Below are 144179 nucleotides of genomic sequence, written 5' to 3' on the forward strand. Positions count from 1 at the left end.
AGGTTCCAAAACTGAGTACCAATCTGCTGGAACCAGAAGTAAACAACTTAGACCCAGCTATAGATCAGTCACTGGTTGGTCCATGACTCAGAAAATGTCACCAGGATGAGATTTTAAATTATCTGTTTTCAGTTTTGCCACTTGTTTCTTGGACTCTAAACATGAGTGAGGAATGTATGCAGCAGTTTTCCCCCACATTTTTTAGGGTAAAACTAGAGAAACAGCACCTGTTTCTGTCACAAAATATCAGGAAAACGTCTCAATGCAAAAAGTCAACCTTGATTAGGTCATGTGCCTTTTGAACTTATTTCATATTTCTTGACAGCATACTTCATTAAAAGCTTTCATGTTGTTTGTGAGTCATTGAAGAAATAATTCCTTACAGGAAACTTAGAACAAATACTCAAAAATTGGAAAAGGGAAATGGCTATAAGACAAGACGTTGCAACTATAAAGGAAAATTTTGATTTTTGAGAAATGAGATTTTTTTTTTAGTAATGATGTGTTATTAAAGATACTTTTGTCAAAAATGGAAATAAATAAAACAATGCTGAAATTCATATGAAATTGAAAAAGACCCCAATAAACAAAGCAATCCTGAGAAAAAAGAGTAACCCACAGGCATCACACTTTCTGATTTCAAGTAATAGTATAAAACTATACTAATCAAGGTCATGTGGTACAGGTATAAAAACAGACACATGAACCAACAGAACACAATCAGAATCCCAGAAATAAACTCATGTATATATAGTCAACTAATATTTCACAATGGAGCCAAAAATACTCAATGGAAAAAGATAGTCTTTTAAATAATTCTTCCTGAAGAAATGAATAGTCTCATGCAAAAGAATAAAAATAGACCCCAATCTTATTCCACTACAAAAATTAACTGGGAATGGATCAAAGACTTTGATGTATGACCTGAAACCATAAATTTCCTAGGAGAAAACATGGTAGAAATTTTCTTAATATGGATCCTGGGAATGATTTTTTTTTAATTAACACCATAAGCATAAGCAATAAAATTAAAAATAAACAAGTGGGACTAATTCAAACAAAAAAAGACTATGCATAGAAAAATAAATGATCAGGAAAATGAGAAGGCAGCTCATAGATGAGAGATAGTACTTGTAAACCATATATCTGATTCAAGGTTATGATCCAAAATGTCTAAGGAACTCAAATGCTATTCAGTACAAAAAATCAATTTTATAAAATTAGCAAAGGATCTGAATATGGAATTTCTTTCCAAAGGAGATATTCAAATGGCTAACAAGTACATAAAAAAAGATGCTCACCATTGTTAATCAGGGAAATGCAAATTAAAACCACAGGCTACAGTCCAAGGGGTCGCAAAAGAGTTGGACACAACTTAGTGGCTAAACAACAATCCTCACTTCCATATTCTTGCCTGGAGAACCACATGGGCAGAGGAGCCTGGCAGGCTACAGTCCATGGGTCATACAGAGTTGGACGTGACTGAAATGGCTTAGGATACGAACAGCGACATTGTGAAATGAACACCACAGGAACTCTAGTTAACACTCATCGTTGCACAAAGTAACAATCAACACATTTTTGCCAATGAAAAGTAAGTTTACTCCTGTAGCATAAAAATCTCAGAAAACATTTTCTGCATCCTGCTGGTTGTGGAAGCATTTTCCCTGCAAAAAGTTGTGGAGATGCTTGAAGAAGTGGTAGTCGGTTGGCAAGAGGTCAGATGAATATGGCAAATGAGGCAAAACCTTGTAGCCCAATTGGTTCGACTTTTAAAGCATTGGTTGTGCAACATGTGGTTAGGCATTGTTGTGAAGAAAAATTGGGCTCTTTCTGTTGACCAATGCTGGCTACAAGTGTTGCAGTTTTCAGTGCATCTCATTGATTTTCTGAGCATACTTCTCAGATATAATGGTTTCACCAGGATTCAGAAAGCTGTAGTGGATCAGAAGGGCAGCAGACCACCAAGCAGTGACCAGGACTCGTTTTTGATGCAAGTTTAACTTCATGGCAAATAGATGGGGAAACAGTGGAAACAGTGGCTGAGTTTATTTTTCTGGGCTCCAAAATCACTGTAGATGGTGATTGCAGCCATGAAATTAAAAGACACTTACTCCTTGGAAGGAAAGTTATGACCAACCTAGACAGCATATTACAAAGCAAGAATACTGGAGTGGGTTGTCATTTCCTTCTCCAGGGGACTTTCCTAACCCAGGGACTGAACACATGTCTTTTGCATTGCAAGCTAATTCTTTATCACTGAGCCACCTGGGAAGCCTTCATTTCACAATAGTACACATATAAAATCATTATGTCATATATCTGTGATAAAGGAAAATGATTTTAAGGCAGGACAAGAAAAATTTAATACAAAATTTCCTCTGTCATTTGTGATAATACTCCATCCCCTCCTTCAGTTTATCTCCATTATACATTAACTAGATCCCCTTAGAAGATACAGAAATGCTTACTCATCAAAAAATAAAACAAAAAAGTTCCTCCTGCTGCTAGAAAGGTAATGCCTCAGGAGCTAATACTCCTTCCTTAATCCTGCAAAGGGTCATAATGATGCACCATTGCCTTGTTGGCCTATGTAAACTGTCAATATTACTCTGATGTATAACCCTATGATATATAACCCTTTATATCAAAAACCTATACAACTGTGTTTTTTACTTCTAATGGGCAGAGATTTCCTCAGTGCTTTCTGAAAGACTATCTTCTGGGTTAAAATCCTAAATTTGACTTGACTAAGATTTTCAATCTATTTTGTATACTGGCTATTGATTAATTTTTCACTGACACCTGAAACTAATGCAGTTTTATGTTAAATATATATTTAAAACATCAAACTGAATATAAGCAGGGAACCGCTTCCTTAAAGATATTTTAGATATTTAATCATCCCTAACACGGAAATGGTAACCTACTCCAGTGTTCTTGCCTGGAGAATCCCATGGGCAGAGGAGCCTGGTGAACTACAGTCCATGGGTTCACAGAGTCAGACATAACTGAGCAGCCAAGCAGGAGCAGGAGACATAAGGAAAAAATGCAATTAGATTAAAAGTTTATAAACATAGTCCTTTGCAGGAAAATCAGAATTTTCTTTTCCCTTTTCTAAGACAAGAACAGATGAAAACAAGATATATTTATTTTTTAGTTTCATGCTTACCACACATCAAGCCCTACAACCAGCCAACCAAGTCTAGATAAGATGCAAAAAAAAGCCTGAGAAATAGATTAATCAGAAAGAAAGCAGGCTGTAACAAAGGAGATGTAAATAAGAAAGAAGTAAACCAAGGTTATATAAAATAAGCACACTGTAAGGTTTGGGATTTTCCAGATTTTTTTTTTTTAAAATTTAGCAGCATCAAGCAGGTTTTACTCATAAATAGAGAGAATATTCCTTCTCTGATATGTGTTCAGTACTCACTCTTATAAAACAAACACAAAAAGAAAAAGGAAAACATTGTATTTTCTTCACTCAAAACAACTTAGCAACAGGACCATGTGAGATTTCACTTAAAAAACTTTTCTAAATTTTCATACAATCAGATAAATATTTGCACTATACATATGAAATAAGAATCATTCTTACATGTAAATTTCTCTTGCCTAAAACCTTGCTGTAATTCTCATTCCATTGTGGAAATACATAATATGAATAAGTCATCTCACTCATTGTATACAATAACCAATTCACGAGTCTCTGGATGAAAGTTATGTTGTCTTTCAGTCTTGATGCACTGACAGGAACATATGAAAATGGCATAGGAAGTCCAGCACACAATTGCTCAATGACATTCCCAAAGGAAACCCAAAAAGATTTATATAAAGGGAATGTTGAAGAGCTCAGCCAACCAACTCCCCACAAAAATTTAAAGTGTCAGCAATACAGACATCAAACTTAGCTGCCTGTAGGTAACTCCTTATTTGCGATAGCACTGTCACATACTCTTTTGGCTTTTGCTAAAAAACTATTCATCAGTTTTTTCAGGTTTGCTTGCATTTTTTTCAAGGCTCACAATGAGAGTTTGGGCAGTTCAAAAGAAACTGTATAGAGATCAGTATTGAGCTCTTCCATGAGAGCTTGTTTAGTTACTGGCTGTTGGATAATCTCTACATTAAAAGGAATCTTGGTATGATCCATCAGAAGGCTTGGTGAAGGTATAAGAAAGGTTATCCTGTGTCCACGAAGGTGGAGTTCTTCCAGAATAACTTTTAAATTAATCCAATCAACTAAAATCCTCAGGCCTTCCAGAACTTTCCCCAACCTTCCAGGGTCACAGTGAAAAGTGAAAGTCACTCAGTCATGTCTGACTCTTTGTGACCCCATGGAATATACAGTCCATGGGATTCTTCAGGCCAGAATACTAGAGTGTGTAGCCTTTCCCTTCTCCAGGGGATCTTCCCAACCCAGGGGTCAAACCCAAGTCTCCCGCATTGCAGGCAGATTCTTTATGAGCTGAGCCATAAAGGAAGCCCAAGAATACTGGAGTGCATAGCCTTTCCCTGTTCCAGCAGATCTTCCTAACCCAGGAACTGAACTGGGGTCTCCTGCATTGCAGGCAGATTCTTTACCAACTGAGCTAGGAGGGAAGCCTTCCCGGGTCAAAGAGACATAGAATCAGCATGAAAAGGACACAGAAGTCTTTCACAGTCTTCATGAATAACTCTTGCTCAAACTAAATTTGGGCTTAAGCCAAATGTGTGAAACTCACAATTCAAAGATCTCTTCCTTAACCCTCCCAATGTTTATAGTAGGTTGGGCTGAACTTTGAACTGTGTACTTTGCAATAAAGACTAAAATGAAATGCAGCTGTTATTGATTGGAAAAATGTTGATTAAAGTCAATAAAAAATAAATAAGAGAAAAAAACTCAGAAGAAGAGTTTATAAGTTTCTTTCAGAGAATATCAAAAGAAAGGACTTAAACATAAACCCATAATAACTTTTAAATAATGTTAAGAAAATTCATCATCAGGTATGCATATTTAATTAAGACTGAGTGTTTGGAGGGGATTGGGGTGGGCAGGAATAACAGAGTGGGTTGCCATTCCCTTCTCCAGGAGATCTTCCTGAGCTAGGGATCGAACCCAGGTCTCCCGCACAGTAGGTGGAGAGCTTTACCGCCTGAGCTACCAGGGAAGTCTCAAAACTGGATGTTTGGGATCTTTTTCTCTGGCTTTATTTAAATGTTCATTTGATCAGAACTGTATAAATCTCTCTAGTATTTATCTTAGTGATAATTATGCTAGATATTCCACATAGAAAAGAGAACATCACTTATTGCCATAAGGAAAGAATATGCCTACTTTAAGAGGTGTTAAGGCAGAGACACTTTCAAATAAATATTTTGATGTTAAATAAAGTGCTCTTTTTACTAAATCACATCTATCTTTATGAAAAAGAGATAAATATATCTTTTTACTATAGCTGTAGACATGAATTAAAGTTTAGATTCTGGGTCTTATTCACATTAAGTTGTGAAGAGATATCTCACAGTGGAAAAGGTATGTCATAAAGATATCTTGACAATTTTATCCTTCATACCAGGGTATCTGCTTCTATTTCCTTTACTTTCTGTTTGAAGATATTTCTTATAATGCAGAATTCCTTTTTTTTTTTTTTTTTTGGCTTGGATCTTTACACGTGGGAGCCATGATCTGGTGTAGAAATGGATTCAGTGATATTTAGGGCAATAACATCATCTATAACTTTTTTGCTTAAAAAGTTAACTTTCTTCAAGTGAATAATCAGTAAGAGTATGCGATGATAATAGTATCATCTCAAGAATACTTGGCTAATAATGAAAATATAATTCAGTAATTATCCAAAGATAAAATTATGAAAGAACTGTGAAGAAATAAAAACACCTCATTTCATACAAAGGAAACCCTATAGGGATATTCAGGCTTCCCAGGTGGCACTAATGGCAAAGAACCCTCCTGTCAGTGTAGGACACTTAAGACATGGGTTTGATCCCTAGGTCAGAAAGACCCCCTGAGGGAAGGCATGACAACCCATTCCAGTATACTTTTCTGGAGAATCACACAGACAGAGGAATCTAGAGGGCTATGGTCCACAGGGTCATACAGATTTGGACATGACTGAAGTTATATAGCATGCATACACAGGGATATTACTGACTTTTTTAGAAGAAACTCCAGGCCAAGACAGAGTTGGCTTCTATTCAAAGTTCTGAAAGAAGAAACATTATAACCCCAATAATTTTATGTGAAAATGATGTCCTTCAGAAATAAAAAAGAGAGATCAAGATTTTATCAGACAAACAAAATTTGAGTACAAAATTACAAACCAGGATCTTTGATGAATGTAGATGTAAAATTAGCAAATCAAATTCAACAGCACAAAAATTGGATCACGTTCCATGATCAAATAGAATTCATCTATGGGTTTCAAGGATGGGTCAACATACATAAATCAATAATGTGGTACTCGTCATTAAGAGAATGAAAAGCAAAATTAATATGCTCATCTTAATATATGTGAACAAATTTGGAAAACATAACAACTCTTCATGACAAAAATGCTTAACAAACTGGATATAAAAACAACATGATCAACATAATAAAGTCCATCTATGACCAGCCGGGGCTTCCCTTACAGCTCAGTGGTAAAGACTCCATCTGCAATGAAGGAAGCACAGGAGATGCAGTTTTGATCCCTGGGTTTCGGGGAAGATCCCCTGGAGGAGGACATAGCAACACACTCCAGTATCCTTCCTGAAAAACCCCATGGAGAGTGGTACCTGGGGAGCTATAGTCCATGGGATTGCAAAGAGTCATACACAACTGAAGTGACTTAGCATGACAAGCCTACAGTTAGCGTCATACAAAATGATGAAAGGCTGGAAGTTTTTCCTCTGAAATTCCATCAGGAATAATGCATATGCCCTACTCAATAGAATAATAGATGTCCTAGCCAGAACAATCAGGCAAGAGAAAGAAATAAAAGATATCCAAATTGGAAAGGAAGAAGTAAAATTTTCTTCCCTTATGGATGATACGATCTTATATATAAGAAATTCAAAGACTCCACCAAAAAACTGTTAGAAACAATTAATGTATTCAGAGTATTGTTAGGATAAAAATCACTATACAAAAATAAGTTGCATTTCTATACACCAGCAACAAAACATTTTTAAAATGACGAAAGGAAATAACCTTATTCAAAATAAAAGCAATAAAGTACTTAGAAATAAATTTACCAAGGTAGTGAAAGTTCTGAACATTATAGACTTTTTGAAATAAATAGAAGAAAACGTAAAAAGTTACAATAATAGATATATATACGTGGATGAGTAGAATTAATATTGTCAAAATGTCCATGCTAAGCAAAGGTGATTTTTTTCAATGCAATTAATATACTAATTACAAAGCATGTTTAAACAAATAGGAAAAAATATAAATATTTGTATAGGCCACAGAACACCCTGAATTGTTGAAACAATTCTGAGAAAGAAGAACAAAGCTGGAGGCATTATAAGGTAAGTAAGGTAAAGTCGCTCAGTCATGTCCAACTCTTTGCGAACCCATGGACTGTAGCCTACCGGGCCCCTCTGTCCGTGGGATTTTCCAGGCAAGAGTACTGGAGTGAGTTGCCATTTCCTTCTCCAGGGGATCTTCCTGACCCAGAGATCGAACCCGGGTCTTCAGCATTGCAGACAGACACTTTACCGTCTGAGCCACCAGGAAGCCCATTATACTTCTTGTTCAAATTATGTCACAATGGATAATAATCAGAACAGTATGACACTGGCATAAAATATGCACATAGGTCAGTGGAACAGAATTGAGAGTTTAAAAAAGTGTCAAATATAACATCAGCTAATATTTGATATGGGATCCAATAACACTAAAAGGGAAATGGATAATATACTCAATTAATGGGATTAGAAAAGTAGTGTGGCTCATACCACTTTTATATATCCCAGTCTTATGAACTGCTAAAATTGCTAAAATGTCAGGTTAATGGTATGTAACCATTTTGCTGAGTTCATGCAGATAATAAAATCATTCCCAGTATATGTGACTATTCCTGTCAGGGTAAATAGCCACTGTGAAAGAGATCCAAGTTAGAAAGTAGGAGCCAAGTATCCAGTTGGTCTACTCAAACTATGGTGCCATATCAGGAATTCAGTGTTTAATTAGATCTCTAGCAGACGTGATCCCCCTGACACTCAGTTAGGGCATAGTTACATGAGTTTGGTAAATAGGAGTCCAAATATTGGGCTCATGTATAGCTTCACTTGCCATCACCACAGCCATTTTGTTAATTTGTTCTAGGGACTGGCCCTGGGGTAGATCATGATAGAGGCTGTCTAATGTGACCTGGCTGGGTAATTTGGCCTATATTTATGCTTAATGCCTATTCTATGATGAATGGTCTATGGTGGGAAATAACATAGTGTCTCTGAGCCAAGGAATAACATGCACTGTCAGTAGTCAACAGACAGGAATGAATGGATTCTTTCAAAAAATCAAAAAACAATGAATCATGGCAACACTTTGATTTGAGATTTCTGTCTTCCAAAACTGTGAAGAAGAAATTTCTGTTAAAGTGTACTTTACCGTCTGAGCCCTGGCTTCCCTGGTGCCTCAGACGGTAAAGAATCTGCCTGCAATGCAGGAGATGCAGGTTCCATCCCCGGGTCTGAAAGATTTCCCTGGAGAAGGGAATGGCAACCCACTCCAGTATTTTTACCAGGAGAATTCCATGGGCAGAGGAGCCTGGTGGGCTACAGCCCACGGGGTCGCAAAGAGTCAGACACGAAAGAACAACAAACACTGAAGTAAGCTACCAAGTTTGTGGCGAGTGGTTATAGCAGCCCTAGAAACCCGATACAGGGTACTTCTGCTTGTTTTCTACTCTTTTTCCACAGGCCAGGAATACAATTTGGGTTTGTGCCAACAACAAAGGGTATCTATTCAATTACCCATTTGGTAATTGAGAAAATCCTTGGTTGTGACTGTGATACTACTGTCCTGCTGAGAAATAATTGAGGGGATCGTTAGGGATCATTAGCACGTACACCTACTAGGATGTTACCATCTGAGCCACCATGGAAGCTGTTGGTGACTCAGATGGTAACATCATAGCGTACATGCTAAAGAACCTGTCTAGTAAATAGGAGATCCAGGGTTTGGATCCCAGTAGTGCCTGTCAGTTGACTACAGTATATTATTGTGAATTCCCTGGTGGTTCAGAGGGCAAAGAATCTGTCAGCAATGCAGGAGACTCAGGTTTGATCTCTCTGTTGGGAAGATCCTCTGGAGAAGGGAATGGCTACCCACTCCAGTATTCTTGCCTGGAGGATCCCATGGACAGAGGAGCTTGGTGGGCTAGAGTCCATGGGGTCACAAAGAGTTGGATATGACTGAGCGATTAACATTTTCACTTCACTTTCACAGGATGTTACGCCATTCTTCCTCCAAAGGACCCAGTCTCTTCATTAGTCAATGGATCAGGTCTGAAAATTCTCAGGCCTCAAAATGTGTCAAATGATTATGATTTTAGCAATGGTCCTCATCATTCTATTTATCTTTGAACTCTTCCAGTAGTATATGCACAATATATGAATTATAAATTAAACATATTTTATATTTTGAGAAGAGTGGTGAGGAAATAGAAATACAAGAGTTTCTTAACGGATGTTTTTCAACCATTATTGAGAGTTTGTACAAGCAACCTAGAAGTCTTTGAGATTTTGGACCTCGCTCTAATTTGACATTGGTCAACTATGTTAATATTTCTTAGGCTTGTTTATTTAAAGTGTTACATATGCACCAGCTTTCTTAAATCATAATATCTCTGTTATATATTGCTGTATAATCAACCAATCCTAAACTTACAGTTAAAATAGCACCATAGTATTTGTTCATGGCCCTCCGTATCAGCAGTTAGGGCTGGGCTCATGGAAATGCCATTTTTATTAATTTCCTGAGCTGATTCTTTACTATACAGTTAGCCATCAGCTTAGCTGGGGGAGAATGATCCAAGAAGACATCATTCTCTTGGCTGTGGTTTGGCAGATTAGCAATAATCCTTGATTCTCACCTTCCTGTGGCCTCTATGCAGACAGCCTTGGACTTTTCCCATGATAACAGAATCCTAGACCAGCTTGCATAAAAGTTCTAGGACTGGGTTTGGAAGTCATGCAATGTCACTTCTGCTTCTGCTGTTGAGTTTTAGAACAAGTCATTCAGTTCAGTTCAGTTCAGTTCAGTCATTAGTCACAAAGGTGGAGAAGCAGTCTCCACCTCTTAATGGGAGGAGATACAAAGCAAATATAGCCATTTATCATGTACTATGGTCAGAAGCTCATAAAATAGAAAAATCAACAAAGCAAAGTTAATTTGATTCATAACAGGAAGGGTGTGAAGTATTTTGACAGGGCTTTACTACTGCCTCAGAACAGGGAAATCAGGGGCAGATAATTAGGGTGTTGAGGCCTGGAAAGTGATATCAAGGGGAACTTTGTAATGTAAGGAAGAGGTTGAGAGTGAACAAGATTTATGACATAAATTTATTATTTTATTTTTTTATGACATAACTTTAGATTGCTGCACACAGTGAAGTGAGGTCTTGAGTCTTGTCTTACCGAGCCAGCTAAGTGTTTTACTAAGTATACTACTTTAGTTGGTCAGATCTTATCACCCTGGGACAAATTAATAAGCTATTTTTTCTGGTTCTCACTATTATCTAACAGAGGACTTGGGGAAAAAAATTGGTTCTGATATTTTTTGACATGTCTAATAGAATATAGATATTTTTATTACTCATTTAAAAAAACAAAACCTGCTTTGCAGCAATGTGGCAGATTCTTCAGAAAGCTTTTCTCTTTACTGCCATCTATTGTTGAGAATTGATAAGTAAATCACACTATTTGCTAATTGAATGGCATCACCAACTCCATGGACATGAGTTTGGGTAAGCTCCGGGAGTTGGTGATGGACAGGGAAGCCTGGCATGCTGCATTCCATGGGGTCGCAGAGTCGAACACGACTGAATGACTGAACTGAACTGAATTCACTGACTATGAATTAATAGTTTCTTGATTAGTCTTCTTTACCCCATACTGTTTTATATCAGTCATTAACACGTCTGTCTCGGTATTTTACCTTTAAGATGATATAGGAAAATAGCACTACGCACAAATCTATTTCATTGAATTGAGGCACTTTTTTAGGATAACTATTTTTTATTTAAAATATACAGGAATAAATGTGATGTTTATTAAAAATTTCATAGTTGTAAAAATCTAAACTCTCATAATTCTTAAAAACTTTGCTTTTTTAAAAAAATTTTTGTGTTTTTAATATTAGCACTTAATGACTCATTTACAATACTCAGACTGCTGCATTGTTAAGGTGGTGGTTAAAGTCTAAAGACATACAAACCAACTCAAAGTACCAGGATATTTGTCAATAGAATCCAGAACAGGAAAAGCAAGCTCTTCCAATGGGAAAGGATTAAGTCAGTTGTGATATTTTTATTGTCAAAAGTCAAGAGAAATATTTGATACTGCTTACTGTCTCTCTAATATTGAGTAAGTTACATGACAAAACTTGCCTTTATAACTTTATTGATTTAACTACATATTTGCAACTTTTACAGTAGTCCAGCCCTTCTGTAACTTTCTGTCCTGTGCTCTTTAAACCAGCCTTGCAAAATGGCCCAGGCGTTTCTTGTGTAACACCATTCTTCCACATTCCTTAAGATTAAGAAAATCTGCATTACTTGCTGGATTCTTGATCTAAGTTTTTCTCCACTGCTAGGGGAGAAACTACTTGCACACCACAGTGTATGTTGTGGCCTAAAAATAACTGCAAGGAACCTATCTCTGTAGCTGTGTTTCAAATATGCATATTTTACTTAGGGCAGGCACGTTGAGTATCACGCTAAGATAATGAAATTTTCTTAAATTTTTGAAACTAATTGTCACTTATAATTTATGCAGTAAATTCTAAAAATTAAAAACACATTCTAACCTGATTTCTAATTAATTCCAAAAGTATTCTACTTAATTCTAAAAATTAAAAAGACAGTATCTTAAAATGAAGTTAGTTAACATATTAATATTTTTAATATTTCAACATTTATACTGGTTTATTTGAATTTAGGAACTTCTCTGTTATTAAGAACTAACTTGTAAAGAAACAGTGAAGGAGAAAATTAACCCTAAAAAGTTCAAAACATTTCCCACTAAATACTAAAAAGTAGAGTCTATTTTTTAACTAAATAGACTAACTAAATAACTAGTTAACTAAATAACTCTAACTAAAAAATAGAGTCACAACCTAAAAGTAGAGAGCTATTTTATTTGGTGGGCATGTTTAGGACTCCAAGCCCAGGAGACAGCATTTAAGGAGCTCTGAGAAAACTGTTCCAAGGAGGCAGGAGAGGAAGTCAGGCTGTGTAAAGTTTGCAATAAAGGGAGCAGGCAGTCTAAACATCAAAGATCAGGTACCAAGCTAAGGAATTTAGCATTCTATGTACAGGAAGATGCAAGCCTCTGGGCTCCCTGAATTCATTCTTTTTGTATACACCTCAGCTATCTGGGGCAATTCTGTTTCTTGGTTCCCTTGCTTCTTACATTCTCCCAGTTCCTCAGCAATCACTGTGGGTGGTGGCAGCATCCATGTGATCACAATTTTGGGAGTCCTCATTCTCATTTGGAGGCCAGAAATTGCTGATGGCTGTGACATTCTTATTTATTAATATGGAAGTTAGATATTTTCATTTCACAATACTAATGTGTAATGAAGATTATAAAAAAATATTCATTTAAATGTATACAAACTATTTTAAACTCAAATACTATTTTAAAACTCAAGTACATATATAAGGTGAAGAAAGTAGACTGAAAGAGAATATATTGCAACAGTCTAGACCATACTGTTAATTCTACTCTGCTGCCTGAAATAACAGGCTATCTGGGCTTGGATTACAATATGAAGCAGGGCAAAGGCTAACAGAATTTTGTCAAGGGAACACACTGGTCATAGTAAAGACCCATTATCAACAACCCAAGAGATGACTCTACACATGGACATTCCCAGATGGTCAATACCAAAATCGGATTGATTATGTTCTTTAACGCCAAACATGGAAAAGCTCTATACAGTCAGCAAAACAAACAAACAGACAAACATGTAGTTGACTGTGTCTCAGATCATGAACTCCTTATTGCAAAATTCAGGCTTAAATAGAGGACAGTAGGGAAACCACTATGCCATTCAGGTATGACTTAAGTCAAATCCCTTATGATTATTCAGTGGAGACGATGAATAGATTCAAGGAATTAGATCAGGTGACAGAGTGCTTGAAGAACTATGGATGAGAATACATAACATTGTACAGGAGATAGTGACCAAGAAAAAGAAATGCATGAAGGCAAATTGATTGTCTGAGGAGGCTTTACAATAGCTGAGGAAAGAAGAGAAGCAAAAGGCAAGGGAGAAAGGAAAAGGTATATACAACTGAATGCAGAGTTCCAGAGAATAGCAAGGGGAGATAAATGCTCATTGTTAAATGAACAATGCAAAGAAATACAAGAAAACAATACAATGGGAAAGACTAGAGATTTCTTCAAAAACATTGGAGATATTGAGGGAATATTTCATTCAAGGATGGGTATGACAAGGGAGATAAATTATAGGGGCCTAAAGGAAGCAGAAGAGATTAAGAAGAGTTGCCAAGAATAAACAGAGCTATTAAAAAAGGTCTTAATGACCTGTATAATCACAATGGTGTGGTCACTAACTTAGAGCTGGACATACTGGAGTATGATGTAGTCCATCAAGTGGGCCTTAAGAAGCATTACTATGAACAAAACTACTGGAGATTATGGAATTACAGCTGAGATAATTAAAATCCTAAGAGATGAAAATACTAAGTCCTGCACTCAATAATCAGAATTCAAATTGCCAACATCCATTGGATCATAGGAGAAGCAAGAGAATTCCAGAAAAACTTCTGCTTCATTAACTGTGCTAAAGTCATGAATTGTGTGGATCACAACAAACTGTGCAAAACTCTTAGAGATGGGAAGATCACAACAAACTGCAAAACTCAGAGATGGGAATACCAGACCATCTTACCTGCCTCCTTAGAAATCTGTATACAGGTCAAGAAGTAGCTGTTAGAACCGGACATGGAAAAATGGACAGGTTCCAAATTGGGAATGGAATAGGTCAAGGATGTATACCGTCACCCTATTTACTCAACTTCTATGCAGAGTACATCATGAAAAATGCCGGGCTGGATGAAGCACAAGCTGGAATTAAGATTGCCGGGAGAAAAATCAATCATTTCAGACATGCAGATGACACCACCCTTATGGCAGAAAATGAAAAGGATCTAAAGAGCCTCTTGATGAAAGTGAAAGAGGAGAGTGAAAGAGTTGGCTTAAAGCTCAACATTCAGAAAAAGAAGATCATGGCATCCAGTCCCATCAAGAAGACGTATCAAAGTGAAAGTTGCCCAGTTGTGTTTGACTCTTTGTGACACATGGAATTCTCCAGGCCAGAATACTGGAGTGGGTAGCCTTTCCCTTCTCTAGGGGATCTTCCCAACCCAGAGAACAAACCCAGGTCTCCTGCATTGCAGGCAGATTCTTTACCAGCTGAGCTACAGGGGAAGCCCAAGGGAAGATCCCGTCCCATCACTTCATGGCAAATAGATGGGAAACAATGAAAACAGTGAGAAACTTTATTTTCCTGGGCTTCAGAATCACTGCAGATGGTGAGTACAGCCATGAAATTAAAAGACAATTGCTCCTTGGAAGAAAAGCTATGACAGACCTAGACATATTAAAAAGCAGAGACATTACTTTGCTGACAAAGATCCATTTAGCCAAATTATGATTTTTTCAGAGTCATGTATAGATGTGAGAGTTGGACCATAAATAAAGCTGAGCACCAAAGAATTGATGCTTTTGAACTGTGGTGGTGAAGACTCTTGAGAGTCCCTTTTACAGCAAGGAGATTAAACCAGTCAATCCTAAAGGAAATCAATTCTGAATAGTCATTGGAAGAATTGCTGAAGCTGAAGCTCCAATACTTTGGCCACCTGATGCAAAGAGCTGACTCAATGGAAAAGACCCTGATGCTGGGAATGATTGAAGGCAGGAGGAGAAGGGGGCTACAGAAGATGAAATGATTAGATAGTATCACCTACTCAATGGACATGAATCTGAGCAAACTCCAGGAGATAGGGAAGGAGAGAGAAGCCCCATGCTGTAGTCCATGGGGTCAAGAGTGGGACATGACTTAGCGACTGAACAATACAGCAGTACCCTACTTCTTCATGATTGTTATGTTAGAATATTATGAGTACTCGAAGTTGCTATGTGTATGTATTTAAGTATAGTCCTTGTACTCCTTAATTCTTTTAAGTAAAAAGAAATGGAATATAAATACATTATATGTACACTCTGTACATGAAACACTTTTATACTCAGATAATTTCAGACTTAGAATTAAGTTTAGGATTCATGTTAAAGCATTGTAAAATAAACAATTTCAAGTATTTTCTTGGAATATTCTAAGTGTATTTATCATTTTTACAGCAGTGCTTCCAAATCAACAAGAAAATTATAAGCCTTTAATACAGAGAAGTAGAACTTTTTAAAATTATAGAATTTAGCAATCTGATATTTAGTAAAATAAATTATCAGCAATTAACAACTTGGTAATAGCAAAACAATTAGACATCAAGATCATCATTTCTGAGAAACAAAATATCATAATAAGGCCTGCTGAAGCTCCTTAACTCCCTTTCCTGCTCTTGATGAAATTTACAATGTTAAGAAAATTATGACTTGAATATGTATCTAAACAAAAGTCTTTGGACTGGAATATGGGTGGAAGTGGAAAATGGACCACAAGGGTGACTTTTCAGAATGCATACATGGCAAATATTGAGTGTCTTTCCTTTGGAAATGAATACATTGGCTTCTTTGTCTAGGAAAGGTTGTCTCTAGGGCTTTTAGCAGGTGGTTTTCACAGGCTAGCTCCTCTAGAAAAGCAGCACAATATTTCATCTGAGTGTACCTTCTCTCCTACCTCCTGACGTTCATGTTTCAGTAATGTGCATGGAATGTTATAACTATGCTCCGAGTTTTGTGCCTGAATAAAAACAATTGAGCCTGGGATAACCTGGAAATACATTTTTAAATATGGTATCTATTCACATTTGGCGCAAACACTGAAAGCAAGATGAAAAATGTGACTTAACAACAACTTGCACAACATTAGGGAAAAATACATTAAAATGACAAACTTACCATGTAATTAGGCATTACACATAATTCAAAAGAAGAAGAGAGTTTAAGTAAAGTGAGAACTTGAGAGTTGAATAACACCTCAAAATCAGATTATGAAACAGCAGGAGGTAATAAAAGATATTTTCAGATATTTTATAACTGGTATGAATGCCAATTACTCTCTTGTGCATAAAAATGCAATTGAATAAAGAGGGTCATGAGCATAAATTTCTTCCTTATTCCTTTATATTTTGAAAGGAATTGCTAAATGAGAGAAAAGCACAGTTTGGTTCCTTCCCTGATAAGCTCCAAGACATGATGGTTGTATTCCACAGCTTCAGATAGCCCCTGCTTTCTTGGAGTCAACTCTGTACTTCAGTTCCCAAATGGGACAATACGAAATATTTTTCACTTTCATCTTATTCTTTAGTTTAATTTGTGACTATGATCAAGATAGCATAATACTTTATCAACTAGGATTTTATTCTAAGCAGAGCTGCAGTTCTCTGTGCCTAACAGGATGAAGATCCAGTGGAGGAAAATCTGATGAGACAGGATAAAGGTGATTTTTTTTTTTTTTCACTATATTAGCCTAAAATGCTGACTCTTTTGTTCCACACGCATTGGCTCCAAGGAGTGAGGCACGTCCCAGACAGGAAGGCAGGCATGGCTGGAGCAGAGCATCACTAGTGCCATCAGAAATTCTCTGGGAGTGTTAACAGGCAGAGGGACTTATTTCAGCCAGTAGGGTGAGAAGCACGCATGTCCTCTAAATTCTGTTCAGATCATCCTGCTCTGCCCTGCATGACCGACAGGTGGCGCACAAACTCTCATTTCTTCTGTGTGGGTAACCCCGCTCACATTTTTGTACTTGTAGCGGGTCCTACTTTCTGAGATAGTTGAGAAAGTGAAAGTGACAATGAAGTGGCTCAGTCGTGTCTGACTCTTTGCGACCCCATGGACAGTAGCCTACCAGGCTTCTCCGTCCATGGGATTTTCCAGGCAAGAGTACTGGAGTGGACTGCCATTTCCTTCTCCAGGGGATCTTCCCAACCCGGGTTTCCTGCATTGCAGACAGACGCTTTACCGTATGTATGAGCCGTTTAGTTTGAGAGAACTAAAAGTTGAAGAGGAACATTCAGTACAAGAGAGGTAGTTTGCAAACATTGAGATTAAGTAAAACTGTTTGTCTTTACTTTTTTTTGAAGGTCTTTTGGAAGTGCCACTGTAAGTGAAAAATAGAAAAAACACAGGACAAGTTTAGACAGAATGTGAGCGTTAAAAGGCATTAAAACAAACATGATTACTATGTAAATTTACTTCTCATGAAGGCGTCTGAACTCTTAAGTTTCAAATGTAATATTTTCCAAAAATATAATTAGCTTTAAATTTTTATTATCTGCTTTTTGACTGATTTGCTGTTTTTCCCTTCTCTCACTTCCTTCCGTCCTTTTTTTTTTTTTCTCTCGTTTTCTTTCTTTCTCTCTCTCTCTCTTTTAAAGATGTTTGAATCATTTATTGAATCTGTGCTTCTTAAATCACTAGTTAAGTTCAGTTCAGTTCAGTTGCTCAGTCGTGTCCCACTCTTCGCGACCCCATGAACCGCAGCAGGCCAGGCCTCCCTGTCCATCATCAACTCCCAGAGTTTACTCAAACTCATGTCCATCAAGTCAATGATGCCATCCAACCATCTCATCTTCTGTTGTCCACTTCTCCTGCTCTCAATCTTTCCCAGCATCAGGGTCTTTTCCAATGAGTCAACTCTTCGCATGAGGTGGCCAAAGTACTGGAGTTTCAGCTTCAGCATCAGTCCTTCCAATGAACACCCAGGACTGATCTCCTTTAGGATGGACTGGTTGGATCTCCTTGCAGTCCAAGGGACTCTCAAGAGTCTTCTCCAACACCACAGTTCAAAAGCATCAATTCTTTGGCACTCAGCCTTCTTTATAGTCCAACTCTCACATCCATACATGACCACTGAAAACACCCTAGCCTTGACTAGATGGACCTTTGGGGAAACAGTGGAAACAGTGGCTGACTTTATTTTTCTGGGCTCCAAAGTCACTGCAGATGGTGATTGCAGCAATGAAATTAAAAGATGCTTACTCCTTGGAAGTGTTAGGTAGTTAGAATAGGGAAAAGGAGTCCAGAATGGCGGTGACTAAAAGACCTGGAAGGGAAAAGCCCACAAAAATAGAACAAAGGAAGGTTCTTGGAAGGAAGGTCCGAGGACTGGAGTGAGAACCTCAGGTAAAACAGACAACACTCCTGGCTGGCCCAATTTACATAAGACAGGCCCAGGGACAGAGAAACATATAAAAAGAGGAGCCAAAGCCCTCTTAGCTCTCTTTCTCCCGCACGATGGCGTGCTCTTCTCTTTGCATCTTTGGATCGATGGGCCCTCACGCCTCGAAGATGGATTTTCCTGCTATTATCTAAATAAAATTGAGCTATAACACTGAGATGTGACACTGATTTATTTAAGATCTATAACACGGTCCATTCGAGATCTGAGAGCTATAACATGGTCTGTCCAAGACCCGAGAGGTATGACCCACGGAGGGGGCTTTAATGTCCGTCACTCCAAATTTTTGTTGTGACGAGACAAAGAACCAAGGAGCATACACTCGCCTGACAGAAGGAAAGTTATGACCAACCTAGACAGCATATTAAAAAGTCACTAGAGGTAAAACTTACTTTAATAAGGCTGTTTATGGGGACTAAAGAAAAGCTGTTAAAACAATCTTGTTAGTTTTCTTAAATCATACTATTCTAGCCCATTTCAATGTTGTATAGATACTGTCAGTTTGGTATTTAAGGGGGGATGAGATAGAGGATTTGCTTATACTCTATTATTTAATGAAGTATCTTGTTAGTGAGAGGGTAACAGGCAGGAAGGCCAGGGGTCTCTAAACACAGGAAATAGGCTGCAAGTGTCAGACATATTTTCTCCCTCTCTTAAGTAGCAGGACTGACTTCCCTGGTGACTCAGATAGTAAAAGCATCTGCCTACAAAGAGGGAGACCCAGGTTCAACCCCTGGGTTGAGAAGATCCCCTGGAGAAGGAAATGGCAACCCACTCCAGTATTCTTACCTGGAAAGTCCCATGGACAGAAGAGCCTGGGGCTACAGTCCGTGGGGTCCCAAAGAGTCGGACACAACTGAGTGACTTCACTTTCACTTTAGGTGACAGGAGGAAACATACAAGTGTTAGATTTCTCCCCCTTCTCCATACAAATTTTTTTTTTCATTTATTTTTATTAGTTGGAGGCTAATTGCTTTACAATGTTGTAGTGGTTTCTCTTAAAATTCTGTGTTGCCATGATGACACCTGGCTCACCTGAGCTTAACGTTTCTCAAACCTAGAGCTAACCAATGCGTTTTTCTTAAGCATTGTTTGGAAATGTTTGTCTTAAGCTATGTTAACAAACTAAGTATTTACCCTAGACTTGTCTTGTCTTGAAGACAAGACTACTCTTGTCTTCAAGTCGGTTTGCCTAAGACTCAGAACAAACTTGACAAACCAGTATGTTTTACTCATACATTGCGCTCCTAATCTATGTTAATGGAACTCTATATTTACTTGGAAACCTGCCTTTCTTCAAGATTCATGTCAATCGTTTTATGACGTTTATGGGTCACCTGGTGCCAGTGTTATCACAAAATGCATGTTGTGGGTGAGGGGACTGGTGCCAGTCTCTGAGTTTTGAGGCATTGCTTTTCTCTAATTAGCAGTCTGCTATTAGCTATATAGCATCTGGCTAAAGACTAGCAGGGGGGCACTCTTTCTGCCCCCTTCTGATGTCTATGTCAGAAGTTTTCTCTATCTCTTTTATACTTTAATAAAACTTTATTACACAAAAGCTCTGAGCTATCAAGCCTCGTCCCTGGCCCCAGATTGAATTCTTCTCCAGGGGCCAAGAATCCCTGTGTCTTTTGTGGTTCAGCAACGACTTTTCATTAGGATGCTAATTTTTTGTTACATAATTTTTTCTTTTTGAAACTCTGCGTGAAGAATTTCAGATTAAATACTAATAGGCAGCAAACTTTTTTAATAGAACAGCTAAAATTAACAGGCCTAATTAGTACAATTATAAAGTTTTATGTACTTTAGTATAAAGACAGGGTATTTCATGAATGGGAATATATGAAGAGTAGAAATCTAGAATAAACAAAGTTAATCGAATGCAATAGAGAAGAAAATATACACTGACAATAGTATTAGGATTTTTAATTGTTTTAACTATAGAAAATTCAATTTAGAAAGATTAGGCTTCTATTTCTAAACCAACTACACTTCGAAGTCTAAATAAAGCCCAGAGAAATAAAGAATATTCTTGAGTGTGATTCCTCTCTATGTGTTACCTCTCTTTCCCTGAACCTTGGAGCTGATACATCTGAGGACTTTTGGAAAGAATCAGTACAAGTCATAAGATGTCAAACAATAAAAAGTTACTAGAATCTTAACATTTTCATCTTTCTTTCATTGAAATTAAGTGATTCCATAAAAAGATGTATTTTCATAGTAATGTGAAGACTCAGGAGGCAAATGGTAAAATGTGCTGCATATACATTTGAATGTTTTGAGACATTTTTACTTAAAGTGATACTAGTTCAGCTCAGTAAAGGATGAGTTACAAACTTTCATCTGAAAAGAGTACTATTAGCTACACATTCTCTCCAGTTTGCAAAGTGGCTTCTCACCAGGATTGGACTTTGAACTAACCTTCTCTAGAATCTGGGTGAGGACTGAGGCAATGCGATTGGCCTTTTCTTCTGTGAAGTTTGTGACCACTGACCCCAGAGAAAACACCACAATACTATATTTGCCTGAACTTTGAACAAATTCTTCCATTTCCTGCAGGGATAAATTTCTCTCTGTAACACAAGTGCAGGATCCTAGTGGGAAGAGGCTCTCCTACAGCTCCAGATAGGCAGACTTCAGAGGTTTGTGAGAGACACTGTTAGACTGATTCTGCCTCTTGCCACATAGAACCATCTAGTCTGCTTAAGAAGAAATGTGTTTCTGAAAATGATGGCTTAAATATATAATGAGTGATTACACCTAAAGACATGGAACCAAACCATTATCCAAAGTGAATAAGTGACAAAAGCCAGATGTTCTTATGGTGTGTGTATTAATCATGCAGTTGTGTCTAATTCTTGTAAGCTCATGGACTGTAGCCTGTCAAACCCCTCTGTCCAGGAATTCTCCAGGCAAGAATACTGGAGTGGGTTGCCACTCCCTTCTGCAAAGGATCTTCCCGACCCAGGGATCAAACCCAGGTCTTCTGCATTGCAGGCAGATTCTTTACTGTTGGAGCCACTCACCTCTCAAAATTAATTTTATGAACCACAGACCTGTTCACAAATTTGTAAAGATATTCCTTGTAAGGAAGCCCAAGAAGGGTTTCAAACTAGACTTTTAAAATTTGTAGCATACCAGTTTATGGTCAATATATTTTAAATAACTCGATCTAACTTCCTGTTATTAGTTCAGGATACTTTACTCACCTTTATTGCTTCACTTATTAATAGGGCTAAAAAGGATCTTTTAAGAAATGGAATATATGTGAATGTCATGCTCTAGAGATCTGTTATCTCTTTGTAACTATTTGTAGTCACCCTACAATTAATGATGTTTCTCAATTTAAGGCTAGTAAAATTACCAGGGAAAGGACAGTGTCATAAAAAAATGTAGACTGCTATTTTTAGCTTAGCTAGTGTTAAGAGAATATCTGATATCCTAGAAATTGGTGTTTTACCATTTTGATTCATCTCCCTAAACAGTGATTGAAAAAAAGAAATTATACACACACACACAGATGTATTAAGACTTACATACTTATATCATGTTTCATTAGGAGTCTTGATTTAACTCACAGTGCTTTTCTATTCTGTGTTTAGTGACTGGCATAATTTTTTCATCGGAGACATAAGCCATGATTGGTATTCATATTACCCAAGTATCTATATTAATAATTGGGTTTGAAATAGAATCATTTCCCCCTCTTATGAAATATGTCTGTTATTTTTTTTGAAATTGCATGTGAAAAGTTGGGGGTGGAAGGATAAACTTAATAGCATGGCATGGTGTTATCTGGTGAGCCATGGAATGCATCATGCCTCTTTCTGTTCTTTTAATTATTTTAGGTAATGTATTTTATCTCCAGTAATAACACTCAATAGAGCTTGTCTTCAGCTATAACTTGATTGGCATGAAAACATATTCAGAATCCTGAAGTGAAATTTGTCGACTAAAAAAAGATGTACAACTTAAGAGTTATGAGTTAAGTTTTGTTTGGGTCAAAATGAGGACTGCAGCCCAGGAGGCAGTATCTCAGATGGCTCTGCGAGACTGCTCCAAAGCAGGAGTGGGGGAAAGTCAATATATAAGATTTGGGTGAAGGGAGGGGGGGGGGGGCTTCAATATCATGAAGCACTCAATTTACAAAAGATTTTTTGTTAGTCATGAGGGTCTGATGTCACCATGAAGGGATTTAGTGCTCCTCTAGATATGAGGAGATGTAAGGATTGAGATCATAAAATCTGTTCCTAAAAACATCCAACTATCTAAAGACCTGTCCTACTAGATTCCCTGGAGCACAGAGTGCCTCACTCCACCCCGAACTTCCTTGGGGGTTGTTGAAGGTCAACAGCGATAGCAGCATGGGGTTCAATCTCAGTAGAGGCAGATGGCAAATGCCTTGCTGTTCAGTCATTGGCAATGCTCTTGGTAAGTGCCAATTTGTAGTTAACAAATTTCATTTAAAACAATTTTTAATGTCCTATTTTATATTGCAGTATAGCATACCAACAATATTGTTATATTTTCAGGTGGGCAAAAAGGGACTCAGCCACACACATATATGCATTTGTTCTCCTCCAAATGAAGTGAAAATTTAAACTTCAGTATCAATGTTACCCTTAACAGAAATCAGGAACTCTGCTGGGAATACCTCTTAACCTGCTATCTCCTATGGAGAATATGCTCATTGACTTGTGCTGTGCTGTGCTTCGCTATTCACTCATGTGAGCAACTTTGTGACCCCATGGACTGTAGCCCACCAGTCTCCTCTGTCCATGAGGATTCTCCATGCAATAATACTGGAATGGGTTGCCATGTCCTCCTCCAGGGGATTTTCCCAACTCAGGGATTGAACCCACGTCTCCCACATTGCAGGCAGATTCTTTAGCATCTGAGCCACCAGGGAAACTCAAGAATACTGCAGCCTTTCTCTGCTCCAGGGGATATTCCAGACCCAGGAATTGAACTGGGGTTTCCCATATCATGGGCAAACTCTTTATCAGATCATTTACCTACACCCAGGTTAATGAATATCTGTCTCCTCACTGCCTATTAATATAGTACGATATTCTAAGTTTACCTCTTATTTCCTTTTACTTCTAAATATTGTTTCCTTCCAATATTTCTGGCAGCTCATATTTATTCTTTAATAACATTGAAATATGGATATATGATTTTCTTTTTCACCCCAAAATACCCAGATATTATGGTCATAAAGAACCAGTTCAACGTTTAGGTTTCTCAGTTTTATGGTTTCTAATAGAAAAACATCTATTTCTGCTTTATTGACTATGCCAAAGCCTTCGACTGTGTGAATCACAATAAACTGTGGAAAATTCTGAAAGAGATGAGCATACCAGACCACCTGACCTGCCTCTTGAGAAACCTGTATGCAGGTCAGGAAGCAACAGTTAGAACTGGGCATGGAATAAGACTGGTTCCAAATAGGAAAAGGAGTACGTCAAGGCTGTATATTGTCACCCTGCTTATTTAACTTATATGCAGAGTACATCATGAGAAACGCTGGGCTGGAAGAAGCACAAGCCGGCATCAAGATTGCCGGAAGAAATATCAATAACCTCAGATATGCAGATGACACCACCCTTATGGCTGAGAGTGAAGAGGAACTAAAAAGCCTCTTGATGAAATTGAAAGAGGAGAGTGAAAAAGTTGGCTTAAAGCTTAACATTCAGAAAACTAAGGTCATGGCATCCGGTCCCATCACCTCATAGGAAATAGATGGGGAGACAGTAAAAACAGTGTCAGACTTTATTTTTTTGGGCTCCAAAATCACTGCGGATGGTGATTGCAGCCATGAAATTAAAAGACGCTTACTCCTTGGAAGGAAAGTTATGACCAATCTAGATAGCATATTAAAAAGCAGAGACATTACTTTGTCAGCAAAGGTCTGTCTAGTCAAGGTTATGGTTTTTCCAGTGGTCATGTATGGATGTGAGAGTTGGACTGTGAAGAAAGCTGAGTGCAGAATTGATGCTTTTGAACTGTGGTGTTGGAGAAGACTCTTGAGAGTCCCTTGGACTGCAAGGAGATCCAACCAGTCCATCCTGAAGGAGATCAGTCCTGGGTGTTCACTGGAAGGACTGATGCTGAATCTGAAACTCCAGTACTTTGGCCACCTCATGCGAAGAGTTGACTCATTGGAAAAGACCCCGATGCTGGGAGGGTTGGGGGCAGGAGGAGAAGGGGACGACAGAGGATGAGATGGCTGGATGGCATCACCGACTCCATGGGCATGAGTTTGAGTAAACTCCGGGAGTTGGTGATGGACAGGGAGGCCTGGTGTGCTGCGATTCATGGGGTCACAAAGAGTCGGACACGACTGAGCTATACTGAACTGAACTGACTGAATTTATGTTGATGACTCCCAATTTATTTCTTATGCTCTCTGATGAGACTGAAACTTTATATTAACCAGTTTCTAGAAATCTTCACCAGAAAATTCTTTTCACTTCTTAAAGTGAATTTGAAATTGAACTCATTGTCATATGAGAAAACTTTTTTCAACTCTTTCCTGGCTGAGTAAAGTCCATTGCTCTCCAAGAAGCCCTGTCTGATTTCATGTCTTCCAGCAACACTTCTTCTTACTGACCAAAGTCTGTAGCAAGAGTCTGCTCAAGACTCACTAAAGCAACTTATCACTCAGCTGATCATAATAAATACCCCTATTCATAAGTCCATCATATTTGTTAGGAAGACTACAGCAGGCTCCTTAGTGATTTCCAAGGTTCTTTCAATCCAATATCTGTAAATATATGAACACACTTATATTTTTAATATGTCACTTGGAAGACTTCATTCTTCTGCTTAAATATCAATGTAAAGGGAAAAAAAAAGGCAACATCATTCATACAAGACCCCAGTAGTTTTGAAAATATATTTGGAGTAGTAAACTGAAGACATTCTGCAGCATATCTCTTATTGATACATAGGCTTTAAAGGACAATAAAGATTTTATCATACAAGACACAAAAATAATCCCTTTACTGTAATAGACTTACCTTAGGTAATGGTTTGGCAGATTTACAATGCAAACCTCCTACAAACTCAAATTTCAGTAAGTATGGACGAGGAAATTAAAAATCCCAATAGGTCCTGATGAGCCAAATTTCTGCTTTTCCCATGGTCTCACATAGCATAGTGGGTCTTCCTGGAGAAAATAAAGTTTGCTCCAAGTCATTAGCATACATACCTCCTGGGGGAAAATTGCAGCATTGATTTTCTGATGTTCTACAGGGGAAAACAATAAATGTGGTTTCTCTAGATTTCTTATCACATCTAAATGTTAAAAGGAGAGGAAATGTGAAGGAATAAGGAAGAAGGGATTCAGGGAGGGAAGGAACAAAGGGAAAAAAAATAGAAGACGAAGGATGGGAGGTGGGAAGGAGGCAGAAAGAATGTTTGGGTAGTGAAAGAACAGTAACGTGCAAAATAAAAATAAATTCAACAAAATCAAATAAAAATGCAATTCTTTGACAAAAATAAGTTCTTTCAGGAAATAAATTCAATCAGAAATTTTAACCACAGCTCCAAGTCCTGGTGGATTTAATACTCATTGTTTCTCCCCAGTTAAATGCAGATGACAGAGTAGTTCTAGCTTATTAACACCGAGTCAACTCTCAGTGGTTTCCTAATTTCCATTCAGTCTCTTTCTACTTTTCAGCTTGTTTCAGCTTTCACTGCAGCTTGTTCACTTTCACTGTTGAAGGATCTCACAAATATCAGTTTGCCTTATCTTGTTGAGTCAAATATTATCACTTCATTGATTTGCCATTGTTTTCTCAGTAGGAAATCACTGAGTAACTTATACCTAATACAATTATCTCTGGAATGTAGAGTACACATGCATGCATTATTAATATCACACACTTATTTGAGTGTTATCTCTCAATGATGTTTTTTGAAAGAGACAAATTCCAAGTATTCATTTTATAGACTTATGGAGAAGGAAAAAAAAAAAAATGTATGTGCAAGTATCCAGTCAATCACTTATATACACAGAAAACTTGTTTTACATCTAAGTAAAGAAAATTGAATGCTCCTTTCTTGAGGATTCTATTCAAAACTGGTAATCAAACATTCCCTAGAGTGGATAGCCTGTTTTTAGAATGTTACTACTTTGTAGTGTTTGGATATATGTCTGAAGTAACATAGGCAAAGGTTTAATTTGATAGTAAAGAGGCAATTTCCAAGGATATTGAGCTTGGAAATGTCAGAGATTGGATGAGAGCACTGCCTCAGTTTTCTTACCAATATGTTTATGTTCTTTTCATGGCTTGTTCCATGTATGTGACATCCTGCCTTGATTACTAAGTCCTTAGGTAAAGTTATTGATTAAAACTGTAGACCACATTTTAAGAAAGACCAAGCTTAAAGTGTTCACTAGAATTCTCTATTTGAAGCAGTTATGCACAGTGTGAAATGCAAAGTCAGTCAAATGTGAAAAGAACAAAATTGTGCAAAAGTGTGCAAAATTTGTTATATAATTTCTTAAGACATTCTAAATGTCATACTGAGGACTGGTAAAGCAAAAACATAGAATTAAAACTTACTGCCAATCTTTTTCCTAGAATTATATTACACAAAATGAGTTATGAACACAGTGGAGAATTATATAAATAATTGATTAATGGGCACTAAGGCCTTCCAGGTGGTGCTAGTGGTAAAGAACCCACCTACTAATGCAAGAGATGTAAGAGACATGGGTTCAATCCCTTGGTCAGGAATATTTTCCTGGAGGAGGACATGGCTACCCACTCCAGTATCCTTGCCTGGAAAATCACATGAACAGAGGAGACTGGGAGGCTACAGTCCATGGAGTTACAAAAGAAATGGACAGTTTTTAGCAACTAAACAAAAACAACAATTCTCATAAAACATAAAATGTGTTAGAAATTATTCCCTCCACTTCTATCCTTTAAAAATGACTATATAGAATTAGTATAATTTCATTCTTGAATTCATTTTTGTTAATGTATTTATCTCTTTTTTGGTTTTTCTCAGGATTTGCATGTCTCTGCTTATACAGGTCATCTATTCTTACATACTGTCTACTTTATCCATTAGAGCCCTTAGCATATTACTCAGAGTTGTTTTAAATCCTTGCTTTGATAATTACAACATCCTTGGCATCTCTGGTTCTGATGATTGCTCTGTCTACTCAAAATGTGTTTTTGCCTTTTGATGTGCCCTGTAATTTTTTTCTTGATACCCAGACATGATGTATTGGGTAGAATTGTAAATGGAGTTTTTAAAATGTGGTGGTAAATTGGAGAGAGAAGCATTCTAGAGTCCTAGGATTAGTCTCAGTATTTTACTGAGTCTAAGCCTCTGGACTCTTCACAACTATTTCTCATTTTCTGTTTTTTTCCCACTTTATATGGAGCAGGATGGTCTGGAGTTAAGATATCCTTTTTCCATGTAGTAGTCTAGAGGGACTTGGAGTAGGGTGTTTCTCTTGCCCCAGGGCAGTTAGGCTCTGATAATACCCCCAGCACATTGGGCACCCATTAACTAGTTTACCCTGAGGACAGACCTTGTTGCTAAGACAGTGTTGGTAAGAACAGCTGTTCTGAAAGAACAGCTTCTTTCAGAATACTTCCTTTCTGCCTCCCCTCACTGAAAACAAGAGATTTTTTCCTGATACTTAATATGGAAAATTGATTGAGTTCCTGGAAGTAAAACTTACTATATTTTGGGGACCCCCATATGACTGGATCCCATTAGATTTTTTCTCTCAGAATTATCCACAGTGAATCTCCAGCAATTCATCAATTACATTTCAGGTGTTCCTACCCAGGCACTGGTTCCTGTGGTGATTTCCCATCCTGAGTTTTTGCTCTTGAGTGTCTATTTAGATAATATGAAATTCTCTGTTTATTCCAAAAGAATATACAGATTTGTTGTTAGAATAAATGTGAGAGTCTGTCATTTCAATGAATACAAAATAGATGAAATGACAGCTGCAATTTTTGTGTATGAATAAAAGAAAATATAACTAAAATGTATACTTTGACTTATAATTCCTGAATAGTTATAAAAAATATATGCAAACTTTATATAATTAGAATTATAATGTCTTACTGAAATTCATTATAGTAAAATAAAGAGCTGTCACATTCATTGATAGGAAATCAAAAATCATAAAGATGACCATTCTCTTCAAATCAGTATACAGATTCCTCGTAATTCTTACTAAAAGTTCAAAACCCCAAGCTTCATGAAATTTGATGATTTTTGTAGAATTTTGCTTTTAATTTTTAAAATCCATAGTAAAAGAGCAAAAAGCTAATAATAATCAAGGTGCTCCAGAAGAAATACAAGGGAAGGGAGTATTACCCTTCCAAATATTTTGAGCAGGATGACCAAATAAGATGTGTCTCAGGTACTCTCCCCAGCAATGATTTGATGTTTATCCACAGATGTATGTGTCTTTGTAGGAGCTCTGGGATCCAGATAGGAGATTGTGAAATTTGGGTGCACTCCAAAACAGAAAATGACATTTGAGAAGGGAAGTTTGCAATAAGGTTACAGACCCAAAGAGTGTGTTCCTGACTGCAGACATGGCAAAAAGCTCTGTATCTCTGAGAACTCAGGTACAGGCTGTTTCTTGTTGATTGTATCACCAACACCATGTGCCAAGGCACACAAGAAGAGTCGTTCCCACCTCCATGTTGAGTAATAAACACCCAGACCTCAGTACCAGCTCTGGACCTTGAAGTGGCCCATGAACTGGCTAAAGCCTTGTATAAAAATTTACTCAATCTCTGGAATCACCAAGGGAATCTAAATAAAACCTAAGATGCCATTTCAGACCCATCTCACTAACAAAACTCTAAAAAATAAATCATTTCTTGGGGGGGTTATGGAATTAGAACATGGAGACAATAGTTGAACTTTGTAAACATAGTAAATATCGTGGTGCATGGGGGAATTTTATGGTATGTCAATTATTCCTCAAGATGACTGTTACTAAAACTCAGTCAATAATATGCTAAAAGTAATGATGTGGCACAATGAGGACCAAAATGCTGTGTTGGCTAAGGCAAAAATCTGTATAGACTGGTGGAAGTACAATTTCTTTGGAGAAAACTCTGAAATTACCTAGTGGGGGGAAATATAGATATAGATATACAGTTTATATCCTATTAGTACTATTTCTCTTCTACAACAGAGTACATGTACAGGAATATTTATAATAGTCATGTTATATAAAATATTATAAATAGTTGTCCATCCGCAGAATGTCATGGTATAATCACACAACAGAACACTATCCGTAGAGCTTAAAAAAATAAGAAAACACATGATTGCATCTTTAAGAGTATTCAGCATAAGTAGGACATCTATGATTCTATTTGTATTGTATTTTAGAAAATCTGAACAGTAGAGTGTTGAGGAAGTCACATATAATGATAGACATAAAATTTCTAAGAAAATGTTCATGAAATTCAGGTTTGTAGTTTCTATTGGAAGAAAGGTGTTCTTAAGAAACTGGCAACAGTTTATTTCTTAACTTGTTTATAGGACATATAGAAGTTTATTTCATTGTTTATTTCAACTATATACTTGTATTTTTTTCACTTTGTATTGGTTTGATATTTCTAAAATCTGAAATCTCATGTATAAAACTTTAAAATTTTATAAAATATTTTTATGTTGATATAAATTAGTTACAATTTCAAAGTCAATTAATGAGTTAAAAAGATGTTTGTAATACATATCATTAAAAAAAGGCTTTAAAATCCCTAAATGCCAGACCAGAACAGTTAGAGATCAAAAAGATAAATAGCCCATAAGCAAATGAAATAATCGGGCTTCCCTGGTGGCTCAGATGGTAAAGAGTCTGCATGCAATGCAAGAGATGGGAGTTCAATCCCTGGGTTGGGAAGATCCCCTGAGAAGGGAATGGCAACCCATTCCAGTGTTCTTCTCTGGAGAATTGCGTGAACATAGGTGCCTGGTGGGCCACAGTCCATGTTGTCACATAGAGTTGGACACAACTAAGTGACTAACACACATATGTAAAGGTCTGAGGATAAGAGCTAAATGGTTCAAAAATTTTAGAGGGCATTGTGGCTGAGATATAAGTACAATGAGTTTAGGGCAACATTTTTTTTTTTGTAACACCAGAGCTAGAAAATTTTAACTATGGCTTTCACATTAGACAGTTCAATGATCTGTTATATCCATTCATATGAATATTACTGCATCAATTTAAAGAATAATGTAGATTTTAATATGTTGTGAGTAAATTTGTCAAATCCATATTAAGTGAAAAGATAAAGATGATTAGTCATTGTCCTTATTGGTTAAAAAAAAAAAAAAAGAATATATATACATGTTTAATAATACTTAGACAATATCTTAATGAAAAGACAAGAAAAGTTAAAACTTCTTGTATAAGAAAAACATGAAGCCAATTATCATTCATTATATATGCTTTTGTTCTATTCAATTTTTTTAGCAATTTCTATTAGCTATGTTTATCATTACATCAAGAATGAAATGATACTCATAGTGCATTCAGAATTGCTTAATAAAGAACATGATAGAGTATAGCAATGAAAATCAATGACAGTGTGAAAGTGTTAGTTGCTCAATCATGTCTGCCTCTTTGTGACCCCATGGACTGTGGCCCTCCAGACTCCTCTGTCCATGAAATTCTCCAAGAAAGATTACTGGAGTGGATTGCCATTCCCTTATTCAGGGGATCTTCCCAACCCAGGAATCGAGCCTGGGTTTCCAGCATTGTAGGTGGATTCTTTACTGCTGTGCTATCAGGGAAGCACAGTGCTTACAGTAAAAGAAAGATCTGTTAAAGATAATAGAGTTGAAATTTTCCAATTGTTACTAAGAACTATACTTGTTTCATAATATGTATCCATACAGAATCATATACCTTCCCTATATTAATGAGTAATACAACAAATATCCCACAAAATTATTGATTGGAACTAGGACAGCATCTCTAATTATCAGAATATATTCCTAATTCTATGTTTTACATGTATTTCTGAAAAAAGAATTGAGGTCAAGGCCCTGCTCTTATTTACCTTGAATTCATAGAGCCTAACTCACTGTCTACACCAGGAAGTGCTTATTGGTTGTTAAATTATTTATTGTGAAATAAATGCAGTGTAAATTCAAAATCATGTGTAAAGCTAATGATTTTTAAGTGCTTTTTATTTTTTTAAATCTTAGCTCTATTAAACAATGTATCTATTAAAAATCAAAATTATGGACTGAATTATGTTCCTCTAATATTCATGAACTGAAGTCTGAGAGTATTTGAAGGTAGGTCCTTTAAAGAGGTGTGTGTGTTAGTCACTCAGTCGTGTCCGACTCCATGTGACCCCGTGGACTGTAGCCCACTAGGTTCCTCTGTCCGTGGAATTCTCCAGGCAAGAATACTGGAATGAGTTGCCCATTCCCTTATCCAGGGGATCTTCCCTACCCAAGGATTGATCCCAGGACTCCTGCATTGCAGGCCAACTCTTTACCATCTGAGCCACCAGGGAAGACCAGCACTTATTTTTAAAGAGATAATTAAAGTTAAATAAGTCCATAAGAATGACTCCTAATCCAGTATAAGACAAAGAGACTCAAAGGATGTGCATACACAAAGGAAAGACTATGAGAGGACATAGCAAGAGGGTGGACATCTACAAGGCAGACAGACAGGCCTCAAGGGAAAGCAGCTCTGACAACACTTTGTTCTTTAACTTCTAGCTTCTGGATCTGCGAGACAATAAATTTCTTTTTATACCACCCAGTCTTTTAGATTTAGTTATAGCAGCCTTAAGGGCTTCCCTGGTGGCTCAGAGGTCAAAGCATCTGCCCGCAATGCGGGAGACCCGGGTTCAATCCTTGGGTTGGGAAGATCCCCTGGAGAAGGAAATGGCAACCCACTCCAGTATTCTTGCCTGGAGAATCCCATGGACAGAGGAGCCTGGTAGGCTACAGTCCACAGGGTCACAAAGAGTCGGACATGACTGAGCGACTTCACTCACTATAGCAGCCCTAAAAAACTACTACATTAAGGAAGTTAAATTAGTTATTATTTCTAATATCCAATATGATCTTTTGTTTGTTAGTTCACGTTTCTTCATGACTCTCAAAAATATTTGGAGTGATAAAAACTGCTGGAGAGGGTGTGGGGAAAAAGGAAACCTCCTACACTGTTGGTAGGAATATAAGTTGGTACATCTGTGGAAAACAGTATGGAAGTTCCTCAAAAACCTAAAAATAGAATTACCATATGATTCATCAATCCTATTCCTGGGAATAAATGGAAAAAGTTATAATTCAAAAACATACATGCACCCCTATTATCCATAGCAGCACTATTCACAATAGCCAGTTCGTGAAAAAAACCTAAATGTCCATCAACAGATGAATGGGTGAAGAAGATGTGGTACATATATACAACGGAATACTACTCAGTCATTAAAAAAAAGAATAAAATAATGCCATTTGCAGCAATATGAATATGACTACAGATTATCATACTAAGTGAAGTGAGTCAGAAAGAGAAACATGAATACCATATGATACCACTTATATGTAGAATCTAAAGTATGATGCAAATGAAACTATCTATGAAACAGAAACATTCACAGAGAGAGCAGACTTGTGGTTCAATGGGAGGATAGGTGTGGGAGGGATAGACTGGGAGTTCTGGGTTAGCAGAGGTACACTATTTTATATAGAATGGATAAACAGCAAAGTAAGTAAGTAAGTGTTAGTTAGCTCAATCGTGCCCAACTGTTTGCGACCCCATGGACTGCAGCCCACCAGGCTCCTCTGTCCATGAGATTTTCCAGGCAAGGATACTAGAGTGGGTTGCCATTTCCTTCTCCAGGGGATCTTACCAACCCAGGGATTGAACCTGGGTCTCCTGCACTACAGGCAGATTCTTTACCAATTGAGCTACAAGGGAAGCCCTGTAAAGCACAGAGAAATATATTCAATATTGTAAGATAAATTATAATGAAAAAGAAGACAAATAATGTATACTATACAAAACTGAATCATTTGGCTATACAGCAGAAATTAACACAACCTTGTAAATGAACTATACTTTAGTAAAAAAAAAAAAATTTGGAATGAAAGCCAGCCCCAGTTGATGGAATCAGATATGAGCTAGATATGTGAAAATTGCAAAAGAAAATGATTCTTTATTAGGAAAGGCAAACAATTGTAAATAGAATATATGTAACTAGTGTAGTGAAAAGTATGCTCTTTTTAGCATTTAGAGCTATAAACTCTTTTAAGTTTATACTTAATTTTTTAGGTTTCTGTATCATACTCCCCTAAGAAGTATAACAGGCTTCCCAGGTGGTTCAGTGGGTAAATAAAGAATCCACCTACAAAGCAGGAGGTGCAGGAGACATGGGTTTTATTCCTGGGTTGGGAATATCCCCTGGAGGAGGGCATGAAAACCCACTCCAGTACTCTTGCCAGGAGAATCCCATGGACAGAGAAGCCTGTGGGATACAGTCCATAGGGTTACAAAGAGTCACGATTTAAGTGACTGAGCATGCACACAAGAAGTATAACATACTGGAAACTTTTCAATATGACCAGCGATGATGAAGCAGTTCACATAGGACTTACTAAATTTTCATCCCAAATTTAAGAGAGACATAGAAATAGAGGGTACTCTGGCCCAACAGAATGGTGGTATAAATTTTAATTCTAATAATGTGATTTTCAAAAATTGTAGAGAAAAATTCAAATAACAAATTTAATCCCATTGTTAAAATAGCTCAGGTTTCAGTTTATTAGTGGAGTCAGGTAAGGAGATTATCTTCCTCATTTAACAAACATTACACTCCCTTTACTGAGCAGTCCCTAGGACTGCAAGGAGATCCCACTAGTCCATCCTACAGGAAATCAGTCTTGAATGTTCATTGAAAAGACTGAAGTTTAAGCTGAAACTCCAACACTTTGGCCACCTGAAGCGAAGAACTGACTCATTGGAAAAGACCCTGATGCTGGGAAAGCTTGAAGGTGGGAGGAGAAGGGGACAACAGAGGATGAGATGGTTGGATGGCATCCCCGACTCAATGGACATGAGTTTGAGTAAACTCTGGGAGTTGGCGATGGACAGGGAGGCCTGGTGTGCTGCAGCCATGGGGTCGCAAAGAGTTGGACACGACTGAGCGGCTGAACTGAACTGAGCAGAAGTCCAATGTCCTCCCCTATGAAAACTCGCTGTGTGTTTGTGCTCAATTGCTTGGTTGTGTCTGAACCTTTGCAACCCTATGGACTATTGTCCAACAGGCTTCTCTGTGCATGGAATTTTTCTAGTAAGAATACTGGTGTGGGTTGCCATTTCTTCCTCCAGGGTATTTTCCTGACCCAGGGATTGAACCTGCATCTCCTGCATCTTCTGCATTGCGGGGAGATTCTTTACCACTGGAAAGCTCAGGGTATTAGACTTACCTGTGATATTCTGCATAAGACAAAAAAAACATCTTTCATTGGGTTGATAATTATTAGCAAGTTTTATATTTCATTTTGTTTTGGTAACAATCTTTTAGGTATTGAAGTATTCTACAAGATAGATGACTATAAAGAAAGAGGAACCACAGCAAGACATTTCTTGCCTCCCTTTCCCAATTAGTTATTAAACCATAGTTCATTGATATTAATTGTGGAGATTTGGGGGAAGTGACAGTTTGAAAAATATATTCCTTTCATCTTCCTAGACTTTTCTTAAACCTCCTTAGCTTTTCGTAATAACTACTTTAGAATGAAAAGCAGAGTCCCTTACATAACACTTCACTTTAAAACTAGTCCCAAAGCTGAGTGTCATGTTGTTGGAGCCAGAAGTCAAAGAAAATGGAAAGCATTAAATTTTGTACACTTTGCATAAAGGTCATTTTGTATGTTAGTCCTGTCATGTCAACAGGCGCATAGGAAGGTGAGGATGGAATTTGCCCACAGTATTTCTCCATTGTGCCACCCATGGAATACCTTAGGGTGTGTACAGAAGGGTTTCCTAGAATATCAGCAATCAGCTCTCCACAGGGCATCATAGGGTCTATAATCATAACATTGTAGTTGGTGTCCTGGAATTTCTTCAAGATTGTCCAGTGGTAGACAGCACTCTCACAGACAAGTTTTAAATATCCACTCATTTGAAGAAAAAAAATCTTGCAGATTTTGCTGACTGCCAAGGTGATAATGAAGGCATGACATTAACTGATAGATCTAAAAAGTCATTTAGTCTGTTTTCATTAGCCTTTCTGTCCTGTGGCGTGGGGAGAATCTTGAAGTTCATGGTGGAAGGCTTGCTGTAGTCAATGACAAAATTTTGTGGAGTCACCAACATAGTCACTTTGTGGCCTCTTTCCATGAGTTTCTCCAAAATAACCTTTAGATTGAGCCAGTGGCTCATGCCACGGGGCCACACCAAAACTTTCTCACAGAATCCACAGCCAGTATAGCAGAGCTACAGCAATAGAATTGCTGAAACCCACTTCTCAGATGCCATAACACCAGCTCCCTCACACACTGCTCTGCAAAGGATGAATGTTTGCTGGGCCCAGAAGTGAACTGGCAATTTAGACATAGATCATGTTAAAAATTAATTTCTGGAGTTTGGAAACGACACTTACATGCAGAGAACTTTGCCAGTTGTTAATTGGCACAGTATTATATAGTATTTATTGAGGAATAGATATGTAATATGTATATATTTTGGAGGAAATAATTTTGACATTCTAGGAGCTCACTTTAAGTAGGTTAAAATAGAAAAATGATATTTTTAATTAACAATTTTAAAGTATAAAAATTCATTTTAGTAAGTCTACTAGATAACATGTTTTATCTTATGGAACATAATTAATAAATGGGGAAACATAAAAATATATGTTTCTCATAAGGTTGCTCATATGCTAACATGTGAATAAAGCACACACATCACATAATATAAGAGAAATATACTAAATACTGTACAAAGGTACAGTGTTTCAGAGCCTCAGAAGATGCTGTCACTGCAATATGAAGAAAGTCAGTCAAAACTTCAAAATGGAGGGGACATTTCAGCTGAGTCCAGAAGCAAAGATTACAGAAAAAGGGTTCTGAAAGTGAATAGAAGAAAAGGAGAAAAAGATGAATGATATGTAAGTCATGGTCATTTAAATATATAGATATCAGTTCCATATATATGGAGCAGAGGCTAACACAGAACTGTGCAGAAAAGGGAAATATTAGTTAAAATAGGACACTTTGGAGAACCTTGAATGCTATGTTCTGGGTCATGTTTAATTGCCATAAAAAGATGTCCACTCAAATTTTCAAATGAGGTACAGAAAATGATCATATATATCCTTTAATAAAACTATTCTGGCAACAAACAGGGTTTGAGTTGTAGAGAAAAATGAATATACAATTGATTAAAATTAGGTGGCTCGGACAATAAAGAATCTGCTTGCAATGCAAGAGACTTGGTTTCTACCCCTGGGTCAAGAAGATCCCCTGGAGAAAGGAATGGCTACCCACTCCAGTATTCTGGCCTAGAGAATTCCATGGATGGAGGAGCCTGTTGGGCTACAGTCCATGCGGTTGCAAAGTATCGGAAATGACTGTTCGACTAACACACTTTTCTTTCCTTTTTAAAAAATATATACGAGGAAAGCAAGATGAGATTTCAGTAAGATGAGATTATCAGTAAGAATGTGCTCTGCTTAGTGGCTTAGTTGTAACTAAGTAAGAATATAATATTGAAGTATTGATTTGTGAATGGAGAGCAGAGAATGAGTCTTATGACTGATGGGAAGTGAGAGGTGGCCAGGAGTTAACCAGGAAGTGCTTGGTTTTTACTTTAAGCAACCAGAGTGTGATAATGACTCTAGCAAATTCATGAAACACTAAAGGAGTAGCTAAAGGAAGAGGTTTTGACCTGCAATGTGTAAGTTAAAGACAGGACATGTCTGTGGATCTCAAAGGAAAGATGAATTTAGAAGTACTCATTTTATATTCAGTCACTCATGTGAATTTCAATTTAATTCCACTTCCTCTCCAAATTCTTTATATTCATACCTTTGACAAGCAATTTTTAGTACTTACTGTATACTAGATTCTGTATTATGCACAGGGCATGAAGAAACAAGTAAAATACAGTTCTAATTCAAAATGATCTCACAGATTATTGCACAAAATAAGTTAGCCAGTTAACCAGTACTTATTACTTATTCTACAAGCTTAAGGGAGAAGGATCAGAGAAGGTAGAGAGGAACTGAGGAATTGCAAAGCCTATAAAGGGGATTCTTTGGTGGAGGAAGGGAATGATGGAGTTAGCTGTCTTTAAGTCTATTTACCAGGCGGAAAAGCACCACTCAGAAGTAAAAGGGAATCTCAATGTATCTGTGTTTTAAGAAGTGTGGCATAGTTATATGAAGGGTTATATTCAGTTACAAAATTATATTCATTTTAATAATTTGGAAGAGACATATTGAAATTTCAAATCCCTTGAGAATTTTTTTTCCTGTTTTGTTTGCTAAAATGAAAACACTGGGTCAGTTTGCTTAGAAGATGCCAAGACAAAACCTTGACCAAGGATTAAGAGTTGTGTCCTGTTGCATAGTTAGGGTTTACTTAAGTTCTAAATTAATTGGTAAAAATAAACAGAATAAAAAAATCACAAAACAAGAAGATGGGACAGAATCTTGAATCCACTAAAAGAAAATTGAGATAACAATATAATCTTAGAAGAGGAAAGTATTTTTATATACAGTAAATAACCTAGAAGTGATTTGGAAAAAAAAGACTGATAAATTTATCTAATCACTATGACAAAGTTCACATGTTTTAAAGAGTTTCGTGGAGAGATATAATACAGCTCAGAAATTGACCTCAACATGCTTGTGTAAATTGGGAGAGAAATATTTCTAAGTTATTTTATTATATGAGAAAACTAAAGCAGAGCTCAGATTTTGAATAAGGATTTATTCACATAAATTTACAAGTATAGGAGGCATATGTTCACTTATATCCAACTGAAACATTAAAAATCTGGATAAAATATAAAATTGCCTCATAAAAATTCATTTTTGATTTGGCAAGAAAATAAAACATCAGAAGAATCCCTAGTCAAAGTCAAAGCAGGAATTCTGATGTTCACCCTTGCCATTTCTTTGTAGAACAAACAATATATGGCAAGAGCGGAGAGATCAAAAGTCTGAAGATTTGCCCAAGATCCCAGACCCTGCATATGTTCATGTAACACTAGATTCTCAAGATAAGATCTCACTTTTACAAGTGAATTCCCTTATACAGAAGTTTAGAGCAAGGAAAATCGCTAGTGTTGACTTAGTGCTCTCTGGATGAAAGAACTCTTCCCTTAGAATTCTTAACACTATAAGCCTTGTATGGGTTTACAGTTCAAACTAGAAAAACCTCTTTGAAGAAACTTTGCCCCAAGCTTCAAAGGTTCCTATAGATAAAATTTCAAGGTAAACAAGCACCTCCCTGTTACAAGAAAAGAAAGCTTCAAGACTGAGAACCAGCAGAAGTAACAGAAATATTAACTCAACGATGTAAAGTAGTTTTATAGTTTGAAATGGAAAATAAATTAGATTTTACAATATGTTTAAGGATATTAAAGTGAAATCTGAAAATATGGGCAAAGAACAAGAAATTAAAAAGAATTATTGTGGAAATTTGCTAAAGAAATGAAGTGAATTTCTTCAAATTAAGAATTCAACAAATCAGATTTAAGTGAATGGATAGATTGAAGAGTAGACTCTGGTGGCTGAGATGGTAAAGAATCTGCCTGCAATGCCAAGAGACATGGATTTGATCCCTGGGTCAGGAAGATCTCCTGGAGAATGGAATGCAACCCACTCCAATATTCTTGCCTGAAGAATTCCATGGACAGTGGAACCTGGCGGGCTACAGTCCATGGGGTCGCAAAGAGTTGGACACGACTGAAAAAATAACATTTTCATACAAATAAATGTTGAGTCAAAACAGAGATCAAAAGATATTATGTGGAATGAAGTTCTGAATTAAAAAATTGCAATAGGAAATATGATAGAACAGTGAAGATGCATGGAGAATAGCCTGAGACCTCTGAATCTAGTTGTTGGTGGTCTTCTTGGCTCCTCTTCTTGCAAGTCTTTTTTCTCTCTTTAAAACTAGTGAGGTTTTTTTGCAACCAAGCTGTAAACTCAGCCCTATGTTTACGTACTTTTATTCAAATCTACTTACATCAAATTTTTCAATTGTTGTTGTCCTTCCGTGGCTCAGATGTGTCTGACTCTTCGAGACCCTACAGACTGCAGCAGGTCAAGCTTCCCTGGACTTGGTGCTCGATCGGAGGCAGAGTGCTGCTGAGGTGATTGTCAAGCTGCACATGAGGGTTGGTGCCGTGGGCCTGGAGGAGGTCGACACCACTTTCACAGACACGGGCTGTGCAGTGCGGCTCCCAAGTGGTCAGCAGTGGGCTGGTGTTTTTTATGCCAAGATAGTTCTTGCACCAAAGTGCAGGCTTGCAAAGGTGACCTCCTGCAGCTGTCACTGCACAAGAAGGTGCCTCTGTTCGCATGGTCCTCTCTGCTAAAGAAACTTCTAGGGGCCCAGGAGCTGGTGCCAGGTCTGAGGTGCCAGGAGAATGGGCAGGAGCCATCTCCCATTGTCTTGGAGCTAGGCCCTGAGTCCCCAGGCTAAACAGGAGGCCCATGACCAGAAGCGGGCCCAGGACCGTGATGAGGTAGGCACTGGACTGGTCGTGGAGTCCAAGCAGAGCCCAAGGCCAAGAGGGCTGTGTATCTCTGGGGAGGGAGGAGGTGGAAGGGGCCAGAGATGGCCCTGGTTGATGCGGTTGATGCCCTCCCCGCCATTCCTGGCTGAGCTGGCCACCCAGGCTGAGGCTGAAAACAGTTCTGTATTCCACCACTGAATCGCCAGACCGGCCTTCTGGGCTCAGAGGAGAATCTAGCACTTTTGACAGGAAAGAAGGCAGCAGACGCTGAGGAGTGACCCAGTATCTCCAGCCATGGCCCAGAGCAGAGACCCTAAGAAAGATAATCATTCCAAGGAGGAGATGGCAGTGGCCACAGACGCTACAGCCTTGGTGGATGAGCCCGAGTCCATGGTGAACCCGGGATTTATCCAAAACGACTCCTATGAGAAGGGGTCAGACTCCCTGGTGGTGCTCGTGTACCTGAAGGAAATCCGCAGACATCTCTGCAGTGCTCTTCTGCAAGTCCTGTGCAAGCAGGACTTGATGTTTATTAGTCCATACACTAATTTGTAAAAAACAGATTTGCAAACCAGAATATATATTCGCATTATGCATTTGTCCCTTACTAGAATCAAGATGGCCACTAAATACATTTGCACAAAGAAAATACTAAACCTACATGATTTTACTAATAAACTTTAGCAGAAAATTCCAAGAATAAATCCTTAGATTTTAGGATGGGAAAAAAAGAAATATTTTGTTAATCCCAAAGGCAATATAAACTTACTTAAAAGAGGCCTGAAGGAGAAACACCTTCTAGGTCCATAATCACTTATAAATAAAAATATGTCTTTATCAAAATATGAGCAAAATGGATTCAATGATGAACAAGAATACTTAAAATATAGCCAAGAAGTGAGTTCAAGGTAGAAAGAAAGCTTAACAGAAAAAATTTCAATATTGTATCAGTTCAGTTCAATTCAGTCACACACTTCTGTCTGACTCTTAGTGACCCTGTGGACTGCAGCTCACCAGGCTTCCCTGTCCATCACCAACTCCCGGAGTTTACTCAACGTCATGTCCATAGAGTTGGTCATGCCCTCCAACCATCTCATCCTCTGTCGTCCCCTTTTCCTCCTGCCTTCAATCTTTCCCAGCATCAGGGTCTTTTAAAATGAGTCAGTTCTTCACATCAGGTGGCCAAAGTATTGGAGTTTCAGCTTCAGTATCAGTCCTTCCAATGAATATTCAGGAATGATTTATTTTAGGATTGACTGGTTTGATCTCCTTGCGGTCCAAGGGACTCTCAAGAGTCTTCAACACCACAGTTCCAAAGCATCAATTTTTCAGTGCTCAGCTTTCTTTGTAGTCCAACTCTCACATCCATACATGACTACTGGGAAAACCATAGCCTTGACTAGATGGACCTTTGTTGGCAAAATAATGTCTCTGCTTTTTAATACGTTGTCTAGGTTGGTCATAGTTTTTCTTCTGAGGAGCAAGCATCTTTTAATTTCATGGCTGCAGTCACCATCTGCAGTGATTTTGGAGCCCAAGAATATAGTCTGTCACTGTTTCCATTGTTTCCCCATATACTTTCCATGAGGTGATGGGACTAGACGCCATGATCTTTGTTTTCTAAATGTTGAGTTTTAAGCCAGTTTTTTCACTCTCCTCTCTCCCTTTCATCAAGAGGCTCTTCAGTTCCTCTTCACTTTCTGCCATAAGGGTGGTGCCATCTGCATATCTGAGGTTATTGGTATTTCTCCCGGCAATCTTGGTTCCAGCTTGTGCTTCCTCCAGCCCAGCATTTTGCATGACATACTCTGCATATAAGTTAAATAAGCAGGGTGGCAATAAACATCTTTGACGTACTCCTTTCACTATATGGAACCAGTCTGTCTTTCCATGTCCAGTTCTAACTGTTGCTTCTTGATCTGTATACAGATTTCTCAGGAGGCAGGGAAGGCGGTCTGGTACTCCCCTTTCTTGAAGAATTTTCCACATTTTGTTGTGATCCACATAGTCAAAGGCTGTGGCATAGTCAATAAAGCAGAAGTAGATGTTTTTCTGGAACTCTCTTGCTTTTTCGATGATCTATCTGATGTAGGCAACTTGATCTCTGGTGCCTTTGCCTTTTCTAAAACCAGCTTGAACATCTGGAAGTTTATGGTTCACATATTGCTGAAGCCTGGCATGGAGAATTTTGAGCATTACTTTACTAGCGTGTGAAATGAGTGCAACTCTGTGATAGTTTGAGCATTCTTTGGCATTCATTTGACAAACCTAGACAGCATATTAAAAAGCAGAGATATCACTTTGCCAACAAAGGTCCATATAGTCAAAGCTAGTCATGTACAGATGTTAGAGTTCAACCATAAAGAAAACTGAACACTGAAGAATTGATGCTTGCGAACTGTGGTGCTGGAGAGGGCTCTTGAGAGTCCCTTGGACTGCAAGGAGATCAAACCAGTCAATCCTAAAGTCAATCAGCCCTGAACGTTCATTGGAAGGACTGATCCTGAAGCTGAAGCTCCAATACTTTGGCAATGTGATATAAGAAGCTGACTCTTTGGAAAAGATTCTAATCCTGGGAAAAATTGAGGACAGGAGGAGAAGGGGACAATAGAGGATAAGATGGCTGGATGGCATCATCAATTCAATGGACATGAGTTTGAACAAACTCTGGGAGATAGTGAAGGACAGGGAAGCCAGGCATGCTGCAGTTCATGGGGTCCCTAAGAATCAGACACGCCTGAGGGATTGAAGAACAACCACAATACACTATTAGCAGGTTAAAAGGAAGGAAGGTAAAATTTACTATTATTATTATTATTAACAACTTTTAAAAAGTGTTTGTCTAAGCTTTCAGTTTTCAACAAAATAATTTTATTCAGAATTAGAGAAAGCAACTGCTTTGAACTAATATAAATGGTTATAAATTTAACCTCGTTTCAAGTGAAAAAGTTAAAATTATTCCCTTTAAAATCAAATATAAGAATATCCTAGAATTCACACTTCTAGTTAATGCATTTGTGTGTGCATCCCAAGTCATTTCAGTATTGTCCGACTCTTTGTGACCCTATGGACCATGGTCTTAGCTATGTGTCTCTGTCCCTGGGATTCTCCAGGGAAAAATACTGGTTCAATTCAGTTAAGTTTAGTTGCTCAGTCATGTGCGACTCTTTACGACCCCTTACTGCAATAGACCAGGCTTCACTGTCCATCACCAACTCCCAGAGTATGTCCAAACTCATGTCCATTGAGTCAATGATACCCTCCAACCATCTCATCCACTGTCACCTCCTTCTCCTACTTTCAATATTTCTCACATTAGGGTCTTTTCCAATGAGTCAGTTTTTCCCATCAAGTGGCCAAAGTATTGGAGTTTCAGCTTCATCATCAGTCCTTCCTATGAGTATTCAGGACTGATTTTCTTTAGGATGGACAGGTTGGATCTTCTTGCAGTCCAAGGGACTCTCAAGAGTCTTCTCCATCACTACAGTTCAAAAGCGTCAATTCTTCAGCACACAGCTTTCTTTAGAGTCCAACGCTCATATCCAAACATCACTACTGGAAAAAACATAGCTTTGTCTATACGGACCTTTGTTGGCAAAGTAAACTTTGCTTTTTAATATGCTATCTAGTTTGGTCATAGCTTTTCTTCCAAGGGGCAAGCATCTTTTAATTTCATGGCTGCAGACACCAGCTGCAGTGATTTTGGAGCCCAAGAAAATCTTCACCAGGCCAAGTCTGTCACTGTTTCCATTGTTTCCTATCTATTTGCCATGAAGTGATGGGATCAGATGCCAAGATCTTCGTTTTTTGATTGTTGAGTTTTAAGCCAGCTTTCTCATTCTCCTTTTACCTTCATTAAGAGACTCTTTGGTTCCTTTTTGCTTTCTGCCTTAAGGGTGGTGTCATCTGCATATCTGAGGTTATTGATATTTCTCCCAGCAATCTTGATTCCAGCTTGTTTTCACCAGCCAGGTATTTCACATGATGTACTCAGCATAAAAGTTAAATAAGCAAAGTGACAATATACAGCCTTGATGTATTGCTTTCCAAATTTGGAACCAGAGTCCGCTGTTCCATGTCTGGTTCTAACTATCGCTTCTTGACCTGCATACAGATTTCTCAGGATACTGTAAGGTAGTCTGATATTTCCATCTCTTGAAGAATTTTTCACAGTTTTTTGTGATCCACATAGCCAAAGGCTTTAGTGTAGTAAATAAACCAGAAGTAGGTGTTTTTCTGGAACTCTCTTGGTATTTCTATGATCCAATGATCATAAAAAATACTGGAATAGGTAGCCATTGCCTTCTCCAGTAGATCTTTGCAACCTGGGGTTGAACCCAGGTCTCCTGCATTACAGGTGGATTTTTTGCTATCTGAGCTACCAGGGAAGCCTGAGCTGTACTTCTGGACATGTAGTGTAGTTACTTTCTTATGAAAAAATAACAAGGAACACATTATACAGTCCTTGTTACCCTGTCACAACAAAAGTTCATCTAGTCAAAGCTATGGTTTTTCCAGTGGTCATGTATGAATGTGATAGTTGAACTATAAAGAAAGCTGAGGGCCAAAGAAATGACGCTTTTGAACAGCGGTATTGAAGAAGACTCTTGAGAATTACTTAAATTGCAAGGAAATCAAACCAGTCCATCCTAAAGGAAATCAGTCCTGAATATTCTTTGGAAGGACTGGTGCTGAACCTGAAGCTCCAATACTTTGGCCACCTGATGCGAAGAACCAACTCATTGGAAAAGACCCTGATGCTGGGAAAGATTAAAGGCAGGAAGAGAAGGGGACAGCAGAGGATGAGATAGTTGGATGGCACCACCAACTCTATGGACATGAGTTTGAGTAAGCTCTGGGAGTTAGTGATGGACAGGGAAGCCTGGCGTGCTGCAGTCCATGGGATCACAAAGAACCGGACATAACTGAGCGACTGAACTGAAATGAATTCTCAGCATACATGTGGGTTTATTTCTGGCCTGTCAATTCTGTCCCACTGATTTATGTGTCTATTTTTTAGTCAATTCCATGCTGTCTTTATTACCATACCTTTGTAGTACAGTTTGAAATCAGGGAGCGTGGTACCTACAGTGTATTGTGTTCTTCATCTACAGATTTTCTGTTTGGTTTTTTTAGGATTTAAATCTGCCTGGTAAAATATTCTTTCTGTTAATTAATTCATTACTTTTATTCCTGAGCTCACTGAATTGCCTTTCTGAGTTTTCTTGTAGCTTGAATTTCTTCATGATCACTATTTTGAACTCTCTATCAGATCATGATATTCCCTGCTTAACGATTGGTTTCTGGAGAACTGCCATTTTCTTTTTTCATACTGTGTTACTGTGGATCTTCATGGCGTTTGAAAAGTCATACCTTTGCCGGCCCTACAGAAGTAGTGAATGTCTTTTTTCTTTAGGTAATTTCTTTTTTAACTTGACTGTAATGATGCAATGAGTTGGAAATTAGTTGTTCTATTATTTTCCAGTAGGTGGCATAATAGCACAAAAATTTTGTTTTTTCTTGCATGTGTTCCCTTTAGTTATATTTGACAGTAGGCACTTTTCACCCTCCACTAACTCTGTCAGAGAAGAAAATCTATGACCAACTAGACAGCATATTAAAAAGCAGAGACAATAGTTTGTCAACAAAGATCCATCTAGTCAAAGCTACGGCTTTTCCAGTAGTCATGTATGGATGTGAGAGCTGGACTCTAAAGAAAGCTGAGTGCCAAAGAATATATGCTTTTGAACTGTGATGTTGGAGAAGACCCTTGAGTCCCTTGGGGTACAAGGAGATCAAACCAGTCAATCCTAAAGGAAATCAGTCCTGAAAGTCATTGGAAGGCCTGATGCTGAAGTTCCAATACTTTGGCCACCTGATGCAAAGAACTAACTCGTTAGAAAAGACCCTGATGCTGGGAAAAATTGAAGGCAAGAGGAGAAGGGTATGGCAGAGGATGAGATGGTTGGATACCATCCCTGACTCAATGGACATGAGTTTGAGAGAGCTCCGAGTGTTGATGATGGACAGGGAAGCCTGGTGTGCTATAATCCATGGAGTTGCAAAGCGTTGGACACGATTGAGCAACTGAACTGAAGTGAACTCTGTCAGAGGTGTTGCCTGGTGCTGGCTCTGTCACCACTTTGGAGTCCGTGGTGCCCTGCTCTTGTTTCTGTCACTGACTTTGCCGCCTGTGGCTCCAGGAGAGTGGGTGCTCTGCCTCTTCTGCCATTTTCTGACTCATGCACAGGCTTGGTCTCCACAGGGGGTGGGGGAAGATGGGGCAAAGTGGGGATCACAGGTGCCTCTGCTGTAAGTGTTTGGTCTTTATCATCAGAGCTGGACATCAAACATAATTCTGTTTCGTAGAACACCTAGTCCTTCACTGTCATGGTGGCAACTGACACAAATCTCTCCTATCACTACATGAGGATTGCTGAATATGGAGAAAGAAGGACCACAGATGGAAACAGGGGCCTATGAAGTGGTTCACAAAACTTGGACACCCTCCCAGTAATGCAGGAGTGGAGGTCACTGCCTAGAGCCAGCAAAGGGCACAGAGTTCTTCAGAAAGGCAAAGGTTAGTTTATGTAAATATTTTTAGGGTTTAGTCTATGATCCAAAGTTCAGCTCACCTACTTCTCAGATACTGTATAGCCAATGTATGGCATTGTACTTGGTTTTTTTTTTTTCATGTTCAAGTTCACATCAGTGAAGTCAAAAAGGCTATAAATTTGATGAGTGGTGGGTTATATATCTAAGTGTGCTATCCATTGAGTATGTGCATAGTCACTGTAATATCTTGACTTAAAGAAATGGATAGGTAATTTCCTTCTCATCTTTGCAATATTGAGACTTCTTATACTTCACCCTTTTATTTGTGATAACTGAATTCTGAGAGACTCAAAGTCCAAGCGTTAGTTATAGGCTGGTGGTCAGGCAGAGGGCAAGTCTACACAGCTTAATAGAGCTTACATGACTTGCATGATTTTGTCCTACTAGTATTTAGTCATCCTAGCTTATCCCAAAGATTGTACAAATAATTTGTTGTTCAAACACTCAGTTGTGTCCAACTCTTTGTGACTCCACGGACTGCAGCATGCTAGGCTTCCCTGTCCTTCACTATCTCCCAGAGTTTTCTCAAATTCGCAGCCATTGAGTCAGTGATGCCAACCAACCATCTCATCTTCTGTCATTCCCTTCTCCTCCAGCCCTCAGTCTTTCCCAGCATCAGGGTCTTTTTCAATGAGTCGATTTTTCACATCAAACAGCCAAAGTATTGGAAGTTCAGTGTCAGTCCTTCCAATGAATATTCAGGGTTCATTTTCTTAGGATTGACTGGTTTGATCTCCTTGCTGTCCAAGGGACTCTCAAGAAGCTTCTCCAACACCACAGTTTGAAAGCATCAATTCTTTGGCACTCAGCTTTCTTTAATGTCTAACTCTCATATCTTTTTGGCTGCACTGTGAGGCATGGGGGATCTTAGTTCCCTGACTAGGTATTGAACCCAGGCCCTCTGCAGTAGAAGCAGAGTGTTCTAACCACTGGACCACCAGGGAATTCATATCTTTACATGACTCCTGGAAAGACCATAGATTTGACTATCTATACAGACCTTTGTCGGCAAAGTGATGTCTCTGCTTTTTTAATATGCTCTCTAGGTTGGTCAAAGATTTTCTTCCAAGGAGCAAGCATCTTTTAATTTCATGGTTGCAGTTAACTTCAGCAGCGATTTTGGAACCCCCTAAAAATAAAGCCTACCACTGTTTCCACTGTTCCCCCAACTATTTGCCATGAAGTGATGGAACAGGGTACCATGATCTTCATTTTTTGAATGTTAAGTTTTAAGCCACCTTTTTCACTCACCTCTTTCACAAACATAAAGAGACTCCTTAGTTCCTCTTCACTCTCTGCCATAAGGGTGATGTCATCTGCATATCTGAGCTTATTGATATTTCTCCCAGCAATCTTGATTCCAGCTTGTGCTTCATCCATCCCAGCATTTCACATGAGGTACTCTACATATAAGTTAAATAAGCAGATTGACAATATACAGCCTTGGTGTACTCTTTTCCCAATTTTGAACTTGTCTATTGTTCCATATCTGGTTCTGACTGTTGCTTCTTGACCGGCATACAGGTTTCTCAGGAGGCAGATCAGGTGGTCTGGTATTCCCATCTCTTTAAGAATTTTTCACATGTTGTTGTGAACCACTCAGTCAAAAGTTTTAACATGGTCAATAAAGCAAAAGTAGATGCTTTTATGGAACTCTCATGCTGTCTCCAAGATCCAAGAAATGTTGGCAATTTCATTTCTGGTTCCTCTGCCTTCTCTAAATCCAGCTTGAACATTGGAATTCTCAGTTCATGTACTGTTGAAGCCTAACTTAAAGCATTTGGAGCATTATCTTGCTAGTATATGAAATGAGTACATTTGTGAGGGCAGTTTGAACATTCTTTGACATTGCCTTTCTCTGGGAGTGGGGTGGAAACTGAAAGGATTTTTATCCTTCCAGTGTTCTGTGACCACTGCTGAGTCTTCCATATTTCCTGACATATTGAGTACAGCACTTTCACAGCATCATCTTTTAGGATTGGAAATAGATCAGCTGGAATCTACCATCTCCACTAGAATTGTTCTTAGTAATGCTTCCAAAGGCCCTCTTGACTTCACACTTCAAGATGTCTGGCTCTAGGTGAGTGACTACACCATCGTGTTTATCCAGGTCATTAAGATCATTCTTGTACAGTTTTTCCTCTGTATTCTTGCCACACATTCTTAACATCCTCTGCCTCTGTTGGGTCCATACTTTTCCTATCTTTTATTGTACCCATCGTTGGAAGAAATGTTCCCTTGGTAACTAATTTTCTAGAAGAGATGCCTAGTCTTTCCCATTCTGTTGTTCTCCTCTATTTCTTTGGATTGTTTACTTAAGATGACTTTCTTATCTCTCCTTGCTATTCTTTGGAACACTGCATTCAGTTCAGTTAAGCTCAGTTGCTCAGTCATGTCCGACTCATTGAGACCCAATGAACCGCAGCACACCAGGCCTCCCTGTCCATCGCCAACTCCTGGAGTCCACCCAAATCAATGTCCATTGAGTCGGTGATGCCATCCAACCATCTCATTCTCTGTCATCCGCTTCTCCTCCTGCCTTCAATCTTTCACAGCATCAGGGTCTTTTCAAATGAGTTAGCTCTTTCCGTCAGGTGGCCAAAGTATTGGAGCTTCAGCTTCAGTATCAGTCCCTCCAATGAACACCCAGGACTGATCTCCTTTAGAATGGACTGGTTGGATCTCTTTGCAGTCCAAGGGACTCTCAAGAGTCTTCTCCAACACCACAGTTCAAAAGCATCAATTCTTCTGTGCTCAGCTTTCTTCACAGTCCAACTCTCACATCCATACATGACCACTGAAAAAACCATAACCTTGACTAGACTGATCTTTGTTGACCAAGTAATGTCTCTGCTTTTTAATATGCTATCTAGGTTGGTCACAACTTTCCTTCCAAGGAGTAAGCGTCTTTTAATTTCATGGCTGCAGTCACCATCTGCAGTGATTTTGGAGCCCCAAAAAATAAAGTCAGCCACTGTTTTCACTGTTTCCCCATCTATTTGCCATGACGTGATGGGCCAGATGCCATGATTTTAGTTTTCTGAATGTTAAGCTTTAAGCCAACATTTTCACTCTCCTCTTTCACTTTCATCAAGAGGCTCTTTAGTTCTTCTTCCCTTTCTGCCATAAGGGTGGTGTCATCTGCATATTTGAGGTTATTGATATTTCTCCTGGCGATCTTGATTCCAGCTCATGCTTCCTCCAGCCCATCGTTTCTCATGATGTATTCTGCATATAAGTTAAATAAGCAGGGTGACAATATACAGCCTTGACGTACTCTTTTTCCTGTTTGGAACCAGTCTGTTGTTCCATGTCCAGTTCTAACTGTTGCTTCCTGACTTGCATACAGGTTTCTCAAGAGGCAGGTCAGGTGGTCTGGTATTCCCATCTCTTTCAGAATTTTCCACAGTTTGCTGTGATTCACAGTCAAAGGCTTTGGCATAGTCAATGAAGCAGAAATAGAAGTTTTTCTGGACCTCTCTTGCTTTTTTGATAGTCCAACAGATGTTGGATATTTGATCTCTGGTTCTTCTGCCTTTTCTAAAACCAGCTTGAACATCTGAATTTCACAGTTCATGTATTGTTGAAGCCTGGCTTGGAGAATTTTGAGCATTACTTTACTAGCGTGTGAGATGAGTGCAATTGTGCAGTAGTTTGAGCATTCTTTGGGATTGCCTTTCTTTGGGATTGCCTTTCTTTGGGATTGAACGAAAACTGACCTTTTCCATTCCTGTGGCCACTGCTGAGTTTTCCAAATTTGCTGGCATATTGAATATAGCACTTTCACAGCATCATCTTTCAGGATTTGAATTAGCTCAACTGGAATTCCATCACCTCCACTAGCTGTGTTTGTAGTGATGCTTCCTAAGGCCCATTTGACTTCACATTCCAGGATGTCTGGCTCTAGATGAGTGTGAGTGATCACAGCATTGTGATAACCTGGTCATGAAGATCTTTTTTGTACCGTTCTTCTGTGTATTCTTGCCACCTCTTCTTAATATCTTCTGCTTCTGTTAGGCCCATACCATTTCTGTTCTTTATTGAGCCCATTTTTGCATGAAATGTTCCCTTGGTATCTCTAATTTTCTTGCAGAAATCTCTAGTCTTTCCTATTCTATTGTTTTCCTCTATTTCTTTGCATTGGTTGCTGAGGAAGGCTTTCTTATCTGTCCTTGCTATTCTTTGGAACTATGCATTCAAATGGGTATATCTTTCCTTTTCTCCTTTGCTTTTCACTTTTCTTCTTTTCACAGCTATTTGTAAGGTCTCCTCAGGCAGCCATTTTGCTTTTTTATATTTCTTTTTCTTGGGGATGGTCTTGATTCTTGTCTCCTGTACAATGTTACAAACCTCCATCCATAGTTCTTCAGGCACTCTGTCTATGACATCTAGTCACTTAAATCTATTTCTCACTTCCACTGTATAGTCATAAGGGATTTGATTTAGGTCATACCTGAATGGTCTAGTGGTTTTCCCCACTTTCTTCAATTTAAGTCTGAATTTGGCAATAAGGAGTTCATGATCAGAGCCACAGTCAGCGCCCAGTCTTGTTTTTGCTGACTGTATAGAATTTCTTCATCTTTGGCTGCAAAGAATATAATCAATCAATGGTGACCATCTGGTGATGTCCATGTGTAGAGTCTTCTCTTGTGTTGTTGGAAGAGGCTGTTTGCTATGACCAGTGAGTTCTCTTGGCAAAACTCTATTAGCCTTTGCCCTGCTTCATTCTGTACTCCCAGGCCAAATTTGCCTGTTATTCTAGGTGTTTCTTGACTTCCTACTTTTGCATTCCAGTCCCCTATAATGAAAAGCACATCTTTTTTTGGGTGTTAGTTCTAGAAGGTCTTGTAGGTCTTCATAGAACCATTCAACTTCAGCTTTTTCAGCATTACTGGTTGGTCCATAGACTTGGATTACTGTGATATTGAATGGTTTGCCTCGGAAATGAACAGAGATCATTCTGTCTTTTTTGAGATTGCATCCAACTACTGCATTTCAGACTCTTTGTTGACTATGATGGTTACTCCATTTCTTCTAAGGGATTCCTGCCCACAGCAGTAGATATAATGGTCATCTGTGTTAAATTCATCCATTCCAGTCCATCTTAGTTCGCTGATTCCTAGAATCAGCAGTGCGTCAGCTGCGACGGTGCAGGAGCAGCGGAGAGGAGCTACCCACATCAAGGTCAAGGGCGGCGGCCAAGAGGAGCTACTGCATTCAGGTGTGTATATCTTTCCTTTTCTCCTTTGCCTTTATCTGCTCTTCTTTCCTCAGCTATTTGTAGGGCTCCTCAGAAAACCATTTTGCCTTGTTGCCTTTCTTTTTCTTAGGGATGGTTTTGATCACTGCCTACTGAACAATGTTGTGAACCTCCACCCATAGTTCTTTAGACACTCTGTCTATCAGATCTATTCCTTTGAAACTATTTGTTCATTCCACTGTATAATCATAAGGAATTTTATTTAGGTCATACCTGAATGGCATAGTGGTTTTCCCTACTTTCTTCCATTTAAGTCTGAATTTTGCAATAAGGAGCTCATAATCTGAGCCACATTCAGTTCTAGGTCTGGTTTTTGCTGACTGTATAGAGCTTTTCCATCTTTGGTTGCAAAGAATATAATCAGTCTGATTTGGTACTGACTTCTGGTGATGTCCATGTTTAGAATTGTCTCTTGTGTTGTTGTAAGAGGATGTTAGCTATGACCATTGTGTTCTCTTGGCAAAATTCTGTTATCCTTTTCCTTGCTTCATTTTGTACTCCAAGGCCAAGCTTGTCTCATTCCAGGTATCTCTTGGCTTCCTACTTTTGCATTCCAGTCTCCTGTAATGAAAAGGACATCTTTTTTGTGTGTTAGTTCTAGAAGGTCTTGTCAGTCTTCATAGAACCGTTCAGCTTCTTCAGCATTTGTGGTTGTGGCATAGACTTGGTTTACTGTGATGTTAAATGGTTTGCCTTGGAAATGAACTGAGATCATTCTGTCACTTTTGAGACTGTGCTCAAGTACTGAATTTTGGACTCTTGTTGACTATGAGAGCCTCTCCCATTAGGAAGCTTGTGCAAGCCTCTTATCCTCATCCATCAGAGGACAGAGAGAATGGAAACCACAGAAATCTAATCAAAATGATCACAAAAGTCACAGCCTTATATGAAATTATGAGCCATGTTGTGTAGGGTTACCAAAGACAGATGGGTCATGGTGGAGAGTTCTGGCAAAACGTCATCGACTGGCCTGGCAAAGGGAATGGTGAACTACTTCAGCATTCTTGCCTTAAAAATCCTATGAAATGGCTGCTGCTGCTAAATCACTTCAGTCATGTCCGACTCTGTGCGACCCCACGGACGTCAGCCCACCAGGTTTTCTGTTCCCTGGGATTCTTCAGGCAAGAACACTGGAGTGGGTTGCCATTTCCGTCTCCATATGAAATGGCAGTAAGATACAAAACTGAAAGATGAACTCCCAGCGTTGGTAGGTGTCCAATATGCCAGTGGAGAAGAGTGGAGAAATGGCCCCAGAAAGAATAAAGAGGCAGAGCCAAAGCGGAAATGAATTGCCGTTGTGGATATGTTTGGTGGTGAAAGTATAATCCTATGCTGTACAAATAATAAACTTCTTGAGTTATTTTCATATCCATGCTTTCTCAAAGTTATGAGTCTTTCCTTTGTTCTTTGCCTGGAAAATTGCCATATCTTTCTGCATTTGTCTACTATGAACATGACTATTGTTATTTATTTATCAGCAATGGAGATTATAGTATGTGGCCGTTAGAAGTCCTTATCAGACAGCAATTTTTCATAAAGAAAATTACGGTGTTTATCTTGTTAACTATTACATCCCCTAAAAGAGCATACTGAGTCTCCAAAATGTTTCCATATTTTCTCTAAAAATATTTGCTGAATAAATGAGTGAATGAAATAAACATCAGATTTCAAACTTATTTCTCGTAGTTGCTCATTAACATATATGTGCTGTGTTTAGTTGCTCCATCATGTTCAACTCTTTGCAACCCCATGGACTATAATCCACCAGGCTCCTCTGTCCATGGGGATTCTCCAGGCAAGAAACTGGAGTGGGTTGCCATATCCTACTCCAGGGGATCTTCCCGACCCAGGAATTGAACCAGGGTCTCCTGCATTGCAGGTGGATTCTTTAACCAGCTGAGCTACAGAGAGGCTCTGTATTAGCATACATAATTTTGAATAAACATCAAGCAAACATGTAACTAAATATGTATAGTTATACATAAACATAAACATCGGCTTTTTCATTTCCTGTTTTAAATCAACATATTTCCACAAAATTATATTAAATGCATATGACTTTCTTACTCATTCTAATAAAGTGAACATGTCTGTATGAGAGGGTTGTAAGTAATAGAGAAATGTCCATAAATCACCAAACAAAACAGCTGAAGAAAATATATTCAATGAATTTTAGTACTCATAGAATTGTTCAGAGCTGTTCATTTTATTGAGCTGTTATTATTTCTCATGATTATTCAATTAATATTTTTTTAATTTTAAGTAAATGATTATATCTGTAAAATTGAATGTTTTGTTCTCTTTCTGGATAATTCATGTTTACTTTGAAATTAATGTATTTTAACAAGTTCCTTGGTTTTATACCATGTATCAATTAGAATGTTTATTTCATAATTGTTCATCCCTTCGTTCTTGAAGCATCATCTTCTCCTGGTTTTCTAAGAAAGAACCCCCAGTTTTGTTCCTAATAACAAATCATTCTTCCTTATTCTCTCTTCAAAGCTTCCTCTGAATCTGCTCATAATGGTGATCCTGGACTGCTTTAATTATTCTTCATTTATCTCCCCAGACCTAATATCCTCAATTTTATTTTCAAATTTTGTATCTCAGGATGCTCACATCTGTGTACTGTATTAATTGAATTCCTCTGCTATGTAGCTTCTAGCTGGATTTAGGCAATTGGGGAAGATAGTAATTATATTTCATCACCATTCTCTTCCTGGTTTGAGACCACGTCTTCAGCAATTGCATTGTGCTTCCATTTCTACATCTTTGACCATCTGTTTCTTCCTCCATAGTTTCAATTCTAAGATAGCAGTAACATTTTAAGAGATTAGTGAGATTCTCCGGCAAAGGAAGAAACCTGTAGATAACTAGGGTCAGAAAGGGAGCTATCAGGCGAGCAGAATCTATGGAGCTGAAGTTAGTCTTGTATGTAATGGGTGTCCAATCTCAGAAACCAAATGGGTACTTGCACTTAGATAGTGTTCATGGCCAGCTGGCCAGGAATGGCCAGCCCAGCTCTCATGAAATCTGAACTATTTGCTACATTCTAATTAACAAAAATAAATTTAGCATAGAGCAAACAAATATCTGTTCTCAAAACACAACTGTTAAAGTCAAAACATATCAGGATGACTCGCCTTTTTAGAAAGATAACATTTAACAAATACATATTCAGCCTTCACAACAAATCTGTGGAATTTATTTGCATTTTCAGTATTGTACATTTTCGAGTGTGTGGGCACGTGTGCTCACTCATATCCAACTCTTCACTACCCCATGGACTGTAACCCACCAGGCTCCTCTGTCCACGGGATTTCGTACACAAACATGTTGGAGCAGGTTGCCATTTCCTACTCCAGGGAATCTTCTTGACCCAAGGATGGAACCCGCGTCTCTCTTATTTCCTGCACTAGGCAGGCAGATTTTTACCACTATACCACCTGGAAGGCCCCATATTCAAGAGGAAATACTTACAGTGTTCAGTGATATAATTATTTTTAAATTGGAAGTAATTTTCTATATACCATATTAAAATAAATAAAAGTTTTTAAAAGTTCAGTAAGCCTGCGGATGCCATTTATTTTTTTTTCAGTTATATGTCAAATATTAAAATTAAAACTTCAATTAAGCATGTCATTAAGTTTATAATGGATAAAGTAAAATCTTTAATGCATTTGTTAAATTAATGCAAAGCTGAATCCAGTATAACTATTACTCTTTAGTGCTTTACATTGATACATATTACTATAGCATATGCTTGGTTGAGGGGCTTCCCTGGTGGCTCAGTGGTAAAGAATCTGCCTACAAGGCAGGAGACTTGGGTTCAATATTGGGTCAGGAACATGCCCTGGAGAAAGAAATTCCAACCCACTCCAGTATTCTTGCTTGGGAAATCCCATGGACAGAGGAACCTGGAAGGCCATGGTCCATCGGGTTACAAAAGAGTTGGACATGACTTAGCAACAAACAAAAACAATCCTTGGTTGAATAGGTTTGTTAACATCTCACATCCTTGGACAATTAATTGATGAATTTAAATTTATTGAAAATAGAGACTGAAAACTAGTATAATAATTGTATCAGTTGAGTAAATATTTATTTTTTGACATAAAATGACACTTTTGATTATAGTGGCTGTAGATTATGAGCATTAACAATTTTTAAATATAATGATTTGGACCTTAACTTAAAGATTATCCATTGTACTATAAATTACAATTTTCATAAAATTATTAAAATGTTTTCTATATTTTTTGCTATTTTTTCTAAAAATTATCTCTTCTTCCTTAACATACTGCTGACATTCTCTGCCCTGAGAAAAAAATAACCAATGATTCAATAGATCTCTTGCTTGAAGGCAGTGCTCAGTCTCTTGCACAAAATGGTACACAAGAATATTTTCTGACTAAAGTCAGAAATGTAGGTATGGTTATCTGTGTTTAGTGAAAATCTACAGGTTTTCACTGTCCTGGTGTGATATGCCATCACAGTTATTATCAATTCATGTTCTGACCTCAGTAACACTTAGCAAGCAGAAGTCCTTTATGACAAATAAAATCATTACTCTTCTTGTAATAGACTAGTCTCCTATAATGGTTTTCTAATTTGTGTGTCCTAGCAAATACTGTGAATTTTATTCTCTGTGTTCTCTGCATCTATCAGCTTTGACTTACATTTTGCGTGTTCCTCAGGATTCAGTATATTGTCAGCATATAACTTAAAGTTAAAAATAAAGAAAAAATTGATATTATGAATGAAAGTGAAAGTGTTAGTCACTCAGTCATGTCCAACTCTTTGCAACTCCATGGACTGTATCTGGCCCACCAGGCTCCTCTGTCTAAGGAATTCTCCAGGCAAGAATACTGGAGTGGGTTGCCATTCCCTTCTCCAGGGGATCTTCCCAGTCCAGGGATCAAACCCAGGTCTCCCGCACTGCAGGCAGCTTCTTTACTTTCTGAGCCACCAGGGAAGCCTGATATTATGAATAGATAAACATAAAATTATTTGTGTACCTTTCTTAGGACTGTTTGAGGAAGAGAGTAAAGCCAGCTGGGAAAAGACAAAGAAAGAATGGAACATGCGCATGGTTAATGTTATTGTTGAATTCTAGAATTTATATCTATGTTAAGGTAGAGAGGAATGGGATTTTGGAAATAGGATGAAGATATGTTTAAGGTCATTGTGGCTAGAAGAACAGAATTGTCCATGCAAGCCTTTAGCAAACTTAGAAAGATCTATTCTCTTTTTTTCTTCTTTCCTGTTTTACCAAATTTTCGACAAGAAAACAGACAACATTTTGTGACCAAGAATACAGCTGTGGCCACACAGGCCAGCAGGAACCCAATCACGTCCAGAGAGTGGTACTGGAACCAGGTGAGGTCGTGGGCGGCGGGCCGCAGGTGCTTGGCTCCCTTGTGGCGCATGACAAACTCGATCCAGAAGACTGCTCGGTCCAGGGGCTTTACAGGCTGATCATGGTGAATCCTTTTTAACCTCATAGCATTCTCTTTATAACTGGTAGGCAAAAACATAGAAATTATAGAGTTTTGTTTTCATTTAAGGTAAGTAGAGTAATATTTCATAGCTTCTCTCCTAAAGCTTTATCTCTAAAGTCATGACTCTAATTTATACATCACAGTCTGTTAGGAGGACTCCTCCCTTCAGAGCTGAAAGAACTTTACACATACAATTTTCAATATTTAAAAAAAATTAAATGTATCCTATACTTAACAGTATACATGTATACATAAGGTAGAAAGAATAATTAATTAAAAGTCTTACCCTGAAGATTCCTTTCCAAACACATTTCTCTCTCTTTTCCATGGAGGTAAAGACTGAATTCATGTTTATTATTGCCACATAGTAGTTTTACCCTGTTTGCATTTAGTTTGCATGCTTTTGAACTTTAAATAAGAAATATCATCTTATATGTATTTTTAAGAAGTTGCTTTTCTTGCTCAATATCATATGTGAAATTTGTCAGTATTGATGGTTTATTTATGGTTTATTTTTTACTACTGTGTAGTATTGCATTAGAGATATACACCATGATTTACTCAGCTCCCCTGTTGATAGACAGTGAGTTATTTCAGTTTCTTTTTCTATTATAGACCATATTGCTATGTACACTTGTGGCATGTTTAAGCTCACATAGCAAAGGCAAGAGTTTCTCTAGAAGTGGAATTTCACATTGTTCATGATTTGGATGTCACTGTGTGTGGTAGTAGCTCAGTCATGTCTGACTCTGCGACCCCATGGACTGTAGCCCACCAGGCTCCTCTGTCCATGGGATTCTCCAGGCCAAGAATACTGGAGTGAGTTGCCATTTCCTTCTCCAAGGCATCTTCCTTACCCAGGGATCGAACCCTGGTCTCCTGCATTGCAGGCAGATGCTTTACTGGGCTAAGCTACTACTAGCTAATGCCAAATCATCTTCCAAGATTGTTACATCAATTTATACTTTTAAGAAAAGTTTCTGAGGATTTCAGTTGTTCCACATTCTGGTCAAAAGTTTTGCCAGATTTATTAATTTCTATATTTTTTCCAATCTGGTAAATATAAAATACTATCTCCTGGTTTTAATTTGACTTTATCTATTTATGCATAAGGTTTTAATGAACAAAAGATTATTACCAATTCATATTTCCTTTTCTGCAAAATTCTTGTTCAAACTCTTCCTTACTTTTATATTATATTTTTATTGTTTTCTGATTAGTTTTTAGGAGCAATTTTTAATAATCATATAGTAATCTTCTGTTCATTATCTGAGTATTAAAAATCTTCCAGTTAAGGAAAAAGGTAAGTATAGGATGTATGTCACATGCTATATGAACAAAAGCCACAAGGATGTTAAAAAAATGTTAATTCTTGCTGTGACATGAACTTTGCTGGTCACATAGCATGTTAAGAGTTATGAGGAGGGGAGTGGAAGAAATACACTCTTTACAAAATGTGGTAAAACACAAACATATAAAAAAGATGGAATAAGTCAGTTGTAAATGTATTGCTTCATTTTTCCAAGAAGGGATATTGGCCTTGTGTGAATTATAGTTTCCAAATTACTCCAGATCAAGATTGTAAATAACTCTATACTGAGAGAAAATACCCACTAGGAAGTCCATAAGCAGATTGTCCAGTAAAAGATCTAAGAATTTATGTAATCACCAGCATTATTTATTTTGAGAAAGCTCTACAAGAATATTTGAAATCTTGGTTTTGTTTTACAATTTCAGCCAATAGCTTCAGCAGTCTGGGAGAGGAAATAATAAAATGGTTCTCATATGATAATGTTGCAGTTGTTATTTACATGTGAAAATACAAGTTTAAAATGCATGAAACATTGGACATTTCTGAGTATCACAGGTAAAATAATTTAAGCTAACCCTTTAAAAGTGGTAGTACTGTGGGCTTAGTACAACTAAGCCTGCAGACCACAACCACTGTCTGTGAGAGGCAGTGAAGACCCAGAACAGCCAAACACACACACACACACAAAATAAAATAAAAGTAGTAGTACTCACGAAGGCTCATTAATGACTGTTCTCAAGGCACTGAGCAAATCTGCACTTGTCATTGTGTTTATGTTCACTTCCACGGCCGCTCCTTTGGCCTTCATGTGAGCGATGTTGTCAGGCTGATCAGCAAACATTGGGACTCCCACCATAGGCACCCCATGATAGATAGCTTCATAGATCCCGTTGGTTCCACCATGAGTGATAAACGCTTTTGCTTTGGGATGACCTAGATCGGAGATGAGATGAGATGTGGGTAAGGATTTCATGATACATGAAACAGTAACAGAATTTCAGAAAGACATGGGGTAAAAACTCTTGGATAACTCAATGAAGAAGGCAATATTTTCTATGAAAGCTGAGAATATGGGTAATTTCTACCTCAAAAATTGGCAAATTGAATCCCCTTTGCATTGTCTGGAAAGACTTATTGAAGAGGTAATAGCTGAACTGAGATTGAAATTTGAAAAATGATGAGAGTCTTAAATGAAGATCCCCTTTTGAGAATCAGAGGAAGTATCAATCTATAAACTTAATGACCAATTCTTTAATTATATGTGCTTAAAAGTGCAAGTAAAATGTGGAAATTTAAATAGTTAACTTGTTTATTGAATTTCCTTGTTCTTACCGAGAAGATCATTCTGTGGTATCCAATCATAGAGCCGAGTATTGGCTCCTAACGTGGCAGGCTTCTTTCCTTTGTATCTCCATAAAACCTGTGGAAGACAGTGCTTTAATTGTGAAGCAAAACAAACAAATCAGAAAAATTAAGGCATTTTAAGGCTATAGAGTTATTTAGAAATCATATAGTCCATACCAATTTTTTTTATTGTTTCTTTGTTTTGCTATTTGAAAGCCTGTGCTGAGGTGTTATATGAAGTAAACAGAAGTTTATAAAAGGTTCAAATAATGGACACGTTCATGTATATCTTTTACAGCAGTTAACTCTAACTTAAAAATCATAAACAAAAAATATTGTGAAGAAAGTTTTTGAAGAAAAAGTCTGTCCCAAAATCTGAAAACAGCAAATACCACTTGATGTTCTGAAAGTATAAATTAAAATTATAATTTGTAAATTTTCTTTTTTTAATTTAAGAGAACTAGATCATGTTCTAAGTAAATTTTTTTGATATTCAAGATATATCATTTTAAGTCTATAACCATTATTTTGTTTTCAAATATTTTATTGCTGACATGAATGCATATTACTTTCTTGTGTGTAAGAATATAATTTAATAGAAAGGGTCATGGGCATAATGCTCCTCCATATTTCTTTGTATTTTAACAGGAATTGCTAAAGGAGAGAAAAGCACAGCTTGATTTCCTCCCCAATGAGCTCCAGGGCATGACAGTAATATTCCACAGATTCAGATATTCCCTGCTTTCTTGGAATCAACTCTGTACCTCAGTTCTCAAATTGGGACAAGTGCAAACATTCTTCACTTTCATCATCTGCTTTAGTTATTTATGATTATGATAAAGGTTGCATGGTAGTTGATCAAGAAGGATTTTATTCTAAGCAAAGTTGTAGCTATCTGTGCCTGAGAGACAGGCTGAGGATCCAGTGGAGAAGAATCTGATGGTGGAAACCAGCAGCTCTTTTCTAAAGACAGGAGGCATGCATGTGCACTAAGTCACTTCTTTCTTGTCAAACTTTATGTGATCCTGTGGGCCATAGCCTGTCAGGCTCCTCTGTCCATGGGATTAGCCAGACAAGAATACTGGAGTGGGTTGTCACGACGTCCTTCAGGGGATCTTCTCAACCCGGGAAGCAAACTTGCATCTCTTATGACTCCTGCATTGGCAGGTGGGTTTTTTACCACTAGCACCACCTGAGATGCCCCCAGAGACAGGACATAGGTGATTTTTTTTCAGGTAGCCTAAAAGGCTGACTCTCGTTCCCCAGGCTAAGGCTCCAAGGACATCCCAGGCAGGAAAGTGGACATGGATAGGCATCACTAGTGCCATCAGCACTGAGACATTGACTTATTGAGTGACGTAACATCCCAGGCTGAAGGGGTGAAGGGTGCTCAAGTCCTTCTCCAAATTCTGAGTTCTGGGCATCTTGCTCTTCCCTCAGTGAATGGCCGGTGGCACGAAAACCTGCCCGTTCTGTGCGTAGCTGGAAGCTAAGCTGCTTCAGTTGTGTCTGACTCTGTGTGACTCTATGGACTGTAGCCTGCCAGGCTCCTCTGTCCACGGGATTCCCCAGGCAAGAACACTGGAGTGTGTTGCTGTGTCCTCCTCCAGGAGATCTTCCTGACCCAGGGATAGAACCCGTGTCTGTCTCCTGCATTGGCACATGGGTTCTTTACCGCTAGCACCACCTGGTAGGAAGCATTTATGGGCAACTTCCCTACATACTTGGACTGCCCTGGTGGCTCAGAGGGTAAAGCGTCTGCCTGCAATGTGGGAGACCCGAGTTCGGGAAGATCCCTTAGAGAAGGAAATGGCAACCCTCTCCAGTATCCTTGCCTGGAGAATCCCATGGATGGAGGAGCCTGGTAGGTTACAGTCCACGGGGTTGCAAAGAGTAGGACACAACTGAGCGATTTCACTTTCCCCACATACTTTTCCCCACATACTTTGCAGTCCACCTACTTTCTATGATAGTTGAGAGGAACGTATCAATACAAAAGAGGTAGTTTGATAACACTGAGATAAAGTAAAACTAATTGCCAGTTAGGATGGCCTCATGACAAGTAAATTTACATAGTAATCATGTTTGTTTTAATGCATTTTAACCCTCATGTTCTTCCTACTAGTCCTGTTTATTTTCCATTTCTTCACCCGCAGTCTCACTTCCAAAACCTCTTAATAGACTTAGTGCAAGCCCTTTTAAAAAAGGTAAAGGCAAAATGGTTAAAGGCAATTAGTTTTACTTTATCTCAATGTTTGCAAACTACCTCTTCTGTATTGATATGTTCCTTTCAACTATCACAGGAAGTCAGCTTTTTGGATGATGATTTGTTGTCTTCCTTCCCTCCCTTCCATCCTTCTTTCCTCTCCTTCTTTCTTTTTCTTTCCTTTTTTCTCTTTCTTTCCCTCTCTGTTTTTCTTCCTCTCTCTCTCTTTCCTTTTCTCACTTTCTCTTTTTGTTTGTTTGTTTGTTTCTGAGGGGAGATGAGATAGAGGATTTGTTTATATTCCAATATTTAATGAAGTATCTTGCTAGGATGCTAACCACTTGTTACATAATTATTTTTCTTTTGGGAACTCTATATGAAAAAGTTCAGATTAAATGTTAACTGGTGGCAACCTCTTTAACAGAACAGTCTAAACTAGAAAATATAGAGTTTTAACAGGGCTAATTAGTACACTTACAATTATAGAGTTTTATGTACTTTAACATAAAAATATAAAGAGATGATGCTTCATGAATGAGAGTATATAAAGAGTAAAAATCTAGAATAAACAAAATTAAAGTTGGTTGAATGTCATAAAGCAGAAAATACACACTGACAACATTAGGATTTTTAACTGTAGATAGGATTAACTGTAGATTTTAACTGTAGATTAGGATTTTTAACATGTAGGATTTTCACTGTAGAAAATTCAGTTTAGAAAGATCAGGCTTCTATTTCTAAACCAGTTACACCTTGAGTTCTACTAAAGTCGAGAAATGTGAAGAATATTCTAGAATGTGATTCCGCTACTCTCTGTGTAACCTCTCTTTTCCTGAACCTTGAAGCTGACATATCTGAAAACTTTAGGGAAGAGGCAGTACAAGTGGTAAGACTTCAAAAATTATAATTTTATTAGAGGAAGTTGGGAAGGTGAATGAGGAGTTAGTGTTCAATGGGGACAGAGTTTCAGTTTAAGAAGGTGAAATATTCAGGAGATGGATGATGGCAACAGTTGCTTAACAATGTGAATATACTTAGTGCCACTGAACTATAGCTAAATGTGGTTAAAATAGTATGTTTTCTATTATGTGAACTTTACCACAATGAAGAAAAGACATTTGAAACAGCAGATGTAAAGCATTTAGCTTGGTGCAAGGCATATAGGGTATTAAGAAGAGGTGGCACGAAAACACAGAAGAACTGTACAAAAAAGATCTTCATGACCCAGACAATCACGATGGTGTGATCACTCACCTAGAGCCAGACACCTAGAAATGTGAAGTCAAGCAGGCCTTAGGAAGCATCACTACAAACACAGCTAGTGGAGGTGATGGAATTCCAGTTGAGCTATTTAAATCCTAAAAGATGATGCTGTGAAAGTGCTGCACTCAATATGCCAGCAAATTTGGAAAACTCAGCAGTGGCCACAGGAATGGAAAAGGTCAGTTTTCATTCTAATCCCAAAATAAGGCAATGCCAAAGAATGCTCAAACTACCTCACAATTGCACTCATCTCACACTCTAGTAAAGTAATGCTCAAAATTCTCCAAGCCAGGCTTCAGCAATACATGAACTGTGAAATTCAGATGTTCAAGCTGGTTTTAGAAAAGGCAGAGGAACCAGAGATCAAATATCCAACATCTGTTGGATTATCAAAAAAGCAAGAGAGTTCCAGAAAAACATTTACTTCTGCTTTATTGACTATACCAAAGCCTTTGACTGTGTGGATCACAACAAACTCTGAAAAATTCTGAAAGAGATGATAATACCAGACCAACTGACCTGCCTCTTGAGAAATCTGTATGCAGATAAGGAAGCAACAGTTAGAATGGAACATGGAACAACAGACCGGTTCCAAATAGGGAAAGGAGTATGTCAAGGTTGTATATTGTCACCCTGCTTATTTAACTTATATGCAGAGTACATCTTGAGAAATGCTGGGCTGGATAAAGCACAGGCTGGAATCAAGATTGCCAGGAGAAATATCAATAACCTCAAATATGCAGATGACACCACCCTTATGGCAAAAGGCAAGGAAGAACTAAAGAGCCTCTTGATGAAAGTGAAAGAGGAGAGTGAAAAAGTTGGCTTAAAACTCAACATTCAGAAAACTAAGATCATAGCATGGCATCTGGTCCCATGTGTTCATGGCAAATAGATGGAAAAACAGTGGAATCAGTGACAGACTTTTATTTCTTTGGGCTCCAAAATCACTGCAGGTGGTGACTGTAGCCACGAAATTAAAAGACACTTGCTCCTTGGAAGAAAAGCTATGACCAACCTAGATAGCTTATTAAAAAGCAGAGACATTACTTTGCCAACAAAAATCTGTCTAGTCAAAGCTATGGTTTTTCCGGTAGTCGTGTATGGATGTGAGAGTTGGACCACAAAGAAAGCTAATTGCTGAGAATTGATGCTTTTGTATTGTGGAGATGGAAAAGACTCTTGTTCAAATCCCTTGGACTTGAAGGACATCCAACCAGCCCATCTTAAAGGAAATCAGTCCTGAATATTCATTTGGAAGGACTGAATCTAAAGCTGAAACTCCAATACTTTGACTACCTGATGCAAAGAGCTGACTCACTAGAAAAGACCCTGATGCTGGGAAAGATTGAAGGCAGGAGGAGAAGGGGATGACAGAAAATGAGTTGGTTGGATGGCATCACCAACTCCATGGACATTACTTTGGTAATTGGCGATGGACAGGGAGGCCTGACGTGCTGCAGACCATGGGGTCACAAGGAGTTGGACATGACTGAGCAACTGAACTGAACTGAAGGCAATAGGGTACATGTACCAACTGACTGAGGTATAGCTGTCTAAACAAATGAGTGCATATCTAGACAGTCAGTTTCATCTGTCTGGGCCACTCTCCCATTAGTATGTATGTTGATCTAGTCTTTTTATTTGGCTGTATGCTCCTTGAAGATGGGACTGCACTTTCTGGGTTTTTTCCCCATTATGAAGGCGATTTGGTTCTCAGATCTTTCAAGGAATCTTGCCTGTCTTCTTTGAAAGACCATGGTTGGGATGGTGTATTCATTTTTCTGGAGTGGACAGTATGGCCAGCAGAATAACAGAGAGGTTAAGGCTATGCTCCCTGGAGTCCAACAGATATAATACTACCATATACTAATTGTGTGGTCCTCAGCAGATTATTTCACCCCTATAAGCCTCAGTTTCCTGGGATGTGTACATGACCAGAGGAAATCACTACCTCATAATGGGCAATCTAAGAATTAAATAAGATTATGTGTATAAAAGATGTGGCAGAGTATCTGGCATTTAATAAGTGCTGGTAAATGTTAACTGATGTGGAAAAATTACTAGAATCTTATTATTTCATCTCTATGTCATTGAAAATAAATGACTTCATGAAAAGATATATTTTTATAGTAATGTGAAGGTTCAGTAAGAAAGTGGTAAAGTGATACATTTGAATACAAGATACATTTGAATCTTTTGAGACATTTTTACTTAAAGGTGGTGCCAGTTTTGTTCAATGAAGGATGACTTACAACTTTTATCTGGAAAGAATACTAATAGCCACCCACTCTCTACAATTGCAAAGTGACTCTGCTCACCAGGATTGGAGTTTATACTAACCTTTTGTGGAATCTGGGCAAGAGCTGAGGCAATGCGATTGGCTTTTTCTTCTGTGAGATTTTTGACCATTGACCCCAGAGAAAATACCACAATACCATCTTCACCTGAACTTTGGACAAATTCTTCCATTTCCTGCAGGGATAAGATTATATTTTATTGCATTATTAATTCAATGGACATGAGTTTGGGCAAACTCTGGGAGACAGTGAAGGACAGAGAAGCTGTAGTCCATGGGATTGCAGAGTCAGATGTGACCGAACAACTGAACACATCAACAAAATTCTATTTATTACATAAGTGCCAATCACTGGGGGGAAAAGGCTCTCTTACACTCCTAAATTAGAAGACTCAAGAGATGTGTGAGGGACATTGTTAGACTGATTCTGTCTTCTGCCATATAGAACCATCTAGTCTTGTTAGAAGGAAATGTATTTCTGAAATGATGGGCTAAATATACAATGGGTAATTACGCAATAAAAACATGAAACCAAACCATTATACAAAATGAATAGGTGATAAAAGGCAGATGTTCTCATGGTGCATGGAACTATCACTCCCAAAGTTTAATTTTATGAGCCAACAGACCCGTCTGCAAACTTGTAAAAATATTCTTTGGAAGAAAGCCCAAAGAAGGATTCTGAATTAGGCTTTTAAAAATTTTAGCATCCCAGTTTACAGTCAATACCTTTTGAATAACTTTATCTAGCTTCCTGTTAGGTATTTAGGATATTTTCCTCATGTTTATTATTTCCCTGTTTAATAGGGCTAAAAGGATTTTAAACAATTGCTATACATAGTAATATATTTGAAAAAAAGATAATGCAGTGAAAACCTGTTAGAATCATCATAACACTTATGAGACAGTGTTTCTGTCTCACAAGAGTGTGACACTAACTACGTGCCCAAAATGTGAGTCTTAGAACAGAAGTAAATTATACATTTCTCTGCAAATAAACCTCTTGATGATCACTTGCATGCAAAGTTGCTCCAGTCATGTCCAACTCTTTGCAACCTCATGGACTGGAGCCCACCATGGTGCCATTTCATCCTCCAGGGAAACTTCCTGATCTGGGGATCAAACTCACACATCTTACCCAGTCTCCTGCATTGGCAGGTGGGTACTTTACCTCTAGTGCCACCTGAGAAGTTGTGCAAACTGGGGACAGCAAAGTCTGGGATTGAGGTCTTCCTCATTATCTATGTGAATGTCACCTTTTAGAGATGTGTCCTCTGTTTGTAACTATTCGTTGTTATCCTGCAACCACTGGTGTTTCACAGTTAAAGTCTAGTAAAATTATCAGGGAAAGGACAATGCCATAAATAAAAGCAGATCACTCTTTTTAGCTCAGTTAAATTTAAGAGAATAGCTGATGTCCTAGGAATTGGTGTTTTATCTTTATGATTCATCTCCCTACAAAGACAGTGATTGAATAAAAAAAATCACACACACACAGAGACATAGACACACATACCTGTGTATAATAATTATACACTTATTTGTTTGATTTGGTTTCTTAGTTTAATTTCACTGCTTTTCTATTTTGTGTGTCCAGTGATTGGCATAATTCTTTCTCTCTTTTTTTTTTTTTTGGCATAATTCTTTCATGAGAAAGATAAGCCATGATTGGTGTTCATATTGCTGAAATATCTATATTAATAACTGAGTTTTGGAATGGAATACATTTCCCCTCTTATGAAACATGTCTGAGCTATTTTTCTGAAATCGCCTGCATGTGAAAAGTGGGAGTGGAATGATAAACATAATGGTGTGGCAAGTGAGCCATGGAATATGTCATGCATCTTTCTGTACCTTTATTTATTTTAGATATTGGTTTCTTTTTTCTTTTTTTTTAGATATTGGTTTCTTATCTCCAGTAATAACACTCAGTGTAGCTTGTCTTTAGCTATAACCTATTGGCATGAAACGCATATTCACAATCTGGAAGTGAAATTTTAAACTTCAATATTCACCTTCCCCTAAAGTGAAATCAAGAACTCTTATGGGAACATCATTTAACCTGCCCTCTTATACAAAGAGTATGCTCATTTACCCACAACACAAACAAATAAATATCTGTCTCTTCACTGCCTATTGATGAATATAGTTAAGTAAAATATTCTTACTTTGTTTACCTACTATTCTCTTTTTATGCTTCTAAATATTGCTTTCTTCTGATATTTCTGGCAGTCCTTATTTATTCTTGATAACATTGGAATACGGGTGCATGATTTTCTTTTTTACTCCAAAAAATTCCTGATATCACAGTCATAAAGAGCCAATTCAGCATTTCAGTTTCTCAGTTATGATTTCTAATTTACATTAATGACTCCCAAATTTATTTCCAGCACTCTCAGCTGAGACTGAAATCTTGTACTAACCAGATGATTTTTAGAAATCTTCACCTGAAAATTCCTTTGCCTTCTTAAAGTGAATTTGAAATTGAACATATCATTGTCATCTCAAAAAAGTTTTTTCAAGCAATTCTTTCCTGGCTTAGTAAAGTCTACTGCTCTCCAAGAAGCCCTGTCTGGTTCCGTGTCTCCCATCAACACTTAGCTTTTATGAAAGCATCTTTATCACTCAAATGACCATAGTAAATGTCCCTATTTATAACTGCATCATGCTTCTCAGGAAGACAGCTGCAGTCTCCTTAATGATAGCCAAGGTTCAAGCTTCCTGTTTTTTCAATCCAGTGTCTACGCTATGGACACACTGATATTTTTAACATGCCACTTGGAAGATTTCATCCTTCTGATTAAGTATTCAAGTCAAAAAAAGGAACATTATTCATAAGAGACTTCTCTTATGATTTTGAAAGTAGATTTGAAGTAGAAAATGAAGCAATTCAGCAGCAAGCATATCTCTGTCATAGATACTGCAAGCTTTAAAAGAAAATCAGGATATTATATAAAGTACGAAAGAGCTTTCCACTGTATTAGACCTACCTACCTTAGGTAATGGTTTGGCCGGTTTACAATGCAGTCCGCCTACAAACTCAAAATTTGGTAAGTATGGACGAGGAAATTCAAAATCCCAGTATGTCCTGATGAGCCAAATCTCTGCTTTCCCCATGGTCTCACATAGCGTAGTGGGTCTTCCTGGAGAAAATGAAGGAAGTAGGCTTGAACTTATTAGCATACATATTTGCTGGGAAAAAATTGCACTGCTGATTTTCTGATGTTCTATGAAGGAACTCTTGATTACTTATCACATTTAGATGTTAAAAGGAAGTGAAACTTAAAGTATTAATGAAAGATGGAGGAAGAGAAGGAAGGAAGAAAGGAAAGAAGATAGAAAGGTAGAGAGGAAGGATGGCAAGTGGGAGGGAGGGAGAAAGAATGTTTAGGTAGGAAAAGAACAGTAGTATGTAAAATAAAATAAACTCAATAAAATCAAATAAAAATACAATTCTTTGACAAAAATAAGTTCTTTCAGGAAATAAATTCAATCAAAAATTTTAACCACAACTCCAAGTACTGATGGATTTCATACTCATGGTTTCTCTCCAATCAAATGGCCCATGGCAGATTGCTGCTGCTGCTGCTGCTAAGTCACTTCAGTCGTGTCCGACTCTGTGTGACCCCATAGACAGCAGCCCACCAGGCTCCCCCGTCCCTGGGATTCTCCAGGCAAGAACACTGGAGTGGGTTGCCATTTTCTTCTCCAATGCATGAAAGTGAAAAGTGAAAGTGAAGTCACTCAGTCGTGTCCAACTCTTCTCGACCCCATGGACTGCAGCCTACCAGGCTCCCCCATCCCTGGGATTTTCCAGGCAAGAGTACTGGAGTGGGGCGCCATTGCCTTCTCTGCATGGCAGATTAGCTGCATCCTATTAACACAAAGGACCTCCCTGATGACTCAACAGTAAAGAATCCACCGGCAATACTAGAGACGTGGGTTTGATCCCTGGGTCTGAAAGAGCTCCTGGAGAAGGAAATGGCAACCCATTGCAGTATTCTTGCCTGGGAAATCCCATGGACAGAGAAGTCTGGGAGGCTACAGTCCATGCGGTCACAAGAGTCAGACATGACTTAGCAACTAAACCACCATAAACACCAAATCAGCTCTCAGGGGTTTTCTAATTTCCAATCAGGACTATCTTTCTACCTTTTGGCTTGTTAGTTTCAGGTTCACTCACATTGTTGAAGAATTCCACCAGTATCAATTTACCTTGTCTTGCTGAGTCAAATCTCATCCCTTCATTGATTTGCTATTATTTTCTCCATAGGAAATCCCTGAGTAACTTAAACCTAGTACAACCCCCTTTGGAATGCAGATTACACATGCATGGATTACTAGTATCACACATTTGAGTGTCACCTTGAAATTATGTTTTATGAAAAGGATAGATTCTATATATTCATTTTAGGAGATTTGTAAAGAACAAGTATTTGCAAATTACTCAGTCAATCATTTGTATACACAAAAAATATGTGTTGCATCTAAGTAAAAAAAAATTCAGATGCGAATGCTCCTTTCTTAAAGATTCTGTTCAGAAATGGTGCTTTTATGTACTCCAGGTTGAATATCCTTCTTGAAGAATTGTTACTATTTTGTAGTGTTTGGATATATGTCAGTAGTTTTATGTGCATGTGTGTGCTCACTTGCTCAGTTGAAGTTATATAGGCAATGATTTAACTTGGTAATAAAAAAGCCATTTCCAAGGACACTTAGCTTGAAATTGCCAAAGACTGGATGAGAACAAAACACCACAGTTTCCCCACAAACATGCTTATGTTTTTTAGATGTGTTGCTCCATGTGTGTGACATCATGTCTTGATTACTAAGTCCTTAGGAGAAATCATATTTTTGAAATATTTTTGAAAGACATAACTTAAAGTATTTTAGTACACTAAAGTATACTTAGTACTTAAGTAAAGTACTTAGTACTTAGGAAAGTACTTAGTACTTTAGTATACTTAGTATACTAAAATTCTTTATTTGAAGCAGTTATGCACAGTATGAAATACACATCAACGCAAGAACAAAATTGTGCTAAAGTACGAAAAAGTTTTAAATTTCTTAAGACATTCTAAATGTTAGGCTGAGGACCTGTAAAACAAAAATATGGAATTAAACTTTACCATCAATCTTTTTTTTTGTTATTATTTTGTTACACAAAATGAGTTATAACCACAATAGAAAATTTACAAATAATTGATCCATGGCCACTAAATTTGAATTACCATGGAAATATTGTTGCTGTTTCAATCTATTATTTTAATCCTTCATGATGAGTCTACTGAGATACCTTTTAATTTCAGAGAATTCTTAGAGGGAGCCTAAATGTATGACAAAATGCTACATTGTAAATGAGACAGATTGTGGTATTCAGCAGAGGACAGGTACCAATCTCTCAGTGGTAACTCATGCAAGCTGTAGATATTAATCCAGAGACAACCTTACTAGGCTTTCTAGACTATTTATTTCTTTTAAAGACATGCTAGAAAATTAACATGTATGATTTCTGTATCACAGTCTATGAATTAATACTTTATTTTTTTAGAGCAATTTTGGATGATACCAAATTGAAGGAAAAGTGGAGATATTTTCCACATATACTTGTCTTCACACGTGCATAGACTATCCCATTATCAACATCTCCAACAGAATGGTACATTTGTTACAGTTGATGAACTCACACTGAAACATTATAATCACCCAAAGTTCATGGTTTACAAAATAATTAACACCGAGTATAAATTGAGTGATCTTAGACAAATAATAAAGACATGTATCAATCATTATGGTATCATACAGAGTATTTTCACTGTTCCCAAATTCTTTTGTGCTCTGCGTATTAATCCCCCACTTTCATCCCACACCCTGGCAACCATTGATCTTTTTGTTGTCTCAATAGTTTTGCCTTTACAGAATGTCAGAGTTTGAATCATTCAGTACATAGACTTCTCAGCCTGGAATTTTTCCTTAATAATATACTAAATGTGCTCCCATAGTTTGATGTTTTTCTGGGACTTGATAACTCATTTTTTAGAGCTGAATAATATTCCTTCTTTAGATCTGCCACTGTTTATTCATTCACCACTTGATTTATTCCAAGTTTGGGCAGTTATGAATGAAATTTCTATAAATATCTATAAACATGCACATTTTGTATAAACATAAGTTCTCAATCCCTTTGAGTAAATACCAAGAAGTGTGATAGTATGTAAGAATTGGTTTACTTTTATAAGAAACCACCAAGTGTTTCCCAAGTGACTGCACCATTTTATATCCCACTAGCAATAAGAAGAGCTTCTGTTTCACAACTTCCAAGCTTTTGGAGTTGTCAGAGATCTGCATTTTAGCCATTTTAGTAGATGTGCAATGGTTATCTCATTATTATCATTATAATCTGCATCTCTTTCCAAAAAAATTACATGGAACATTTTTTATATACTTATTTGTTAAATATCTATCTTTTTGTGCAGTTCATTATTATCTTTGTCCCACTATTGAATCAGGTGTCATTATTTCTTCTTGGGGTGTTGTAAGTGTTTTTAAAAAACATTTTGGCTCTTCACCAGACATGTCTTCTGCAGACATTGTCTCCTGTTCAGTGTCTTGCATTTCTTTCTCTTGACCTTGTCTTTCACGGAGCAGAAATTTCTAACTTTTTTTTTTTGAATGTGATAGAAATTATCCCCTCAGCTTCTGTCCTCTAGAAATGACTATAAAGTATGTCAGTATAATTTTATCTTTGACTTCATTCCTGCTACAATGTTTTTATCTCTTCTTTTTGGCTTTTTCTCAGGATTTGCATCTCTCTGTTTATTCAGAACATCTGTTCTTACACACTGTCTACTTTATCCATTAGATCCCTTAGCATATTAATCAATGTTGATTTCAAACCTTGTTTTGATAATTACAGAATTCTTGCCATCTCCGGTTCTGACGATTGCTCTGTCTACTCAAAGTGTGTTTTTGCCCTTTGATGTGTCTTGTAATTTTCACTTGATAGCAAGACATGATATAACTGGGTGAAAGAGACTATTGTAAACAGGCATTTGAAAGGAGGTGGTGAGTTGGGGAGAGAAGCATTCTATGGTCCTAAGATTAGTCTCAGTATTTTACTGACTCTAAGCCTCTGTATTCTTCAAAACTATCTCTCAGGTGTTTCTCCCACTTTATATGAGGCAGGATGGTCTGGAGTTGGGTATATCCCTTTTCCATCCAGTAGTCTAGAGGGGCTTGGAGTCAGGTATTCTTCTTGGCTCCGGTCAGGTAGGCTCAGATAATCCCTAGCACACTGTGCACCAGTTAACTAGCTTACCCTGAGGACAGACTTGTTAGGATGAACAGAGGGCTCTGATTTCTTTCAAAATGATTATTTTCCTCTTCCCTAACTGGAAGCAAGGGCTATTATTTGATTTTTATAATGAAAAACTGGTTGAGCTCCTGGAAAGAAATCTCACTATATTGTGGGGACTCCCCTCTGATCAGGTCGTTAATATCTTTTTTGTATAGTTCTTCTGTGATCCAGATAACCATGATGGTGTGATCACTCACCTACAGCCAAACATCCTGGAGTGTGACGACAAGGGGGCCACAGGAAGCATCACTATGAACAGAGCTAGTAGAGGTGATGGAATTCCAGCTGAGCTATTTCAAATCCTAAAAGATGATGCTTTGAGAGTGCTGCACTCAATAGGACAGCAAATATGGAAAACTCAGCAGTGGCCACAGGACTGGAAGAGGTCAGTTTTCATTCCAATTCCAAAGAAAGGCAATGTCAAGAAACGTTCAAACTACTGCACAACTGCACTCATCACACACACTAGCAAATTCTCCAACTTAGGCTTCAACAGTATATGAACCTAGAACTTCCAGATGTTCAAGCTAGATTTGGAAAAGGCAGAGGAATCAGAGATAAAATTGCCAACATCTGTTGAATCATTGAAAAAGCAAGAGAATTTCAAAAAAAAAAAGTCTACTTTTGCTTTATTGAATACACTAAAGTCTTTGACTATGTGGACCACAACAAACTGGAAAATTCTTTAAGAGATGGGAATACCTGACCACCTCCTGAAAAATCTGCATGCAGGCAAGAAGCAATAGTTAGAACTGGACATGGAACAACAAACTGGTTCCACATCGGGAAAGGAGTACATTAAGGCTGTATATTGTCACCCTGCTTATTTAACTTCTATGCAGAGTATATCATGCTAAATGCAGGGCTGGCTGAAGCACAAGCTGGAATCAAGATTGCTGGGAGAAATATCAATAACCTCAGAGATGCAGATTGCAGTAACCTTATGGCAGGAAGTAAAGAGGAACTAAAAAGCCTCTTGATGAAAGTGAAAGAGAAGAGTGAAAAAGCTGGCTTAAAACTCAACATTCAAGAAACCAAGATCATGGCATCTGGTCCCATCACTATTTCCCCAGCAAATAGTTGGGGAAACAATGGAAACAGTGACAGACTTTATTTTCTTGGGTTCCAAAATCACTGCAGATGGTGACTCCAGCCACGTAATTAAAAGATGCTTCCTCCTTGGAAGAAAAGCTATGACCAACCTAGACAACATATTCAAAGGCAGAGACATTACTTTGGCAACAAAGGTCTGTCTAGTCAAAGCTACGGCTTTTCCATTAGTCATGTATGGATGTGAGAGTTGGACCATAAAGAAAGCTGAGTGCCAAAGAATTGATGCTTTTGAACTGTGGTTTGGAGAAGACTCTTGAGAGTCCCTTGGACAGCAAGGACATCAAGCCAGTCAATCCTAGAGAAAATCAGTTCTTTATATTCATTTGGAAGCACTGATGCTGAAGCTGAAACTCCAGTACTTTGGCGACCTGATGCAAAGAACTGATTCATTGGAAAAGACCCTGACTCTGGGAAAGATTGAAGGTAGAAGGAGAAGGGAATGACAGAGAGTGAGATGGTTGGATGGTGTCACCGACTCAATGAACATGAGTTTGAGCAAGCTCTGGGAGTTTGTGATGGACAGGTAAGACTGCAATCCATGGGGTCACAAAGAGTTGGACATGACTGAGTGACTGAACTGTACTGAACCCTATGACTTGTTCCCACTGGATTTTTAAGCTTTCAGGTTTGTCCACAATAAATTTCCAGAAACTCATTAATTACAGTTCAGGTGTTCCTACCCCAGGTCTAGTTCCTGTGGTGATTTCCAATTCTGAGTCTCTGCTCTTGAATGTCTCTTTAGACAACCTGAAACTCTGTTTACTTCAGGAGAATATACAGTTTTGTTATTAGAATGAATGTGAGAGTTTGATTATTTCAATAATATAAAAAAGATGAAATGGCAGCTACAATTTCTGTGTATGAATTGAGTATAACTAAATTGTGTATTTCAACTTATAATTTTGAATAATTTTAAAAGAGATTCATAAAATATGCAGATTAGAATTATAAAGTCTTGCTGAAACCCTTTATGGAAAATAAATAGAGCTGTTATGCTCATTGATAGGAAAATAAAAATTCAGAAAGTTGTTCATTGTCTCCAAATTTATCTACAGATTCCTTGCGCATGCGTGCGTGCTCAGTCACTTCAGTCATGAAGTGAATCTATGGACTGTAGCCAGCCAGGCCCTTTTGTCCATGGGATTCTCCAGGCAAGAATACTAGAGTGAGTTGCCATGCCCTCCTCCAAGGGATCTTCCTGACTCAGAGATAGAACCCCTGTCTCCTGCATCTCCTGCATTTCAGAGGGATTCTTTTTTTTTTTTTTTTTTTTTATTTATTTTTTTTGAATTATTTTTTTTTCGCAGTGGGTTTTGTCATACATTGATATGAATCAGCCATGGATTTACATGTATTCCCCATCCCGATCCCCCCTCCCACCTCCCTCTCCACCCGATTCCTCTGGGTCTTCCCAGTGCACCAGGCCCGAGCACTTGTCTCATGCATCCCACCTGGGCTGGTGATCTGTTTCACCATAGATAGTATACATGCTGTTCTTTTGAAACATCCCACCCTCACCTTCTCCCACAGAGTTCAAAAGTCTGTTCTGTATTCTGTGTCTCTTTTTCTGTTTTGCATATAGGGTTATCGTTATCCACCTTTCTAAATTCAATATATATGTGTTAGTATCTGTAATGTTCTTTATCTTTCTGGCTTACTTCACTCTGTATAATGGGCTCCAGTTTCATCCATCTCATTAGAACTGATTCAAATGAATTCTTTTTAATGGCTGAGTAATATTCCATGGTGTATATGTACCACAGCTTCCTTATCCATTCATCTGCTGATGGGCATCTAGGTTGCTTCCATGTCCTGGCTATTATAAACAGTGCTGCGATGAACATTGGGGTGCATGTGTCTCTTTCAGATCTGCTTTCCTCAGTGTGTATGCCCAGAAGTGGGATTGGCTGGGTCATATGGCAGTTCTATTTCCAGTTTTTTAAAAATCTCCACACTGTTTTCCATAGCAGCTGTACTAGTTTGCATTCCCACCAACAGTGTAAGAGGGTTCCCTTTTCTCCACACCCTCTCCAGCATTTATTGCTTGTAGACTTTTGGATAGCAGCCATCCTGACTGGCGTGTAATGGTACCTCATTGTGGTTTTGATTTGCATTTCTCTGATAATGAGTGATGTTGAGCATCTTTTCATGTGTTTGTTAGCCATCTGTATGTCTTCTTTGGAGAAATGTCTGTTTAGTTCTTTGGCCTATTTTTTGATTGGGTCATTTATTTTTCTGGAATTGAGCTGCAGGAGTTGCTTGTATATTTTTGAGATTAATCCTTTGTCCGTTTCTTCATTTGCTATTATTTTCTCCCAATCTGAGGGCTGTCTTTTCACCTTACTTATAGTTTCCTTTGTAGTGCAAAAGCTTTTAAGTTTCATTAGGTCCCATTTGTTTAGTTTTGCTTTTATTTCCAATATTCTGGGAGGTGGGTCATAGAGGATCTTGCTGTGATTTATGTCGGAGAGTGTTTTGCCTATGTTCTCCTCTAGGAGTTTTATAGTTTCTGGTCTTACATTTAGATCTTTAATCCATTTTGAGTTTATTTTTGTGTATGGTGTTAGAAAGTGTTCTAGTTTCATTCTTTTACAAGTGGTTGACCAGTTTTCTTTACCCACTGATTCACTGTGATTCCTTGTATTTCTCACTAAATCTCAAAATCCCAAGATTCATGAAACTTAACATTTTTTTTTTAGAATTTCACATTTAATTTTAGAAATCTACTTAGAAGAGCAAAGGGCTAAGAATAATCAAGGTATTCCAGAAGAGATACTAGGAGAGAGGCTGTTATCCTTCCAGATATTTTGAACAGGATGACCAAATAAGATATCCATCATGTACCCCCACCCGCCCCTAACAACAATGATTTGGCATTTATTCACAGATATATGTGTCTTGTGGGAGCCCTGAGATTCAGACAGGAGATTGTGAAATCTGGGTACAGTCCAAGACAAACAATGACCTTTTGAGAGGGAGGCTTGCAACCAGATGACTGATCCAGAGAGTGGGTTCCAGGCTGCATACATGGCAACAAGTTCTGTACTGCTGAGAACTCAGCTGTAGTAGGTTTCTCTCTGGCTCTGTTACTAACATCATATGCCAAGGAAACCAAGAGGAGCCATGCCCACTTGGCCACTCCATGTTGAGTAATAAACATCCAGAACTCTGTCCCAGCTATAGACCTTGAAGTGGCCCACAACTGGCTCAAACCCTGTGGGATCCCCAGAGGCAAGTTGGACAAACTTGGTCCGACTGTGGATTCTGAGTACGCCCTGTAACTGGGCTGTTTCCTGTCCAAGCCACAGTCCTCAAGTAGCCCAGCTGGCAGAGCAACCAGGCAGGAAGCACTCTTGTCTGCACCTCAGGATCCTGAAAGTTTCCTGTACTGAACTCCAGTCTCCTCATGACCAGTCTGCCAACAGCCCTGAGGGTTCAGGGACACAGAGGGAATCACTCTAATCTGCAACCTAGAGATTCTGTAAAGATTCCAGACTTGATTTCAACCCCTTCTAGCCACCATCTGAGAGCTGTCACAGTAACATGCAGACTAAGCAATAGACACTCAAAAGCGGTGTCCCCAGAGATGCTGAAGTGTTCCCTAGTTAGCTGCAACCCCATCACAGCTACAGTCCATTTGCAGACCTGCTGCTCAGGGATCCAGTAGGAGACACTTCTGTCTGTGTTCTCAGAGGTCCTGAAAGGGCTCTACACTCAGTTTCAGCCCCTTCTAGCTACAGTTCATAAATCTACTTTTGGATGGGTGGATAGAGAGAATGTGGTATGTACATACAATGGAATATTACTCAGCAATGAAAAAGAGTGGAATGTTGCCATTTGTGACAAAATGAATGAAACTTATGCTAAGTGAAATATGTCAGACAGAGAAAAACAAATAATGTATGATGTCACTGAAATGTGGGGTCTTAAAAAGAAAAAAAGCCATCTCAAAGAGGAGAGGAGATTGGTGGTTGTCAAGAACAAGTAGGGATGGGGGAATTTAGGGAGATGTTGATCAGAGGGTACAAACTTTCAGTTATGAGGTGAATAAGTTCTGGGGATCTAATATTCAGTATGGTGACTAACAGTATGGTTAACAATACAATACTATATACTCAAAAGTTCCTAAGAGAGTAGATATTGAATGTTCTTACCACAAAAGTAAGTAAATATGTGAGGTTATTATTATGGTGAAAATTTTTCTACACTTCTCTGTATAGCAAGTTGTCATGCTGTGCACTTTAAACTTTGACAATGTTATATGTCAATTACCTCTTTTTTCTTTTGGCCATGCCATATCAAGTGGGAACTGATTTCGTCAACCAGAGAAGGAACCCATACCCCCTGCAGTGGAAGCATAGAGTCTTAATCACAGGACCCCCAGGGAAGTCCAGTTATGTCTTAATAAAGCTAGAAACAAGAACAAATATAGAAGAAATCAAATATCATAATGAATCAAAGAAAAACCACTTAAGTAGTGAAAATTCTTAATGATACAGGAAGCATTGCAGATAAGTAGGAAAAAGAAAAAGCTTTGAATAAATTATAATGGTACAACTCTGTATCCCTGGGCAATAGTAGGAAGAAAAAAGAGAGAGAAGAGGGATAGAGAAGGAAGGAGACAGGGGAGAAGGAGGAAGAAGGAAGAGCAAAGGAAGAAAGGTAAAAAGAAGAGAAATTGAGCCCAAAATACAGAAAAATAAATTACTAAGTAGATTAAAATCTTCAAAAGCAAAACCATGATCTCTTTGAGGACAATATAAAAGGAAATCTTTATGCTTTTAGAGTAAGAAAGGATTTGCTCAAGTGTTTAAAAAAAGAAAATGGCTAATTATTTTATTTCATTAGGTTTAAAACCCAAAGGTTTTAAATACGATATTTAAGAGAATGAGAAGCACATCATAAACTCCCAAGGTCTCTACAGTACATGAAACTAACAACGGCTTGTCTAGACGATAAAAAGAATTTATTGAAACAACAATGAAGACACAAGAAACCCTTTAGAAAAAAATGGACTAACAACAAGAGAAGGATATTCATGGAAAAGAAACAAAAATAGCCCATAAAATATGAAAAGTTACTCAAGCCAGTAATAATGAAGGAAATCTAAATGAAACCACAGATAGTATTTCAGATCTATCACTTTGACAAAGCTCAGAAAAATCATTTCTTTGGGAGATTATAAAATTACAACATGTTGACAGTTGCTGAACTTTGTAAACCTGATAAATATCATTGCACATGTGTGAATTTTATGGTATGTCAATTACTCCTCGTTGATTAATAAAACTCATTCAATAATATGCTGCATAAAGATGTGGTATGATGAGAAATAAAATGCTGTGTTGGTTAAGGTAAAAATTTGTATAGTTTTGGTTAAAGTATAATTTTTTGACAAAAGCCTGAAACTACCTAGTAGGGGAAAATACAGATAAAGATTTAAACATAGATATATGGTTTCTATCATGTTGGCATGTTTGCTTCTACAACAGAGGGCATACACAAGAATGTTCATAATAGCAGTATTATATAATAAATTATAAATAGTTGTGTGCATGCTAAATCTCTTCAGTTGTGCCTAACTCTGCAAACCTATGGAAAATAGCCACCAGGCTCCTCTGTCATAGGATCCTCCAGGCAAGAAAACTGCAGTGAGTTGCTATGCTCTCCTCCAGCGGATCTTCCCAACCAAGGATCGAATGTCTCCTATGTCTCCTGCTAAAGGCAGATTCTTTACCACTAGCGCCACCCGGGAAGCCCAAGTAGCTAGTTGTTGATACACAAAACATCAGGTATACAACAGAATACTCTCTACAGAGCTTTAAAAAAAAGAAAACACATGATTGCATCCTAAAAACTATTCTGCATAAGTAACACTTCTATGTTTATATGTATAATATTAGAAAATTAAATTGTAGAATGTTAAAGAAATCATATATAATGATAGACGTAAAATTTCCGAGAAAATGTTCACCAAATTCAGGCTTGTGGTTTCTACTGACAGAAGAGCGTTTCTAAAAACTGTAATGATCTATTTCTTAACTTGCTTTATAAGGCATACAGAAGTTTATTTTATTATTTCTCTCAACTGTATACTTACATCTCTTCACTTTTTATTGGTATGATATTTTCTAAAATATGAAATTATATGTATAATATTTCAAAAGATATAAAATATTTATATCTATTGATTTATATTGATAAATTTCTGAGTCGACTGAGGGACTTGAAAAGACGTTTGTAATGCCCATCATAGAAAATTAAAGATTTAGATTTCCTAAAATGCCAGACCAATTAGAGATCAATAGGATAAAGAGTCCAAAGAAAATGTAATAATTGCTGGCTACCTAAGAAAATATCTGAGGATAAGAGCTAAATCATTCAAAAGTTTTAGAGGGCATTGTAGCAGAAATGTAGGTACAAATTTTAGGGAAATACTTCTTTTTGTTGTTTTTTTGGTAACAGCAGATCTGGAACAATCTAAGTATAGCTTTCACACTAGACAAATTAAATGATTTGTTACATACACTCATATGAGTATTACTAAAGAATAATGTAGGTTTTAATATGTTGTGAGGAAAGATGTCAAATCAATATCAAGTGAAAATAGGTAAAGATGAATATCACTGTTCCTACTGGTAAATATATATATATATATATATATACATACATACATACATACATATAGGCAAGGCAAGTGTTAGTCGCTGAGTTGTATCCGACTCTTTGCGACCCCATGGACTGTAGCTCTCCAGGCTCCTCTGTCAATGGAATTCTCTGGACAAGAATATTTAAGTGGGTAGCCATTCCCTTCTGCAGGGGATCTTCCCAACCTAGGGATCAAACCCAGGTCTCCTGCATTGCAGGCAGATTCTTGACCATCTGAGCCACCAGGGAAGCCATATATACATATACATATATATATATATATACACACATTCATACATATACATACACACACACACCCATACACATAAATTTATGTTTAATAGTTAGACAATATTTTAATGTAAAGACAGAAGACAACTATCTATGGTGAAACAGATCACCAGCCCAGGTGGGATGCATGAGACAAGTGCTCGGGCCTGGTGCACTGGGAAGACCCAGAGGAATCGGGTGGAGAGGGAGGTGGGAGGGGGGTTCTGGATGGGGAATAAGTGTAAATCTATGGCTGATTCATATCAATGAAAAAAAAAAAAAAAGAGTGCTTATGTAGGAAAAACATAAAGCCAATTATCATTCATTATATATATATAGTTTTATTCCATTCAAATTTTTAGCAATTTGTACTAGCTATTTTTTTCATTACATCAAGAATGAAATTATACTCATAGTGTCTTCAGAATTGCTTAATAAAGAAGATGAAAGAGTAGAACAATGAAAATTGATGACAGTACTTACAGTAAACGAGAAATCTGTTAAAGGTGGTAAAGTTAAAAACTGGCCATTGATCCTAAGGACTATATATTTTGTATAACATGTACCCATACAGAATCCTTTACCTTTCCTATATTTATGCGTAATACAACAAATGTCTCCGACAGTTATCAGTTGGAACTAGGACAGCATCTCTAATTATCAGAATATATTTCTAGTTCTGTGGTTTGCATTTGTTTCTGAGAGAAGAATTGAGGCCAAGGAACTGGTCTTATTTATCTCAAATCCATAGAGCCTAACACTTTGCCTACACTGAGAAAGCACTTGTGTGTGCCTGCTCAATCACTGCGGAGAAGGCAATGGCACCCCACTCCAGTACTCTTGCCTGGAAAATCCCACGGACAGAGGAACCTGTCCCCCGTCAGTCCATGGGGTCGCCAAGAGTCGGACACGATTGAATGATCTTACTTTCACTTTTCACTTTCATGCATTGGAGAAGGAAATGGCAACCCACTCCAGTGTTCTTGCCTGGAGAATCCCAGGGACAGGGGAGCCTGGTGGGGAACAGGGGTCGCACAGAGTCAGACACAGCTGAAGCGACTTAGCTTCAGCAGCAGCAGCAGCTCAATCACTTCAGTCCTATCCAGCTCTGTAATTCTATGGACTGTAGTCCACCAGGCTCCTCTGTCCTTGGGATTTCCCAGGTAAGAACACTGGAGTGGGTTGGCATGCCATCCTCCAGGGGATCTTCCTCACCCAGGGATCAAACCCGTGTCTCCTGCATTGCTGGTGGATTCTTTACTACTGAGCAACCAGGGAAACACCCAGGGATGTTTATTGGTTGCTATGTTATTTATTGTTAAATCAACACAGTGTAAATTCAAAGTCATGTGTAAAGCTAAGGATTTTTACAGTGCTTTTTTTTTTTTTAAATCTTAGTTCTGTATAACAATGTGTCTATAAAAACCAGTGTTATGGACTGAACTGTGTTCCTCTTTTATTAAAACACTGAAGTCTGACAGTATTTGAAGGTAGATCTTTTAAAGGCAGTTAATGTAAATAAGATTATAAGAGTGGGCCCTAATCCAATATGACAGATCACCTTATAAGAAGAATAAGAGACCCTAGGATATACATATGGGCTTCCCAAGTGGCACTAGTGGAAAAGAACCTGCGTGCCAATGCAGGAGACATGAGACACAAGTTCAATCTGGTCAGGAAGATCCCCTGGAGAAGGACATGGCAACCCACTTCAGTATTCTTGCCTGGAGAATCTCATGGGCAAAGGAGCCTGATGAGCTACAGTCCATAAGGTTACAAAGAGTAGGACGCGACTGAAGAGACTTAGCAAGCACGCAGGATGTGCATATACAGAGGAAAGACCATGAGAGGACATAGCAAGAAAGTGGGCATCCGCAAGCTGTTCAGATAGGCCTTGAGGAAAACCAGTCCTGACAAAACTTTGGTCTTGGACTTCTAACTTGCCAAACTGAGAGAAAATAAATTTCTGTTTTTAATGCCACCCAATCTTTTAAATTTAGTTATAAAAGCCCTAGCAAACTACTACATTAAGGAAGTTAAATTAGTTAAGATTTCTAATACCCAATATGATCCTTGTTAGTTCATGTTTCTTCGTGACTCTCAAATTGTATTTGGAGTGGTAATAAATGCTGGGGAGAGTGTGGGGAAATGGGTACACTCCTACACTGTTCGTGGGAATGTAAGTTGATACAGTCACTCTGGAAAACAGTAGGAAATTTCCTCTAAAACGTAAAATTAAAATTACCATAGGATTCAACAATCCTATCCATGGACATATGGAAAATTGGGAAAGGAGTACGTCAAGTCTGTATATTGTCATCCTGTTTATTTAATTTCTATGCAGAGTATATCATGCGAAATGCCTGGCTGGATGAAGCACAAGCTGGAATCAAGATTGCCAGGAGAAATATCAATAACCTCAGATATGCAGATGACACTACCCTTATGGCAGAAAGTGAAGAGGAACTGAAGAGCCTCTTGATGAAAGTGAGAGAGGAGAGTGAAAAAACTGGCTTAAAACTCAACATTCAAAAAACGAAAATCTTGGCATCCGGTTCCATCACTTCATGGCAAACAGATGGGGAAACCATGGAAACAGTGACTGATTTTATTTTCTTGGGTTCCAAAGTCACTGCAGATGGTGACTGAAGCCTTGAAATCTGGAGAAATTTGATGTTGGAGAAGACTCTTGCGAGTCTCATGGACAGCAAGGCAATCAAACCAGGACTGATGCTGAGGCTGAAGCGTCAATACTTTGGCCACCTGATGTGAAGAACTGACCCATTGGAAAAGACCCTGAAGCTGGGAAAGATTGAAGGGAGGAGGAGAAGGGGAAGACAGAAGATGAGATGCTGGGATGGCGTTTCCAGCTAGATGAACCTGGGTTTGAGCAGGCTCTGGGAGTTGGTTATGGACAGGGGAACCTGGTGTACTGCAGTCCATGGGGTCACAGAATCAGACAAAACTGAGCAACTGAACTGAACTGATACATATGTATAACTCAATCACTATGTTATATTGCAGAAATTATTGCATTTTAAATCAACTATACTTCAATTAAAAACAAAACAAAACAGTGTATGGAGTGAAAGCCAGCTTCAGTGATGCAATCAGATAAGAGCTAGACATTTGAAAATTGCAAAGCAAAACCATTTTTAATTAGAAAAAGCAGGTGATTAAAAATAGAATGTACATAACTAGTAAAGTGAAAAATATACTGTTTTTAACATCTTGAGTTATAAACTCTTTCAAGTTTCTGCTTAATTTTTCAGTTTTCTATATTATACTCCTCGAAAACTCGGAAACTTCTCAGTATGACCCATTATGATGAAGTAGTTCTCATAGGACTTACTGAAGTTTCATCCAAAATATATGAGAGGTAGGAATACATGGTACTCTGGTCCAAAAGAAGGATGGTTTAAATTTTAAATCTAATATTCCATGATTTTCAAAATTTGTAGAGCAAAATTCAGACAAAATAAGTTATATACCAAATTTAATACCACTGTTAACATGGGTCAGGTTCCAGACTATTACTAAAATCAGGCAAGGAGACTATCTTCCTCTTTTAACAAACATTACACTCACTTAACCAGTAAGAAATCAAACGTCTCCTCTATGAAAACTCAGTATATTAGACTTATTTGTGATATCCTGCATCTGACAAAAATACATATTCCATTGGATTGACATTTATTAGCATGTTTTATATTTCATTTTGTTTTGGTAACAATCTTTTAAGTATTGAAGTATCCTAATAAATAGAGGACTGTAAAGAAAGAGGAACCATGGAAAGAAATTTCTTGCCTCCCTTCCCCAATTAGTTATTGAACCACAGTTCATTGATATCAATTGTGGAGCTTTTGTGAAAGTGAAAGTTTTAAAAATAGATTCCTTCCCTCTTCCTAACTTTTCTGAAACCTCCTCAGCATCTTCTGATAATTACTTGAGAATGAAAAGCAGAGTCTCTTACCTAATACTTCACTGTAAAACTGGTCCCAAAGCTGAGGGTCATATTGTTGGAGCCAGAAGTCAAAGAAAATGGTAAACATTAGATTTTTTACCCTTTGCAGAAAGGTCATTTTGTCTGGTAATCCTGCCATGACAACAGGCACGTAGGAAGGTGGAGATGGAAGTTGCCCACAGTATTTCTCCATTGTACTACCCAGGGAGAGTCTTAATGTATACACAAAAGGAATTCCCAGAATCTCAGCAATCAGCTCACCGCAGGGCGTCACAGGGTCTATAACCATAACTTTATAGTTGGTGTCCTGGAGTTTCTTCATGATTGTCTGGTTGTAGACAACACTCTCACAGATAAGTTTTAAATCTGCACTTATTTGAAGAAAAAAATCTTGAAGTTTCTTTGCTGATTGCCAGGGTGACAATGTTGGCATGACGTTAACAGATAGATCTAAAAATTCGTTTAGACTTTTTTCAGCAACCTCTTTGTCCTGCGGCACTGAGAACATCTCGAAGTTCAGTGTGGAAGGCTTGTTGTTGTCAATGATAAAATTTTGTGACGACACCAACACAGTCACTTCATGGCCTCTTTCCGTGAGTTTCTCCAGAATAACCTTTAGATTGAGCCAGTGGCTCATGTCACAGGGCCACACCAGGATCTTCTCACAGAATCCACAGCCTGTGTAACAGAACTGCAGCAGTAGAATTGCTGAAACCCATTTCTTGGACATCATGATAGCAGCTCCCTCACACACTGCTCTGCAAACGCTGAATGTTTGTTGGGCACAAAATTGAAGTGGCAATTTAGACATCGATCAAGTTAAAAATTAATTTCTGGAGTTAGGAAACTTACATGCAGAGAACTTTGCCAGTTGTTAACTGGGCATGATATTTGTTCAGGAGAAGATAGGAAATATTCATATATTTTTGAGGAAATGATTGCAACCTAGGAGTTTTAAAAATAGATTAAAATAGAAAAAAATAATGTTTTATTGACATTTTTAAAAATATGATAGAACCCATTTAAATATATCTAGCAAATAATATGGTGAATCTCATGGAACATGATGATTAATAATTTGGGGAAACATGAAAATATATGTCTTCTCATAAAGCTGGTCACATGCTAGCATGTAGATAAAACACATACATTGCCTAATATAGGAGGAATATGAATATACTAAATGTTGTACAAAGATACAGGATTTTAGGGTCTCAGAATATGCTATCACTCTAATGTGAAGAAATCAAAGTTTCAACACAGAGGGGACATTTCAGCTAAACTCAGAAGCAAAGAATACAGGAGAAGGATTTTAAAGTTGAATAGAAGAAAGGGATAAAAAGATGAATGATATGTAAGTCATGGTCATTTAAGTTTACAGTTGTTAGTTCAGTATGTATGGGGCAGAGGCTAACACAGAAACTGTGCAGAAAAGGGAAATATTAGTTAAAATAGGACCCTTTGGAGAGCTTTAAATGCTGTATGCTGGGTTCAGTTTTAATCTTCATAAAAAGATGTGTACTCAAATTTTCAGATCAGGTACAGAAAATGATCATGTATGTCCTTTAATAAACCTAAACTGGCATCTGAATATTATTTGAGTTGCAAAGAAAAAAAGATACATAACTAGCTAAAATTAAATTTTAAGACAGCAGGATTTGATCAGAGTATCAGGGAGAATATAATATTGGTTTGGGAATAGAGGGTCTAGAATGAGGGTCATGACTGCTGAGAAGTGAGGGGTGCTAAGTCATTAACAAGGGTGTGCTTGGTTTAGACTCTGAGCAATCAGAGAGTGCTAAGAACTCTAGAAAAATCACGAAATACTAAAGGAGTAGTAGTTATGGAAAAATTTTTTGACCGACCATGTGTCATTAATGATTGAACATGTGTGTGAATCTCAAGAGAGGGGAAATATTTAGGAGCACAGATTTTGTGTCCCATCATCGATCTGTATTTCAGTCCAATTCCAATTTCTTTTCAAAACATTTGATATTTCATGTCTTCAACAAGCAACTTTTCACACTTACTTTATACTGGATTCTATACCATGCACAGGGTAGAAAGAAACAAATAAGATACGTTTCTAATTCAAAATGATCTCATAGATTATTGCAGAAAATAAATTATCATGATGATTTATACTTCTCCCTTATACTTCTACAAATATAAGGGAGATAGATCATAGAAGGTATAGATGAAATAAGGAAGGGCAAAGCTCATGAAGCAGGTTGCTTGGTGGGGGAAGATAATGATGAAATTATAAGTTAGCTAAGTGTTTAAGAGTCTACTTAGTAGGTTGAAAAGTATTACTTAAAAGTGAAAGAGTATGTTAATGTATCTGTGTTCTACGAATTGTGACATAGCTATACCAAGGGTTATGTTCAGTTACAAAATAATATTCATTTCAATAATTTGAAAGAGATATATTGAAATTTCAATTTCCCTTGACAGCTTCTCTGTTTTGCCAAAACAAAAACCCAGAGTAGGTTTGCTTAAAGATGCAAAGAATAATCTAGGATTAAGGATTGAGAGTTGTGTTGTGTTGCATAATTAGGCTTTGCATAAACTCTGCTAATGACTGGTAAAAAGCATAATCCAAAAGAGAATCAGAAAATAGAAAGCTACAACAGAACCATAAATTCACTAAGAGAAAACAGATAATGTTATAATCTTAGAGGATAAAAGTCATTTTACACAGGATAAATAGCCCCAAAGTGATTAAACAAAGATTGATAAATGTATCTAATCACTACGATGAAGTTCATATGTTGTAAAAATGTTTAAATGAAGTCAAACAGAGAGCAGAGATATATGGTACAGGTTAGAAATTGACCTCAGTATACATGTTATTGGGCTTCCCTGGTAGCTCAGCTGGTAAAAAATCTGCCTGCAATACAGGAGACCTGGGCTCAATCCCTGGGTTTGATCCCTGGGTTGGGAAGATCCCCTGGAGGAAGGCATGACAACCCACTCCAGTATTCTTGCCTGAATAGAGAAATATCTCTAAGTTGTTTTATTATATGAGAAAACTAAGGGAGAGCTCAGATTTTGAAGAATGATTCATTTTCATAAACGTAAAAGTATAGACATATTCACTTATATCCAACTGAAACATTTAAAATTCTGAATAAAATATAAAATTGCCCCATAAAAATTCATTTCTGATTTTCAAGAAAGTAAAAAGTCAGCAGACAGAATCCCTAAACAAAGTCAAGGCAGGAATTCTGATGTTCAATCTTGTTGTTTCTTTGTAGAACACACCATAGGTGCCAAGAGTGGAGAGAAGGAAAGTCTGAAGCCTTGCCAAGATCCTACACCCTGTGTATGTTCATGTAATGCTAGATTCTCAAGATATGGCCTCCCTTTTACAAACAAATTCACTTACACAGAAGTTTACAGCAAGGATAATTGCTAGTTTTGACTTGCTGGTGTGTAGATGAAAAAGTTCTTTTAGAATTCTTAATAGTCAATCTTCATATGGATTTCCAGCTCAAACTAGAAAAGCCTCTTTGAAGAAACTTTGAACCCAACTTCAAAGGTTCCCACTGATAAAATTTGAAGGTAAATAAGCACCTCCTTGTTAAAAGAAAACAAGGCTTCAGGACTGAGAACCAGCAAAAGCAGCAGAAGCCAGAAATATGAATTCAATGATTTAAAATATTATTGTATGAAATGAAAAATAAAATTATTTTTACAATAAATTTAAAGGTATGAAAGCAAAGTCTGAAAATATTGGTAAGAAACAAAAGATTAAAAAGAATAATTGTGAAAATTTGCCAAAGAAACAAAGTGAATTTCTGGAATTCAAGAATTCAATAAATCAGATTTAAGTTAGTGAATAGATTGAAGAGTAGATTAAGCACAGCTGTACAAATAAACAGTGACCCAAAAGAGAAATCAAAAGCTGTTAAGCAGAATTAAGTTTTAAATAAAAAATGGAAACGATGATAGAATGCTAAAGATGCATGAAGAATAGACTAAGGCCTTTGAATCTAGTTATTGGTTGTGTCTACTCAGGGCTTCCTCTTTCAAGTCTTTTTTTTACTCTTTAGAGCTTGTGCATTTTTCATGCAGCCAGACTGCACAACTAAGCCCTAAATTTCTGTTCTTTTACCCAAATCTTCCGACTACTTTAAATTTTTAAAGTAGTCGGAAGATTTGGGTTTAAAGTAGTCATTTTAAACATAAGCAATTCTAAATTAAGTCGAGATTTCTGTATGTCCTTCAGGATTATTACTATGTTTTTCTAAATGTGATTTTCTATTTCCATTGCTCCTTCTGAATTATTCATTGGAATTTTATTGGAAAGGATTATAAAAATATGTGCCAACATATGATTAGTATGATTTGCAGTCTCACAGTATCTCCCTTCAAGATGCTTGCTCATCACAAAGGGGAAAATAGGGAGCATCCTGGCAGACACACTAGTAACTAAGTGATCAAAATACGGTCACTAGTAGTAAGCTGTCTATATGATGTACCTCTGATGCATCTCACTGTGAAGGACACAAGGTTACTTCTATAGTATTCTTTCCCCGAACACATCATCTCTCCCTAATCACAAGAAAATACCAGAAAAAAAGTTGAGGGATATTCTAAAAATTAACTAGCTGGTGCTCTTTAGAAAAACAGAGAGAGCCTGTGGGAACTGTCAGAAACTGAAGAGTAGGGAGACTGGACAAGTAAATGCAAGGAGGAAACCTGGATTGTTTACTGAAAAGAAAAAAGGATATCATCAGGATAATTGATAATTTTTCATAAGAATTTCTAGTTTTGATCATTTTATCATGATTGTATAAAATATTGATCTTAAAAACCCAGTCAATTAAAAAATCAATGATTCCTTCTATATTTATTAATTAGAATTTAAATAATTCCCTACTATTCACTTATTTATATTTATATTGCTATAACTAAAAAATGTATTTTTATACATTTAATTATAATCATTATTTATTTTATTGTTCAAATTGTCACAGATATTGGAAAATGTCTCATACATTGGTTTCTACATACTTTTGATATGGCCCCATCATTTTCAATTACTTGTTACTTTTTGAAACCACAAAATGCTTCAGGATCATCTACTATTTTCACTGTCCCAACCTTAGAACTGACCATTTCTTCAAAGAATGCTGGTTCATTTTATTAGAGAATGGCACTTAAAAATCAAGATGAGTATATTAGACGTGTTCATTGTTACTTGTGTTTTAGCCATATATAGATAGATATAGTTCAACTTTAAACAACAATATCAGCAACATCAATGTCAACTTAGAAACACACACATATATAATATTGACAATTTTAGAATTAGCAATTAGAAAAATAGCTAAAACATTATGGATGATTCAATAAAACACTGTAATTCATGATTGCAATGTCAATTTCTGTGTGAGATATATTTTTATCTTTTAATAAAATAAAAAAAAATTCTAAATTATAAAATTTTTTGGTATCCATTTATTAGAGTATCCTTTCTCCATTGTATGTTCCTTGTTACTTTGTCATAAAATAATTCTCCACATATTTGTGGGTTTATTTCTGGCCTCTCAATTCTGTTTCATTGATTTATATGTCTATTTCCGGCCAATTCCATGCTGTCTTGATTACTATAGCTTTGTAATACAGTTTGGAATCAGGGAGAATTATACCTCCACTTGAGCTCTTCAGCTCACGATTTTCTGCTTGAATCTCTTTAGAGCTTAAATATCCCTGGTAAATTATTCTTTCTGTTAATTAATTCATTAATCTTGTTCCTGAACTCAATGAATTGCCTGAGTTTTCTTGTCACTTTTTGGGTTTCTTCACGATAGCTATTTTGAATTCTCTGTCAGATTATGATATTCTGTGATTTTAAGTTTGGTTTTTGGAGAATTTTCATATTCTTTTTGTGGAACAATATTACTGTGGATCTCCATGAAGCTTGAGTTGTTCCTCTGCTGGCACATTTGAAGTAGTGAATGCCTTTCTTCTTTAGGTAATGTTTTCTTTCTTTTCTCGGCTGGTAAAGAATCCCCCAGCAACGCCGGAGACCCCCGTTTGACCTCTGGGTGGGGAAGATCCCTTGGAGAAGGGATAGGCTACCCACTCCAGTCTTCTCGGGCTTCCCTTGTGGCTCAGCTGGTAAAGAATTCTCTTGCAATGTGGGAGACCTGGGTTTGATCCCTGGATTGGGAAGATCCCCTGGAGAAGCGCATGGCAACCCACTCCAGTATTCTTGCTTGGAGAACCCCAGGGACAGAGGAGCCTGGGGAGCTGCAGTCCATGAGGCCGCAGAGTCTGACACCAGCGAATGGCTGAGCAGGAGCAGGATTCAATTAGCTGCCCTTCTATTGTCTTCCAGTAGGTGGCGCCATAGCACAAGTTTTTGCTTTTTGCTTGCATGCGCTCTCTCTAGTTCTATTTGAGAGCAGGCACTTTCCACCCTCCACTAGCTGTCAGAGGTGTTCGCTGGCGCTGGCATGTCACTGCTTTGGAGTCCTCGGCGCCCTGCTACAACTGGTGTCCCTGGTATCGCTGCCTGAGGCTCCAGGAGAGCGCGTGCTTCTCTGTCATCTCCCGAGTCACACACAGGCTTGGTCTCTGGTCTCCACGGGGGTGATGAAATTTTGGGAAGGTAGGGATCACAAGTTCCTCTGCTGTGAGTATTTGGTCCTTATCAGTGAAGCCGGAGATCAGACATTATTCTGTCTCATCGACCCCTTACTCATTTACAACGAGTGCTGATGACAACTGACACAAGCCTCTCCAACCACTACATGGGGATGACTGACAATGCAGAAAGAGAAACAGGGCCACAGAGGAAATACATAAGAAGAATGAGCTAAGTGGTAGGAGTTATTTAGTCTGATAAGGGTCTGAAAAGGACTGGAGAGCAGCTATGTTGGAAAAGGATCTTAGAGATTGATTGATGTGTTGGTCACAAAGGTATATACATTTGATATGCAAATCACTATGTGCTTTATGTACTTTAAACAGATACATGCAAATTATTTATTAATAAAAGATAATAATGAGACAGCACTGCACTTCATTATGGTTACAATTAAAGTAAAAGAATGAAAAGAAATGCCAAGTAAAAATGGAGAACAATTGGAATACTAGTAAATGGCTGATGAGATTATTAATTGGTACAAGAACTTGAAAATAAGCAGTATTTACTAAAGCTAAACAGATTCATACCCTATGACTTGGCAATTCCTTTCTTATATATACACCTTGTAGTATAACATACTTGTGTTCACCGAAAGACATGTACAAGAATGTTCGTAGCAGTGTTTATCATACATAGCCCAAACCAAGACAGCCAACATGACCACTGGCGGTAGAATGGATAAGTAAAATTTACATTAATTCAAAAGATTCTGTATAGCTATGAGAACGAACACACTACATCTACATGTGACAACTTGGACAAATATAAAAAGCATGATGCTAAATAAAAGGAGCAAAATACAAAAGGGCCATAATGTGTGGTTCATTTATACAGTTTAAAATTGGTCAAATTTAATCTGTGGTGTTAGAAGTCAAAAAAGTTGTTATCTTCAGATGGGTGTAGTCAGGACTGATATGAGGAAGTTTAGGGAATTACAGGTGTAATAATGTTTTGCTTCTTGGTTTGGGTTCTGGTTGCATGGGTTTATACTACGAAATTACAATGAACTGTACAATTTATGACTTAGGTTTTACTTGCAAGAAAGGTTATACAGAATCTTAAAAAGCTCACAGCACTAACCATAGGAAAACCATGTGTGAGAAGGAATTAAAAGCCTATGTGAGGTTCAATTCCTGGTTGGAGAGCTAAGATCTCACATGACTCATGGCCAGAAAAAACAAAATATAAAACAGAAGCCTAATTTAATAAAGACTTTAAAAATGGCCCCAGTCAAAAAAAAAATCTTAAAAAAAAATTTCCTCTGTTCTTTATTATATTATGAAAGTAATCAGTGTAAGATTCAGAAAAGACTAAGTAATCAAGGAAGAATAAGATAAAAATCACTGCCAGAGGTCACCCTTGCAAGCTTTTTTCCACTGTTATAAACTCAAGGACTCCCCTGCTCATGGGTTCCCAGCTCTAGCAGTAGGGTGACATAGATAACCGGAAAATATCAATCTTTCCCATTCTTTCTATAGCATTTGACCCTTGATCAAAGTCAAGCGTCATTCAATATACCTTTGAAATTAGGCAAATATGGGTGCTGTCCATTGTGTAGATGGAAGGATGAAAAGCTAGGTCATGGGATATGCAAATGCCAAACAGGTCAGTGAGTGGCAGAGTGAATAGAATCCAGGCTTTTCCCTTTCACAGGGCTGGAGGTACTGACACAGGCAAATTTCCTTTTTAAAAGCCTTTTGTGTTACATTTCAATGAGGAATATGTCAAAAAAGTAGCCATTGAGATAAAGGGTATTTTCTTTATGTATTGCAAACTAAAGGAAATAACTGTATCTTTAGAGTCACAGCTATGTGCTTTATAAATATTTCTGATAGCCACGTCCCCCTAATTGTTCAATATCCTTTCTGATGAAGCAGAGTCAGTTCACTTTGGGTTTACGACCTCTTGCTTGTTACTGTGAAGACACCCTGTGGTTAGAAGGATATGCAACCTTTCAAAGTTGCCCTTAAAAAATGTGAGTTTTATACAAGCAAAAGGGAAAAAAGGCTTTGTTCCTTTTGAAACTCTTGGTCTCAAAGTTTTAGGCACTGAAGTTTGTGCTGGTTTTGCTGAGGTGAGTGGTGGTCTCCTAACATCCTTTGGTTGACTTTCCTGGATGCTCCATGATCAAAAGTGAACATTTATAACCTGTTTCAAATGGGAGTTTGGCAGAATATCTGATAAATTGGTGTTCGAATCAACTGACCTTGATTGATGAGATTATCATCACCACCCATAGCAGCTACAGCAAATACCAACCCCACGCTGGCCACTCAACTACACACTGGTAGGAAATGACATAAAGGCCACGGGAGGATGCTGCTATGCCATTTCTAATGATCTTCATAACATTATGGTCATTTTATTATATCTAGAAAGCATAGTTATCCCACTAGGGTTTACTATAAATCCTTTTCTTAACTAAATCTACAAACACACGGTTACTTTTTATCAATAAATCTTGAATATTTAATAACCTAGAAGAGTTCAAGAATGAAACACTGGAGGTTTCATCTTAGGCTGTGCATAGTATGTTATATTTTCAAGTTGGTTCCCAAGAGTTTTTTTTAAAAATTGTCTTGAGGTTTGAGGATATTAATCTAAACTTATTTTCAAAAGTTCAAGCTTTCATTTTCTCTTGAAAGTCTCTCAAATAGCAAGAAAATTTTAGTTGAATTCAAGTTCACACTCTTTATAAATTTATTACAATCTATAACATTGTGAATCTGAATAGTGAAGATACTTAATGAATAAATAAATAAATAAATATAATTACAAAATAAGGGAAAAAAAAAGCCTATGTGAGGGCAGATTAACAGAGATCCACATTTTCCAGGGAAAAGAGATGTTGGTAATAGTGATTAGAATGGGAGTGGGATACAGAAAAACAAACAAACAAAAAACCTCAGGCCTCGGGTGGAGAGGGAGGTGGGAGGGGGGATCGGGATGGGGAATACATGTAAATCCATAGCTGATTCATGTCAATGTATGACAAAAACCACTACAATATTGTAAAGTAATTAGCCTCCAACTAATAAAAATAAATGGGAAAAAAAAAAGGCAGCCAGAAATCAAATGTGAAAAATGTACTGAGTAATTTAGTACAGCTTCAGGCAAGTTTGCTAGAGGGGAAATATTATAAGGCTCATTTATTTTATGTTTTTTTTAATGGTCTGGAAAAAGATAGGGTTACTTATAGGGAATACATCTAAAATTTAGCAGCAGGGAAAGAGGGACCAACATGGAACCTACATGGTAGTTACAGGTAAAAGCAGGTGTCAGTCACAAATTGACACTTGCCATGGACGCTTGCCATCTACCTCTACAAGGATTCATGTCCTGCTGAAGCTGCTGATCTCCAACACCCCCTGAAGGAGTTCAAGGTGGAGAACAGAAATGAGGTGCTCTGTGCTCCAGGAAACTGGCAGGACATGTCCTCAGATAGTTAGATTTTCTCAGGAGTTGATTTTATAAGCCCAATTCTTATATCTCCTTCTATCTAGAAAAGCACTAAAATCCTTCTTCGTGGTGCCAATTGTTTCTCATGACTAGCAGAAGCTTCATGAGACCAGCAGAAACTTTCTACCAAAAACATACAGTTGATTGCATGTCCTCCCCCTTTACCAAAATCACATATATACTGACCTTCCCCTCTTACCTCTTTGGAACAGTCTCTCAGAGCTACCTGAGGGGCTGCCTCCTAGGCTGCAGTCCTCATATTGCCCCCAATGAAACTTAACTTGCAACTCTCACATTGGGCATTTTTTTTTCTTTTTGTCAACACAGGCTATACTGGCTGAGTGGTACATAGATTAGTACTGGTCTTTCCTCTCTTCTGTCTGCAGAGTGCTGGGGAAAATAGAGACAGACCAGGAAACCAAAAGACAGAGGCGAAATGGGACCATTCAGTTTCCTTATCAATTTAACTATTTTCATTATAACATTCAAGTCCTTGGCCTTCCTGTGGCTATAGCAAAGGCTAGTACCTAGTCCTGCCCGCTTGAGAACTACCTATGGGGTGCATGTAAAGCAAATCTCTCTGAAGTTGGAAGAGAAATCAGACTCAGTGTAGTTTGAAGATACCTTGCAGAACAATTGGCCAGGACAAGATTTATTTATAGATTCACTCCTGAATATAAAAAAATGATCGGCCTATATTCCCAGATAGGCCTGTCCTATTTGGAGTTAGAAACATATTTAAAATAAAATTGATGATCATTTTAATTTACTTCATTCACAAAAGATATCCTCACTGACAAATAAAGCAGAATTTTTAACCAGTGTAATCAGATATTTCCTTGATGAATGAATGTTAGTCGCTCAGTCATGTCTGACTCTGCGATACCAAGGACTATAGCCCACCAGGCTCCTCTGCCCATGGGATTCTGCAGGCAAGAATACTGGAGTGGGTAGCCAATTCCTTTCTCTGGGGGGATCTTCCTGATCCAGGGATCAAACCCAGGTCTCATGCATTGCAGGCAGATTCTTTACCATCTGAGCCATCAGGGAAGCCCATTTACTTACTTCTATCTCTTTCAAAGTAGATATTTGAGGGGTTTTGTTATTGCTTGTTTGTTTTTTACATTTTATTTTTCTAGCCTTTCCCACAGAACTGAAGAACGGATATTGAAATGGACACTTCACAGCACATGACGTTATGAAACCTCTTGTGTTGAAAGAAAATAATATCAAATGTATAAACTGATCTGTTTCAGGATCAGGTTACAGTTCACAGGTGTCTCTAATACTCGATGAATGTAATTGCAAACAGAGGACAAACTGGATTTTACCAGTTCTTCTTGAAAATATACTTCTATTTGAAATAAAATATTCAAGGTAGTTATTGTCTAAGTACATTGAGTAACATGAGGAGCATAAAAGATTTAAGTAAATAAGATATTCCATTTCTTAAATACGTCTGCAGCTAGATTATTGCCCTGTGAAAATGAGAAGTTGGGAACATTCTGTATCACAATGGCTTTACACATGTTATATAATCTGTCAGAAGACACAATGGCTTTACACACCATTTGAGAAAGATTTTGTATAGCGCAGAGGCGTTTATTTTCTACAAATACTTACTGACTATGTCCTATTTACATAGTCCCATGATAGTATAATCAGGACATTGTCATTGCATAGTTCTGTGTAGTTTGTTATAAATAATATTCAACATAAATGTAGTCCTTTGTAATTGATATAGCATTGCTGCTATTGTTCAGATGCTGTCATGTCTGACTCTTTGTGACCCCATGGACTGCAGCACACCTGGCCTCCCTATCCTTCTGTATCTCCTGGAGCTTGTTCAAACTCATGTCCATTGGATCAGTGATGCCATCCAATCACTTCATCCTCTGCTGCCCCCTTCTCCTCATGCCCTCAATCTTTCTAGAGTAAAAGAATAATATCTTGCATATTACCTTTGTAAGAAAGTACCATTGGTAGCATCACTTAATTGCTGTTAATTAGTATCCCTGCTACTACTAACAAATCTAGAGGAAAAAAGCATTTAGGAAAGAATAAAATAGAAAAAGAAAGAAAGGGAGACTCATGAAGATCAGAAAAAGAAGTAATACAAACAATAAACCATAACTGGCCTTGATAGTTTGCTTTATTTTGTTTGATTTTCATAAAGAATCAGTAAGGCAAGAAACCCTGAGGCTTGCCAAAGATCTCTGAGCAATTAAGCTGGAGGCAATGCTGGTCCAAGCACCCAGGGGAGCCTCAGGATGGAGAGATAGTGAGAGGCAGAGAAGAGTACAAATTCAAGTTCCCAGTGTCTAGTCCTAGGACTTTTAAAGCTTCCTAAGACAAAGAAAAAATGGAGAATGAAGAAGGGAAAGTAAATTGGGTATCACTTCAAAAGTATTTTTAGTAGTGTCATAATTTATCCATAAAAAGCAGAGACATTACTGTGCCAACATAGGTCCATCTAGTCAAAGCTATGGTTTTTCCAGTAGTTATGTATGGACATGAGAATTGGACTCTAAAGAAAGCTGAGTGCTAAAGAATTGATGCTTTTGAACTGTGGTGTTGGAGAAGACTCTTGAGAGTCCATTGGACTGTGAGGAGATCTAACCAGTCAATTCTAATGGAAATCAGTCCTGGGTATTCAATGGAAGGACTGGTGCTGAAGCTGAAACTCCAATACTTTGGCCACCTGATGTGAAGAACGGACTCATTGGAAAAGACCCTGATGCTGGGAAAGATTGAGGGCAGGAAAGAAGGGGACGACAGAGGATGAGATGGTTGGATGGCATCACTGACTCGATGGACATGAGTCTGAGTAAGCTCCAGGAGTTGGTGATGGACAGGGAGGCCTGGCGTACTGCGATTCATGGGGTCGCAAAGAGTCGGACATGACTGAGCAAATGAACTGAACTGAATTTATCCTGGTGAATGTATTTATATTTTCATTTATATTTGAAGATGTTTTCAATTATATTTGAAGGTTGCTTTACACATTGAAAAGCTATTACCTAAATAGGCACAAGATTATTTGTTTGAAACAACATCATGCATATTAATACCACCATTCAATTGTTTAGGAATTTTCCAAAAATAACATTCAATTGTGTACACATATATAATATATAATAAGTAGTGGTAAAGAACCTGCCTGCCAGTGTAGGAGACATAAGAGACAAGGGTTTGATCCCTGGGTGGAGAACATCCCCTGGAGGATGAAATGGCAAAACACTCCAGTACTCTTGCCTGGAGAATCCCATGGACAGAGGAGCCTGGAGGGCTACAGTCCATGGGGCAACAAAGAGTCAGATATGACCAAAGTGACTTAGCCCACACATGTGTACTTCAGCTTGGCACTTGCAGTGGTATGGAAACCTTTTGCTGTATCAACAATAAGAATAAATAAGATATCCGGAACCATTAGTAAGAGAACATTTTAGAGACTTACCTAGGACTTTGCTGTAGTATGAATTCCACTCACCCCAGTAGGATTGAAATATATAGTCTTGCAGGGGATAAGATAAGGTATTTTTAAGCCTTTCACCGAAGGTCATCTGGTCCGTGAGCTCAGAAAGGGCTGCAGGTACATAGGACACAGGTGCTGGAATTTTTCCGCAGTGTCTCTCCACTGTTGATGCTGGGGAGAACCTCAGGGTGTACATAAATGGAATTCCTAATTTCAGAGCAACCAGATCTCCGCAGATGGTTACTGGGTCGGCCAGCAACACATCAAAATGACTTTTCCGAAGTCTTGCCATTAACTTGGGGTTGTTTAATACTCCATCACAGATTTGTATATTAATTTGGAAGAAAGTATCTAGGAGTTTTCCTAGTTCTTTGTAGAAAGCCCAGAGTGTGAGAGGAGTCGGTCTGTGGTCTATCCACAGCATTATCATATGTTCAATTAAGGAATCTATATTGTTCTTCTTGTAGGAAACAGGTATCATCTCAAAATTCACAGGAGAGTCAGAATTGGAGTTGATGAATAGAGTGGCTGATGAAGCCAGTACAGTCACATTGTGATTTCTTTGATTCAACTCTTCTAAAATCATTTTAATATTTAACCAGTGGCTACCATCCGTTGGCCAAATTAGCACATTCCCACTTAGAACAATTTCAATCAGAGTCAAATTAAAAATCAGGCGATGGTAAAACTTCTTAGGTATGGTGACATCCATTATGGAAACCATCTTACTGTAGATCTTTTAAGATGAAAAGAAGCTTTCAACATATAAAGTATTTAGGTAGATTTTTTTTTCAAATAAAATAATATTTAATGTGACAGCTACATTCCTTAATAACTCAACTGATCTATAGATTAAAAGGAAAACAATATAACTCAAGTTCTTAAATGTATTAATATGATTATTCTGACAAAAGAAATGAAATCTGGTGCTATTTTAAAGAAAGAGAAGCAGACGGGTTATAAGCCTGACACCTGTGTTTGCTGCAGTAGTAACTGTGATTTATAAAATGCATATTCAGATTAGTATATCTTTCCCCAAATTAGATGAAAAATAGCAGGTCTCACTGCTACGGCCACTTTGTCAAGACTTACAGTTCTTTCAAGTTGGATGTCTTTAACTATAGGACATTTTTACATGCATTGTCTGATTCAATCCTTTACATAGCTTGCTTGGCAGAAGTGATTCACTCCGTTTCATGGATAATGAAACTAATGTTGAATTGAATAATCCAAAGCATGTTTGACAGAATAGTACAACTGGGATGATAATCATGATAATTGTTTCACTCATTTCTGACTTCTTACAATGTCACGCCTCATCTTTGTAAGTTTTAGGAACTTTGGCAATGCCCAGTGATGAATATTATTATCATTTCCCCATGGCTCATTTTAGCAAAAAATTAAAAACAAGATTTACTTAGAGGAGGTTTGCTAAAACACCTCAAGAAGTTGTTAGATTAATTGAGTAATAAATTACTACATATTTGATAAAAGACCTTTTTCTTCTGTAATAGAGCAAATTAATCACTGTCTCTTTGTTACAGGGAATTTTTTATTTTCTTGCCTATGATGTATTTACATACTATCAAGGAAATAGGGACCAGCACCCTAAGGAACCACACACTTTTTACTCAGAGCTGTTTAGTGGCTTAACTTAGGTGGACACTAGACTTCTTCAGCCCCACATTCAGAAACTGTCCTTTAATAAAGTTTGTGACCCTGGTGAATTACCAAGACCCTCTCAGCTTTAGAGATGATGCTAATTTGCTATATTACATTGTAAATTAGCAATAATATCTGCAAAACAGCTTTGCAAACTGCTTGGCTCAGAGCAAGAGTTTAGTGATGCTGGCAGTCTAATAAGTTTGCTGAAAGATTGACCAGTAAATCAGTGGGCTAGCCACAAAATTGCTGGCCAGACATGGACGTAATGATATCTATTAGTTGAGGTTCTTAGTGAATACCAAATCGACCAAGGTCAACTATTAATATACAATGGTGCTGTTTTAAAAGTTAAAATATTAAAGGCTGCCATTAAAAAGAGAAAATAAGAACAAATAAAGTGATTAAAAGAATAGAAGGTGGGAATTGAGAATGGAAATTAATTGCTGAATTTTATCTTCATAATCTATTGCCCCTGAATTGTGTCATTTCAGGCCCCTGAGGAACAAAAGGACCAGGAAAGCAGAGAAAGGGAAAGAGGGCATAGAGAAGTGATACTTTTAGAATGATTGTGTCCTTTCAAGAGCTAGCCGTAGTTTGATTATAGTGGCAACAATTTTAAAATTAATTAGATTTTGAAGAAAAATAGCAAGAGAAGAGTATGGGTAATCTTGAGGTCCATTAAAATAGGTCTAGTGAAGAGAATTTGAAATATCTTCATAAAGAAATCTGTTGCTATTATGATCTTCTTATAGAAAGAAGACAAAGCACATATAAAGGATAACTGAAAGTTTATATGTTAAATACTGAGCATATAAAGAATATAAACTGAAAGTTTATATGTGAAATACTGAGATTTGCCCAATTAGCAAAGTCCATGTAAGTATAATATAATAATTAGAGATTACTGTCAATAACTACGATAGCATTTATCAAAATATACCCAAGAATCAAATGCAAGTAGGCAGCCCTAAATTACCCTGAATTTAAAAAAAAAGAAAATTAAAGAGCTCATGGAGTCAGCTTTCCACTGTTAAGTGATCTCTTCAGGACAATAATATAATTATCTATTTTAATAAAGATAATAAGAGATAACAAAATTGATTAGTAACATATATATACAGAGAAAGATTTTAAATTATTCTTGAATATTGAAATAATCTCATTATAATCAATAGAGATGTCTGTTCTTTTTATTCTATGGTTTCCTATATGTCTAAATTATTCATGATTTGCAAATTCAAAAATTATGAAGAGATTAAAAAATAAATTATGTTTGGGGACATATGAAGGTATAAGCTGATTTAAATTTCCATCAGTGAAAAAATAACAAGCCAAATGTGCATAATTTCATGAAAAAATAAAGTTTTGTAACTTAAAACAATCACACATTTGTTTGTTTTTTTAGTTCACTAAATAGCTCTTCTGAATAAGGTTTTAGTAATAACATTGTGGAATTGTCATTCTGGAGACAGCATACGTCCAGTTGGCTGAATTCCATCAGTTTGTATGTAAGAAAACAGGTCAAGAGAGGTTTTAATAATCTGAAAGTCATAATGCTGAAAATGCATAAGTATTTTGGTTTTGCATAAATATTTGATAATGGCATCTTAAATGTAACTAAAGAGCTCAGGAAATAATTTTAAAAGTATATGCCTGTGAAATATAAGTACCACAACTGAAAACTAGGTCAGCCATAGAACATTTGTACCAATTACAATACTGTTATTGCACTTGGAATTTTAGGGGAGGAAAAACGCTTTCCCTTTACCTTTTCTAGGTTCTTCTGACTCATCTAAGAATTAAATCAACATGAGACAGATGAACAGGGGAAAAACCAAATTTAATGACATACAGGGTCTCCATAAGACTAGGAGGTGCAAGAACAAGCTAGGTAATTGACACTTGCATGCCACCTAATGGCTCAGACAATAAAGAATCTGCCTGCAATGCAGGAGACCCAGGTTCAATCGCTGGGTCAGGAGGATCCCCTGGAGAAGGAAATGGCCACCCAATCCAGCACTCTTGCCTGGATAATCCCATGGACAGAGGACCCTGGTAGGCTACAGTCCATGTGGACACAAAGAGTCCAACAGGACTGAGTGACTAACTTTCACTTCCACTTTCATGCCACCTGGGAGAAAGAGAAGGAGGCAGGGGCTTGGGGCTTTAAAGGGGAGGAAGAGGATTCACATGGAGATGCAAAATCAAGTATTTTGTAAAGCGATGCTTGCTATGCCATAGAGACAATGGAACACAGAGTGGATTCTGGTCTCCAGGCCCTGGTGAGCTCCTACCACAGTAGCCCATGTTCTCTGCGGATCAAGCTGGCGGAAGGGCACTTCCGGGACTGAGTACCTTATCTAAATTATCTTAAGCCGTTAAAGGGGAGGTTAAAAAAAAGAGACTTCCTGAGTCTTTGTCTCTTATTAAAAACATTCAGCCCCAGATAATCCTCAAGCCAAAAAAGACATTTTGGGGCCTGGCAGGTTTTATTCCCCTTCAGAATCAATTGCAGCTACATAAGTCTGCAAACCAGTCCTAACACTGTTTTAGGAACAGGAGTAATCACCTCTCAGTAACTTCAGAGTTTTTAGCCTTTCATCAGCGCTTCAATTATATTTGAGTTCTTTGATTAGCATTTAGTTAATTCATTTGACATTTTAAACTTACATGCACTTTCTTTTCTTCCCTTTGTTGTACCCTGTATAAACCTCTTTTAAAGCTCTCTATGAAGAAATGCCAGCACTGGGTTTGGCATTAAATACTTCACCACTTCCTTGCTTATAACCTCAGGCAAGTTACTCAGGGTCATTACAAAATAAGGGGAAATGAAAGTGCCTATTTTTTGTAGTTATGGGTACTGAGTGAAGTAATTGTTGTTTAGTCACTAAGTCATGTCCAACTCTTTTGAGACCCCATGAACTGTAGCCCACCAGGCTCCTCTGCCCATGAAATTCTCCAGGCAAGAATACTGGAGTGAGTTGCTGTTTCCTCCTCCAGGAGATCTTCCTCACCCAGGGGTTAAACCTGTATCTCCTGCATTAGTAGGCGGATTCTTTACCGCTGAACTACCTGGGAAGCCCTGATTAAGAAATGCATGTAAATTATTCAGAATAAGAATAGCATTTGTGCTTAATAAATGTTAGCTATATTGATATTGTAGGAAGAGAATCTGACTTTAAAGTGATCAATTTAACCAGATCTCATCAACTAGGCTTACCTCCTCTCTCTACTCCTCAGACAATGGCTGCCTGGGGCACCTGAGCTTTAATGCAGATGTTCCCAAACACCGACAAATTCCTCCACAAGTGTTAGTTATGCTCAGGGCCCAGGTGCCTTACACATAATCTAACACTAACAGTATTCAGTTCCAAATTTCAAAAATGATTGAAGAAATACAAAAGATATAAGGCTCAGGATTATACCCATAAAGATTATAACCTTCATTCCCTTACATTGAGTAGGAGCAAAACACAAGGAAAGTTCTTCCTGGGAATTGTGGAAGTCCTGCAACAAATTTCATCTTGGATCTCACACCTGTGGTTATCATCTGGCTTATGGGTAACTGTGGAAAAGGCAATGTTACTAGCGGTGATTTGAAAACTTCAAAGCAATCAAGGTCAATTGAAATTTAAGCTAGAAGAAGGAAGGAAGGAGAGAGGGAAGCAAAGGAAAGACTAAGAAGAGAAAAACAGAAATAAAAATCCAAATCAAAATGTAATACTCTTCAGGGAAAAGACCCCAATACATTTTTTTCTACTTTAAAATGACTACTGGAAATTAATCACTATGCAGATAATACACACTCAGATTTGTCTCATTTCTAGCACTTTATTTTACATTAATTACCTATGCTTAGTGAGTCCCCTGTTCAAGTGAAGATCTGAATACTATGGTCACACTTTTTTTTTTGAAGGTCTGCTGTTTTTTCTATTGAACTTAATATATTTGCATGATTGTCTATTGTTATTATAGATGGCATTAGTTTTTAAAGGTTACTCACCTAATTATTCATCTATAAAAATACATTGTTTATTTATATAAATCTAATATATAAAGATCACAGAAAAAACTGTTTGCTTTTATAGTGGCCACAGAGTAAAACTGTTGTTAGTAATAGGTAATATTTATGGATAATAGTAAGCATTTTTTTACTGGATTTAAAAAGCTACATTATTATTTCCCTAAATGTTTCCCCAGTTTTTGTGGTAGCTTTTCTGTTGTTAATATAAACAAAAATAAAATTTACCTGGATCAACTTTAAACAAATATATCTGAAATCTGCAGAAGCTTTTTCTCACTTTCAGTTAAAGTGGAGCTTTCTTAGGATCAGAAAGCTATACTCAGGCAGATTGCCCCATGCAATGGAGTCACTTGGAGACCTATGCCTAAAGGAATAGCAAGCTGTCTCGTGATAATATGGCCAAATTAAACTCCATCTGGCAAATTAAAATAGGAGAGAAATAGAATAGCAGATTTCAAAACTAAGTACATTGAAAGGAAGAACAGTACCCAAAAAAGTTTCATCTTAAAAGAATCTTAAAAATTGATAATTTATTTTAAAGGAGAGAAAAATCCTTCTAAATGCTTTGGTGTTAGAAACACTTGTTTGAAAATTTTCTCAACCTAAGAGATAATATAATTTGATTTTAACATGTTCACTATTTCTAAGCTTCAATATTTTCATTTGCAATCATAGATTTTTCTTCAAAATCCATTAAGGATTAAGATACCAATTAAATGTGAAGCACTCATCAAACTGTACAGTGGCACAGAAGAGATCAACAAATATTACATGTATTACTATCATGATATTCATGAGTTTGAACAAAATATCCAATGTCTGAAATAAAAGAGGTAATTTCCACATAATATCCAATTTCTAGCAATTAGAAGAGATTAAGGACTCACTCTGAAGTTCTTACAGCATTCCACTGCAGAAAATAACCTTAAATTTTTTTTTACTCCATTTATTCACTCCTCCATTTACCTACTCAGGTGTGAAAATTTGAGACCTGAGTGGATATGTATTTTTCACAATGATTTTGATTAGCACACTCAAGCTAAAGTAAAAGATAAATTCAAATTATAAGTTGGAAATAAGTTCTTTATACATCAGTTCTGTTCACAATCCTCATTCATCATTCTGCATGTACAAAGCTCAGCACAAAAACAAATTACTTTGTTGTGTCAGTACTTTTCTTTCTTACCTGACCTTTTGAATATGACCGTTCAAGTCCCCAGACTTAAGAATATTGTGTTTTAGTAAAACGAACTTTAAATAGTTATTCTAAGTCGGAAAAGTGTAATTTGATTAGAAACATGATATTATCAAAATTAGAGGGTAAGAACCTTTTTAGAAATCTTCATTCCATTCCCATGAATAAATTGTTAAGAAAGATTATTCTAATGTCTTAAGACAGGGAAAACAGTGTGGTTTTATTACCAGTATTAACTTACAAATACAATATAAAGAAACGTGATTTTGAGATTCCTAGCATGGGGAAGGTTTATAAGGGATAATTTCACCAACACAAAGAACATCATAATCCTGACCATTATTTTCCCAAGCTTGACAATGAGTAGTTGATAAAAAACATAAATGATTAGATAAGAATGCAGACATGTATCATGACAAAGGAGCTCTAGATGTGCATTCCTCTAGTTCATTAACTGAGATGCTGCACATCTTCAGATTTCACTGTTAGTTTATTACATACATGAGGAGGCTAAAGAGTTTTCAAACTTCTTGACAGTTTTCAGACATCTTTATTGCCTCATGAAATTGTCATTCCTTTATCCTCTTCCTTAAACTTTAAGGTCCAGTTTTAGCCCTAGGATGTTGACCGTCTCTTTATCTTCATTGGGTAGTTCATGATCATCACAGTAGCTGTGCTTCCTCTCTCTGAACATTAGAATGGGTAGATTTTTATTTAGATTCCAGGAGAGAAATATCTGTCTTCTTTTCAATTTACGGGCAACTATTTAACATACCCAGAAGAGATGATGAGCCAATTATAACTGACATCCCTCTTAATACTTCTCATCCATAAACCCACTCATATATGGTCAATTAAGTTATAGAAAGGAGCCAAGAATATACAGTGGAGAAGACAGTCCCTTCAATAAATGGTGTTGGAAAAACTGCACAGCCACATGTAAAAAGAATGAAATTGGATCCCTATCTTACATCATGTACAGAAATTAACTCAAAATGGATTAAAGACTTTCATAGTTTGAACTGAAACCACAGAACTCCTGGAGGAAAACATAGGCACTAATCTTGGTATAGATCTTGGGGATGCTTTTCTGGATTTGTTACCAAAAGCAAAGGCAATAAAAGCAAAAATAAACATGTAGGACTATACCAACTAGAAAGCTTCTGCACAAAAAAAGTAAAGTGTCAACAGCATAAAAAGGCAACCTATCAAATGGGAGAAACTATTTGCAAATCATATATCTGACAAGGGGCTAATATCCAAAGTATATAAAAACTTATACAACTTAGTAACAAAAATACATACAATATGACTGAAAATGGTAAGAGGACCTGAACTGACATTTTCCCAAAGACACACAGATGGCCAACAGAAACACAAAAAGGTGTTCAAAAGCACTAATCATCAAGGAAATGAAAATCAAAACCATGATGAGCTATTACCTTACCATCATCTTAGGATGACTGTTATCAAAAAAATAAAAAATAAATAAATGTAGGTGAGAATGTGAAGTAAGGGAACCCTTGTGCAATGTTGGTAGGAATGTAAATTGACACAGTTCACTGTATAAAACAGTATGGAGGCTCCTCAAACAACTGAAGATACAACTACCATATGATACAACAATTCCACTTCTGGATATTTATCAAAGGAAATGAAGACTCAGTTCAGCTCAGTCGCTAAGTCATGTCCGACTCTGTGCAATCCCATGAACCGCAGCACGCCAGGCCTCCCTGTCCATCACAAACTCCCGGAGTTTACCCAAACTCATGCCCATTGAGTCGGTGATGCCATCCAACCATCTCATCCTCTGTCGTCCCCTTCTCCTCCTGCCCTCAATATTTTCCAGCATCAGGGTCTTTTCCAATGAGTCAGCTCTTCAGATCAGGTGGCCAAAGTATTGGAGTTTCAGCTTCAACATCAGTCCTTCCAATGAACACCCAGGACTGATCTTCTTTGGGATGGACTGGTTGGATCTCCTTGCAGTCCAAGGGACTCTCAAGAGTCTTCTTCAACACCACAGTTCAAAAGCATCAATTCTTCAGCACTCAGCTTTCTTTATAGTCCAACTCCACTTCCATACATGACTACTGAACAAAACATAGCCTTGACTAGACGGACATTTGTTGACAAAGTAATGTCTCTGCTTTTTAATATGTTGTCTAGGTTGGTCATAAGTTTCCTTCCAAGGAGTAAGCGTCTTTTAATTTCATGGCTGCAATCACCATCTGCAGTGATTTTGGAGCCCCGAAAAATAAAGTCAGCCACGGTTTCCACTGTTTCCCCATCTATTTGCCATGGAGTGACAGGACCAGATGCCATGATCTTAGTTTTCTGAACGTTGAGCTTTAAGCCAACTTTTTCACTCTCCTCTTTCACTTTCATCAAGAGGCTCTTTAGTTCTTCACTTTCTGTGATAAGGGTGGTGTCATCTGCATATCTGAGGTTATTGATTTTCTCCCGGCAATCTTGATTACAGCTTGTGCTTCTTTCAGCCCAGCGTTTCTCATGATGTACTCTGCATATAAGTTAAATAAGCAGAGTGACAATATACAGCCTTGACATAACTCCTTTCCTGATTTGGAACCAGTCTGTTGTTCCGTGTCCAGTTCTAACTGTTGCTTCCTGACCTGCATACAGGTTTCTCAAGAGATAGGTCAGGTGGTCTGGTATTCCCATCTCTTTCAGAATTTTCCATAGTTTATTGTGATCCACACAGTCAAAGGCTTTGGCATAGTCAATAAAGCAGAAGTCGATGTTTTTCTGGAACTCTCTTGCTTTTTCGATGATCCACCAGATGTTGCCAATTTGATCTCTGGTTCCTCTGCCTTTTCTAAATCCAGCTTGAACATCTGGAAGTTCACAGTTCACTTATTGCTGAAGCCTGGCTTGGAGAATTTTGAGCATTACTTTACTGGAGTGTGAGATGAGTGCAATTGTGCAGTAGTTTGAGCCTTCTTTGGGATTGCCTTTCTTTGGGATTGTAATGAAAACTGACCTTTTCCAGTCCCGTGGCCACTGCTGAGTTTTCCAAATTTGCTGGCATATTGAGTGCAGCACTTTCACAGCATCATCTTTTAAGATTTGAAATAGCTCAACTGGAATTCCATCACCTCCACTAGCTTTGTTCATAGTGATGCTTCCTAAGGCCCACTTGACTTCACATTCCAGGATGTCTGGCTCTAGGTGAATGACCACAGCGTCGTGATTATCTGGGTCATGAAGATCTTTTTTGTAGAGTTCTTCTGTGTATTCTTGCCACCTCTTCTTAATATCTTTTGCTTTTGTTAGGTCTATACCATTTCTGTCCTTTATTGAGGCCATCTTTGCATGAAATGTTCCCTTGATATCTCTAATTTTCTTGAAGAGATCTCTAGTCTTTCCCATTCTATTGTTTTCCTCTATATCTAACTTCAAAAAATATCTATAACCCATGTTAACTGCAGCATCATCTACAATAGCTACATGTAATATCACATTTTTATTTATTCATTGCTGTTGTTTTCATGTCTTGGCTACACACACACACACACACACACACACACACACATATATTATTTAGGCATAGCAAAGGAAGAAATCCCAAATGACAACATGGATGGACCTTGAACCTTGAGGACATTGTGCTAAGTGAAATGTCAGACAGAAAAAGACAGATTCCATACAATCTTTTTATGTTTATATCCTAAAACAAATAAAACCTTAACTTATAGATACCGTAGAACACATTGGTGGCTGTCAGAGATGAGAGTAGAGAGTAGATGAAATGGGTGAAGGAGATCAGAGGGTAGGAATTTCCAGTTTAAAATATTTAGATAAGTCCTGAGGATATAACACACAGTATTGTGACTATGATGCTACTGTTGCTGCTAAGTTGCGCCAGTCATGTCCAAGTCTGTGCGACCCCATAGACGGCGGCCCACCAGGCTCCTCCGTCCCTGGGATTCTCCAGGCAAGAACACTGGGGTGGGTTGCCATTTCCTTCTCCAATGCATGAAAGTGAAAAGTGAAAGTGAAGTCATTCAGTCTTTTCCAACTCTTCGCGAACCCATGGACTATAGCCCACCTGGCTTCCCCATCCATGGGATTCTCCAGGCAAGAGTACTGGAGTGGGTTGCTACTGCCTTCTCCGCATGGTGACTATTATTAATAATAATAAACTGTATTGTATATTTGAAATTTGCTGAAAGAGTTGATTTTTAAATTACTAATTCAAGGAGAAAACATTATGTGCTGGGTGATGTTAACCAGACTCATTGTGGTGATCATTTGGCAATATATACAAATATCAAACCATTATGCTGTATATCTGAAAGTAATTAATATTATGTGTCAAGTATATCAGGCTTCCCAGGTCGCTCAGTAGTTAAGAATCCACCTGGCCCTGCAGGAGATGTCAGAGACTCAGGCTTGAATCCTGGCTCAGAAAGATCCCCAGGGAAGGAAACGGCAGCCCATTCCAGTGTTCTTTCCTGGAGAACCCCATGGACAGAGGAGCCTGGCAAGCTACAGTCTACAGGATCACAAAGAGTTGACACCACTAAGCATGTATGCATGTCAATTAATATCTGAAGGAAAAAACATATTAATCTCTTCCTCATCCTTATCTTCCAATCAATTATCACTTCATTAATTTTACCTAATAAAAAGGTAATACAAATTGATTGGTCACTAGCTCCTAGACACTATCTTAAAATCCTTTTATACATTAACTCAGTTCTTTCAGTAGCCCTCTTATCTGGATAAATAACTGCAGGTACAAGGAAGCTTAATTACACCTCCATGGTCACACACTCCTGATTGAAAACTGGTTATCATGAGCCTGTTCTCCTAAATGCATTATCTGCATTGTTTTTCTCTCTTTATAAGCTACTGCACTCATGCATGCTCTTATCACATCTTTCCAGGAGTGATGCAATGGCCTGCATCTAACAACCTTCCATTCGAGGTCCACAACTAGCTAAATATTTTACATAAAATACAGTCCAATCATAATGCATTTCTTTAAATTTTCCCATGATTTATTAGCTAAAAACCAAAATTTTTAGCATGACATACTAGAGGCTTTGTAAATACACATTGAATAAATTCATTCTTGCTGTCCTGACATCTCCAGTTATTCCCCATGCTTCCTGACTTTTACACTTTGACCTTCATGAATACTGAATACTGAACCATCAATAATATCCAGCACACATATGTTATTTTAAGACTCCACAATATTGGGCACATTGCTTCCTTCCCTACATTTAGTTTTCAGGAAATTCCTGAAACTTCCTTCTGAGATGGAACACCTCAGTTCTGAAGGTTTTAGAATACCACTCTCTTATCACATACATACCGCTTGTCTCCTTTATATTTTTGCCATAAGACATGGGAGAACCTGAAGAAACTTCTTTGGCCAATCTAATACTATCTCTGTCCTTTATACATATTTCCATTACTCATATCATCTATATTGTAAATATTCATTTTTACATCTGGTTTCTCTGCTTGACTGTGAAATCCTTGAAGCCAGGAACTTGACCTCAGCCCTTATTGTAATCTCTCTATCTAGAGAGTGTCTAGTACACAGTAGGAAGTCTATGTGCAACAATCAAACATTTTCATAAACATATAATGTTTTTAAACACACATGCACAAATCTTTATACTGGTAATGGGCTTGTAGAGAGCTTAATTTCTTCCAGATTTTTCCACATCCCACTAGAGTTTCTAGGCAATTTCTGTTTTCAATACAATATCTCTGAGAATTTAGTCCTATTTTTAAACTTTGGTATTTGTCACAAAATGTTATCCATAAAAGAACTTATTTGGTATCTTCAAGTCCATAAAATTGGAAAACAGCACATTGTAGCTCCAAAGCATAGTGTCTCTTATCTTCATTTTTGATAGCGAATGATAGTAATAGATAGCAATCAATACGTAGGGTTGGAGAAGAATAGCCATAGGAAAACAGAGAAGAAGTGATACAAAGCTCTGTCTGTTCAAACTTAAATAATAAAAATGCAACATACCCAAAGCGTTACTATAGTAGGAATCCCACGATTGCCACAGAGTATTAAACATGTAGTCCTGTAGATGGTAGGAAATGAAATTTCTTACTCTGTCAGTGAAAGACATCTGGTCGGTGAGTTCTGATAAAATAGCAGGAACATAGGAAGGAGGGTATGGTACCTTCCCACAGTGTTTTTCCACCGTTGAGGCTGGAGAAAACCTCAAGGAGTAGATAAATGGTATTCCCAATTTTAAAGCTATTATATCACCACAAGGAAAGACTGGATCTGACACCAAGACCTCGAATTTGCTTTTCTTCAGCTTTTCCATTAGCTTTTCATTTTTGAGAACACCATCACAGATTTCTCTAGACACCATGTGGAAGTCCTTGATGACTTTGGCCATCTCTTGATAGAATCTCCAGATGGTTAAAGGAGATGGTCTGTGTTCCATCCAGGTCAAAACAAAGTCCTTGATCACTCCTTCTATTCTTTCTTTGCCAAAGGGTACCTCGTATATTTCAAATATCAGAGATGGGTTGGTGGTCGGTGTGATGAAAAGTGCACCAGAAGCAACTAGGACGGTCACATTATGCCCTTTTTTAATCAGCTCATCTATAATTATCTTAACATTTAGCCAATGACTACCTTCCATTGGCCAAATCAGAACATTCCCACCGAAAGTGGTTCCTAGGAGACTTATCTGAAGAGACAACAGTAGAATGATCTTGTTCAACATGATGTTGCTTGATGTAGAAGATTCGATGAGGTGTGACACAAATTTCTCTGCTTTTTAAGCAAAAAGGAAAGACAAATTACTTTTCATTTTTGATTCAAAACTTCTCTATAAAAAATGACATTAGTTGTGGTAGCACTATAATCATAATTTTATGGCAATTACAGATTTATTGTGTCATTTCTCAGCCTGCTGCTTTAGCTTTGGTTATGAATCTTGCTGTCTTATGCTTTTGTTGAACTTGATCCTTCAACCCTTCCTTTGCATCTTATAATTGTTAAATTATTACTATTAAGCTGCTTAAAACTACTGTGTATTTCAACTCTCCACTCACACCTAGGTACCAAAACTCCAGATAGAGCCAGAACTTATTCAAAAATGTAGAGTTGCTAATGCTATAGATTTGCTAATATTTAATGTATATTTTATAATGTCCTAGCAACAATTAAGCTTATTAAGAAATTTTTAATTACTAATAGATAATGTTAGTCACTCAGTCATGTCTGGCTCTTTGCAACCCCTTGATTTATAGTCTGCCAGGCTTGTCCATGGAATTCTCCAGGCAAGAATACTTCAGTGAGTCACCATTCCCTTCTCCAGGGGTTCCTACCGATACAGGGATCAAACTTAGGTCTCCTGCATGGTGGGCAGATTCTTTACCATTTGAGTCAGAAGGAAAGCCCCATTAATAGATAAAATTATTGCAAGGAATACTTACAAAATTGAAAGTACAAACAAATATAAGTGACTGTAATGTTAATTGGTACTTTACTAATATGTTTAGGAAAATATTTTATGTTAATGATTCACTGACAAAAAATTACTAAATAAACTACTTACAAGTAATATATACAAGAGACAGTGGACAATTTTACATGTGAATTGGAGCTATTTGAAGAGAATTGCTAATTCAAGCATGCATCTGTTGAAAGTGCTGCTTAAAAGTTAGCTAAGTCTTTGTGAATAACTACTTTACAATTAGACTCAGATTTTTAAAGTTGCTAGCACTTAAGTGCTCCACTATGTGTCATATATTATGCAAAGTGCCTTACGTGTATTAACCTCATTTATTTTTCACTAGAAGAAAAAAAGATCCAGTGAGGCAGGTGTTATAATTTCTTCCCAAATAAGAAGGAATCATTTCTCAGAGAAGTTGAGTACCTTGATAAATTCATAAAGCAAAATAAAGGAACTGGTAATAATAGTCTTAAGGCTCTTTGCCCCCAGAACCTACTGTATTAAACACTAGGATAGATAACTTCATGAAAGTATATCATGTATTCTTAACAACTATAAGGCACCTGTATACATATATATATATATATATATATATACGAACCATAAACTGTGCCAAACTTGTTGACACAGTATATTAATAAAATGTGCAATATAAATTTGTGTAACTCACACAGAATAATGCAGAATCAAGTCATCCCAGTAAAATGATCCCTATGAAAGCTGTGCATATGTGTATGTTTGTGAATAAGTAAAGGTGACTCATTTGGTTTTAATAAATCTATAAAAATTAGAAATCCTATATTTTTTAGTGATGTTGCTTCTGAGCTCCACATCACCAAAGATAATCTGGACTGAAACAGCAACTGCTTTATTAAAACAGTTGCTACATTTTACAAAATACTATTCAAAGCTTAGCAGAGTGATAAGACAGTTTATGGGATGGATTTCAGTTCAAGATTCTGTGCAGTAGGATTTTATAGTATGTACAAAATATTTGGCTGCTGAAGGCCCCATGGTCCATGGTCACTTGCCAGGAGACTTTAAAATAGTTGATCCATTAGGATGAACAACTGGTCACAATGTACTGCTATTTTGTTCATTTTATTTACTAGCAGGGAATCAAATCCAGTTTTAGACAACTAAGATATTGTCTTTATTCAGGTTATATGTGTTTATTAGGTACCTACTAAGTATAGAACTCCCTACTAGGCAAAAGATGAATTGAAGAGATACTTACAGTCTTACATTCATCTTACAGTCTCTCAGAGGAACATGAAAAAATTGTGTACATAAATGTAACAAAAAGCAGCATTGTATATTAAAGTTGTGTCACTTCAGTCTTGTCTGACTCTATGTTACTCTATAGACTGTAGCCCACCAGGCTCCTCTGACTATGGAATTCTCCAGTCAAGAATACTGGAGTGGGTTTCCATGCTCTCCTCCAGGGGATCTTCCTGACCCATGGATCGAATCCACATCTTTTATGTCTTCTACATTGGCAGGCAGGTTCTTTACCAGGACTGCCACCTGGGAAGTCCATATTAAAGTCAACATGATGCTATTAAAAAAAATTTGTTTTTAGAATCAGTTAGGCCAAAAGCGGGGTTTCCCATGTGATGCTAGTGGTAGACAAGCCACTGCCAATGCAGGGGATGCAAGAGACTTGGGTTTGATCCCTGGGTCGGGAAGATCACCTGGAGGAGAAAATGGCAACCCATTTCAGTATTCCTGCCTGGAAAAATTCCATGGACAGAGGAGCCTGGCAGACTGTAGTCCACAGGGTCCCAAAGAATCAGACACCGCTGAGCACACACACCACACACACACACAGAGGCCAAAAAATCCTAGCTTAACATTATGCTGCTTAGTATTTGTGAGACTTAGATTTTTTATCTAGAAAATGAAAATTGAAAACAACCTAAGATGTTTTTGTGTGTGTAAAATCATACAATAAAATATATAATAAAATATTTTAATATATAATAAATGAACAACTATACAATAGATACTATAAATTATGCAATTATAAATACAATGTATAAGATAAATACATCTTTAAATAAATAAAATGATGCTGACTAAGCAGCAAGCGTAGTGCCTGGAGAGAAAGACATGTTTAAAATCTATTAGCTTTCTCTTTGAATTCCTTTTCTTAATTGGGGAAAATGCTGAGTATCTTCAGATGAAATGATGCAGGTCATCAGATAAATATTTCAGAGCTATACAGAGTAGAGACTGTTTTCAGACGGGGTGATACAGATAGGGAAGTCTTTATGAGAAATGAGATATGTGACTCTCATCATGGAGTTAGAAGTATCTGGACATTAGTGATGAGCAATGTACACAAAAGAAACCACTCACGTCATAAACTTTTTGGCTTTAAAAAAATCTCAGTAATGTGACAAGTTATTAAGAAATTTGTCAAACTATTGAGGTTAAATTTTAGATTTGTTTATGTTCTTGAGCTAATAGAAAATAAATGAAAAAATTATATTGATTGTAGAAATTTAAAGAGGTTGTAAAAATATTTTTTTTTCCAATGTTAGGATCTGAAAATGTGATTTTAATTATTCTGACCTTAACAGCATTGAAAAGCTGATACACTCTTTCCAGAAAATTTTTCAGTGAATACAGCTAAACTATGGTTAATATATTTGTCAAATCAATTGAATTCAAAGAAACAGCTAACAGATGTAAACAAAGGTTAGTGTATACAAATGTTTTTATCCTGTTGCTTTTCAGTCACCCATTAGTGTCCAACTGTTTGCTACTCCATGCACTGAAGCATGCCAGGCCTTCCTTTCCCTCATCAACTCCCAAAGTTTGCCCAAGTTCATGTTCATTGCATTGGTGATGCCGTCCAGCCATCTCATCCTCTGATGCCCCCATAAATGATGATAAGAAAATATGTGCTTTACCTAATTGCATAAAAGAAGTAAGCATAGTATTTAAAATACCAAAATTGGTTATTTTTTACACAACAGGATTTTCTTAAAGAAACTTTAAATTTTCTTTTTTTAATAAATAAATTTGACTTTGTGTACTTATTTGAGATTTGTGTGGGCTTTCCTCATGCCTCAAACGGTAAAGAATTTGACTGCAAAGCTGTAGATCCGGGTTTGATTTCTGGGTCAGGAAGAACTACTAACCACTCCAATATTCTTGATTGGAGAATCCCATGGACAGAGGAGCCTGGAAGGCCACAGTCCATGGGATCACAAAGAGTCAGACACGACTGAGTTCTAACCACTTTTACCTCATTTGAGATTTATTTGAGATATGTGTATATTTTTTGATATAAAAAATTCACTGCACAATATTAAAAAAAGTAAAATACCCACCAAGGATGACAACCTAATCTTTATTCATGTTTTACCTTAGAGAACAAAGTAGCCGCTTGTGAGAATCACATTTGCTTTCAACATACATTAGTATAAATCTTATTTGTTCCTTTTGTGTTGGCTAAGGAGGAAGAAATAAACTCTCCACTTGGAGTGAAGCTCTAAAAAGGCACTTGAACTCACATTTAGATAAAACTTACAAATTGTTGCTCTATCATACAATTCCCTCAATATCTACAAAGTTATTGTGAAGTGTAACACTGAAGTCAAGGTGGGGAGGAACTCAAGTTATCTCAAAAAAACCTGAACATTTTTTTAAGAGAAGTAATAAAACAAACGAGAAGTTAACTACCAACCTGGTAATGACTGATACTTTTTAGAAGAAAATACAAAGTCCATGTATACATTATGCATTGCTTATGTACTGCTTATTGTAAGATTTAAAAATTTCTTACCTGAAGTTTCCAACCAGAACGTTAAAACCACTCATTTGATTAGGAAGAAGTTGAATTGATAAATGCTAGTTGGGTAAGCACAAATGTGAGAATTACGATCTTAAGTGAAGAAAAGATTATACAGATCATTTTACTCTTTGCATTCCCCACCCATTACTTTCTAAAGTAAATTAACCTTTTGTTAAATGTGTATTCTTTCCTTGGTCCCCTGGAAACCATGTGTTTTTGTTTGGTTTTTTCTTTTTTTTTTTTTTTACTTTTCGACCCCTATATTGCCCTTCTCCTTTTCTCTTGCGGCTGGTAACCACTAGTTTGTTTTCTATGTCTGCCTCTTTTTTGTTTCATTCACAAGTTTGTTGTATTTTTTAGGTTTCGCATATAAAGGGTGTCATCCAGTATTTGTCTTTCTCTGCTTGACTTATTGCACTTGACATAATGTCCTCCAACTTGATGTATGTTGCTGCAAATTGCAAAACTTCATTTTTTTCTGCATGTGTGCTGTCATTTCAGTCTTGTCTGACTCTTTATGACCCCATGATGGGTAGCCTGATTCTCCAAGCATGGATACTGGAGTGGGTTGCCATTTCCTTCTTCATTTTGTATGCCCAAATAGTATTCCATTGTCTGTATAGGTCACATCTTTATTCATTCATCTGAGTTAGACACTTAGGTTGATTTCATATCTTGGCAATTTTAAATAATGCTGCTATGAACTTTGGAGTGTGCATATCTTTTGAAATCAGTGTTTTTAGTTTTGGGGGGATATATGCCTAGAAGTAGAATTGCTGGTTTATATGGTAATTTTATTTTTAGTATTTTGAGAAACCTCCATATTATTTTCTCTAGTTGCTGTATCAATTTACATTTACAAATTACATTCACCCCCTTCCTTGTCAACATTTGTTATTTGTGTTTCTTGGTGATAGCCTTCTTTCAGGTGTAAGGTAATTAATATCTCATTGTGATTTGGATTTACATTTCTTTAAAATTAGTGATGTTGAGTGTATTTTCATGTGCCTGTTGGCCATCTGCATCTCCACTTTGGAAATATGTCTATTCTGTTCTTCTTCCCATTTTTTAATCAAGCTACAATCAGCATTTTTTATAAAAATATACTTTTATTAGATTTGATGCAAATAATTTAACATTTATTGAGCATTTCCAATATGCCATGTGTCATTCTAAGTACTTTACATACCTTAACTCATTTAATTCTTACAGTCTTTTGATGAAGGTAATGCTATTATCTGTTTTCAGATGAAAAGTCCAAGACATAGGAAAGTAGGTTATTTTGCTCACTATCATTCAGAGATGTAATAACACAGCCAGGATTTGAATGTAGGCCATCTGACTACAGAAACTAAGTGCTTAATCATAATGTGATTAAAGGGTAATTTTCAAAAACAGAGACAAAAGATATTTGTCTTTTTTATGCCTTGTTAATTTTGAGAGCAGCAATAAATATTTTTATTGCCAGAATGAGATGACATCTATCTATTGCTGATCAATAATGGAAATGTGAATTGTTAATAAAAATATATTAAGTAATATATTAGTAATATATTCTAAAAACATTTGAAACAATACGTTACAGTTAAGTCAGGTTTGTAGCTCAAAAGATTCACTGAAAGGAAACACATTAATACTATGTATCTAGTACTGGAACTAAGGAGAAATTTATATAACTGTCTCTCTACAAAAAAAAGCACTTGATGAAATGTGAAACTCAATTCTGACTTACAAAGAATATGTTTAGTAAAAGAGAAATTAATTAATATTTTTTAACATGGCTCATAAACCAGCAGCTTAATTTATGAGGAAATTTTGTATGTATATACTACATTATCTTTATCCATTCATCTGTTGATAAACACTTGGGTTGCTTCCATATTTTGACTGTTGTGAATACTCTTGCAATAAACATGGGAGTACAAATATCTTTGATATTCTAATTTTAATTCTTTGGGATGTATACCTGGGAGTGATGTTGCTGAATCACAGATAGCTCTGTTTTTAGTTTTTGAGGACTCTCCACACTATTTTCCATAGCTGCGGCAACATTTTGCATTATTAGCAATGGTGTACAAGAGATCCCTTTTCTTCACAGCCTTGTCAACGCTCATTATCATTTGTTGTTGTTAGCTTGTAAGATTTTTTTTATTATAGCCATTGTAACAGGTGTGAGGTGATACCTCATTTTAGTTTTGACTGGCATTTTACATCTTCTTCAAATTCAGAGTCTCCTTTCCTTTCCATTTTCAGACTCTGACTCTGAGTACATAAGTACTAAATATTGAATAAAAAGAGATCGTTGCCCATTTAATAGAATTGATTAATATTGCTTGAGATTTGGAGAGTGGAATAATAAAAAATAGTCAATGGAAAATTGAAATCATGGATTTAAAATGCAGAGGACAGAAAATATTAACACTCAGCAGACAAAATTCTTTCTTTAATTCACTGTTTTCATATAATGAACCACCTGTTTTGCTTTTCTATGGCCTTCAGATAGCACCCTTAAATGTAGGCATATACATTTGCCAGCACAATATATTTAATTTCCTCCCTTTTGTGACATTAAAAACATGTTTCCTCAGCTATATATCCTATTTTAAAAAAAAACAAAACAAAACTCTTGTTTTGTCCTATATTATATAACTCTAAGAAATGACAGCCCTGGAGAAAGAGTGAAACAGTGTATTTGAACACATGACATTAAATAAGCAATAGATGCTTTACTGTTCTTTAGTCACTAAGGAGTGTCTGACACTTTTGTGACCCCATTGACTGTAGCCCACTAGACTCCTCTGTCCATGAGGTTTCCCAGGACAATACCAGAATGGGTTGCCATTTCCTTCTCCAGGGAATCAACTTAATAGCAATTGTCTAATGTATCAAATTCAAAATTTATATCTAGGAGAACAAAATCCCCAAATATTTAAAAGAGTACAAAAATCTCAGCACTCACCAAGGTAAACTAACAATAAAAAGTTAAGAGACATTAAAAAAAAACTACAAATATCTGAGTTTTAACAAGATATATATCTCATTCATAGAGCCACAGTAATGACACAAAGAATAAAATTAGTTGACAAGGACTTAGAAAGCTATTAAAAATAGCTGATCATCAAAAAAATAGAAGAAAACATAAGTACATGAGGTTGGAAATAAGAAAGAGATCCATAGAAAACTTTGAGATACGAAGACTATCATCTAAGATTAAAAATATATTGATAAGATTAACAGAAAACTAGGCATAGCATAGAAAAAGAAACTGATGAACTTGAAGATATAGTAATAGAAGCTACACAAAATGAAACATAGAGAAATTAACACATCTTCCCCTTAAAAAGAAAAAGAAAATGAACAAGCAGCCTACCACACAGGTAATTAGAGTCCTTGATGGAAGGACTACAGGTAGAATCAAGTACTGAGAGACATAATAGCTAAACTATTTACAAATGTAATGAATTCCACATACATATAGATCCAAGAAGCCCAATTAACCAAGTTAAAAAATAAAAGAAGAACAAACAAGCAAAATTCCCTCTAGCATGTTATAATCAATATGTTGAATATCAATGAAAAAGAGAAAATCTTAAAAAGAGATGGAAAATTTTAAAAGCACATTGGTAACAAAGAAACAAATTAAAAAATAAGAACAGACTTCTCATTAAAAGCCATACAAGTTAGAAAACAGTAGAGTGACATCTATATAGTATTAAAAGAAAATTCTTCTAGTTATATACATACCCAGAAAATTATATAACCCATGAATGCAATTTCAAAACCAAAGGCTAAAACTTTTCTCTATAGCTATAAGAGTCAAGAGAATTAAACTTTTGTAGATCATCATATTTTATAGACAGAGCAAAGAAACTGGTTAATGTGTTTTAAATCTCTTCATTAATTAAATACAACAGCAAAAACTCATAAATTTAAAAAAGCATAAAAGAGAAGGCAATAAAAATTTTGATAATAAGAGCATGTAAAGTCATGAAGGGGTAAGTGGAATTAAAGTACCACAGAATAACTTAGTCTGCATGAGAAATGTTAAATACTGATCAATTTTAAACATTTATAAGTTAAATAATAAAATTAAATAAGACATGGGAAAATGTTACCAAAACTGAATAGTAAATCTATTTGTCCCTGTATCCATATGAAAAATTGAATCAATTTCTAAGTAAATTTCCAAAAAACACTCCAGGTCCAGACCAGATGGATTCCTGGGAAACTTTTATCAAATATTCAAAGAACAAGTGATTTAAAATATTTTCCTAAGGGGGTTTAGTATACTTCAGTCCCTCAGCTGTGTCCGACTCTTTGCGACTCCATGGACTACAGCACGCCAGGCTCCCCTGTCCATCAACAACTCCTGGAGCTTACTCAAACTCATGTCCATAGAGACAGTGGTGCCATCCAACCATTACATCCTCTGTCATCCCCTGCTCCTCCTGCCTTCAATCTTTCCCATCATCTTCCCAGGGTCTTCTCAAATGAGTCAGTTCTTCCTATTAGGTGGCCAAAATATTGGTGTTTCAGCTTCAGCATCAGTCCTTCCAATGAATACCCAGGACTGATTTCATTTAGGATAGACTGGTTGGATCTCCTTGCAGTCCAAGGGACTCTCAGGAGTCATCTCCAACACCACAGTTCAAAATCATCAATTCTTCGGCACTCAGCTTTCTTTATAGTTCAACTCTCACATCCATACATGACTACTGGAAAAACCATAGCCTTGACTAGATGGACATTTGTTGACAAAGTAAGGTCTCTGTTTTTTAATATGTTGTCTAGGTTGGTCATAACTTTCCTTCCAAGGAATAAGCATCTTTTAATTTCATGGCTGCAATCACCATCTACAGTGATTTTGGAGCCCCGAAAAATAAAGTCAGCCTCAGTTTCCACTGTTTCCCCATCTATTTGCCATGGAGTGACAGGACCAGACACCATGATCTTAGTTTTCTGAATGTTGAGCTTTAAGCCAACTTTTTCACTCTTCTCTTTCACTTTCTTCAAGAGGCACTTTAGCTCTTCTTTATTTTCTGCCATATGGGTGGTGTCATCTGCATATCTGAGGTTATTGATATTTCTCCCAGCAATCTTGATTCCAGCTTGTGTTTCTTCCAGCCCAGCGTTTCTCATGGTGTACTCTGCATATAATTTAAATAAGCAGGGTGACAACATACAGCCTTGACGTACTCCTTTCCTGATTTAGAACCAGTCTATTGTTCTATGTCCAGTTCTAATTGTTGCTTCCTGACCTGCATACAGGTTTCTCAAGAGACAGGTCAGGTGGTCTGGTAGTCCCATCTCTTGAAGAATTTTCCACAGTTTATTGTGATCCACACAGTCAAAGACTTTAGCATTGTCAATAAAGCAGAAGCAGATGTTTTTCTGGAACTCTCTTGCTTTTTTGATGATCCACCAGATGTTGCCAATTTGATCTCTGGTTCCTCTGCCTTTTCTAAATCCAGCTTGAACATCTGGAAGTTCACGGTGCACGTATTGCTGAAGCTTGGCTTGGAGAATTTTGAGCATTACTTTACTAGCGTGTGAGATGATTAATTGTGCAATTAATTAAACTCCGAAATTGTGCGGGAGTTTGAGCATTCTTTGGCATTGCCTTTCTTTGTGATTGGAATGAAAACTGACTTTTTCCAGTCCTGTGGCCACTGCTAAGTTTTCCAGATTTGCTGACATATTGAGTGCAGCACTTTCACAGCATCATCTTTCAGAATTTGAAATAGCTCAACTGGAATTCCATCACCTCCACTAGCTTTGTTCATTGTGATGCTTCCTAAGACCCACTGACTTCACATTCCAGGATGTCTGGCTCTAGGTGAATGACCACAGCGTCGTGATTATCTGGGTCATGAAGATCTTTTTTGTAGAGTTCTTCTGTGTATTCTTGCCACCTCTTCGTAATATCTTCTGCTTCTGTTAGGTCCATACCATTTCTGTCCTTTATTGAGGCCATCTTTGCATAAAATGTTCCCTTGATATCTCTAATTTTCTTGAAGAGATCTCTAGACTTTCCCATTCTATTGTTTTCCTCTATTTCTTTGCATTGATCACTGAGGAATGCTTTCTTATCTCCCCTTGCTATTCTTTGGAACTCTGAATTCAAATGGGTATATCTTTCCTTGTATTCTTTTCTCAGCTATTTGTAAGGCCTCCTCAGACAGCCATTTTGCTTTTTTGTATTTCTCTTTCTTGGGGATGGTCTTGATCCCTGTCTCCTGTACAATGTCATGAACCTCCATCCATAATTCATCAGGCACTCTGTCTATCAGTTCTAGTCCCTTAAATCTATTTCTCACTTCCACTGTTTAATCATAAAGGATATGATTTAGGTCATACATGAATGGTCTAGTGGTTTTCCCCACTTTCTTCAATTTAAGTCTGAATTTGGCAATATGGAGCTCATGATCTGAGCCACAGTCAGATTCTGGTCTTATCTGCTGACTGTATAGAGCTTCTCCATCTTTGGCTCTCTTAAGGGGGTAGGTAATCATGATTTAGAAGGCATATGTATGCATGCTTAGTCATTTCAGTTGTGTCCAACTCTTTGAGACCCCATGGACTGTAATCCATTTGTCTCCTCTGTCTATGGGATTTTCCAGGAAAGATACGGAAATGGGTTGCCATTTCCTCCTCCCGCAGAAGGCACAGAAAGGGAAATTAGAGATAAATCAGTTATTAGTATTTCTCCAGGCAAATAATAAAATATTAGCAAAGCTTTTTCAGTAATGAAAAACTTTTTCAGTAATGTATAATAAACTTTAAGTAGAATCAGAATTATCCAGGGGTTGCAGGTCTAACATTGGTAATCAGTTAATATGATCTATAATATTAACAGATTAAAGGAGAAAAATTATATTATAATTTTATTACTTATAGAAGAAGTCTTTAATGTAATTCAACATCTTTCATGATTTTTCAAAACTGTAGAATACAGGACTTCTTAACCTGATAAAGGGTATTGGTTAAAAAATTTATAAAAATAACCTCTTATAGGTATAAAAACAAACATTTAACTACGTTGTTTAGTGATGCATACTTATCTGGTAAAATGAAAAAAAAAAGCCTAAAAGATTCATTATTAAAAAATTAGGATAGTGGTCACTTCAGAAAGAAAAGAAGGGGGGAAGTAACTGGTGATGAAGGGATCTTCTAAATTTTTTGGTGTGTTCTAGTTCTAAAATAAGGAATGGTTACATAGATGTATACTTCATAATTATTTAAAATGTTGGAGACATTTTGCTCTTTTAAAGTTTGTTCTCTTGTGGCAATGCTTTTTGCCTGCTTTTATAGTGGAATCTCCCATAAGATTGATTAATTAGAGTTCCTAGCTCTATTTAGTTTTTATGACTCAAATATCTTTTAAAAGGAACTGTAACACTCTCATCAAATTTAAATTCAATGCACACCTCTGGTAGGACATGCACATGTATACACACACATTTCTTCCTATGCCCATTTCTCTATCTATGTAGCTGTTCAGTATGAAGAGAGAATCTTGCCTTTAATTCAAAAATGTGTTGTAGTTGGCTTATAAATGCTGTAATTTTACCTTTACTACCCCTTCCTTGCAACACACACACACACACACACACACACACACATCCTTGGATGAGGTTTTAACATGTGAACTTTATTATTTTTGTTGTTGTTGTTCATTGTTTAGTCTCCAAGTCATGTCTGACTCTGTGATCACATGGACTGCAACTCACTAGGCTTCCCTGTCCTTCACTATCTCCCAGAATTTGCTCTAACTCGTTCCCATTGAGTCCTTAATTCTATCCAACCATTTCATCTTCTGTTGCCCTCTTCTCCTCCTGTCCTTAAACTTTCCCAGCAACAGGGTCTTTTCCAATAAGTCAGCTCTTTGCATCAGGTGGCCAGAGTATGGGAGTTTCAGCTTCAACAACAGTCCTTCCAGTGAACATTCAGGGTTGATTTCCTTTAAAATGGACTGATTTGATCTCCTTGTAGTCCAAGGGACTCCTGAGAGTCTTCTCTGGCCTCAAAATTCAAAAACATCAGTTCTTTGGCACTCAGCCCTCTTAATGGTCCAACTCTCACATCCATACGTGACTACTGGAAAAACCATAGCTTTGACTAGATGGACCTCTCTCAGCAATGATGTCTCTGCTTTTTAATACGCTGTCTAGGTTTGCCATAGCTTCCTTTCCAAGGAGCAAGCATTTCTTTTTTTTCCATTTATTTTTATTAGTTGGAGGCTAATTACTTTACAATATTGTAGTGGTTTTTGCCATACATTGACATGAAGCAGCCATGGATTTACATGTGTTCCCCATCCTGATCTCCCCTCCCACTTTCCTCCCCATCCCATCCCTCTGGGTCATCCCAGTGCACCAGCCCCGAGCACTTGTCTCATGCATCCAACCTGGGCTGGAAATCTGTTTCACACTTGATAATATACATGTTTCAATGCTATTCTCTCAGATCATCCCACTCTCACCTTCTCCCACAGAGTCCAAAAGTCTATTCTATGCATCTGTGTCTCTTTTTCTGTCCTGTATATAGGGTTATCATTACCATCTTTTTTAAATTCCACATATATGCGTTACTATACTGTATTGGTGTTTATCTTTCTGGCTTATAATGGGCTCCAGTTTCACCCATCTCATTAGAACTGATTCAAACGTATTTTTTTAATGGCTGAGTAATATTCCATGGTGTATATGCACCACAGCTTCCTTATCCATTCGTCTGCTGATGGGCATCTAGGTTGCTTCCATGTCCTGGCTATTATAAACAGTGCTGTGATGAACATTGGGGTACACGTGTCTCTTTCAGATCTGGTTTCCTCGGCGTGTATGCCCAGGAGTGGGATTGCTGGGTCATATGGCAGTTCTATTTCCAGTTTTTTAAGGACTCTCCACACTGTTCTCCATAGCAGCTGTACTAGTTTGCATTCCCACCAACAGTGTAAGAGGGTTCCCTTTTCTCCACACCCTCTCCAGCATTTATCGCTTGTAGACTTTTGGATAGCAGCCATCCTGACTGGCGTGTAATGGTGCCTCATTGTGGTTTTGATTTGCATTTCTCTGATAATGAGTGATGTTGAGCATCTTTTCATGTGTTTGTTAGCTATCTGTATGTCTTCTTTGGAGAAATGTCTGTTTAGATCTTTGGCCCATTTTTTGGGGGGGCATTTATTTTTCTGGAATTGAGCTGCAGGAGTTGAGCAAGCATGTTTTAATTTCACGGCTGCAATCACTATCTGCAGTGAATTTGGATCCCCCCAAAAAATAAAATCTGTCACTGTTCCCACTTTTTCCCCTTCTATTTGCCATGAAGTGATGGGACCATATCCATGATCTTAGTTTTCTGAATAGTTAGTCTTAAACCATGTTTTTCACTCTCCTCTTTCACTTTTATTAAGAGGCTCTTTAGTTCCTCCTCCCTTTCTACCATTAGAGTGGTATCATCTGTATATCTAGACTTAATATTTCTCAGAGAAATTTTGATTTCAGCTTGTATTTCATCCCAGCTTGGCATTTCACGTAATGTACTCTGCATATAAGTTAAATAAGTGTTGATAATATACAGCCTCAACATACTCCTTTCCCAATTTTTTGAACCAGTCTGTTGTTTTATGTTAGTTTTCTTACATGTGAAATAATATTTTTTCTTAGAGAATTGTGAATATAACATGAAATATATGTCAAATTTTTATGTAATACATCCAATTCAGTTTTTCTACAATTCAAGTCTATTTAGACTTCTAATTGAACAGTTCTGAAATGACAAATTCCCAAGACCTGGAAAATTTTTTCTGTTATTATTGATATATTGCAAATGTGAATGGTTTCCAAAAAGCAAATTAAAACACAGTACCATTAGGATAATGATATCTTTTTGATCATCAAGTTTTGTCATAATTATTTTTGGTTTTGTTAACTTCTCATGGAGCCAGGGAGTGAAATTTTGTTGGTGAAAAAACTATTTTTCACCTATTTTTGAAACCCAGTTATGTTTTATTTCAATGGTCTTAAAAATGATATTACATAATCTTAGACATTAGTTAAATTGTAGTGTATTTTTAGAAGCATTAATAACCAAAAATAAGTAACAATTTGTATCATTCCTGTCTCAAATTATTTTAGATAACATGTCAACTTATCCTCTAGGTTGTTAACAACGTATGGTTAAATATTTAATGTAAGGTATTATTATCTTTTAAATTACAATAGTCCCAACCTGAAAGACATTTATTGATTGGTATCAAGGAAACTAGTTACTAGAGAATAAACATTATGTTTTCTATTAAATATATGTTTTTATATTCGTTTAGTATGTCTATGAATAAATGTATACACATCATTTGTTTTATATTTTGTCTTATATACCTGTATATTTATGTTATACATTTATATAAATACAATGTATCTATATACACTAATACATCTGAAAAGTGAAAATGTTATTCTCTCTGACATGTCCAGCTCTTTGCAACCCTATAGACTGTAGCCCACCAGGCTCCTCTCTCCATGGAATTCTCCAGGCAAGAATACTGGAGTGGTTGCCATTCCCTTCTCCAGGAGATCTTTCCAACCCAGGGATCAAACCTGAATCTCCTGCATTGCAGGAGGCTTCTTTACCATCTTAGGCACTAGGAAAGCCGCAATTACATCTAGATGAACTTAATTTTTATTTCATCAACAAAATTATGAAAAACCTAGTAATCTGTAATCATCATGTGTTATGAGCTACCATCCACTTGGGGGCAGCATATCCTAAAGTTAGATAAACTACTTGGAAAAGAAGCCATACATGAGATTTGGCTTTAACTTGTCTCAACATTCATATCTTTCTAATACTGTATATTTGTATATAATAGTTTTGACTTCACTTTTGTAAAAAAGTTAGTTGTTCAGTTCAGTCACTCAGTCGTGTCTGACTTCTTAGGACCCCATGGACTGCAGCTTGCCAGGCTTTCCTGTCCATCACCAATTCTCGGAGCTTACTCAAATTCATCTATAGAGTCGGGGATGCCATCCAACCATCTCATCCTCTGTCGTCTACTTCTCTTCCCGCCTTCAATCTTTCGTAGCATCATGGTCTTTTCCAATGAGTCTGTTCTTTGCATCAGGTGGCCAAAGCATTGGAGTTTCAGCTTCAGCATCAGTACTTCCAATCAATGTTCAGAACTAATTTCCTTTCAGTTCAGTTCAGTTCAGTTGCTCAGTCGTGTCGGACTCTTTGCGACCCCATGAATCACAGCACACCAGGCCTCTGTCCATCACCGGCTCCCAGAGTATACTCAAACCCATGTCCATCGAGTTGGTGATGCCATCCAGACATCTCATCCTCTGTCGTCCCCTTCTCCGCTTGTCCCCAATCCTTCCCAGCATTGGGGTCTTTTCCAATGAGTCAACTCTTCGCATGAGGTGGCCAAAGTATTGGAGTTTCAGCTTCAACATCCGTCCTTGCAATGAACACCCAGGGCTGATCTCCTTTAGGATGGACTGGTTGGATCTCCTTACAGTCCAAGGGACTCTCAAGCATCTTCTCCAACACCACAGTTCAAAAGCATCAATTCTTCGGCACTCAGCTTTCTTAACCATCCAACTCTCACATCCATACATGACTACTGGAAAAACCATAGGCTTGACTAGATGGACCTTTGTTGGCAAAGTAATGTCTCTGCTTTTTAATATGCTATCTAGGTTGGTCATAACTTTCCTTCCAAGGAGTAAGCGTCTTTTAATTTCATGGCTGCAATCACCATCTGCAGTAGGATGGACTGGTTGGGTCCCCTTGCATTCCAAGGGACTCTCAAGAGTCTCTCTAATACCACAGTTCAAAAGCATCAATTCTTCTGCACTCAGCTTTCTTCACAGTCCAACTCTCACATCCATACTCACAACACACAAGTTTGTTGTTAAATCCGTGCAGGGAGCCGGCCTGAATGTACAGGCCCCTTACGGCTCTAAGAGAGATCAAAAGGTCTCTCTTTGTCCTGCCACCCCTTCTTGTTAAAGTATAGACTGGCATTTGTCTCCTTCAGGGAAAAAACACACCGGTGACCTTTTTGCCTGTTTTTCTGGTGCTGATAAGCTCATCATGCCTGAAACCTGTTTTTCATCTAATGTTCTATTGATGAAGCCTGTTTTCTATCTAATGTTCTAATGATCTTAATCATGTTGGGCGCTAGGGTAATTAACGCTTTACTGATCTTGAGTGTGGGAATTTAAAACATCTGTAGCTCTGCACGTATGCAAACCCTCAATCTAAGTAACTCCTGTTAGCGTATATATAGGCGTGGTATTCTTCAATAAAGTTGGCGGAGTCAGACGCAAGCGGACTCCGTCCCTCTCAACCCCATCTTTCTCTTTCTGAGTCTTCTTTTTCCTAGGTACTCTGGTGATTGCGTTCTTGACCAGTTCGTTTGCCGGCAGGCTCCGGCAATCCGTACAAAAGTTCTGAGACCTTTATTTTATAAGTGAGGAAAACATCAGATTGTTACTGAACTAGTTTGTTTGTGCAACATCCAGCAAGCCAAATGCTCAGACACGGAAGTATGCAGCAGAGAAATGACTTCATTCTTGAGGCTGTCATTAGAGAAGACGGTAGAGCAAATCTCAAATGAGCCTCCTCCAAGGCTAGACTCTCAGGATTTTTATGGGACAGAGAGGCATGGTGTTTGGAGGTGCAGGGGAAGGTGATCGGAGGCAGGAAAAAGGTAAGGTAATAGCTGCTCTGCACAGACTTATCTGAGTTACATGCTTCTTCACCGGAGGCTTGATCAGAAAACGATAGGATCAGCGTGTCCTCAGGTGGAGTTTTTGGCCCTTTAACATCAAAAGATCATCAGACACTCACATGGGCCCAAATGAATTGTCAATGGTCTCAACCAGCTCGAATTGGGCAAGACTGATTCCATGTTCCAGAAAAACAACGTGAAAGACAATCGCTATAGTGACCCATGCATCAGAGGTTTTGTTTATTACTAGAAGAGGCATTAAAGGAATCTTGTAATATATTGTCCAAACTATGTGAAGCTTGCAGGTTTTACAATTTTTAAGAACAATTAAAGCAAGCTGGGTCAGAGCAAGCAGGTCACAGCATATTATTTACTAAGCAAGTTATAGTTTAAGAGATCTGACTGATGACTATCTACTTTCAAGAGTAGTTGAGAATTTCCAGACAATTGAAAGCTGGAATTATATCTCATTTCCAACAGCTACATATTTCTTTATTCCACTACATTTTGGCTACAAAATAATACTGAGAAAATCATGTCCAAAACTTCTGTAGATTTTTCTCTAGTCCTTTGTCATTAGTTAGAGGTGCAACCTATACAGAAAGCAGTTTGTAGGGGAAATTTAGATTTAGAAACAATTATTAAAAAAAAAAAAAAAAGAAAGAAAGAAATTCCAAGGTGTCATTGCCCTTTTTTCTCTAGATGTTTCTATGCATACTAAAGTCTCAAAAATCACTGGGCTAGGTACACATAGCAAATAATTAGAAAAAGAAATAGCATTTTATAGAATTTGATGAGGAAAGCATTGATTCTTATTCCTAAAATTCAGAAAACAAACTTCATAATAAGAAACATAACCATAAATTTTCACTTTTAATTTGGAGAACAAGTATTTATTGGAATATTGAAAATTAGGCTCACAATTTATTTTGATCGTCTAGTCAAGGGTATGGTTTTTCCAATGGTCATGTATGGATGTGAGAGTGGAACTGTGAAGAAAGCCGAGCACAGAAGAATTGATGCTTTTGAACTGTGGTGTTGGAGAAGACTCTGGAGAGTCCCTTGGACTGCAAGAAGATCCAACCAGTCCGTCCTAAAGCAGATCAGTCCTGGGTGTTCATTGGAAGAACAGATACTGAAGCTGAAACTCCAATACTTTGGCCACCTCATGTGAAGAGTTGACTCATTGGAAAAGACCCTGATGCTGGGAGGGATTGGGGGCAGGTGGATAAGGGGACAACAGAGGATGAAATGGTTGGATGGCATCACCGACCTGATGGACATGAGTTTGAGTACACTCCGGGAGTTGGTGATGGACAGGGAGGCCTGGCGTGCTGCACTTCATGGGGAAGCAAAGAGTCAGACATGACTGAGCAACTGAACTCAACTGAACTGAACTGAATTTGTGTCTCGCTACGAACAACTTTGGAAACAAATTCCCTGACTTCTATTTTTTTTCATTCACTTTCAAAATGTGTATGCTTGTGTCTCTGAAGGAGTAAGAGAAGAGGTTAAAAGAGAATACTGAGAGACAGGAAGGGAATACATATTTTGCCTGAATATAAAATCATATTTTAAGTGTAATAATATTTCACACAGTTCTAGTGATTAATATGGAAATGATTTAACTATACTTAGAGAAAACATGAAAATAAGTAGAAAATTTATGTGTATGAATAATATGTGTGTGCTGTGCGGTGCTTAGTCACTCAGCTGTGTCTGACTCTTTGTGACCCCATGGACTGTAGCCCACCAGGCTCCTCTGTCCATGGGAATTCTCCAGGCAAGAGTACTGGAGTGGGTTGCCATGCCCTTCTCCAAGGGATGTCCCCAACCCAGGGATTGAGCTCTTGTCTCCCGCATTGCAGGTAGATTCTTTACTATCTGAGACACCAGGAAAGTCCTAAATAATATATACATATATAAAATTATATATATAGTGACAGAACAAATAGACAACTAAAATGAAATTAATTTTTAAATCATTTCCTGTAAAGAGCTTGGAAGGATTTGTTTTTGCTTCCTACTTTCATGTCAGTTCCTTATTTTTTCACAAGATGGTGCTATAAATTGACTTGCATTTATTAATTGAAAGATAAGAAGTCTTTGGTGCATTCTGAAATAACTTGAAGTTTAGCCAAGCCCTGTTTTGTGGTAACTTGCCAGTTCACACTAGAGCCTTTGTCAGTGGCTTTCTGATCACGTGTTATTTCTCATGAGAACAAGTGTACAGGAAGTGATCTAGAGAAAAATACATCTATTTTGCTCTCAAAGCCAGGAATAAAATCCTTCTTAGTTTCCTGTACATATTGAAGCAACAAATCTATAACAATTCCTATAAACATAATAGTGTAGCAAAAACATGAGACCATGTTGAATCATTGTGATTGATTCATCAGGACTCAGGCCCATTTGTTTTTTTCTCTTCTATTTTTTGTTTTCTTTCTACAATTTGGAATTTTATAATTTAAAAGAAATGATGAAATCTATAGAAACTATTCTTTACCATCTGAATCATCAGGGAATCCCAATATGTGTTAAATTTGTAAAAATACAGATTAATGTAGAACTTTAAAAATTTGTGTTTTAATGGCTAAATTTTATGCATAGTACATCATTATCTATATTTTTGTTGATGATTATGTATATACATCTGATTGTTTAATTATCTTAAATACATTTTAAGTAGCTCTCTCAAAGTTCTTCCCCATGGCTCAGGGGTAAGAGTTCACCTGTAATGTGGGAGAGGTAGGAGATGACGGTTCGATCCCTGGGTCAGGAAGATCCCCTGAAGGAGGGCATGGCTACCCGCTCCAGGATTCTTGCCTGAAAAATCCCATGGACAAAGGAGCCTGGCAAGCTACAGTCCATGGGACCAGAAAGAGTCAGACAAGACTGAAGTGACAGCACAACACAGCCCTCTCAGAAAATACATTTGTTCTATTTATTTGAATTATCTGCAGGATAAAACATTTTCTATTATTTAGAGTCTTGCTGTTTAGTCCCTAAGTTATGTGCTACACTTTATGACCCCATGGACTGTAGCCATGTGGTTCCTCTGTCCCCATGTTCCTCTGTCCGTGGGCTTCTCCCAGGCAAGAAATCTGGACTGTGTTGCCATCTCCTTCTCCAGGGGGTCTTCCTGACCCAGGGATTCAACCTGCATCTCCTGCTTGGCAGGTGGCTTGTTACTGCTGAGCCACCAGGGAAGCCCTATTTGGAGTCTAAGATACAGTAAAATCCACGGAGAAGTCAGAATTAATGAGATTTGCTGCTTGAACTTGTTTCCTTTCTCCACCCCACCCCCAAATTTTTATTTTTGTTTCTATTTATACTTATTTCTAGTTAATCTTGAAATACTTTGTTAGCATTGAGAATCTTGTCTTTTATGATGGTGGTAAGGATTCACGTAGTCCTCACATATCTATAGCTATGTGGTTTTGTGTTCAACAGAACTGAAACTGACTTTTTTTTTTTTTTTCCCCTAACCTGACTTTAGAAACTGAAGTTTTAGGAGAACACTTAGAACCAGAAGGAGACTTCAAAATAATCTAGTTTATTGCCCTTTTTGATTTAATAAAAAGTATATATTTGGACTTTGTCCCTGGTTGCTGACACATATCTCCAAATAACACTTGGAATTCTCAGAGTGATAAGAATATCTTCTTATTCTTAATGAACCTCTTTGGACCACACGTGAGTTTGTAATTTACGAGGTGATTCTTGGTGGTGGGGGTGGGGGCAACACACTTAGATAGCTTCATTATAGGGCTGGTTGCCAGAAAAAATAACAACCACCTGATTAGAGGATTAGAATTTTTGGTCCCACCTCACCTTCTCTGGAGGAGAAAAAAAGCTGGAGACTGAGTTTAATCACTGATAACTAGTGAATTTAATTACTCATGTCTGTGTGGTAGAACTTTGATAAAAACTTTGAAGGAACAAGGCTAGGGGAACTTCCGGGTTGCTAATCACACTGACATTCTGGGAGGGTGTGTGCTCAGTAAGAACATGGAAGCTCTGCACACCCTCACCCTCATCCCCAATTCCTTGTTCTATGGGTCAGTTCCATTTGGTTGTCCCTGGGCTGTAGACTTTATAATGAAACTGTAATTGTCAGTAGAGTGCTTTTCTGAGTGTTACAAGTTATTGTAGTAAATTTTTAAACCTGGGGGATGTACTAAGGGATTGTGGAGACCCCCTAAATTTACAGCTATATGGGCTGAAATGCAAGTAGCCTGGGGACCCCATTTGTGCCTGGCATTTGAAATGAGGGTAGGCTTGTGGGACTGAGTCCTTAACCTGTGAGGTCAGCTAACTCCTGAATTACCTCTATGAGGGTAAATCATTGAAGAAATGAATTACATTGTAGGGCATTCAGTTGATGCTAGAGAATTGCATGTTGTTGGAAAATCAACACCCTTTTTCTAGTTTTCTCAATAACAATGGGAAGTTTAAAACTATGGCACGGTAATTGATATACTTAAAACTTTGCTGCAAACAGCAAGGGGAGGTGGTAAAACTGGCTGAGACTTCAAGCTCCTGACTGAAAGCTCAGTGATCTTTGCTTCATCCCACACTGCCCTTCTACTAATTATATTCTGATTTCTCTTTTAATCAGCAGCTACCATCTCAGCTAAAGGGGGAAATCTGTGGCTTGCACTTTGCCATTCCTTATCCCCACTAATAAATGGTTTCCTGTCCCAGTTAAAAGATACAAAAACAAGTGGTGTGGCTTCATTTCTCACCTAAATTCATTACCTGGGCACACCAGTGACTTTGCAGAGCATGCTACACCAGAAGTACCAGACTTGAGTCACTTCTGCTCCTGAGAATTTTTCCTTCCCGCTTTCAACCCCTCTCCCAACTCCTGGGTTTCATTGGAAAACATGGGGATTCCTGGTCCTAGGTTATATGTAAATTGTTCCTTAGGCCTAAAAATTGTTCTTTTTCTTTTTCTTTTAAATTTGATTAGCTTTCTTATTCAGATTTACAATGTTGCACATACACGATCATGGCAACCATTAAGAACATGAAAATTATTTACTGAAAAATTTGGTAATTTTTCTTTTTCTCTTCTTAAATGTTATTATTCTCCCTTCCCCCAGCTAACGTTAATCGCTTATTGTATACCTTTGCTAATTCTACACTCCTACACATATATACCAACATATACTTTAATATGTGTTCTTGTTGTTTAGTCTCTAACTCGTGCCCAACTCTTTATGACTCCTTGGACTGCAGCTTGCCAGGCTCCTCTGTCCATGATATTTCCCAAGCAAGAATACTGGAATGGGTTGCCATTTCCTTCTCCAGAGGATCGTCCTGATCCAGGGATTGAACCCAAATCTCCTGCATTGGCAGACGGATTCTTTACTGCTAAGTCTCCAGGGAAGCCCATGTATGTGTGTACAGGTATGTATGTGTGTGTGTATATATATATATATACACAGAAATATATACAATATAGCTATGATTTATTGGTTTTCTCTGTAATGTTTTAAATAAAAATATATTACATTATGCATTTTAATCTTGAGAAAGGAAAAAGTAGCCCTGACAACTAGCAGCTGACTTAGCATTATCACCTTGACCACATTTCTTGCTTAATACAAAAGATTTCACAGAACACCAGTATCAGATGGAATCACTCCGTAACCAGATAAGTGAGACAAAAGCAAGGTCACTCTGTAATTATGTCTAAGCTCAGACAAAAACAAGAACACTGTGGAACCACAAAAGTAATTAAACATCCTTCTCTCTGCTAATATGAGTGACTCATATTTCTTTCCTAATGACAGTTTTAGCCTCACTCTATCCCTCCCACCTTCTAGTTAATATATTAAGATATTTGTCATCAAATTGTCCCCATTTTATGGTTGGTCCAATATTGGACAAATCCCAGCTTCCTTGAACCCTTCCCCAAATCACATAAAACAAGTTCAAATACTCTGTTGATTCAGTAAGTGATAAATCTAACTTTTCTGACAGGTGGCCTTTAGCACACTATAGTTTGCTTTTAAAAAAAAAATTATTGGGATATAGTTGATTTACAGTCTGTTAGTTTCAGGTATACAATACACTGATTCAGTTATACACACACACATATATATATACACACATATGTGTATCTATTTTTACATTCTCTTCCTTTATCGGATTCTCCAAGATACTGAGTATAGTTCCCTTTGCAATATAGTAGGTCCTTGTTGGTTAATATTTTTAAAAGTTATGTACTTATTTATGGTTGTGCTGGGTCTTTGTTGTTGCACGGCCTTTCCTCTGGTTGCAGAGATTGGGGAGTATTCTTCGTTGTGGTGCACTGGCTTCTCATTCTGGCAGCTTCTCTTGTGTAGAGCTTGGGCTCTAGGATGTGTGGGCTTCAGCAGTTGCAGCACATGGGTTTCCAGGCTCGAGAACACAGGCTTAATAGTTGTGGCAAACAGACTTAGTTGTTCCAAAGCATGTGGGATCCTCCTGGACCAGAGATAGAACCCATGTCCCCTGCATTGAAGGGCAGATTATTTACCACTGAGCCACTATGGAAGCACTGGTTATCCATTTTATATATAGTAGCTTGTGTATTTTAATCCCAAACTCCCAATTTATCCCTGTCCTCCCTTCCATTTTGGTGACCATAAGTTTTTTTCTATGTCTGTGAGTCTAATTTTTGTTTTGCAAAAAAATCCATTTTTAGCCTTTTTTTTTTCCTATTTTCCACATATAGGTGACATCATACAGTTTGTTTTTAAATTTACTATATATCATAAGCATTGTCAAGGTTGATACAATTGACCTATTCTGTAGTATAGATTTACCACCAAATTCATACAGCTGTACAATAAAAATGCATCCTCTGTTACCACTGTAAATAAAAACTGCTGCTTCTATTTCATTAGCAGAGATTTCAAAAAAATAAGATTAGTGGGTTAAAAAAACAGTATTTCAATTATAATAACAATTTCTGAAAAGTTTGTTATATTTCCACCACCAGCAGCCTATGTTTTAATAATTTTTCTTGTCATTTTAATAGATGACATTTACTATCTTAGTAGGCAGTCTTCAATTAGTGTAGCTGAACATCTTTGGTGCCCCTTCATTCATTTTGTGCATATTATTGAGTATTGCTACTTACCATTCTAGATGCTGGAAGCATAGTGTTGTACAAGCAGATCAAGCTCCTTCCCTCATGGAGTTTACATTGTTTGGATAAACACAGTCTCTAAGAAAACAATAAAATTAATATATGATATGATAGATGGCTGTGCCCTGGTCCAGCTGCAGCCACTGACAGCTTCACTGTGCGGAGAAGGCAATGGCAACCCACTCCAGTGCTCTTGACTGGAAAATCCCATGGATGGAGGAGCCTGGTGGGCTGTAGTCCATGGGGTCGCTGAGAGTTGGACACGACTGAGCGACTTCACTTTCACTTTTCACTTTCATGCATTGGAGAAGGAAATGGCAACCCACTCCAGTGTTCTTGCCTAGAGAATCCCAGGGACGGGGGAGCCTGGTGGGCTGCCGTCTATGGGGTTGCACAGAGTCGGACACGACTGAAGTGACTTAGCAGCAGCAGCAGCAGCTTGATAGGTGGTGATAAATAATGTGGAGAAAAATAAAAGATAGTTAAGAGGGAAAGGATTGGGGACTATCAGATTCTGTAGGGTGGTCAGAGAAGTCTCAAGAAGTTGATTGACTGAAGAGGACAAGGGCCAAAGCATGCAAAATCATTGAGGAAACTATGGCAATTATCTAAGTAATAGGTACCCGAAATTTGGGAAAAGGTAATAGTGGAAGATGTGGTGAGAAGAGGTTGATTTTGGATATATTTTGGAGGCCAGTTTAGTTGCTCAGTCATGTCCAGCTCTTTGCAACCCCATGGACTGCAGAACGCCAGGTTTCCCTGTTCATCACCACCTCCCAGAGCTTGCTCAAACTCATGTCCTTTGAGTCGATGATGCTATCCAACCATCTCATCCTCTGCCGTCCCCTTCTCCTCCTGCCCTCAATCTTTCCCAGCATCAGGGTCGTTTCCAATGAGGCAGTTCTTTGCATCAGGTGGCCAAAATATTGGAGCTTCAGCTTCAGCATCAGTCCTTCCAGTGAATATTCAGGACTGATTTCCATTAGGATTGACAGGTCAGATATCCTTGCAATTCAAGGGACTCTCAAGAGTCTTCTCCAACAGTTCAAAAGCATCAGTTCTTTGGTGCTCAGCTTTCTTTATGGTCCAACCCTCACATCCATACATGACTACTGGAAAAAATCATAGCTTTGACCAGACAGACTTTGTAGGCAAAGTAATGTCTCTGTTTTTGAATATGCTGTCTAGGCTGATCATAGCTTTTCTTCCAAGGAGCAAGCGTCTTTTAATTTCATGGCTGCAGTCCCCATCTGCAGTGATTTGGGAGTCCAAGAAAATAAAGTTTCTCACTGTTTCCATTGTTTCCCCATCTGTTTGCCATGAAGTGATGGAACCAGATGCCATGATCTCGGTGTTTTGAATATTGAGTTTTAAGCCAGCTTTTCACTCTCCTCTTTCACTTTCATCAAGAGGCTCTTTAGTATCTCTTCACTTTATGCCATAAAGGTAGTGTTCTGCGTATCTGAGGTTATTGATATTTCTCCTGGCAATCTTGATTCCAGCTTGTGCTTCATCCAACCTGGCATTTCACATGATGTACTCTGAATATAAGTTAAATAAGCAAGGTGACAATATACAGCCTTCATGTACTCCTTTTCTAATTTGGAACCAGAGTATTATTCATGCAAATCTCAGAGAAAAGGAAGCTGGAAATGATTTTAAGATTATGTTGACATGATAGAGTTGACATTTACTGAAATGAGGAAGGATGTGGTGGTGGGAACAGTTTTGGAGGTTGAAATAAAGAGCTCAATTTGGGACACATCATATCTGAAATGCTTGTTAGAATCCAGGTACAAATATTGAGTACACTTTTAGTGACAGAAGTTTTGAGTTCAGATGAATAGTCCAGAATAGAAATATAAACTTGAAAGTCATCAGCTTGCAGATAATTTCTAAAGTAGTGAGACTCGATGAGCTCATCTCTGGTTTAATGTGGCTAGAGAAGATATCCTAAAGCAAAGTCCTAGAAGCTTCCAATGTGTAGAGGTTGTCAATATGAGAGGAAAGTAGCAAGGGAGACTGAGGAAGGATAGCCAGTGTGGTAAGAGAACTACTTGGGAGTAATGTCCTAAAAGCCAAATGTCAGTTAAGCCAAAAATTATTAACTGTGTCCAGCGCTGATAAGAGCTTCCCTGGTGGCCCATATGGTAAAGAATCTGCTTGCAATGAGGGACATCCAGGTTTGACCCCTGGATCAGGAAGATCTACTGGAGAAGGGAATGGCTACTCACTCCAGTATCCTTACCTGGGGAATTCTATGGACAGAGGATGCTGGTGGGCTATATTCCATAGAATTATAAGAGTTGATAGTAAACCAATTATGATTTGCCATACAGTTTAGTAATATGGAGGTTTTCAGTGAACTTGGCAAGAGCAGATGGGTGAGGTGGTGGAGGTGAGGGAGGCACTAGAGTAGATTTGAGGAGAGACTCTGGAGATTGTGAATATACTCAATACTTTCTAAGAATTTGCTATAAAAGGAGCAGAGGAATGAAGTGACCACTGAAAGCTAATGTACGGCAAAGAGATTTTTGTATTCATTTTTAACATGTAATAGACAACATTTTATGAGATGAAGGAATGATTGTGCAAGAAAAAGGGAAATACTTGTGGAGTGATATTGTAGAATCCAGAGATAGCATGGGCATGGGATCTAGTGCCAACCTGGAAGGGTTGGCATTATATGACAATGTGGACAGCATATCCACAGAGAAAGTGGGAGAGCATAAGGGATCAGGTGCACACAAGCTGGTATACACAAACTTGGATGTTCTTTACTGATTGACTTTGTCAGAAATGGGGATTGATGTTGGGAGTTTGGGCTTCCGAGGTGGCATTAGTGGTAAAGAACTCACCTGTCAATGCAGGAGATGTAAGAGATGTGGGTTCAATCCTTGGGTCAGGAAGATCTCCTGGAGGAGGGCGTGGCAACCCACTTCATTATTCTTGTCTGGAGAATCCCATGGACAGAGGAGCCTGGCAGGCTACAGTCCGTGGGGTCACAAAGAGTTGGATACAACTGAAGTGACTTAGGACACATGCATTGGGATTTGGAGAATGGCAGAGAAAGAATGGTGAGTGTAGTCTTCCATAAGAATGGAAGAGTAAAGGAAACCAGAATGCTGTGTCAACATAAGCATGATTGTGAATGTAAATGATACTATTCAGCATGATTGTGTGGATTTCTCCAGTCAGCCTTCACTGCCATGACTGCGCTTTGGTCAGACCATCATGAGGATGGGGCAGAGGAGCCAATGAATGTATGATTGATACAGAAGCGTGATTCATGTAGTGTATCATAAAATCTCTGCTGGGTGAAGAGGTAAATAAGGATATAAAAGAAAGTGAGTGACAATGGCGAGTGGCAAAATCAATGGATTGTTTATCCCCATGTGTTGAAACATTGTTGGAATTGTAATACCAGAAAAATGAGCTAAATGATCATTCTGATATGTCCTTCCAAAAAAATTTCTACTCACAATCTTCACATATTTTTAAGAAGATTGTCTTTTCAATTTTTGTATTTTGAGTAAGTGTATCTTGTCTTTCATATGTGTTACAAGTATTTTTACTAACGCACTATATTTACCTTTCCTATTTTAAGAATACTATGCAGGAATTTTTCAGGCATATTAACATTGTGTATATTTTACTACTTTTTCATTAGTTTCTGCTCAACACTGTTTCAGGCTCATTTCATGTTATTTCTAGAACTTTATATTAATTATTTTGTTTGTAAATACTTCTAATAATTTTTTCAAAGATGTAAATGAATGGAATACTATTTGAACTGCTAAATGTTCCCCAGATATTTCACTTTGATCTTACTACATGAATAATATTTTGACAGTAGATATGATTTTTAAGGTACAAACATTTATTTCTCTAAAACACTGTAGACATTATAGTTTCCAGTGTTACAGATGAGGAAATCAGTAGCCATCTGATTGTTCTCCCTTTGAAATAAAACCAACCAATTTATTCTATCTGACAGACTATAAAGTTTTTCTCTTCAAAATCTGAAATCTTTCAAGAGTGAGCATTTTGTTTCTCAAATCCTACTTTGAATTTATTGCACATTTTTCATCAATTTCAATTGATTCATCACAGTAAAGCATTTTTAAATCAATTTTTGATTATTGGTTTCATTTTCTCATTTTCTTCTGTTTTTTCTGAATCTCTTATTGTCCTTTACAGAGTGCTCTGATGTGTCTTAAACTTCTCTAATACCTTACCTTGACACATTTTTCCATTTTTGGTATTTTTCTTTATAAAACAGTTCTTTTGTTTAACCTTCAACATAAGTCAGTTTCATGAATATTTATTTATGTTTCACTATTTGTGACTCAACTGATAAAGAATCTGCCTGCAACGTGGGAGACCTGGATTCGATCACTGGGTTGGGAAGATTCCCCCGGAGAAGGGAAGAGCTACCCGTTCCAGTATTCTGGCCTAGAGAAGTCCCTGGACTGTATAGTTCATGGGGTTGCAAAGAGTCAGACACAACTGAGCGATTTTCACTTTCATTTTCACTGAATATTTTAACTTGGAAAGTATGATTTCTTAAAATTATTCTGTTACAGTTCTAAGAATTTTTAAATATTGTTTTAAAATTTACCCTTTTTTCATTAATTCTCTTAAGTAGGACTTTCCTATTTTGTTCTTTCTCTTAGTATTATGTAAATAAGATCTTTTTGTTGGTGTATTTTGGGCTCTAATGGTAAAGAATCTACCTGCCAATGCAGAAAACATGAAAGACATGGGTTGAGTCCTTGGATCTGGAAGATCACTTGAAAGAGAAAATGTCACCCTACTCCAATATTAGTGCCTGGAAAAATTCCATGGACAGAGGAGCTTGGTGGGCAACAGTCCATGGGGCCACTAAGAGTCCAACACAACTGAGCATGTTGGTGTACTTAATGTGACCTTCCAGATGTTCAAGCTGGATTTAGAAAAGGCAGAGGCAGAGGCAGAGATCAAATTGCCAACATTTACTGGATCATTGAAAAAGTAAGAGAGTTCCAGAAAAACATCTACTTTTGCTTTATTGACTATGCCAAGCCTTTGACTGTGTGGATCACAATAAACTGTGGAAAATTATGAAAGAGATGGGAATACCAGACCCCCTGACCTGCCTCTTGAGAAATCTGTATGCAGGTCAGGAAGCAACTGCTAGAACTGGACATGGAACAGATTGGTTCCAATTCGGGAAGGAGTATGTCAAGGCTGTACCTTGTCACACTGCAGCCTTGAAATTAAAAGACGCTTTCTCCTTGGAAGAAAAGCTATGACCAGTGTAGACAGCATATTAAAAAGCAGAGACATTACTTTACCATCAAAGGTCCGTCTAGTCAAAGCTATGGTGTTTCCAGTAGTCATGTATGGATGTGAGAGTTGGACTATGAAGAAAGCTGAGCACCAAAGAATTAATGCTTTTGAACTCTGGTGTTGGAGAAGACTCTTGAGAGCCCCTTGGACTGCAAGGAGATCCAACCTGTCAATCCTAATGGAAATCAGTCCTGAATATTCATTGGAAGGACTGAAGTTGAAGCTGAAGCTCCAATATTTTGACCACCTGATGTGAAAAACTGACTTGTTGGAAAAGACCCCAATGTTGGAAAAGATTGAAGGCAGGATGTCAGGGAACGTTTGACGGGAGGATCCCTACGTGCTGTCTCACATGAGTCCTTTGTCCCTCTTCAAGCAGAACAGCATGCTGCTCCCAGGGACTGAGGTCATTGTGTGAGGCAGGCTTGGGTCTCCTTTAGTAAACATTCTCTTTAGGACAAAACTGCTTAGTCTTGCTCCCCTTTCTTGAGATATGGATTGTCTCCTGACCTTGTGACTAACATTACCCCTTGTTCCCTTGGTAACGGTTGCTGTACATTTGGTTTTCTGATCTCTATCATTCCCGAAAGAAGTTTCTTGTACCACAGCCTATATATACTCATTGAAAAATCATTAAAGCACCTTTGCTCCATCAGAGCTTAGGTCCCCGGGTCTTTTTTTGTTTCTCTCTCTCTCTCTCTTTTTCTGGCTGATTCTCTGGAGCGTGGAGACCCATCGTGCTCACTTTCCTGCCCGGGCTTCTAAGACCCTCTTGAGAAGGCACTTTGTGCCTTCATCCCCTTGAGAGGGCGCCTGGTGCCTTCATGAGCGATGCAAGTCCTGTGTCAAGGGCTTTATTGGTCCTCTATGTAAATTAGGGAATATCAGCCTCTTTCTCTCTTTTACTTTCTTATCGTCGACTCCGTACCACCAGGTTCCAGTACATTAAAGGACCCCAACAGCAGGAGAAGGGGACAACAGAGGATGAGATGGTTGGATGGCATCACCTACATGATGAACTTGAGTTTCAGTAGGCTCTGGGAGTTGGTGATGGACAGGGAGGCCTAGCATGCTGCAGTCCATGGGATCACAAAGAGCTGGACACGACTGAGTGACTGAACTGAACTAAACATTCATGTGACCTTCTGTATCACTGATCGTGCTGTTCGTGATGCCAATTGTCTTGCTGTTCTCAGCATCCTCCCTGTTTGCCGAACCCAGGGTTCACAAGGTGCAAGGCTGGAAGGATACTGGAGGAGCCGTTTGAACTGCAGGCACATTTATTCTCTCCAGGGTGGCCCAGCAGCCATAGCAGTATTCTCTCCTGGCTGACATAGCATCCTGAGCAGCAGACATGCTGTATTCTCTCCTCCCGTGGTTGACCCAATGGACACAGCCATGACGCAGCAGTAAAATGCCACTGCTTTCTAGGTGGAGCTCACATATGCATACAGCTCACAACCTGTGACCCAGTGAGTACCTCGTGACATGCATGCACAGTGGCTATAAGTGATCTCAGCTGTTACAAAATAATCATTTACAAAACGTGGGGAAAGAGTGAGAGGCCATGGAGTGAGAGAGCTTGACCACACCATCTTGGCTAATTTGCTCTTTCCCTACACCTTCCTTTATGAATAGAGTAAATATCCAAAAGTGTTCTTTTGGATCAACTTACTCAAGATGATCAGGCTGCCTATTTAATTCAAATTCTCTAAATAAACATTGATTAGTTCCA

General features: G+C 37.6%; 1 protein-coding gene and 2 pseudogenes across 5 annotated transcripts; all 3 read right to left on the bottom strand.

Annotated features, from left to right (window-relative positions):
• LOC122428261 overlaps positions 1-4667 on the bottom strand; it is an 8293-nt pseudogene extending 3626 nt beyond the window's left edge.
• Positions 4668-20953: 16286 nt separating this feature from the next.
• On the bottom strand, positions 20954-36119 carry LOC122428014 (annotated as a pseudogene).
• Positions 36120-55382: 19263 nt separating this feature from the next.
• Positions 55383-117283, bottom strand: LOC122428445 (UDP-glucuronosyltransferase 2A1). Of its 5 annotated transcripts, none has more exons than XM_043448479.1 (7): positions 117228-117283; positions 111979-112746; positions 69126-69274; positions 66176-66307; positions 60352-60439; positions 59733-59952; positions 55383-57726 (listed from the first exon to the last, which is right to left on the bottom strand). In XM_043448479.1, the coding sequence occupies exons 2-7, from the start codon at positions 112694-112696 to the stop codon at positions 57447-57449; spliced, it is 1587 nt and encodes a 528-aa protein (XP_043304414.1). In that variant the 5' UTR covers positions 112697-112746; positions 117228-117283; the 3' UTR covers positions 55383-57446. The 5 variants fall into 5 exon arrangements, with proteins under 5 accessions (XP_043304414.1, XP_043304410.1, XP_043304411.1 ...); XM_043448475.1 differs by lacking the exon at positions 117228-117283 and adding an exon at positions 99061-99692 and having other exon boundaries at positions 111981-112696; XM_043448476.1 differs by lacking the exons at positions 66176-66307; positions 117228-117283 and adding an exon at positions 99061-99692 and having other exon boundaries at positions 111981-112696.
• Between the last annotated feature and the right edge of the window lie 26896 nt (positions 117284-144179).

Source organism: Cervus canadensis, chromosome 26, assembly GCF_019320065.1.
Source record: "Cervus canadensis isolate Bull #8, Minnesota chromosome 26, ASM1932006v1, whole genome shotgun sequence".
Lineage (NCBI taxonomy): Eukaryota > Metazoa > Chordata > Mammalia > Artiodactyla > Cervidae > Cervus > Cervus canadensis.

Coding starts and splice junctions, on each gene's coding strand:
- LOC122428445 (XM_043448475.1), bottom strand. CDS start 112,696: ATGTTGAACAAGATCATTCTACTGTTGTCTCTTCAGATAAGTCTCCTA. Junction 66,308..69,125: donor CGGCCAAACCATTACCTAAG/GTAGGTAGGTCT, acceptor TTATCCCTGCAG/GAAATGGAAGAATTTGTCCA. Junction 57,727..59,732: donor ACAGTCATTAATGAGCCTTC/GTGAGTACTACT, acceptor TTTGCCTACCAG/TTATAAAGAGAATGCTATGA.